This window comes from Rhinolophus hipposideros (assembly GCF_964194185.1).
Source record: "Rhinolophus hipposideros genome assembly, chromosome: 3".
Classification (NCBI taxonomy): Eukaryota; Metazoa; Chordata; class Mammalia; order Chiroptera; family Rhinolophidae; genus Rhinolophus; species Rhinolophus hipposideros.
The window spans coordinates 99,954,126-100,098,304 of NC_138049.1; the positions used below are offsets into that span (position 1 = coordinate 99,954,126).

The 144,179-nt window shown below is 45.8% G+C and overlaps 3 protein-coding genes across 5 annotated transcripts in view; 1 reads left to right on the top strand and 2 right to left on the bottom strand.

The window, feature by feature from the left end:
- Positions 1-20,138: 20,138 nt before the first annotated feature.
- Positions 20,139-28,950, top strand: SAYSD1 (SAYSVFN motif domain containing 1). Its single transcript, XM_081043073.1, has 2 exons — positions 20,139-20,835; positions 27,224-28,950. Exons 1-2 carry the CDS (start codon positions 20,629-20,631, stop codon positions 27,566-27,568), a joined length of 552 nt encoding a protein of 183 aa, XP_080899199.1. The 5' UTR covers positions 20,139-20,628; the 3' UTR covers positions 27,569-28,950.
- A 13,564-nt stretch (positions 28,951-42,514) lies between these two features.
- On the bottom strand, positions 42,515-80,345 carry GLP1R (glucagon like peptide 1 receptor). Of its 3 annotated transcripts, XR_013992440.1 has the most exons (14): positions 80,183-80,345; positions 72,705-72,801; positions 71,855-71,962; positions 64,243-64,361; positions 63,786-63,892; positions 60,174-60,327; positions 59,491-59,650; positions 54,942-55,002; positions 54,424-54,493; positions 54,212-54,300; positions 53,758-53,896; positions 52,752-52,793; positions 47,617-47,837; positions 42,515-42,979 (listed from the first exon to the last, which is right to left on the bottom strand). XR_013992440.1 is itself a non-coding variant. In XM_081036330.1 (13 exons), exons 1-13 carry the CDS (start codon positions 80,258-80,260, stop codon positions 47,670-47,672), a joined length of 1,392 nt encoding a protein of 463 aa, XP_080892456.1. In that variant the 5' UTR covers positions 80,261-80,345; the 3' UTR covers positions 45,371-47,669. The 3 variants fall into 3 exon arrangements, 2 of the variants coding, with proteins under 2 accessions (XP_080892456.1, XP_080892457.1); XM_081036330.1 differs by lacking the exon at positions 42,515-42,979 and having other exon boundaries at positions 45,371-47,837; XM_081036331.1 differs by lacking the exon at positions 42,515-42,979 and having other exon boundaries at positions 45,371-47,837; positions 59,491-59,611; positions 80,183-80,321.
- A 19,814-nt stretch (positions 80,346-100,159) lies between these two features.
- DNAH8 (dynein axonemal heavy chain 8) overlaps positions 100,160-144,179 on the bottom strand; it is a gene marked incomplete at both ends in the record, with an annotated part of 336,864 nt that continues 292,844 nt past the window's right edge. The window contains 8 exons of the mRNA XM_081042394.1: positions 100,160-100,447; positions 103,157-103,278; positions 113,811-114,000; positions 114,082-114,234; positions 118,071-118,227; positions 136,300-136,460; positions 139,994-140,095; positions 141,909-142,025. Of these exons, the coding sequence (XP_080898520.1) occupies positions 100,160-100,447; positions 103,157-103,278; positions 113,811-114,000; positions 114,082-114,234; positions 118,071-118,227; positions 136,300-136,460; positions 139,994-140,095; positions 141,909-142,025 (1,290 nt within the window). The remainder of the gene's footprint in view (positions 100,448-103,156; positions 103,279-113,810; positions 114,001-114,081; positions 114,235-118,070; positions 118,228-136,299; positions 136,461-139,993; positions 140,096-141,908; positions 142,026-144,179) is intronic.

Below are 144,179 nucleotides of genomic sequence, written 5' to 3' on the forward strand. Positions count from 1 at the left end.
CCTACCCTCTATCTGTATTATAAGGGCTGGAAGTTTCAAAATCTATTTTGCTAGACTCCCTTGCAGCTAGACAGTTTAGGCTGAGGTAAATTTTGACAAGATTCAGAAGGAGGAAGTAAGCAAGATTGAGCAGATGTGCTTGCAGCTGCCAGAGGCCAAATTCCAGTTATTGGTCACCAGCTTTGTGGGTTCTCACCATGGTAACAGCAGCAGCAGCTATAGCAGTTTCCTGACATCTGGCCTGCAGCTGTGGAGGTATGACGTTGAACCAATAGTCTTCAAGTGGCCCCTGACTTCTATTCCTCCTCTAAGCACCTAATTGCTTCTATTAAGTCTTATTGCTTTGGGCTTGAAATCACTAGAGTGGTTTCTCTTTCCTGCTCTGAATTCTGACTGCTACAGAAGATTTCACTACAGGTAGCTTCACGATGCGCTCCTCTCTGCATCCAGGTGCCACTGCATGGCTGTCACTCTACCCACTAGGTCCAGGAAGGCTCCCTGGGCTGTCCTCAGCAGGCCCTGTCAGAGAGGGACCAAGCCCCATGATTAGCACGGTCATGATGATACAAGAAACAGAAAGCCTCAGCAACAGCCAGCCCGACACAGGACATTTTACTAATTGCATTGATGCTCTTGCTTTGGGCTAAGATCTCAGTGTAGAACAGACTGTACTGCTGACTGGAATCTTCCATTAACATGATGTTCTGCCTCTGAATGTTGCTCAACCGAGGGCTGGGCGTCTGTCTCTCGACGCCTGTCTCTCTAAAATCCCGACAGATTTTATTGCATGTTATGTATATTTATAAACACTTGGGCGCCTTTAAAGGAACATCTCTTTAAAAAAAAAAATCTCCCAGATGAAGACAGAGACCACAAATCCTTCAGCTTGGGGTAATGAAAGTGACCTCTTATCCTCCCCTGCCCCATTGCCCACTGCAGCCCAGTTTCAGGAGGGTGATATGAAAGAGAAATGTATACAACAGGTAGCATGCTGGGTGAGAACCATAGACACACTGGTGGGCTGGCAGGTGCTGACTTTGTAATGAGCCCAAACAAGACGATTAAGAAACCAGGGAGAGAGAGATTGGCCAGGGAACATGCACACAGACAGGCTGTGACTGCTGAGGGCAGGAATGGCTTATGGGAGGCAAACACTTCTTTAAAATTTTAAAGAAAAATAGCTTGTACTTGTAACAAGTGCCGACTGTGTACATTTCACATATGATCTTATTTAATCCTCACAATCCTATGAGACAGGATTATTAATCCATCCCATTTTACCTGTGAGAAAACTGAGGTTTAGAGAGATGAAGAGACTTCCTCTGGGACCTTGGTGGAAGCGTGGTTCAAATCTAGAGTCTGACGCCAGAGCTAGGTTTATAAATACCAGGCACTCTGTGGACCATCAAAAGTGATATACCAAAGAAGGGAATCAAAGCCAGTTTGGAAATAACAAGTCTGAAAATTCTGGGTTACTCAGAGCAAAACAGGTTGGATGTTTCATCCGTTTGTTTTTTGCTACAGAACTTCTCAGAACCTTTAATATGCTATTGGATGGAGAGATAGAATCATTAAGAGATGGCCAGGGAGGAAGAAGAAAGAGTCTTGTTTTCACACAGTGTTCATACGTAGATAGATTTAATTGCAATTCCTTAAAATAATATTCTACACCCAACCCCACACAAAATACCAAGCAACTGAAATGGAGAGAAATTTGGGTGTCCTGTAGTGGAGAGCGTTTTAGTGTAGGCACAAATAAATACGCACATACAGTGAATAAACCACAAATTGGGAAAAGGGATCTCAACTAAAGTAGTCATCTTTCAGTGAGTTACACCAAAGTGCTTGTCATTTATGTTTATTTTTGTTTATTTTTGTTTTCTATCCTCACGATAGAAACATCTGCTGTTTTTAAGCCTTCGGTAGACAGAGCTGGCTACCTAAGTTGCAGGACACAATGCAAAATGAAAATGCATGGCTCCTTGTTCAAAAAGCAGGGAAGAAGTGTCATTCAATATATAAAACTAGAGAGCTTTTACCTTTCTCCTGCAGTTCTCAGCTGCTCATGGTGCTTTTTCATTTGCTATTCTAAATCCTTCTAAGTGAAGAAAACATAAGGTTTTGAATTATTAGCATGAATTTTACTGTTCTTCTTGTATTGTGCGACATCAGTTTTAAATGCAGACTATCACACCAAGAGCAGGGACCTTCTGAGCACAGGGCTCTGTGTAACTGCGCAGGTAGCATCCCTGGGGAGCCAGCGTGGTGGCAGAACAGGAAGTAACATGCCTTTTGTTTTGCAGTTTCCAACCAGCTGATTTTGTGCACCTCAGACAGAACGCTCAGGTTTCTGATGGTTATAGTGTCTCTCCTGTGGGAAGTTATGGCACATCTTTGACCGACAGAGCCCACCTTTGAAAGACTATAATGACAGCTTCATTAGAGAGAGAGTGGGGAGTAAGCAAGAAAAATGTTTCCCTTATACTTGTTGAAGCTGTAAATGTCACTGCTCATTGTGAGGAAGTATTCCCAGGGCCAGGGCTGATAAACCAATCAGACAGCCTCGGTCAAAGGCATTTCGTAAACGTGTTTGAAATTTGCCTGGCAGCTTCAGGGCTGAATGGATTGCAGAGGCCAGAGGCTGAAGAAGAGGGAGACACGGAGAGAAGAAAGACAGCATGCTTCCAAACAGGGAGGGTAGAGACCCGCACAGCATTGGAGAGAGCCTTTTTCTTCCTAGAGGCTGCACTGGAACAGAGTTAAAACTGCTTGTCTGCCGTTTCCTCCCTGTTTTTCCTGCCACATGGGACCTGGTGCAAGTACATCGATGTCTTACATCTTGTGTAGAACTAACGTTCCCACCCACTGGTGCCTCATCTGTGTTTGTTCATAAAAGTAGCACTTATGATCCTCATAACAACTTTATGAAGCTTGTCGTAGTTGCTCACTCACAGGTTGTAAAAGCATTCAGGAGGCACAAAGGAACAGAAGTTTAAAAGTTTATTTCAGAAGAGAAGCACCGACAGGGGCGTTGCTGGGGACAGAGGCGAGAGTAGACGGCTGCTACGGGTTTCTGTTTAGCTGGGGTTTTGTATTTTTCTAACCAGGATGTAATTTGCTTCGGCCTGTAGCAGAATCTTCTATTGTGTTCGGCTTTGTCTGTTGTGGTGGGGGAAGCCTTTAGCTCTGAAAATATATATGATTTTTGGAAATGGAAGAAAATCATTTAGAGCCTGTGATATTGTGATTTATATTATAATAAGAAATATATGTTTGGTCTTTATCCCCAGTCCCTGACACAGGGCTCCTAAAACGTTTGTAAATTCCTTAGTGATAAGAGCACTAGGAGGATATTTTGTTCTAATGAGGAGATTCTGGGTGGCTCCTGGATAGGGGCTGGTCACCACAAAGACCACGCCTTGATTAGAAGCGTGGAATTTTTCAGCTCACCCTCCTACTTCTCTAGAGAGAAGAGAGGGGCTGCAAATAAGAGTTAGTAATTGATCACGCCTACATGAGGAAACCTCCATAAAATCCCAATATGGGTTTGGAGAGCTTCCAAGAAGGTGAACATATCCTGATACCAGGAGGGTGACATACCCAAGTCCCCCAGGAAGGAAGCTCCTGCATTCAAGACCCTCCCAGATCTCTCTATGTATCTCTTCTTCTGTATCTTTATCATATTCTTTAACGAACTGGTAATATAAGGGTTTCCCTGAGTCCTGTGAATTGCTGTAGCAAATTCGGGTCCAGGGGGAAGAAGGTCATGGCAACCTCTGATTTGTAGCCAAGTCGGGCAGAAGTTGTGGGTAACCTGGGGACCTACTACTTGCACCTGGCATCTGAAGTGGGGGACAGTCTCATGGAACTGAGCCCTTAACCTGTGGGAACTGACACTATGTCCAGGTAGATAGTATCAGAAATTGTAGGAGACCCAGCTGACGGGTCTGCTTAGTGTGAGGATGTGTGGTGAGAAACGTCAGACGTGATGCGTTCTGTGTGAAAATAAAGAAGACGCAGGAGGAGCAAGACTTAGGTTTTTTTCCAACAGAGAGCCCAATAGTTTAGCGGGCTGTGAATTTATTTAGTGGATAAAATGGTGAAGTGAGTAAAAAGGATGGGGAAGGAATGACAGAAAAGAGGTATGTATATATGGAGGTAATAATGTATTTTCCTGCCAACCCTGAGCCAAGCATCCCGCCTGCTACTGCCATCCCAGCGCTTTGCTTGCCAATGGCCACATTCATTACAAGGTGGACTTTATCATTCCCCCTTTCCAGGGGAGGAAACCAAGGTCAAAAGAGATCAAATTACAATCTTCTACTAGGTAGTGGTGAAGCTGTAACTGGAATCTAATTTGCCTTAAGGAAATGAAAACTTTGTTTTGGTCAAAAAATAAAAGAAACAAAAAGAAAGAAGAAACACATGGCTGTAAAGCAATGAGATACTTTTCTAATTTGGCTCCAAGAACTGGCGGTGCAGATAAGTTTAAACCAATGAATCTGAAGATGTTTTGAGAAAAGGCAGCATCATTATAATAAGAGTAAAGTTCCCAAGGAGACAGGAATGATGGAAATAAACAACCCCGCTTGGCTGCTGATGCATTATTTTTGTTTCAAGTCAGAGAATTTCCTACTCACACCTTAGACGCAGTTCTTTAGAACCCAACATCTTGGCACGAGAACAAACCCTGGAGTCCTGTTCAGCACCCTCATTCCAGGGAGGTGAAACTCAGCCCCAGAGACGGGAAGTAACGTGCTCCAGTTCCCACAGTGACTTTGTGCCAGAGCCTTGACTAAAACCCAAGAACTTGACAATGCAGTGCTGTTTCCCCACAGCACTCTGCTGCCCCCTCACTGTGCCACCCCCCACTGATACAACGTCTTCCTAACCATAAGAGTAAACAGTTTTAAAAGAGAACTCTCTAAGTCAGACGCTTGAAGTGTATTATTTTATTAAGCCTTCAAGGAAACCTTATGGGTGAGAAGTACCACCCCTATTTCACAGATAATAAAACCAAGGCCCAGGGAAATGAAATAATAGGACCAAGTTACAGAGCTAGGGAATAGAGGCCTCGGTATTTGAACCCAGGTCTGCCCACCCCCAGGTTCCAGGCGTTTAACAACACCCAACACTACCTCCAGTCATCTGAGCTCCTTCTCCTTCTTCCTCTTGTGTCCCTAGGGGCCCAGGATAAGGCACATTACACTTAAACCCACCCTCCCTCCAGCTCGTCACTTCCCTTCTTTTCGTGTTTATCAACACAAATAGCCTGACCTCTTCGCACGTTTGTTTTGTTGAAGGCCTGCTGTATTCCCTGGGAACGCTGAGGAACAATGAGCTGTTGCCCAAGACCTCTGGGCTCCGCCCCCATCCTGGACAGCTTCCTCAACTTCCCCCACTCACACTCGACCCCCCCATCCCAGCAGAGACTACGAGGAGGCCCCTCCAGCTTGTCTACCAAGTGCGTCAAGGACTTGTTTACTTGCTTTTCCTGCCTGGCCCTGGGGTTCCGTTGGCTATTTCTTTTTTTCTGGAAGTTCTCCTGAGGTGAGCTTTGATCTTCAGAGGGGAAGGGGGCAACAGGAAGATGATGAGAGACGCTAGGAGTCTGTCAGCATCTGACTCACTCTGTGAAGGGAAGAAAAGGCACACGTAAAGCAGCAGGAGGACGCTGAGAACTGCATCCTGCCAGTGCCTGCACAGAGGTCTTCCTTTTCCCTGGGACACAGTTCAAGAGGAATAACGATTCCACAAACCAGAAGCACATCCCCTCAGGCCTTTCTATACTTAGCTAGCAGTATAATGCATTGAATAATAAGCCAATGCACAACCTTTCCATAAAAAGCCATGGCTGCAGACGATCTCCCCCCCGGGCACCCCCATTGCAGGGAGATGTTTTTAGATGCATATCTTCCCTTGGACAAAGCTGCTTATAAAAACAACCTTCTGCATGGTCTGATTTGAGAACTGACATGAGAACTTCTCTGAAATACCACCCCATTCGAGAGTGACTTCTTTGGGGTTGTACAGGCTTTTTGGTACTCAAAATCCATATTAATAGGAAAATGTACCCGTAGGCAGGGCCCCAGCCTAGTATCAGCCAGGGTCACAGGTGGAAACGATAGGGACAAGGGTTTAGCTGAAGCAACTTTAATACAGGACTATTTATGGGATGTGTGTGTGAGGAGGGGATTAAGGGAACAATAAGTGATGGTGAGGCAGAGAGGGAGAAGGGAAGAAATACCTCTGACTTCTCTCTCCTTCCTGTCCTTTATTTTCCTGACAGGGCCTCCCATTGACAGAACCCAACTAAAAGCCAAAGAAGAGCAGAGCGTGGTGATCTAATCCATAGAAGCCAGCCTCTGGGGCATAGAGCAAGGTAGACAGGGCAGAGAACAGATCAGGAGGGCAAGGAGAAAACACACAGCTACCTACCCAACAGCTTAGGGTGTGGTTCTGAATTGCTTTTCTATGCAGAGCTGTTTTTCATGGAATCCGGGTTATTACCACAGGATTCTACATGCTGTGAAACCTATTTATTTATTTATTTTTATATTTGTTTATTTTTAAAGGTTGTTTTTTTTTTTATTGGGGAATATTGGGGGACAGTGTGTTTTTTCCAGGATGTCAAGTCGTGGTTTTTCAATCTAGTTGAGGGGGCGCAGCTCAGCTCCAAGTCAAATCCTTGTTTTCAATCTAGTTGTGGAGGGTGCAGCTCACTGGTCCACGTGGGAATGGAACCGGTGACGTTGGTGTTATGAGCACCGCGCTCCCACCACTGACCCAGCCTGCCAGCTACTGGAGGCTCAGCTCCAAGCTCAAGCCGTTGTTTTTAATTTAGTTGTGGAGGGCGCAGTTCAGTGGCCCATGTGGAAATTGAACCGGTAACCTTGTTAAGAGCTCGCGCTGTAACCAACTGAGCCATCCGGCCACCCCTCTAGAAATATTTTTAACCTATAGTATTTGATTTATAGTTGAGTTGGGTACAGAATACCAAGTGGAGGTTAATTTTTCCATCAGTATTTTGAGGGCATTTGTCTATTGTCTTCTTGTTTCACATATTACTGTTGAGAAATCTAAAGCCATTCTGATTCCAGATCCTTATTTATTTGTTTGTTTGTTCGTTTGTTTTACTAGCTCTTCTAGTAGCTTGTAGATTTTTTTCTATGTGCCCACTGATCTGAAATTTCACAATGGTGTATGTGTCTTGTGAGTTTCTTTCTCACTTTCATTCATTAGGCTGGGTACTTAGTGGGTCCTTTTGATCTGCTCTGGAAAAATTCTTGCATTATTTCTGAGAATTTCCTACTCTTCCTTATTTTCTCTGTTGTCACTTTTTAGAACTGCCATTATTCTAATATTGGACATTTATGATGGTCCTTTCTTCTTTTTATTCTGTTTTCTTCTATTTTCCTTCTATATATATATTTGCTTTTTTGGTGGGGTGGGGAAGGCAGGAATGAGATGAAACTCCCTCAATATTATCTCCCTACCCAGTTAAAGTTTTTCATTTCCCCTAGAAGGTTTCTCATTTTCTTTTTTAATTAAAGTTTATTGGGGTGACAATGGTTAGTAAAGGTACATAAGTTTAAAGTGTACAATTCTGTAATACAGCATCTATATATCATATTATGTGTTCACCACCCAGAGTCAGTTCTCCTTCCATCACCATATATTAGACCCCATTTACCCTCTACTAGAGCTCCCCTCCCTTCTCCCCTCTTACCCTCTGGTAACCACTAAACTATTGTCCGTGTCTATGAGTTTTTGTTTCTTTGTTTGTCTTGTTCCTTTGTTGCTTTCAGTTTTACATCCCACATGTCAGTAAAATCACATGGTTTTCAACTTTTTCTGTCTGATTTATTTCGCTTAGCATTATAATCTCAAGATCCATCCATGTTGTTGCAAATGGCACTATTTAGTCTTTTCTTATGGCCGAATAGTATTCCATTGTGTATATATACCACATCTTCTTTATCCAATCACTTATAGAAGGACACTTTGGCTGTTTCCATATCCTGGCCACCGTAAATAAAGCTTCAATGAACATTGGAGCACATATATCTTTACAGATAAATGTTTTCAGGTTACTCATTTTCAAGAGCTTGTTAATGTTCTTTGGACTTTAAAAAATAGCATCCTGTTCTTGTTTCATGGAAGTTTTTTTATTTCTCAAAATATACTAATCATAACTTTTATTTGGAAAATTATTTTCCTGCATAGTTTTTCTTTCCTCCAAATTGCTTTTTTTCTTTGTTTTTGATCTCTAGCTCCCATAATACAGCCTTGCCTTAGATGTAAAACTTGGCTGTATGCTCATAATAATGAATGGGAAGGTTAAAACCAAAACAAAAAAACTAACTGGAAGTTCTGAGCAGGGTGTGGTACTTTGAGATTCAAAGTAGGGAAATCTGGCTCAGCTGTTTGTTGGGAGAACATCAAACATAGGCATTTACTTTTCAGATTACATGCAGAATGATCTTCCAGTATCTTGCTATGAGAATAAGAGTCTAGATGCGAATGTACTGGGAGCCAAGTGTGGAAATAACATAAACATATTTAGAGTTAGTCCTATATCAGAGCTCAGTTTCTAATGAAGTTCTCAAGAACGAGAAGTGGGAAGGTCATTGTAAATCCATGCCTGCAAAACCTGTTGCCGCTTTGTTGTACACCAGGCTTGCCCTCGCTGTGGTAGAAAACTGAGCATCCAAGTGATGGGATAGGAAATAATAAACATGCATTGCTGAATGTTTCTCTTATTTAAGCAACACAGTATGTGCATGTGCTTGAACTCATTTAATATCCACGAGAGGCCTGCATGGTAGACATTGGGGAATTATTGAAGGTTTGTCATTTTGTTTTTCAGTTTGCAGTAAACAACAGCCAGTGAACATTAAATTAATTAACCAAAGGTCAAACAGCTATTCAGTGACAGAGTTAGGATTCATACTCCAATCCTTTGGTTCCAAAGCTCTTTATTATTATTTTATTTTAAAACATATTTTTCTGAGTAAAGAAATATATGCTGTTATAGTTATCTTAGGGATATACATAAAATTCCAAATACTTCAAAAAAAAAAGGCCATCCAAACACTTTAATATTCATAGGGACACACCATAATTTATAATTTACTGTAATAATTTATAATTTATTTGAGTATCTCCTAATTTTTTTCTACTTTTTTCTACTCCTAATTTGTTATTCTATTTTTTCCCCACTACATGGCATCAGCCAAGGGCAGTAGGCATGGGCAGAAGTCAGGGTCAGAAAGGAGCAGGGTTCTAGGCAAGGCCCTATGTAGAGAACTGCTGATTGAAGGCAGTTCAGATGGTCTGGTTCAGTACCCTGGAGAGCTCCACAGAGCAACATTCTGTAAGGAACTGGGCACCACAGTGGCTGGGAGTTCTTTCAGGTTTTGAACTGCTTCCCCAGAACGGGATATTGAAAGAGACCATACACGGTTGGGATTGGAGGTCTCTTTGTCCTTGAGGGTCACCACTCCTCAGTTCAAATAGCTTTGTAGGAGTAGGTCATTGTTCTCATCACTATGCCTTTTCTTATGCTGTCCCCTCAGCTGGAAATGCCTAGCTAATTTCTATTCATCCTTTAATGCTCCATTTAATCCTAGTTTATCCAAAAAGCTATCTGAGCTCCCTCTACCTACTTCCTCAAAAGCTTTTCCCCTTTCCATCTTCTGCATCTCTTTTAGTCATTATATATGCCACACTAGATTATAAGTTTCTGTGTCTGTCCTCCTAACTAGACTGTGAGTTCCTTATGGACAGGGACTGATTCTCAGTTATCTTTGGTCTTAGATACTCAATAACGTTAAATACTCAATAACGTTAAAATTATTCAATACTCAATAATGTTAAAAATTTAATAAACGAGTATATTTTCTGTAGGTAATGGGGAGCTATTGAAAGTGGTTCTCAACTAGGGACAGTGTTGCCCCCCAAATGACATTTGGCAGTGTCTGGGAATAATTTTTGCCATTGTAACGTGGGGAGGGGGTGTTACTGGTATGTAGCAGATGTTTCTCAACACTCTGCTATGTACAGCACAGCCCCCATAACAAAGAATAATCTGGCCCAAAATGTTATTTCTGCTGAGGTTGGGAAACTTTGTTTTAGAATAATGAAATTGACTTAATCAAACTCTTCTTTAATCAATTTAGAGAGTCTTCAGAGAGCACTGAATCCAAGTGGCTCATTTTACACACGTGAAAACTGAGCTAGTTCGTTGTAGGGCCAGGGCGAAATCCTGTACCAGGAGACCCTTTCCACACAGTTGCATTTGACTAACATTATTTTTTAAACGTCCAGTACTCTGAGTGGTATAGAAATAAAATGGTTTTCTTAATATACATTACCCTGGGTTCACCAATCAGGTTTGGGGAACAAGACCAAAAAAAAATTTTTGAAGTCACAGAATGGGCACAGCTAGCCTCCTCCCACTCCACCCTTGTATCAGCCTTCTTTTTTTTTCTGGAAAGATGTGCCATAAATCTAGGGCTGAATGAGAAGAAAGGGTTCTCTCAAAGCCTCATTTCTGAACAATTCAATCTGCTCCGGGAAATGAGAGATTAGCTTGTGGAAGAGAGAATTATTTTAAGCCACTCTGCATTAGAAACAATTAAAGCTCTGGAGAGCCAAGCTTGCCACAGGAGAATTCATTCTAATTGCTACAGACCAAAGGATCCAGTATAATTTTTCTCCCATCAGCAAATAATAGCATTTAGAGAGACAAACTCAATCTCCAAGGGAAGCTTTGAACCAAATGTGATGGTTATCTTCCTATTCAAGTGCCTCAGATTTAGAATACTTCTGATCTCAAAGAGATCATACTCATGAACCAAATCTGCCATTTTCCCAGCAGCAATCACATGGCTGGACTTCTCCCATTCAGCTCTGTTGACTTAGAAAAGACAAGTGATTCAGGCACAATACACAGTGAATCAGCAAAGGAATGAGATGCAGAAAAAAAAAATCTGTGTGGTTTCCTGAATAAAAGTGCCTTCCAATAAATTTGGTGACTTGTCTTCAAGGGAATCAGCTGAATACGTTCGTTAATCACTGATCGTATATCACAAGTGTCTGGTGCATACACGATTAGCTGGAAATGATATTTATGGGCCCATTGAGGCTCTGAAATGACGCAGAGGGGAAGCTAGTTTCTGCAGAAGGAGCTCAACCTTCTTTCCTAGTTTGCCTTGCAGCATTAAAAGCTATTCCTGTATTGGCTGTTACCAGCATGAGAATGTGAAGGGGGGAAGGCAGAAAAGGATAATAGGCAGCAGGTCCTAACAAGGAAATGCTATCTCTCCACCTCTATTCCTTGTTGTCTTTTTCTTTCCTTCACTACCCCCTAGTACCCCTCCACCCCTCCCCACACACACCATAGGAAGTAGGTTAGCAACAGGTGATAAGGACTGCTATAGAGAATGCACTTGATACTGGGAAAGCATACCTGAGGGAACCAAAGCCTACCTGGGCAGCAAGGCCTAGGGGGCTTCCTAAAGGAGATATTTAAGTCAAATATATAAGGTGAGTGGCACTTAGACAGATGAGGGAGGAAAGGACGCCCCAGATAAAAAGTGTGGGCAAAGGTACGAAAGGCAGGAAACAACATAGGTTGTTTGGGAAATTCAAGTTTAGCAAAGCTAAAGAGTAAGGTTTGAATGAGCAGTGGGAAGAAATGAGGCTGGGGCTTGGGAATGGGTTTTGTGTGGGAAAAGAAGAGGGTGTGGTGACATAATGAAACCTCTACTCAGAGAATCCTTCACCATGAAATCTCTCTCTGTCTTTAGCAGTTCCTAGTGAGAGAGGAGACTGAAAGCCAAAGATAAGGGCTATATGGTTTCCCCCTCCTATTAGCTTCCTGATGGAGACCGTAGATTCATAGCGGGGCTCAGTCCATGTCCTTAACAGCTGGATTTCTTGTGAGGCAGACAGGAATCCCCAGTGGCTCCTACAAACAGACTGTGAGGCTGGCTGAGCTGCAGGCCTCTCTACACCACCTCAAAGTAACCTCACGTCAGGTCATTCATCGAGTATATCTAAACTAAGCCTGTTCAAGTAATGGGAGGAAGAGGTTTATTGTGGTTCAGACAAGCTCTGGAGAGTGATGGGAGTCAGGGAGAAGGCAGGAGCAGAAGTCCATGTCAGTTTTATTGATACATAAATAATTTCATTTCAACCATCTCAGGTAATAGTATCTTCCTTAGTGTAAAACCCTACAAAGATACCAATCCCACAAATGCAATCCAAATTCTCTGGGTTAGGTTGACCTTCTCTTCCTTCCTCTGTTTCTTTCCAGGTCTTTGGTCACTTACTAAGTTTAACCGTGCTGGTTTCCGTACTCTCTAAGCTGCTCATGTTGAGTAAGCTCCTAAAATGAGCCAGGTACTGCCGGGCATTCCATATCAGCTCACCTCATCCCGATGTCTTCTTGAGGTGTTACCACCATTTATAGATGAAGAAACAGAAGGACAGGTGCCTTGCCCAAGGCAAAATACAGATTAAAAACTGGAAGGGGGGTCCTAACCCTAATCCTAACCCTAACTCATGCTCCTCCCTGGAGCCTTTTAAACCACCCCTTCCTCACTGATCTTTTCCTTTGCCGGGTAAATTCCTGCCTGTCTATTCCACTGATGGGACACTTAGTACATAGTGTCCGGCATTATTTAGCATTTCACATTCTTGTCTCATCTTCCCTACGAGTTTGTAAGTTTTTTGGAGGTCAGAGATCACAACTTATACCTGTTTGTATTCATAGAACCTTGAAAGTGGTCTGCACAGAGGAGAAGGCAGAATAAATGGATTCCTGGGCTGTGGAATGAGACTCGGGTTCAAATCCTAGCCCGGCTGGTTGCTCGCTGTGTGACATCAAATTACTTCATCTCTGTCTGAGTGCCTTCTGGGAGGGTTGCTGAGAAAATTAAACCAGGTAATAATTTTCAGGGGTAGCACAATGCCTGGTACACATTAATCACTCCACAAAGGTCAACTATTATTGGAATCCAACATGTATTTGTTGTTGACAGTGAATTACTCAACTAGTCCTTAAGGTTAAAATAAAAAGTCAGGTAGAACTTAAATGGAAAATCTTTCCATAGGACATAAGTCTAGGAAAGTAACACAGATGTTGGAAGGAGGCCCGATGTTGGGTAGGAATTGGCTCACTTCCCCTCCATCACTTCTACCTTACTACAGAAGCAATAATGGCTCCCCAGTGTGCCGAGCACTGAAATGACTAACAGCAGAGCAGGCGACCATGAAGCAGAGTCAGGGGCCCTGGCTGTGTTCCTGTTGCTAAGTCATGCAGTAGGGGCCGGCTTTGCCTACAAGCCACAGCAGCGGTCATTGCTGTTTGGATGAAAGATGGGTCTATTTGGGCCCCAACCTTGGGGTTCAAGCAAAACTCTAGAAGGTCAATGGCTAGAGAGAAATGCAACGGCTGAAGCAGGAGTTTGCAGGGAAGAAGCTGAGTAGCCGATTTTGTCAAGACTCAGGAAATACACTATTCTGGGTGTGTGTGCGTATTTTTCGTATTTTAGCGAAAAAGCCCATTTCCCCAAAGAACTTGAAAAGGCAAAGGTTTGCCAACTTCATTCCCATGTGTAACTGTGGAGGAACGAGCTCATCTGAAACACACAACACCTATAGCTTTATGTGCATTTTCAATTTGCCAAGCGATTCTCCTCCAAATACTTTCAGATGGTTTTAAGGAGAGTTTTGGGATGGGATTTACATATAGATTGTCTTTGCTGTAATTCTATGGGTTTTGTCTGATCATCTGTCTTGCAAGCCACAGGAGGCATTTCTCTGAGCATCAGAGCTAAGCACAACAGAACTCAAAATAGAACCACGTGAGCCAAGTCAGATGGGCAGGAAACTCATAACCTGAGATCTGGGAAGCTGAAGGGAATTCAGGAAATGCAAAAGAGGGTAATGAGGAAGCTTCAGATAATGGGATCAGGTAGGACTTGGAAAATCAGTGGAGACTGCTGAGGTCTTCAGGAACACAAAAGCCCTGGAGTTGGGGGTGGAGGGGGACAGAAAAAGTAAAGCTCAAACCAGCAGTAGCTGTCAAATAGAAGTCGTGACCACCAAGCCAAGAGCAGATGGGGGCAAGGTATAATGTGGCAATACCTTCCAATGCAAATGTAAAAGTACTACCGTGCTTCCCCGAAAATCAGACCTAGCCAGACAATCAGTGCTAATGCGTCTTTTGGAGCAAAAATTAATATAAGACCCAGTCTTATTTTACTATAAGACCGGGTCCTATATAATATTATAATATCATATCATATCATAATATAATATAATATAATATAATAATACAAGGTCTTATATTAATTTTTGCTCCAAAAGATGCATTAGAGCTGATTGTCTGGCTAGATCTTATTTTCAGGGAAACACAGTCTAAGAAAATAAACTATCACCAGAAATATTTATTGTCTACAGCAGTGTCCAACAATTATATAACCTCATCAGCTTTCCTTCTCTGGCCTCAGTTTCCCCATACTCTGCAGCCTGAGTTTGTGCCTCTCCTCCGCTCCCTCAGACTTCTGTGTGTAATTGTCTATTAATGAGACTGTCTCCCCGACTAGACCTTAAGCTCCTCAGGGCTGGGACTGTATTTTGTGCCTCTCAGAATCCTCAAAGCCTGGCACAGGGCCTTGCATATAGCAGGGGTTCAATCAATATTTGCTGAATGAATGGTCTCTAAGGTCCTTAGGGGACAGACTCACAGAATGAGGGGATCAGCCGTTCTGATTCTGTCCTCCATAGAACTCAACGTAAGGCATGGGCCCAACTGCCTTCCCAGCTGTCCTGAGCAGACTGCTTCAGCCGAAGCTCTGTGGCCCTCCCTCCCCCTCCTTTCTCTTTCCTTAACTTCTTTATTCCCATCTCCAAATATTCTCCTTGGACTGTGCCAATCTAAAGCCCTATTTTGCTTGCTTCGAACTTCAAGACAAGGGTCTCATAAATGTGAAATACCAACCAGACCTCTAGTTTGCTTCCCTGTCTGAAAGCAAGTCCATAGGCCTTGCTTAGGTTTTGTGTATGTTACCTTAGAAGGTGTTACTTTCTCTTGGAAGATTCTGAGATAGTAATTTGAATGGAAGAGGTTTACTGGGGAAGTGATTCCAGGAAGTGCAGAGAGTGGAGCAGGGAAGTGAGATAGGAAAAGGAAGAACAATGATATGGAAGAAAGGTGAAAGGAAGAAAGGTGATAAGCTTTAATGAGCAGGGGCTGCTGTGGACGAGCGAAGCTCATTCCTCCTGAAGACCCCTGGGAGACACTGTAGAACACATCTCAGTCATGCCCATGGGGAAGGAGGGAGCTGGGGTATTGAAACACCAACTCCCATCCAAAATTGGCTGATGGCTATTATTTGAGGGATAGGGGGATAATCTACCAGCACTGCTAGTCTGCCTCATGCACTAGTTGAACACACTCCTGCGGCCAGAAAGTCCCCAGGTGGGTCCAGAAACAAGCTGTCAGCATGGACAGCAATAGTGAGATCTATGGGGACAGGGGAGGCAGCACCTTATGCGACACTTTCTTATCCGGGTGACCCCAGGTCTTCCCTTCTCTCCTCCCAGTTTGCTCTACTTGGATTAAAACATAAATTTCTCCAGTGGGAAGAGATCTGGCAATCATGTGGGTTAACCAAATCCCTCTTCAGTTCAAAAATCCTCTCTACAGCCTTCCCAACAAGCGCTTACTTAGTCAGCCTCTGCTTGAATCTTGCTCGAGTTAGGGAACTCACTGCTCTGAAAGGCAGCCCACGCTGTTGGTGTTCGAGTTGCTGAAAAATCTCTCTCTCTTTTTAAATAGCTTAAACTAACTGGTATGTTTTCACTCTGGCTCTTCTCTGGCCCAAATCATCCACTGGTTTCACCATTCTTGCTACGACATGGTCGCTAGACTGGTCATTCCCAACCGGGGCCAAATTTGCCTCCCAGGAGACATTTCTGGTTGTTACACCTAGCAGGGAGTGTTACTGGCCACTGGGTTGTGGCCAGGAATGCTGCTAAGAATCCTGTAAGACACGCGACAACCCCCACAACAATTTTTGGCCCCAAATGTCTAACGTGCAAGGCTGAGAATCCCTGCTCTAAATACATCATGATCCAGGTCACTCCTCTGTAGACATTCTGTGGCTTGTCATATAAAGCACAGTGATCAGAACTTAGCATGTGGTACCTGCAGGGATAAGACCAGAGAGCACGAGAGCACAGGGGTCTTCTCTCTCTATGACAACGGGATGGACCGTAGCAGCTAAAGCATCCACCATATACGCCCTCCTCTCCAGTTTCTGATCAGGGAAACTGATCAGGGAAAAGCTCCAAACTGCTCTCAAGCCAATAATGAACACAAACAAAGATATAAAAATATATACGCAAATTTAGAAGGTAGAGTTCCCTCTGAGCATTTCCACAACCCTTTAATCATAATAAACTGAATCAAATTCATTTCAGTTTTCCTACCCTAAAGACATAATTGTAGACATTTTCTCAAATTTTCATCACCTGAAAATATGATCAATTGCCTTTTATATTTTCCTCTAAGCCACCCCTGAAAGGATAAGTCAGACAGGATAGATTGATGTTGGTCTATTTCTTAGCACTTTTTGGGTAAGGTTGTATTGATCAGCTATGAATCCATTTAACTGTAGCTCACATTTTTATTATCTGGTTTAAGAAAACACCAAGCCTAGGGGCGGCAGATGGCTTAGGTGGTTAGAGCACAAGCTCTGAACATCAGGGTTGCCAGTTCGTTTCCCACATGGACCAGTGAGCTGCACCCTCCACAACTAGATTGAAAGATGACTCGGAGTGGATGGGCCCTGGAGAAAGACACTGTCTCCCAATATTCCCCAATAAAATAAAATTTAAAAAAAGAAAAACACCAGGCCTACATTGTTTTAAGTCCTATCAAATATTCAAGGAATAGTTAATTTCTATTTTATTCAAACTTTTCTAGAAAACAGGGGGAAAAGATGGAGGCACATTTCAGCTTACTTCATACAGCTAGTATAATTCTAAAACCAAAACTTTTCAAGTACAGCACACGAAAAGAAGAAAATTATAGGAAAATGTCATTAAGGAACACAGATGCACAAATTCCTTAAAAAATTACCAAGCTGAATCTAGTTTTGGATTATATAAAGTGACTGAGTTTTGTTTATTCCAAGAATGTAGGGTGGTTTAACAGAAAATGTATTAATGGAACTCACTGTATTAATAGACTGAAGAGGTGGGAGAGTCAGGAAATAGACCACAGGCACACAAAGAAACATTCTTTTTAAGTAATGGGTGTGTATTGGTTAGCTTTTTCTGTGTAACAAAAAGCCACAAAATTTGTGTGTAACAAAAAGCCACAAAAAAGATATAAAATAAGCATTTAGTTTTCATACATCTTGGGGTAAGCTGAGGTCAGCTATTTTAGGCTGGACATAGCTGGGCAGCTCAGCTTTAAACTGTAGGTGTGTGGGTCAGCTGGGTGACCTCATTATTCTTGGACCCCATGGCTAGCTATTTCAAGTTCATCTCATGGCAGTGTGGAGAATTAAGAAGGCACACTCAACCGGACAAACACACTTCAAGCCCCCGCTTGCATGTCTGCCATCACCCACTGGCCAAAGCAATTTACAAAGCCGAGTTCAAAGTCAAGGAATGGGGAAGTATACTCTGTCTTTTATGGCATGGGTAGATACAAGAATTGAGGCCAAAGACTTAATACATCACAGGGCATGTAGGTATTTTATTACTTACGACTTACAAATATGATGGATATATATACAAATACAATTTGGTATGTACAAAGTATTACATAATAAAAATTAAACTCACACATTATAAGTACATTTTGAGACCCTTTTTATTTACTAGTTTCATAATCTTATTCAAAAAGGAAATTAAATTAGTTCGGCAGGCGTTGTCAATTGTTCTTCACAATCATCTCTTTCATTGTTACTTTTTTCCATTCTTTCAACCTCTTCCAAAAAGGACTTAAAGAGGTTTATAAAGCACTGAGATAAACATACAATAAATCAGAAAACGAAGCAAAGGGTAAATAAGGTTACCAGAGCAAGATGGAGTTGGAATATTAGCACATAGCTGGATATTCTCCATCTGCTCTTCTGAATTCTCCTCCCACCCTCTCTTCCTCTCTGCTTTTCTAAGGGCGCCTTTGTCTCCCGCTTCTCCTATGGCTACAGGTCTAGCTGGGTTCTGATGACCACTCTATCCTCTTGCTGCTTAAGGCCTAGAGGCTGGTAACACTTCCTGTGAACTGCCCCTGGTTTGCCTCCTTAATCCTGCCACATCTTTGTAACTAACCTCTTCACGAAACTCTCTTTATGGAACCTTTTTGAAAGTGCCATGTTTCTTGCCAGGAACCCTGATTGCAGAAGCCCACAAATCACATGCCTTAAGTCTAACTGCCTACTAGAAATAGACCATAAATACAACTGTAAGGCCTCAGTGTGATTATCAAGTGGGAAACACAATCAATAAAAGAACCTCCAGTCCCTTGAGAGAAACAGGCCTACTCTTGACACCAATTTGGGCAAGAAACTTTCTCTGTGCTTTCTCAATGAGAGGCCACTGTGGTATAACGACCCCATTCTTTTCTGCCTTACAAACCATCTCTAATTATTCAGGGCTCAGTCCTAAAATATCTTTTCTGCTTATCCACACTCACTCTCTAGTTCATCTCATCTAGTCTCACAGCTTTAAATATAAACATGCTGTTGACTCCCAATAAGTATCTTCAGTTCTGACTTTTCTCTGAATTCGTTTTTACTATCCAATTGCCTACATTGGACGCCCAATAGGCATCCCAAGCTCTTGGCATGTCCAAAGAAACCTCTCCATGTCTATTCCATAATCTTTTCTTCCTAGTCTCCCCCCATTTGTGTAGAGGGCCCCAGCATCATTCACTCGGTTGCTCAGGGTGTGTGTGTGGGGAGGAGTGGCAGAAATCTGTCATCCTCGATTCCTTTTTCTCATACTCCACATCCAATCCATCTGCATATCATGGTGGCTCAGATCTTCAAAATATATTCAGAACTGACCAGTTCGCACCACCTCCATCACTACCTCTAGCCCCAACAGCCAGTCTCTCTTATATTACTGTATCTACTCGTAACTGGTTTCCCTCCTTCTACTCTTGCACTCTTCCATGGTCCCACGTCCAACAGCCAGTGTGATCCTCTAAAAATGTTGTATCATGTCATCTCCTGCTCCAAATCCCCAGTCGCTTACTATCACCCTCAGAATGCAATACAAAGTCTTCATCATGGCTTATAAGATCTTTCCTGGTCTGGTCCTGTGCATCTTTATTTTCTACCATTTTCTCCCTCTGTCTCCTCCAGTTATGCTGGCTTCCCTGATGTTCTGTGAGCAGGTCAAGCATACTACCTGAAGTCATAGGATATTTGCACTTGCTGTTTCCTCTGACTACAACACTCTTCTCCAGACAGCTACCTGTGTCACTCATTTCATTTAGATCTCTGTTCAACTGGCAACTCCTCAGAGAAGTCCTCCCTGGTCAATAGGTCTAAATAGCCCCACCATTCCTATTTCTTACTTTTCTTTATAGCACTCATCAGTACCTGGCATTACATTAAACACAAATATGTAGTTATGCATTTGTCTATCTCTCCATTTAGAATGTAAGCGCTAAGAAAACGGGGGTTGCTTTCATTCACTGCAGCATCTCTAGTGCCAGGTACAATACTTGTCACCCAGCAGACTCTTGACAGATATTTGTGACATGAACAAAAGACGTCATTCTAGTTTGTCTAGTTTCCTGATTCAAAGTCAGCAAGATTCAAGAAATATTTGAGACTCAATTATGCGAGTGGCCCTTGTCTAGATACTTACCGTAGAGCTTTAAAAATCTATGTAACGGTCCCTGACCTGAATCGTGACCTTTCGGGTAAGTAGTGACTGGGAGAAGGGAAAAGGGAACCCTTGCAATATGAGACACGTTTCTTTACCTGGGTAGTGGTTAGACAGGTATTTACGTAAGCGCAAACCTGTCGAGCCAGACCCTGAGGATGTGTGTATTTTGAGCCGCATCCCCGTAAGTGTTTAAGTTTCAGACCTATGCAGACACGCCAACAGGCAGTTGCCACTGCGGCCAAAGCGACGACAGAGGTCTGCACAGCCTGCCTGCTGTGTGAGCGGCGCAGCGCTAAGACAGGCAGACTCGTTGACAGAAGAGGGGAGGCTGCAAGAAGAGGGGAGCTGCTCAGGCAGGCTCCCCGTGCTGGGGGGCACATCCCGGCAGCGAGGTGCACAGCAGGGCTTCCCTCGGAGGAGCCCGGGCAAGGCAGAGGGACACGGGACGGTCCTTCTGCTTCCGACTCTTAACCACGGTGCCTGAGGGGGTGGACACCGCGTGCACGCGCGTCTGGAGCGGACTATCAGCCGCACACACAGCCCCGCAAACGTCACAAACAGCGCACCTTGGCCCCCGGGCCCCGGCGCGCACGCGCAGCAGAGAGCCGCCGCCACGCAGGCGCACTGCGGCCTGCCGCCGGACTCAGCGGAGCTCAGGCCCGCGGCCGGAGGGTGGGCGCGCGCTCCCGGGCGCGCGCCATGGAACAGCGCTTAGCCGAGTTCCGGGCGGCCCGCAAACGGACGGGGCTGGCGGCCCAACCCAGCACTTTGAGCCAGAGCGCACAAACCTCGGGGGAGAAGGCGGAAGCAGCTGCGACTCCAAAGTCAGCCCTAGGCTGGTTGAAACAGTTCCTGGTGTGGAAACCGAGGCCCGCGAGTGTCCGGGCTCAGCCCATCCTCGCTCAGGTGAGAGGAGGGAGGCCTCGTCCCGGGAACCTGGCTGCTGGGCCGCTGTCGTGGCCACACTGGAAGCTCCGGCCGAGGCCCCGCCCCCCGCCCTTTACGTGTAGTCTACAGGCCCGCCCCGGTGGAGGGGCGGGTGGAGGCGCGGCCCCGCCCACACGTCATACCCGCAGGCCACGCCTCTTCTGATTCTCCGCGGGGCCTTCGCTGGCGGGGGCGGGGCCTTCGCTGGCGGGGGCGGGGCCTTCGCTGGCGGGGGCGGGGCCTTCGCTGGCGGGGACGGGACTGCTGGCGCTTCCCGCTTGCTGGGGGATGGGCCTCGCGTCTCCAGCCACATGTGTCAGTATTGCTAAGTGTCTGTGATATTTTCTTTCCAGCCTGCGACCCACAAAGCTCCTGATTCCAGGTGGGAAGCGAGGGTCTAGGGTCCTAGAAGAAAGCACCTCTGCCCTTTCCCTTGTTATTCACAGCGAGTTGAGTTATCGTTGTGACACCCTGTGGCTTTGGGAAATCTCTCCACAACCGTGTTGAGCCATAACCCTCTGCTAATGGAGGGTAAAAGGTCTAATTGGATACTGATGGAAAGTGGCAGTAATTAAGCCTTCATTTAATTTCACACCTGAACCACTTACAACCAAGTAGCCCTAATAGCCTGTCCTTTAGAAATGGTGTTTGAATACAAAACTTGCAGGAGTGTCCTAGCTGTAACTGTTGAACTAGAGGACCAGCTTATTCAAGTTCAGTAATGAATGTTGAAGGCGAAAAAAATATATACATCAGTATATAGCCTTTTCTCCCTTTAAATCTTTTGGTAGTCTCTTATTTTGCAGATGAACTTAATTCCCATCTCTTTTGTATCTTCATTTAGTTTTCACTCATGAGTAAGGTGGCAATGTGATTTGCTTGTGAGACTGGTGTATCTGTCTGGGAATACAGGATAAAACATCAAGGGAAAATCATTGCTTTGAGACAATCTGTGACATGGCCTTTGTACCTCATAAGTGTAATGAGCCAAACATTTCCTTTGATAATTAAAATGTACTGGAGCAGAAGTTTACCTTACTCAAAGTTATTTTTATTAAGTGCATTTATTATTGCACAACATTTGGTTTTAGGGAATTTTTAAAAAATTGTGAAGAACTTATTGTTGTCAGTTTTGATACTATTCTCCATGACATCAGGGTTCCAACTGACTTGCAGAAAGAGAGAGCTGCAGGATTCAAACAATCCATTTCCTTGCATGCCTTTTCTCTCAGGATAACTTTATTGTTGATTAGAACTCACTGAGCACAACAATTGGTTATTATTTTAGAATCCACTTCCCCTACCCTTTTTTCTTCCTGCAGTTAAAAAAAACAATGTGTAACCCACACAATGAGTTTTTGACTGTATGTCTCATTACCAAATGAATTTGAGATCATTGACTTGGATCCAGAGAAGCTGAACTTGGAGAAAGCTTCTCCAAGTTTAAAAATCCAAAAGCTGATGGCCTGACAAAAGGATGAGAGGAAATGCTGGGCCTCCCACTGGTTCTTATTAAAAGCTGTTTTTCATAAGGGACTGTCCTAAGCTCATTTTCGTTGACTCAGCTATCATTCCTGGGTTTGCTCTAGTGTAAAAATTCTCATTAAAATTTTTTCCCCTAATTTACAATCCATCTCTACCTAATAATTTTGGTGGCACACAGTGGCATGTCAGAGATTTCTTTAGCCTTCAATTTGTAATTGTTTCTATTTTGGTAATCATTGATAAGGCAACCTCCACATCTTTCTTCCCCCACTCTCGAATTTAGCTTGGGGAAATGCAGTCCCCTCAAATATAATAATTTTTTCCTGTGACAAGCTTCTACCACATTAGGGCAAAAATGCTTGTATTATTTTTTTAATTCTAGAAACTCCTTGTCTCTCTCCCCAGCATATCCCACGCCAGCCCCAATGTCCACTACCCACAATCATCCTGCAGCTCTTAGCCTCTAATCATTGGCCCACCGCTCAAATGTGCTTTTCTTTTTGAGTCACCTTGCTAAGCACAGTCTGTATCAGCCCCTGAAATCCAGGAGTTATTTTTCAGTTTCTTCCTTTCCCTCACCACTATTCGTTCTTTCAGCAAAATCCTGTCACCTGCCCACTATATTCCATCCAGTGTCCTAAATCCAGGGAGACAGTGTAATAAAAACAGACAAAGCCCTGCTCTCACAGAACTTACATTTGAGTTTGGAGAACAGACAATAAACAAAATAACAGGATGATGAATGCTATGAGCAGGTTAAAAAAACCCCAGATACTGTGATAATGAATTGGGGATGAGGGGTGCAGAGTGCTACTTTAAATTGAGTGGGCAGGGAGGACCTCACTAAGGAGGTGACATTTTATAAGAAGGAGCCATTCTTGTAGAAACTTGGGGACAAGGCCAAGGGCACGTGTGACATTATTGCTGACGTTTGTAGGAGAGAAGGGAACTAGCCAGGTGTGAGTGGAGGAGAGTATCTCTCTCTGAGGGAAACACAAGTGCAGAGGCCCCTAGGTGGGAAGCTGCTTGGTATTTGAGGAATGGAAGTATCTTCCCTAAGCCATGCCTATGTGTGCTGTGATGACCACAAACATTTCCACACACAGCTTTTACTAAAGAAGGTGCACAGGAACTATTATAAACAAATGCCAAATGCGGCAGAGGAATTTCCATATCCCTCCTCTCCTTTTTTCTTCCCTTTGCCAGTTCATTTGACTACCCCCCCCCCATCTCTTCCTAGCTCTCTAACCCTGCACCTTACCATTTCCCATAAAGTCTCCTAATTAAGTAAGAAGAGCTTTGGAGGGAGACCATCCTTGGGTCCCAGACCAGCCTCATCTCTGCCTATTGCAAGCTGTGTGACTTTAGGGGAGTTACTTAACATCTCGGTGGTTCCTTATCAGTAAATTGGCAATAATAATGCCTGCCTCATGGATTTCAGGAGATCAGGCATCTTGAAGGCACTCAATAAGTGGTGACCATAAGCATGATTTTTATACTCCCTCGATAATAAAATAAGTTCAGTGTACTGTGAATTTCAAGTTGTGTGCATTCAAAATGTATTGGTTATCCATCAGTCCATTTCTCTCTGACTTATGGGTCACCACCCTAATCTCTGACTGGTCCTCTCTGTCTGGGCCTCCTGTAGAAGCTACTAACAGTTTTCCTGCTTCTGCTCTTGCAGCCCATTCTCTACTTGGCAGCCAGAGTAGCCTAAAATAAATTGGATTCTGTTAGTTCCTGCTAAGACCTGCAGTGATTTCACTGTTATGCACACTGGCCAAATCTGAAAGGGACACATACATTTATTTAATGAATGTTGCCGAGGTGTTGTGATGATATGTTAAGGGCCTTCCAATCTGCCTGAAAAGATAATAATTACAATGTTGATGCTAAAAAAAGAAGGGTCTAACAGACTTGAATTTCTGAAGCAACATAAAGCCAATGATCTACTTTTTTTTTTTTTTATAAATACCAAATAATATTTGCGGTCCCTTTTAACATTATCATGTGAAGAATAGGGGATATAATTGAAGGAAAGAGCTAAAAGTTCTGCTGTGTATTGAGAACCAATGTTTGGCTCTGCAGACACCAAAAAATAATAAATGGCAGTCTGTGGCCTCGTGGTAACAATCCAGGGACAATCCAGGGACATGTGTGACCTATATTAAAAGAGCTACTTCAGTGCCAAATAGTTTGGTGCTCAATGAGAAAGAGCTCGTCGGTGCTCCAGGAGGCAGAGGAGGCACCCTCCTTGATGGCCGAGGAGGTCAGGGCATACACAGTTCACCAATCGTGCTTGTCTGGAAGGAAGGCAAAGAGCTGAGGAATGGAGGAATGGTGTGATTTGCATGTGAGACTGGTGTATCTGTCAATCAGCTGATTTCTCAACAGAAACTCTGCAGGCCAGAAGGATTTGGCAGGAAATATTCCAAGAGATGAAAAGCAAGGAACTACAACCAAGATTACTGTACCCAGCAAGGCTGTCATTTAAAATTGAAGGACAGATTAAGAGTTTCCCAGACAAGAAAAAGCTAAAGGAGTTCATCACCACCAAACCAGTATTACAGGGAATCTTAGAGGGACTTCTTTAAGACGAAAAAAAATATATGAATAATAAAATGGCAATAACTACATATCTATCAACGATTACTTTCAATGAAAATGGATTAATGCTCCCATAATATCAAAAGATGGGGAAGCTGACTAGATAAGAAAACAAGACCTTTACATAGACTGCTTGCAAGAGACTCACTTCAGGTCAAAAGACACACACAGACTGAAAGTTAAGGGATGAAAAAAAGATATTTAATGAAAATGTAAACAAACAAAAGATATTTAACGAAAATTGAAACAAACAAACAAACAAATGCTTATACCAGACAAAATAGACTTTAAAACAAAGACTATAGCAAGAGACAAAGAAGGACCTAGTAATCCCACTTCTGGGTATTTATTCAAACAAACCCAAAATGCTATTTCAAGGGTACGTTCACATCCATATGTTCATTGCAGCATTGTTTACATAAGCCAAGAGATAAAGGCAACCTGGGTGTCCCTGGATGGATGAATAGATACAGAAGAGGTGGTACTTGTATATACAATGGAATATTACTCAGCTGTAAAAAAAGAATGAAATCTTGCCATCTGCAACATGGATGGATCTAGAGTGTATTGTGCTGAGTAGTAAGTCAGACATGTGAAAGACAAATGTCATATGATTTCACTTACAAGTAGAATCTAAAGACAAAAATAAACAAATGAAACAGAAACTCATAGATAAAGAGAACATTTTGATTATTGCCAGATGGGAGGGGGGTTGGAGGTAGGTGAAAAAGGGGAAGGGATTAAGAAGCACAAATTGGTCGTTACACAATAGTCATGGGGATGTAAAATATAGGGAATATAATCAATAATATGGTAATAACTATGTATAGTGCCAGGTGGGTACGAGTCAGGGGGATCACTTCCTAAATTATATTGTCAACAAAAAAACCATCCAGCCTAAGAGAAAACATAGAAGCATTGATTTGAGCCAAACTAACCATCACTGGGAAGCAAAGTCTCAACAGATTGAGAAAATGCTTCGGAAAACGGCGGTTTTGCAATTTATCTTACACATTAGAATCTTAAGTAGGAGGTATACATGAAATCCATTGGTTGTAGATTAAGGGGTGGGAGAAAGCAGAGCAGGGAAATCTCGGATTGGATAAAAGTAAATTGGAGAGACACACACTTCTTTTACATTGGTGGGTACAGGATAGTAAATAACATTTGACAGCACATAGAGATGGTATTTGGGGAACAAGATAACAATGAGGGATTTTGTAGTTTCCTGCTCTGGTGAGGTGGGTTGTGCCCCCGGGTGGTCCGGAAAAAGGGGATTACTCTGACATTCCAAGGGTATGTTATCTTAGATGCAAAAAGACAGAAAGCTATAGGCCAAGGATGTGACTACTGGCCGCAACCTGCTATTAATTAGGAATCTTTATATTCAGACCATCTTACATGGTTATTTTCAGTGTCCTGAGCTTGTCAGGTTTAACCTGTGGCCCCTTTTCTGTCCTCAATATGAATGTCTAACCATTAGGCTGTACACCTGAAACTAATATAAAATAATGTCAACTCTAATTGAGAAATTAAAAGGAACATAAAGAAGAACAGAGGTTCAAAGTTCCAGATATAAAACAAGTAAGTCTTGGGGATGTAATATACAGCATAGAAATATAGTCAATAATAGTGTCATAGCGAGGTACAGTGTCAGACGGTTGCTCGACTTACTATCATGGTGACCACTTCTTAAGCATAGGGAATATAATCAATAATGTGGTAATAACTGTGTATTGCCAGGTGGGTACTGTTGAATAACTCTGATGAACACCTGAAACTAACATCATATTGTGTGTTAGTTATATTTTAATAAAAACCTTAAAAATATATAGTGGGGGAAGGGAGCCAAACAGGGGTAGTAGTAATAATGGTTGAGATGGTCGTGTTAAGTGGCAGACCTTTTTAAACTATAATGCCCTATGTAAATGGCAAGTATAGAGTATAAGGCGGATTCACAGAGAAGATCCTCAGGAAATGTTTAGATGCATTGTTCTTACCTGAGGCAGAGTTCTACCCTGGGGCTTTTTAAGGAGAAACAGGCAAAATAAAAGCTGACTCTGTTGGACAGAAAAGAAACAAAAGGGAATGGAAACATTAAAAATGAAAGTGCTTACAGTCTGCAGCACACTTTGGAATAAAAAGGAAAAAAGAAAATAGAAATCAATGAGCTGGAGGCCTTCCCCGGGCCATGAGAGCTGCCTCTCCACAGTGGTTTTCATCCTCTCGGCCCCACTACCCTTTATTCTTACTCGTGTTTGTTTGCGTGTCCTAGGAAGCGGCTCTGCCAGGGAGCAGCCCCCCACCGTCCCCACGGAACACAGCCATTCCTCCGCCATTGCCACGGGACCAGTCCTTCTGGACCAGCGTCACCTTCTTGAAGGTTCTTCTCTGGTTGGTTCTGCTGGGACTATTTGTGGAACTGGAATTTGGCCTGGCTTATTTTGTCCTGTCCTTGTTCTACTGGATGTATGTCGGGACACGGGGCCCTGAGGAGAAGGAGGAGGGAGAGAAGAGCGCCTACTCTGTGTTCAACCCGGGCTGCGAAGCCATCCAGGGCACCCTGACTGCAGAGCAGCTGGAGCGCGAGCTACTGTTGAGACCCCCGCAGGGGACATAGTGTTAGGTCAGCTGCGGGCATGGTCAAAGCCCCCAGGAGCCAAGTCATACCCCTCTGCCAGGTCAGACCCCTCCTCGCATCATGGAAACTGGAGCCCCTGGCGTTTCCCCGAAAAGGCACCAGACCGCTGGTGCGATAAGCAACTCCAGATGCAGCCACTCGCGCCTGATCTGCGCTGGGGGGGCCTGCTTATCTGCCACCTCACTCAGCCAACCCCCACCCCCAAAATTGCATATGTGCCCCCCTTGCTCTGCCCTGGGCGCGACTTCACCGGCCCTGTCTGCAGACCGGTGAACCTCGCTTGGGAGCGCAGAATAAAGCGCTCACCTTTCTCAACCCGTCTAACTCTCTTAGCTTCGTTATCTCGCTGCAGGCTTTACAGAGAGGACTGCTGTCTAGCACTCTGCTGTCATGCTGCTGTCCGTTCACATGACACTACACCTCTGTGCCCATGGGTATGGGCTGGTGTCACATGCCCCAGCCTAAGGACAGTTTGCGGGTAACCAGGTAACCGCGAGTTTCTACCTTCCCTGGATCTGCTGCAATTTTATCTTGAATTTCTCTTTGCTTTTGGTGGAATTCCCTGAAAGACACTGGTTGTGATACAATTTATAAAAATTGCATACCCAAAAGAGACCTGTCTGCCTCATTATTTGAGAGAGATGATTTTAGAGCACTAGAAAGACATTAGGAGATAACTTTTAAAATATCCAGCCATTACCCCAAAAATATAAAAGCATTTCTCTATAGAGACACATGTACGCCAATGTTCATTGCAGCTTTGTTTACGGTGGCCAAGACATGGAAACAACCAAAATGTCCTTCGATAGATGAATGGATAAAGAAGTTGTGGTATATATACACAATGGAATATTATTCGGCGTTAAGGAAAGATGATATAGGAGCATTTGTGACAACATGGATGGATCTCGAGAGAATAATGCTAAGTGAAATAAGTCAGACAGAAAAAGCAGAGAACCCTATGATTTCACTGATATGTGGGATATAAACCAAAAAGAACAAGACAAACAAATGAGAAACAAAAACTCATAGACACAGACAATAATTTAGTGGTTACCAGAGGGTAAGGGGGTGGGGGGTGGCTGATGAGGGTAAGGGGGATCAAATATATGGTGATGGAAGGAGAACTGACTCTGGGCGGTGAACACACAATGGGATTTATAGACGATGTAATACAGAATTGTACACCTGAAATCTATGTAAATTTACTAACAATTGTCACCCCAATACATTTAATTAAAAAAAAATATCCAGCCATTTGTTGTAACTTAGGTACATCAGGACTGTATATTAAAAGTAAATGTTCCCTTTCCATCTTCTCATATTTATAACATTTTGTTTCCTAAAAAGTTTTAAGTTTCAAGTTTTGTTTTTCGTTTGTTTGTTTTTTGTTTTTTCTTCCTAAATCTTGCTTTTTCAGTTATTAATGGTATTGAAAACTAAAATATCTTTAAAAACTGCTACTTTTCAGAAACAGATCCCATTGCTCATCTTCCACTCTCCTCAATTATTCTGCCCCCACTCAGTGAAGGAAGATAAGAGAAGACAAAGTCCTAGGTGAATGTAAGGAGGGGAGGGATTTCACAAAAGTCAATATTGGTAGATTTGATAAGTACTTATTAATGATAAAGTCAGCAAGAAAGTTCTTGAGTTACGTGTAGAAAAGGGAGCTGTGGAAGTGGAAGTCCACCTTTATTGGCTGCTTAGGTAGTTCCTGGTATTTTAATGGCTTTAGAGTAAGCAGTCCCTCCCCTGTGGTGGGAGATTATATAAATAGTGGTAATCAGGCAGGCTGTCAGTGTTCCTTCCTCTTTCGGTACAAAGTTTGGGTTCATTACAATTGGGCAAAGCAAACTATTAAATACTTTTTTATGGCTCATACTAATTAAGAGGACTTAAGTTTAAAGCAATAGTTTTTTTCCAAACTTAATATTTTAAGAAATTATTGATTCCTCAGTAGGTTTCCAACTTCGGAAATCTTATACTATGAAAGTAACTAATATTTATGAGCTGTTACTAAGTAACGGAGGGAGGCTTATTGTTAATTCCTTTTTCATTCTTGCCTGATTTACTTATAGCACAATCTTACCTCAATTTAAATTTGACTTATCCATCGAATGCCAGCACTCTGCTGGGAGCTTGAGATATGATACTGGGAAACGCAGACACATTCCCAGTTCTCCAAGTGCACAGTCTCGCTGGGGTTGGGGTGGTGGATAAAATGAAACAAGCAGTTGCAGTCATAGACATAAGTTTGAGTTGTAGGAGGAGTATTGGGGGGACGTTCTCATGAATTACACTTTGTGGCCAACCAACCCCCTGTGTTTCAGCCCTTGTTGAAAATTCTGATATGCATTGCTCCTCTCGGAAGCCCGTCGCTAACTGGGAGTCTGGCTGTCCCTCAGTCCTCCAATTGAGCAGAAGTTTCCCCCTTTCTCTCCTAAAGAAGTCTTTTCTTCCATAACTTCTGTCCGAAGCGGACCTGTAGAAAGCATGGGAAACCGATGAATCCCTATTCAACATGAAAGTTTTGATTGTATTTAAGAGATGATTTTGTTTTCTGATTTATCGTCTTAAAGCTCTCTTCATTTTCCTGATATTTTACTCGGGCCTTTTCATTTCATAAAAACCAAATACAGGGAAGAAATAGTCTTGATCCCAGCAATGCCCACGGCAGGAAGCATTGTTCTAGGAAAGAATTTAGTTCGCAGTTAAAAACGTGTGATTCAAACTTTCCCCTAAAACAAAGTGCCAGTAACTGAATTAGGAACAATAGAGCCAATTAGTAATCCCAGCAAGGTAGAGACTTCTCTTAAGTATAGAAGAGATTCAATTTATGAGTGGACCTCACTAGCATTTGTTGAAAATGTTGCTGTTTTTTAATGAGGTGGAGCCTACATTGCCGTAACCGTCTTTTATGGGATTTCCTGGGAACAATTTGTCATCTCTCCTTGCTCACCTCTGCCCAAAAGTTGCATAATGACAGCATTAACTTCTAGAAAAAGTGGGGTGTGAACCAATGTAATGTGTGGTGGGGAAGAGGGAAAAGGACTATATGTATTTGCTGTTCTTATCAGACCATTAAGCTTCAGGTGCAGACTTGATTTCCTGAATTTAAAAAGGCCTATTGATCTCAGAATTTCCACTCAGAGCCTGACCATTAGCCCAGCAAGCAGCTTCCATTAAAAGCTTCTTCTGTCATCAGGGAACTTGAAATCCCAGAACTGCGTTCAGCCCCTATGATAGCTGGGTGAAGTTTCTATCCAAATCTTACAAGTAAATTGGTTTTTGCTCTTATTCACATTATCCCTTTTTGCCTATTCACAGGGACTGTTAAATGAACTTCTACTTGTATAGTTGGGACGGGCCCCAAAATGCCATCAAATGCCACAACCTTCCCCTCCCCCGCCTTGGGTAGGGCTGTATTTATTCCTGTATTTATTCCTTAAATTCTTTTTTTTCCCCTAGTGACCCCTAAGGAAGAGGAATCCAGGTACAAGATTCAGGCTCTTCTTAGGCAGTTCTTGACCCTCCCCCCCCCCCATTGCCAGCCCAGGATATTTCTTCTTATTCTAATCTCAGTGGACATGAACGCCCTCCAACTGCTCAACCATTACTGGGTCCTCTCTACCCTCTCTGTCCTTCAGCCTAGAGCATCTGCCTTGTGCCTTAGGGACAATCACCTTAAAGCTAGTCCTGACCTGTTTGGAGGGTTCTAGGTCTGGGTGGGGGTAGAATGTCCCAGTTGGTGGGGTACTATGACCTTTGTCAACAGCTCTGGGGTTTTACCAGTGATGATTTAGGCATGCACATTTTGTGCTATTCCCTAATAGCACAATTAGACGCAATGTGCTTTGAGTCTAGGAGGTCTCCCATGTTAGATTTTTGACTGATTTGTACATTAAGATTAAGCTCACAAGTTCTGTACAAAAACAAAACAAAACAAAAAACAAAAAAACCCCCAGGAAGTTACACAGTTGATCCTCATTTGGGCAGAAGAAAGTAAAATTCTGTATTTTTGTTTCCTGCCACTCACATTGTTAACCTATCTATCAACAAATATTTGTAGGCGCAGGGGGCAGGCGCAGCTGGCGACAAATAAATGCGCTTGGGCCGTCTGAGGCCACTGTCAGCCGGGAGGCGGGGTGCGGCTGCCATGGCACGGAGCATCTTGCCACCAGGGGGTAGCACAGAGCTGCCGCTCCAGGTCGTGGGCCCCTTCCGGTCACACTTGATAATTTATGTAACGTGGAAAACCCGCTGGGACGTTTACATGAACCATTTGTGCTGCTTTTTTCAGGCGGACTTTTCACTTGAAGCATCACAGAGGAAAGGGCTCATCAGAGGTCCTGGGAAAGGCATAGAAAGCTACCAGAGTGATTTATATACATGTTTTTAAATAAACCAACAGCTCCTCTCTGGACTTAGCAGGCAATACTGAAGTTGAGGGGGTTAGCACTGTGCTTGTCTGAGCTCTGAGCTCTGGGGACAGACACAGTTGACAGCAAAACTTGATCCTGAAGCCAAGAAAGGAACATTTGAACTGTATGCTTTGGTTTCTGTCACACACACTTTTATTTCACAACATTGGGGTACTGGGTTAGATAAAGACTTGGATCTCTCAAAAAGCTGAGAGAAGACAAGGTAAAGAAACACATAAGGCATATAACATACCGATGTTTAGAAAGGTGTAAATAGTGTGTGTGTGTGTGTGTTTGTGTGTGTGTGTGTGTGTATGTGTGTGTAGGAATCAAGAAGAGACCACTTTCAAATCTAAATACTATGTAGGATTGTCACTTTCATATGAAAAATACTACGTTCCCTTAATAAGTCATGGATGAACGTTTTGAAAAGTGTGGTCTATGGACCACCTGCATTGGAATCTCCTGTGGTAATGTTAGAATGCAGATTCCAGGGCCCTACCCAGACCCACTGACTCAGAATCTGGGGGTAGGACCCGAGAATCTGTATTTAGCAACCTCCAGGGAGTAATCGTCAGCTCACTAAAGATCAACAGCCATGACATAAATCATCAATGTTAAAATAGGAACAAACCTTAGTTGTACATTTGATCCAAGCCAAGAAAGAAAACAACTAAACCACTAAAGGGGCAGCAAAGTTTGCCATTCATCAAACTGTTCATTCGGAATATTAAAGCTACAAAAAAAGAAACACAAGTATATGGCTTTAAAACGACGAGGAAGTAACTGCAAAGACTGTATGGTAATTAAAGGTGCTTTATTTTTGAAGTGTTCTTTAAACACAATTATTACAAAAAGAAGCACATGTTCATGTTAGAACATTTTGGAACTATAGAAGAGAATAAAGTCTTTTATTTTTGTACTTACATGCATATATTTCAGCATTCAAGAGGTACATAGGATATACAGTGATAAAGTCTCCTTGCCACCTTCATGTTTGTTCTCTCTCAAGCCCATAGATGATAGCATACTCTACACATTGTTCTGTCCTTTGCGTTCTTTTTTCAGTTTTATTTACATGCATTTGAAATTTTTATGTAAGAGAATGACATGATTCAATTTTCATGTTTAAAAGATCATCTGGGCTGTCATGTAGAGAATGGATTCTCTGGTCATTCATCTTCCCGACCATCCATCCATCCATTTGTCCACACATCCATTCATTTATGGAGCACCTAATCTATTTTTTTCCCATTGGTGAAAATGTTTACATGTTTTTTTATTCAGCCATCTTTTAAGATTTTATTAACAGATATAGGCATTATGGCAAAATTATTGGCTTATGAAATATATTTATACATTCTACTTTTTATGTTAAGGTGGAAGGTTTTAATTTTGGGAAAGCAATAATATTAATGGCTGTGATAATTAAAAACTAAATCAGAATGTCCTAAAAGTGAACACACAAAAAAATTGAATCTATTATATCTCTCCCTGTCTGTTTATTTATCTGTCCATCTTCATTTATCTGCCTGTATTGGGGTTCGGCTCGTGATTTTTTTCTTTTTACAACCCTATTATCTAATTTACTTTCTTCAAATTTTGCCAGTTGTTCCACTAATATTCTCTATAGAAAAATAAAAAAAAATTTTCTGGTCCAGTATTCCATCAAGGGTCATGATTTCTTATGAAGAGAATAAAAAGCATAACAGTATATATTGTGGTCTTTGATGGCGTGCCAGGTCTGCTGCTAGGTTCTGAGCATACAGAGAGAAGGCAGTCGAGGTCCCTTTTCTCAAGAATCTCACAGTCAAATGAGGAGGCAGCCAATAATCAGACAGTTACAGTACAATGTGGTAAGCACTATGAAAGTGTGATATCGAAACAAGAACCAGAGCATAGAAAAGAGATACCAAATCACTTAAAGGGTCAGGGAGAACTTCCTGGAGGCGGTGACATTGTGCTGAGTTTGAAGGAGCATCATCCCTCAGGGAAGAAGGTGGGGAGGGGATGGGGGGGGCAAGGAGGTAACATTTCAGTCACAGGAAACCACCTGGCAAAAAGATGATAATTGTGATGGAGAATAGGATGCTTGGGAAGGAGTGATGCATTCTGAGGACTTCTATTATTTCTTCCCACTAGTTGTGTATATATACATGTACATACGAGGTTGGACAATTAAATTCGCGAACTCATCCTAGAAAAAGTGCTACATACCTCATTGCTGAATATCACTATGGTCACCTTCGAAGGACTCCCCTTGGGAAGCTATGCACCGACACGAGAGCCTAGTCCACCCTTCAAAGCAGTTTTGGAACTCTTTCTGGAATGGCCATCAGAGCTGTCGTCATATTACCCTGGATGTCCTGAATGTCATCAAAATGTCTTCCTTTCAATATTTCCTTTATCTTCGAGTAAAGAAAGAAGTCACTGGGGGCCGGATCAGGTGAGTAGGGAGGGTGTTCCAATACAGTTATTTATTTACTGGCTAAAAACTCCCTCACAGACAGTGCTGTGTGAGCTGGTGCATTGTTGAGATGCAAAGATATTTCTTAACTTTAGTTAATTTATCCTTCATATTTTTAGGCAGTATTTATTAATATCTGATAAAAAAATGAACGTAATAAGCTTGTATTTCCACCTTCTCCTTACTTCTCTCCATTTCTTAATACTGAATTATATTGATTACTTGATTTACTTTACAGTTTTAAATTTAATTACAACCTATTACTTGATTTATTAGCCTTAAATTACACACTTTTACCAGGGATTATGAAAGATGAGAATATCAACATACCTACACTGCTTTATATCTCCTATCCATTTTTCTTATTTTATTTGTTATATCATTACTATATTGTTAAGGTTTATAATATCTACATTCTGTTTTTTTTCCCCTCCTTCTTCCACCCCGCCTCACTCCGGTTCAAGCAGTTGTTTCTCAGTCTAGTTGTGTAAGACACAGCTCCCTGTCCCATGCTGGTGTTATGAGCCTTGTGCTTCCCCCGGCTGAGGCAGTCAGTTGCCGTTCGTTGGTGGCTGCTCACAGCAGCTCACGGCAGCTTTCACTGGCTGCCAGCCACCCACGATGGCTGCTGGCCACCAGCTGCTCCTGGCAGCACATGGCAGCCCGCGAGCCCACTCCGACCTCCTGGCTGCTCAAGGCAGCCCAGCTCCAGGGAGAGCCGTTGTTCACAATCTTAGCTGTAGAAGGCACAGCTCACTGGCCACTGTGGGAATCAAACCAGTGACCTCGGCATTAGGAGCATGGCGCTCCAACTGCCTGAACCACTGGACCGGCCCTACATTCTGTTTTTTAATCATAATTTCTATTTGTTTTAGTCTTAGTCCTACCTATAATACCATATTTTGCCATGTATAAGGCACACCCATGTTTTTTGGTCCAAACTTTCAGGGAAAATATCTTTCATTTTAATTTTTTAATTCAAATTTTTATTTGTCTCCATTTAGGTACTTGTTTTTTGTATTATAAAGGAATTTTAGCGTTTATTTTTAAACATATTATGGTACAAGAAGTTTTATATAACAAATAATTACAAAACTCAAGAAGAGATACAAGGTACAAGAAATTTTATGTACTGGTAACAAATTTAGATATTTACACATCATAGAAGGCCAAGAACTCTTCATCATTGCAAGTTCGTTGTAAGTTCAACAAAACCAATCATCGTATTCCAGGGTATTATTTTGCATACGGATATCGTTATTGATTTCTAGAGTTACACTTTTAACTCATGAGCATAAATAAAAGAATTAAAAACATTTATATAGAATCAGAATTAGTATTACCCATGTATAATGTGCCTTACTTTTCCCTCACAAATTTGGGCAAAAAGGTGCGCATTATACATGGCAAAATTTGGTAGGTTTTTTTTTTCACTTAATGATAAACTGAATATATTCTCATGTTATTCTTTTACAATATTGATTTTGACAGCTGCATAATATTTCTGTATGGATAAATTATTTATTTTATTTTATTTTATTTATTAAGTTATTTATTTAGCCAGTCCCCTACTATTAAACATTTAAGTTGTATCTAATATTACTAGTACGATTGGTATGAACCAGGCTAACCTCTCTGAAATTTACAACTATATTTCCAACTCTTGAAAAGAGTAATTAGAATTCAATTCCTATCAGGACAGTGGTCTCAGATTTTAGTGACCATTCAAATCTCCTGGGGGTTTGATTAAAATACAGATTATGATTCTGTAGGTCTGTCCAGGAACTAAGATTCTGCACTTCAAACAAGTTCCCAGATGGTGCTGAGGCTGCTGGGTCTTTGGACCACACTTTGATTAGTAAGGTCTCTGAATATACTTTGTGTCTGTGGAATTTTGCTTGAATGAAAAAAAATGCTAGGAAACAGTCTGCAACAGTGGTTCTCACAGTGTCTTGTGACATGCTTTAAAATATTAGGTTTGGGGTGGACGGGTGGCTCAATTGGTTAGAGCTTGAGCTCTGGGCAACAGGGTTGCCGGTTCGATTCCCACATGGATCAGTGAGCTGTTCCCTCCTCAATTAGAATGAAGATAATGAGCTGCTGCTGAGCTGCCACTGAGCTCCTGGGCGGCTGGATGGCTCAGTTGGTTGGAGCGCGTGCTTTCAACCACAAGGTTACTGGCAACGGATGGTGGGTGTGCCCCCTGCTTCTAAGATTGAACAACAGCAACTGGAGCTGGAGCTGAGCTGTGCCCTCCACAACTAAGATTGAAAGGACAACAACTTGACTTGGAGCTGATGGGTCCTGGGAAAAACACACTATTCACCAATAAAGTCCTGGAAATACACACTGTTCCCAATAAAGTCCTGTTCCCCTTCCCCAATAAAATCTTCAAATAAATTAATTAAATTAAATATTAGGTTTGTATCAAAGTAATTTGTAGCAAACCACTGTTATTTGTGAATGTTCATTTTGCAATTTTATTAGTGCACCAGCAAGGTTACCCTTATGTTGTATATTTCTTCACTCGTCTGGCCTGTCGGGGATGTGTCTATGGGAACTGACCAGATGTGCACATTGCTGTCACGTGGGGAAAAGCTGGGGACCAACAACAAAACAGACATCAGATGGGTACCCTGGAGTGAGTTGATGAAAAGAAGCCTTTGAACCCCAATTTGTAAATGATATCTGCACTTCTAACCCTTGGAGACATGTCTTTCATTTGGTGGGTGGGTGGATATTTAGGTGGTTTTATCCTACCAGGCCCTAAGTGATTTGTTCCCCTGCCTGCCTCTCCCAGTTATATTCACCTCCTTCATGTTCATCCTACACAGGGATTTGGCAGACTTTTTTTATAAAGAGCCAGACAGTAAATAACTTCACTGAAAATTTGTCTCTGTTGTGACTATTCAACTTTGCCCTTATAGAGCAAAAGCAGCCATAGACAACAGATGAACAAATGAGTGTGCCAATAAAACTTTATTTATAAAACCAAATGGGGGGGCCATAGTTTGTTGACCCCTACTCCAAGACACTAAATACACTTATGCTTTAGAGTTTTCACACCAATTGTTCCCTTTGCTTAGAACTCACTTCCTCTAGATGAGCCTAGAACTTGTTCCCTTACTCCATTCAGATTTCTTAGATGTCAGGTCATCCAAAAGGCCTTCCCTGACCACCCAGTCTAAAATACTTCCCCACCCCATGTCTCTATGTCCTTTTTTTGCCTCTGTACTATGCTAAATACTTCATTCAGTTGCTTTATGAATAATATCGCTTGTATGATACTTCTGTAATTCCTAGAGAGAAGTATATGTGCTTATAGGCAGAGTATTTTTTATACATATAGCAGTTTATTTACAGTGGACTATCTGTAGAGCTAGAACTACATTTGTTATACAGAGTTTGTTGTAGTCATATTCCTTCTAATGAGTTTCCCTCTGCGATTTAGACAGAGTTTGGCCGTACCAAACATATTATATGGTGAAATGGCACAGGGTGATATGAAAGAATTGCTTTGTTCTAGATCCGCATCAATGAAAAAATAATGTCTGGTTATTCTGGCTTTTCTTATGGATTACAGCCAGTCCTACCCAATATGTAACTTCAAAGAACTATTGATGGAAAGAGGGGGAATTTCCTACATAATTCACATATTTCCCCCAAGCAGAGGAAGCCTCACCGCCTAATGAAAGGCTGGTCAAAGCAGGGTGGGTAGAGCAACTGGGAGAGACATTTCCTGAGCAAAGATGATCAAAGAGGAAATTCATGTTAGGATATGACAGCTTTGGAGGATCCAGCCCACAGAGAAGAGAGAGGTCGGGTTCTGAAGAGTCCACACAGGGTGTCAGTGACTTTGCTGCTGCAGCCTCTGGAAATCTCCATCAGCGCATCCTTCGAGAGCAGCTGAAGCAAGTCTCTCCACGTGGACCACTGAGGCAGAGGATGTGTGAGCCCCACATGCTGTTACGGAGATAACTCCAACTTGGCGGTGTTGCTGGGGTTCAGGTGGCCTGGCGTACTCGCAGGGGGTTTTCACCATGGATGCAGAACAGCTCAAGAGATATTGCATTTCTAATGTGAGGAGTGACTTAAGACTAACCCAGTGAAAGAACGCCCCCTGCTAGAAGAGGGGCCGGATCTGAGAAGCAGGCGGAGTCCATGGCCAGGAGAACGGGAAAGAACAGTGGTTTCCGCTGAGGCTCAGGCTCCTAAATGTGGCATCTTTTCTGGACTTCTGGCCCTATCATGCTTTGGTTAGCAGGCTTCATGAGCTTTACCAATTCCTAAATGAAGATGTTTTTGTAAATACCTTATGAAGTGTGATGTTAAGGATGGTTTTCTGGATTGCTAAGAATATTCCAACCTAGTATAATTCTTAATGTAACATGATTCTTATATATAAAACGAGTGTACATAAGATGTCTTTTCATCTGTATTTTGAAATGGGCCTTTCCAAAGGATGCTGTTGGAGGACATTGTTTAGCTTACACAGAGTGAGATGTCTTTACTTTGGTGTGTGTCTCCTGCATTTTGGTTCTGGAGTTTCTGCTTCCCGTACCAGGATTTGAAAGGTGAAAAGAGCTTGAGGATGGTTTCATTGTGAAGTTGCATACTTGGTGGGAACCAGCAGGGTTCAATAAAACTGCAAATTCAATTTCTTAGGAATTTCGAAGGCTCCGAAGCTTTCTGGAGGGCAAAATATACGGTGACGAAACACCTGTCTCTTTAAGCTAAAAATGTACATGAACTGTTATAGATTGCTGAAGAAAGGACCTAAAATGTAAAGTAACTCTGGCCTTTTGCTGTAACTATTAACATTTGTGTCATTATGTTCCCAAGTCCTAGAACTGAATTTCTAATTCCACCTTAGGTCATTGGAATTGACAAATCTTCTCTGTCAACATTATTTACTATTTCAAGTCCTTGCTCTTTCACCCAGTAGATATGGAAAGTTTAAAAAAAAAAATGCTTGCCAATTCCGTCCAGGTGTTAGCCAGCCTGGGGCAGCCCAAAACAGTCCATCTCTTGGCCCAGGACTGCTCAGTGTTTATAATTCTCAGCTATTGATTTTGTTCTTGAAGGTTGTAACACAGATAAATTCCGAGGTCTGCTGATCTTACATGAGGAGAAGCCACAGTAGTTCATTCTAACACTGGTGCCCTGTATTGGGGGGGAGGGGAGAATGTAATTGTTGGATTTACTGTAGGCTATGGGTCTTTTTCTCTTTCTAAAATCATTTTGTTAGTTAAAATGAGCCTCTGTACCAAAGACTAATCTATCACTGTTTGGAATCTGCAGGGAAACAACTCAGATTTATGGAAAGAGGAGTTCATAACACTGACTAGACTTGGGGCTCCTCCCTTGGACCCCTCTAACTTGTCACTTGTAATTCTCATTCTTTTCCCCACCTCCGCAATTTCCTCCTCTCTTTGACTACAGCCCTTTTCCCCATTTAAACAGTCTGCTGTTTTTCTTTATTTTCTTATATTCAGGCCTCATCTTTTTACACCTACCTGTCCCATTTTGGTGATACTTAATCTCTTCTCCTTTCTTGTCCTAATATCCGGTCTATTTTTCCATCTTCTCCAACTATCTGGCTACATTTGTTATCAAGTACATCAGTTTGTACTTCTTGGGTTCCCCCCCCAACCCCACTGTCGTGCGGGGCGTCCGGCGCGGTCTCTTCTCCCTCTCCCCTCATAAGAACGCAGGACACGGTAAGGCCAAAAAGGAACACCCACGGAGCCATAGATAGGGGAGTCAAACCAATATATTCTCGCTGGTGGCTGGGCTGGAGACACAGGAAGCAGGATCTACATAATCTGCCTAACAGCAGTCCGTGCTTGCCAGCCACCATCTTCTTGCTAGCCCCCATTCCTTCTGCTAGCGTAGCCACAGCTGTTATATTAGTGGCCAATGGCTCACTGGTTACAGCTGACAGCCAACTAGCCACAGCTGCTGGCCATCTGATCACGGTTGATGGCTATTTACTACCCGAGCCAGCACTTTTCTATGTGAGGCCGAGAGCCTGGAAACTGCTTTTTTGGGGCTTTGTCCCCACACCCACACACACACAATTTCTTATAAAGGAGACCCCACTGTTTTCAGTCTTTCTCTTTACTGTGTGTGTGTGTGTGTGTGTGTGTGTGTGTGTGTGTGTGTGTATGTGTATGTTTGTGTGTGTTGGGGCAAAGGAGGGAGGGCGGAGACGTTGAAAGACACTGAACTGTACATGTTTCTGACATTGGCTTTGAGAGGATAGTGAGAGAAAATTTTGGGTGGGGGGAATTCCCAACCCTTGGGAACGCTTATACAGATGGTAAATGAGTGAGATCCTTCACAAATTCTAGGTGGAACTCAGTTATCCCCATCTGCGGGGCATCAGTCACTTAAATGTGGCTTTATGAAGTGATTCCCCGATAAAGTACAGCACAGGGAATAGAGTCAATGGAATTGTAACAGCTGTATACGATGTCAGAGGGGTAGTAGATTGGGGGGGTTATCACTTTGTGAGGGGTGTAAATGTCTAATCATTATGTTGTTTTGTACACCTGAAACTAATGTAAAAAATCAAATTAAATTAAAAAAAAGAAAAAATGTGGCTTTATATTGCATGTGAACCTAGGTGAGTCTGGAGGCCAAGAATTCTCATTTATTATCCCTATGGCTCAGCCTCTGCAGAGCAGGGCAGCTCCCCTTACCCTCTCTTCAGCCTGGGGTTAAGTCCTATTAAGTCAGAGTGCACCCTCTTTTCCTGAGGTTGCGTCAAACCTACTTACCGGGTTGTACCAATGTGGTGGTCATTATAGTTGACTCTTGAATAATGCAGGGGTTAGGGGCACCAGCCCCCCACACTCAAAAATCCACATATAATTGACTCCCCCAAACACTTAACTACTGTCATCCCTTGGTATCTGTGGGGGATGGGTTCCCAGACCCCTGCAGATGCCAAAGTCTGTGGGTGCTAAAGTCTCTTACATAAAGTGGAGTAAAACAATGCATATGGTGGGCCCTTCGCATCTGCAGATTCCCAACCATGGATCGAAAGTACTTTTTTCAATTCCCAGTGGGTTGGATCCACGTATGCGAAACCCAAGAGTAGGGAGGGCCAACTGTGTATTTACTGAAAAACGTCCACATTTAAGTGGATCCATGCGGTTCAAACCCATGCCATTCAAGGGCCAACTGTATTGGTGGGAGCAGACGTTTTCCTGGGGGTAAGGAAGGGAGAAAGCTCCGAGCTCCATCTTGTTCCTGTGAAGTGTCAAAGACACAGAACACTGAGAACATCGATAAGGAAGCGAATGAAGTTGAAAGCAAGGTTGGTGCAGAGCCACTAAAATGCAGACGTTCTGTGTGCGGATGTCGGGGTCCGGGGGTGGTGGTGTATATTTGTAGTTCGCTCTCAGAGTATTATGGTTGGAAAGGGACAATTACCAGAGCTTATCTAAAAAACAGGTGTTTTTAAAGAGACCTTCAGAGAAGTACATTGATCTTCTCACAGGGGTAACTGAAATGGTGGAGGAATTAGGGAGAATCTTCATTCCTCTGCTCTTCTGTAAGAGTGAAAAACCTGGAGAGCAAGCGAAGATTTAAATTGATGAGAAGTTCATTTTTCTGAAGATGAATCTCTGCGCAGCAGCTTTATTCAAAGTCTGTGGCCTATTTGCAAACAAGGCCCGTGCTTTTATGGCATTAAAAAAAAATGGATTTAATGGACTGAGTTTGTTTAGACAAGGATATCAAATGAATGAGTGGAATTAGAATACACATCCATTTGGCTGTCAGTCATTGTCGAAACCTCAAGACCACCCAGCTGCTCTAATTAAATGACATTGCACTCCCTGTATAAAGGCTGAGATGGATAAGTCAGTACTTGGTAAGTGCTTTGAAGCTGAAAATCATGAGATGAGTAATGAGAGTTTTTTCCTTGGGTTGGAAACGGCATCTTTTGTGTTTTCTCACTGCACTGTGAGTCACCTAGGTTGACATTGCAGAAAACCTCCTCTTCCAAAAGAAAAGCAAGAGAGACACAGTAATGGTAGGCTTTTATTTGACTTACAAGGCAAATTAGGAAAGAGCCTGAATCCGTTCACATCTGTACAAGGAATTATACACCAGACACATTTGCTGGTCGACCAGATAGACGCTGGTCGTATTTCACATAAATTTCTACATTAAGAAATTGCACGAAAATTATCTTGTTTAAACATTCATGAAGAGCAAACATCCCCCAAGAGCACTGAAGACAGAAATTCAGCTTTGGCCCTCCTGTGAGCTTGGCTCACCTCTCTCTTGGTGTATTTAAAGATCTCTGTGAAACCCCCTCCAAAACCAACAGGACTTCGAGGTTTACCTGCTTTGAGGGTGGGATTATTTTTAGTGGGAACTGCTTAGAAGAACTGTAGATTTGGAAGTAAAGTGTGGACCATGTGGCAAGACCCAGGGCTGCCTGTCTGGGGTGAATCTTGCTCCTTCCTGGCGACCCCACGGGCTCCCCTGCAAAAAAGCCAACAACTTGTTCTATGTTCCAAACTTTGCTGGGAGCTCTTTTTCACCACCTTTGAGCATTCTCATTTATCTGTGTTTTTCTTCTCCTGGATTGCTTTGACAGTGATAATTAGTCATGCTAGGTTGTCCAGGTGGACTATTGATCGTTTTGACAGGCCCCTTCAGAAGATTGCGTAACCCCAGTATAAGTTAGGATCCAAGCCGCTGGCTGCGGCATTCCTCACTGCACCAGCCGGGTGCAATGGGGCACATCATTTTCAGCCCTGGCAGCACCTCACTCTCAGCTGCACCCCTAAATTGGTCACAGCTGAGAGAAGAGCATTCACGTTATGGCTAACAGGGTTACCTCTCACTGAGGCATCAAGGAGAGGAGTGTGGGGAAGCTTGCTGTGGGGATGGGGGGGGTGAAGGGGTAGTGGGAGTGGGGAAGAGATTGGATGCATCAGAGGGAAATGCATCACTGCTGGATGGGATCCTGAAAAACTGGCTAAAATGACTAAAGGGAGAGAAAACTCTCCCCTCTATAGATTTCAATGTAGTCGAAATCCAAGAGACTTCGGGGAGTTAATGGGAAAACAATTCTTCTTATCTGCTTCCTGCCAATCTGTATCCATTGACAGAGCAGAAGTAATTATAGATACTGTAGACACACAGCGACATTAAGTGTTTGAAATTATACTGCTTAACAACGCTTCCTGATGTGGGTCTCCCACCTCGCAGGGCCCGGGAGCTGGTTTGAGCCAGCGGGTAACACTGTAGGGCTTTGGTCAGCGTGTGCACAGAAGTTTCTCACATTGGGGCATTTCGTTTCCCAAGAAAACTTGCTCCAGCGAAAAGACAAAAAAGTTAGAGTTGATACAAATTTGGTTTCTGTTGACTATTTAGCATGTCATTCACATAGTTGTCTTAGCAGAGTAAGCTGACATATTTTTATTTGAGCGTTTTTATAGAGTTTGCCTCAGAGGAGCCAAAAGCAGGGTCAGCACTGTAGATTAGAATCAATTCAGTGGAAGGAAAATAAACCTTTGGAATATGTTTTGCCTTCCCTGAGCACGTAGCAGGCATTAGCAATAATGGGAGCCCTGTCTGTGCATGGAGAGGAAGCATCTATGTCCCAGCCCCACACCCGTCCTTGCCCTGGGTTCTGTGGTCTCATGACCTTCACAGTGGGTGGGGTTATTCTGGATTCATCAGCTCCTAACTTAAGGCTGCTTTGCACAGGACACATGCACACACTCACGCATACACAGTATTGTTTCCTTGTGGAAGAAAGAGATGGGGGGAGGGAGACGGAAGTTGTTGACCCATGACCCATATTGATGAGACGACCAAACTGTTCAGGGCATGGAGATGAACTGACTCAATTTGTCCTTTGTGCTGGCTGTGCCATCTTTGCTGGGCTAAAGTTGCTCAGTTTGCTGGTTTTCTCCAACTGTGGGGAGTACTACAGAAACAAAGGGAAAGGTTCAGGACCTTTTTAAAGGTTCTTTTAGTCCCCTCTGTGTGACTATCAGTACTTCAACAAGCACAGATGCATCAGAAAAACATTAAGCCAAACCATTAAAAGACCGTTGGATTTGCTATCATGTGCTGTTTTTATGCATATGCCTGCTGCCATGCATTTCATTTCTTAATTTTAAGACAAGGATGAGTGAGGTAGTAGGGTAGAGAGAGTAAAGCACACTCTACCCCTCCTCTCAGCAATATAAATCATCAAGGAGATGGCACCTTCACCGTACATTTGCTGCTGTTTACTCTTTAATGGGAACTCCGGAAAACACTGCTGAATTTTAGTGTATCTTGTGTGGCCATTTATATTTTTTGCCTATCCTGCCCAGAGGCCCCACTGGACTGGGAGGCAGAAGGTGGCCTGGTCCTAGTCCAGCTCAGCCACCGTCTAGCACTGTGACCTTGGGCAAGTCACCTCTGCAAGACCCCCTCCTCACTTCTGTAGAACAGGGCAGGAGGCATCTCCAAGGTCTTTCCCAGCTCTCGCGTCTCCGAGAACTCCACTGCTGTGGTCTTCAACAAGAATTGCATTGAGGTAATCATGTCCACAATCTGCAAAGTCATTTAAAAGGAAAGGCAACTTTGCAACATGTGGTTTTTCAGTTCTTGATTTAGCTATTCCAAAGATGGATATGGCAAGAACAAGTTGATAGGATTCAATCCCCACACACTTTTGAGGGAGCTGGCCAGAGTGCTGAACTGACCTTGCTGGTTGCACAGCTCACCATGCCCACACCCAGTGGCTCAGCAATAGTACCCCCAGGACAGAGGCAGACAAGTGTTCTCAGCAAGCTCCAGACTTATGACATCAGGCATATAAACAGCTAGTGGAATTTCGGAGTACATTGCATTTGATAGTTCCCAGACCTGTTAGAGCTATTTTTTATTTAGGAGAGTTTGGGAATAGCTTTGGCGGGAGTGCACTGCAGTTCAAATGAATATTAATAGTGGTCTCGGAGCAAAGAAAATATTTCCTTCAGTTCAGTATCTGGTATGTATCCAAGAACAAATTTCCTTAGTACTGAAAGGCGTGGGGCATGGGGGTGTGATGAGCCTTCCGAAATCAGGAATCACCAGTATCAGTTGGGAAAAGAACTCTACTTACAGTTTAAATCAAATTGTCTGAGCTTCCCAAGTGCCTCTTAACTGAACACTCTCTCCCCACAATTCCTCCCCTCAACAATTTATTTCTCACAGATAATACCAATCTCTCTCTTTGTCGCTGTGCAGTGTATTAATGATTCTCAAAATCTTTCAGTTTATCCAAAACTGAAACACTCGCACCAGAGCTGTACCATTCACTCCCCTACCATTAACCCACCAGTCCTCATCTCCCCTTCCCCATTCCAAAGAGAAAGCCAAATGAGTGTCCCCATTGGGAAGTCTGCCTTATTCTGGGGAGGGAGGAATGTCCCTGTCCTGCACCTTTACATTTTCTCCGTCAAGGAGGCAGTCTGCACAATTCCTTTCTTTAGCCTGAGGTCCTACTTCCCAATTAACATAGAGACAACACTTCACTGAAGCTGAAGTGGAAGAAATTTTCTGCTTGATGTGTTTTATGTCCCATTATTATTTCCCCTGCACATCACATGCCTCTCTGAGGGGCACAGGAGAATGTGCCTGGTGCAGGCTACAGGGAGAGGGTTCCCCATCACTTAAAAAGGAGAGAGAGATGGACTCACAAAGGAATTCATCCAAAGCCTCTCCCTCGGACCTCCCAGGAGGTCGGGACTCCCAACAGTTCTCTCCTGCTTTGGAAACTTCCTTTGTATCCATACAGCGCATTGCCAGCCTCGCAGGGTTGGCTGTTTCCTTCTCGTCTGTGTCTCTGCAGTGCTGCTACGTGTCTGCTTTCTCATCATGGCTGGGGCAGGAGTGATAGGTTGCTCACTATTTATGGGGTGAGACTGGAGGCAGGACAAACATTCATTGGCTCAAAGTGTGGAGGAGTGCAATCAACAACTACCCCCCCACACACACACCACCACCACCACCACCACCACCACAATGATTGAGCTCTTATTTTCATCAGGTGGGAGACATCAGAATTGTACATTTGCACATACAGACTATTCACAGCAATAAAGAAAAATGAATAAAGTCTATACAAGCTCCCAGGTGGGGGATTTCAAAGGGAAGGAACCCAGGGCAGGGGAAGCCTGCCTCTATGGTAACAGTGGGGGCTGGTAGTTGTCCCACAAGACTCTCTTCTTGGTTACATCCCCTAAAGTTAGAGGGTGCACCCAAGTGCCCATGCAACATACAGAATCTGCTCTGAAATGAGAAGTATTTCCATGGTGAGGTGGAGACACTCTCTCGACCCTTTGGGTTCCCGACAGTGGCAGGTAACCTATACCCCAGGTGCAGACTCTTTCCTAAAGTTCCCTAGACGGGCCCCAGAGGATTCTTGAGCAAGTCTAGAATAGAATTCAGAGCTCATACGTGTACGCAGGGCCAGGCAGGGGCCCAGCAGTGGACCTGCTCTGGTTCCCTGGGCATGGCAGGAGCAGGCACCAACGCCACCCAAATACCCAGGGGAGAAAGTGGGCAGCGGGAAAGGAAACCTTCAGGCACCTGCTCAATGTGCATTCTCGACATCACCCACAGCCATTTCTAGGAAGAGCTGCTGGTCATGGCCCAAACAAAGCCTCCCAAAGAGAAGCTGGGTGGTGAGATGAGGGGGCAAGCTGAGGGAAACAAGCAACCCGGACACATGAATAGCATCCCTTGATGGGGAAGCAGATGGGGGTGGTGACCCCAACCCGAGGTAAACGCGAGCTCTGTGTTTGGCTGAAGTTCTATCAGCCTCTTTCAGACTCACCCTCTGACAAGCCACAGTCCCACTAATACGCCATTGACCTCGAGTTTGAGTCTGGGGCTGATTTGCTGCTCTGTCTGGGGGAACCCCAGGGGCCTGTGGCTTAACGGGAAGAAATCCTCATTTTAGCAGCAATCGTTTTTCCTCTCTTCCCGCCACAGTGATCAAATTACCAGGCTGCTTCTCCTCAGAGAAAATGGATCCACGGGTCCCAGGAGGCACTGCCCATTTGCCTGTCTGATGGGTTGGGGAAGGGAAAGCAGGGGAGTATGTGTATGTGTGTCCCTCCCTCTCCCACCTGCGATGGCCACCCAGCAGCAGGGACACGTAGGGAGAGCGGGTGCTGGAGTCTCAGCTGCAGGAGGCCTGGCAGGTGGCTGCATACACGCTGCTGCCCGCCGTGCCACCACTGCTCAGGCTGCTGGTGGGACACTTGAGGGGCTTCATGCTGCTGTCCCTCTGCCTGTGCAAGTGCTCGAGCCGCCAGCGCTCCCAGCTCTTCCGAAACTCCATCTGGACCTTCCGTGGGAAAAGGAGGGAAACAAAAGCCATCATGCAAACCGACTGCCCACAAAATGGCCCCATTATTACATTAGTAGGGAAGGGAAAAAATCCACTGCATTCTATTAAGAGACACAAGTCAAGGCCTTCGGGCGCCTAAATTAATATCCCAATAAAATTGTTTATTGTTGTCTCCTTTTTTCCGCCTCTCCTCAGGAGAGAGATGGGCTTGATGATTTAATTGGTCGCTTCCATCTCTAAACTCTGTGACTCAGCTAAGTACCTTTCACAATCCATCACAGTGTTATTTAACGGAAGAGAATGAGAGAGAGAAATGCGGGGAGATGGGAGAGAGAAGGACAGCGAATCGGACTTCAAAGCGCACTCTCTAGGTCGCAGCCTGGACAATAAGAGGGACAGCACACCCCTACCCCTGGTGGCGCCCGCACTGGACGCTTACCCAGGTCCCAGTGCCTCATGGGAGGAAGGAAAGGAGGAAAGGAGGCTGGGAGTAGCCACAGCAGTGAGGAGGGGCTGCGGATGAGGGCTTCTCAGCCTGTATTTAAACTAATCCCGTCCAGGGACTAGTCCCAGCCCATGGGGGTTCAGCCCAGGAGAGTTCAGTCAACCAGAACACCTGCTGTGCTAGGCTCCCCCCATCAGGAAAAGCCCTCTCAAGAGGGCTGATGCTTGGGGACCAGGTTGTTGGGCAGAAAGATACAAATCCAACGACCACTGTGGAGCCCCACATCACGCGAGGCCCTGTGGTCGAGCCGTGGCTCCTTGTGATGGCCAGTGATTCTGATCCGCCAGAGGGGGCAGTTGGAACCAGCACGTCTAGCCCAGGACACCTGGAGTGCTCTTCCAGGGGATGTTCCCCATAAGTGTGACTTTCAGAGCTTCTCTGAGGCCCCCCACCCTTGCCCCCAGGCCTCCCCACTCCCCACACGGGAATGTCCGGGGCCTGAGCCCTCCCTTTCAAGCCACGGCCACCAGGACAGCCAGCTGCCAGCAGCTCATTAACAATGTCCCCATTATTTCCTATACAAACACCCCTCTTCTCTGCCTCCTGCAGGGGCTGTCACTCATACAGCTAAGCCCATCACGACGCCTGGTGTGGCCGCATGCCATCTCTTAAAAGAACTTCTGTGCCGAGTGGAGCTGAGGCCCAGAGCCTGCCTGGCAAGGTGGCCCCAGTATCGCAGGCAGTGTCGTGGAGCCCGGGCTGGAGGTGGGAGGGAGGTGGCGTGGACACCACCAATAGTCCCCCTCCTATGTGCCAGCTTGCCGCCCAGCTAAGGGTGTGTGGTGTGTGTGCAGACAGGTGGGAAGGGGATGCCCGAGGACAATGGTGACCTCTGCTTGTGCAGCAGCAGGGTGGCCAGTCTTGCCTCACAGCCCTTTACTGGTGAGGTGGCGAGAGAGATGGTAAACTGAGGCACACCCCTGGGAAGCCACCTCCAGGACTATAAAGGTCTCATGGATACCAGCAGGAAATCGGACCGGACCGGGACTTCTCAGAGTGCTGGGACTGGTGTCCCCTCTGTCCCCACCTCCCTTAGCACTTTCTCTGAACCTCAGCTGTAGAGCCCGTAATAACAACTGTCATTCAAATCCATCATGTATTGGGAACTGACTGCACGCCCAGCATTTTCCACGGATTATTTTAGTTAACTTTCACAGCAACCCTGTGAAGGAGCTCCTGTTATGACGCCCCACGTAAAGGTGAGGAAACTGAGGTGCAGAGTAGTCAAGTATTTCTCCCAGTCTCAGGCAGGATTTGAACCTAGATCTCTGACTCCAAAGCCGGTCTCCTAACCACTGCACTCTGCGTGCCGTGACTCTTTAGGTCATGCTTGTTTCTGGCCAGGTCTCCCCCCAACTCAGCTGGGAGCACCATGCGGGCGGGCACTGCGTCTTCCTCATCTCAGGTGCCCTGACCCTGGCATCATGCCCAGCATACAGTAGGTACTTGATAGCTGTTTTTAAAATGAGCTGAATGAATGAAATGAGCATCTGACATTGGGCTCCTTTGGTTACTGTGCTATTACAACGAAATACCAAAGACAGTAACGCAAATCCCAGACACCGCTCCAGCACTTAGTCAGTGCCTTCCACTCCTGCGTCCCAGAGCCTCTCGTCAGGCATCAAGCCAGGCTCTGGAGTTTGGGATGAACTGGGAAAGCTCATTCACCTCCATCTGCACTTGGGGAGACAGGCCAACCGATTGCCCGGGTCACACGGCCAGGCAGCGTCAGAACTGGATCAGGCGACGGAGTCAAGAGCCCATGAGAGGCCATGAGCTGCCACAAAACCACCCAGGTCTCCCCTCTCCTGGGCCCACTCCGCACCCACTGGCAGCCGGTGCAGGCCTTGGCACCCACACAGCACCAACATCCAAGACCGCCTTTCTCTTTGGGTCACAAGTACCTGGCATTGCCATGGCAACCCTGAGTCTGGAGAACAGCTCTGGGAACAGAGGCCTCAGCCCAGGAGCCACATGTGTTTGGTGACGTGTGTGTCCTTGTACCTAGAGAAGCCAGGGCCTGAGGCATTTCCAGGAAGGTTTCAGGGAACTAGGCAGTGCACTTAAACAAGGCAGGCACGATGGGTCCTCAGAGCTGGGCTGGACCCCGTGGCAGGAGCCTGGCATGGCCTGAGGGGAGAGGCCAGGGGGGACCTGGTGATTCAGGGGTCAGGTTATTTGCCAAGGGCAGAGTGAGGATATGTGCCCATCGTCCCTCCTTACAAAGCAGGGCCAGCCTGCAGGGTGGTACAGGCAAGAGGGTGGGTGACAGGGTGAACAGGCTTTGAGGAATGGAATCAGGAGAAGAGACTGAGCCAGGGTCCAGGTGAGACTCTCCGCAGAAGTGGTGGGGGAGCCATTGCGTAGGTGTATGCGTGCGTGTGTGTGTGTGTGTGCGCATGTGTGTGTGCATGTATGTGGTGAATGTGTGAGGCCAGCATGGCTTTGGGGGAAGGGGGAAAAGTGGGAAACGGGGTTGGGGTGTTGAGAAGGTGGCAGTAGGGAGCCTCACTCCCTTCATAGGCCTCTGCCCCGTCTGCCCCCCTCCCACCTAGGGATACCTGCCAGCCATCCTGTCCCCCAGAAAATACAGCATCAGAGCTTAGGGTCGGGTAGCACGTCATCCCTCTGGCTGAGAGCCATTCCTGAGGGGAATGCCACCCCGAGTGTCCGCTGCACCTGCCTTCCCTGCTTCCCTGGCCCATCCCACTGAGTCTGGCCAGCCCTCTGAGACCTGCCCATGGGAATAGCTTATTCACGGGCCACTCTGTGCATGGGGCTGCCTCCACCTCCCGAGCCCCAGCAGCCCTGAAGCATTCACAGGAAGCCTTCCCACAACCGGATAGCTCTACCACCTCCTAGCTATTGAATTGGGTCTGTTCATTTTACTTTGCAGAGCCTTAATTTTCTCCTCTGTAAAATGGGGATAACATCTGCTACGCAAGATTGGATTTAACAAAACATTTGAGCACCTTATACACAGTAAGTGCTCAGGAAATGTTTCCCTCTCTTTTAGAGATCTAAAGTCCACGTGGTCTGAGAATTATTACTTCCATTTTGTAGATGAGGAAACTGAGGTTCAGAGTGGGCATGGAACTTGCCCAAAGTCACACAGCTCGTTAAGTGATGGGACCTGGAAAGGAGCAGAGACCTGATGCCAAAGCCCACATCCTGGCGTCTTTCCTACTACATCACACTGCTTCTTTGAGCCACCTCACAGGTCCCGGAACTACCAAGGTCCCCAGCCACTGCTCCGCATGTCTGCACACCCATAGCAAAAGTAAAATTTGTATTTATGAGCTGACTTTTAAGATCTCTGAGCTCCGGGATCCCAGATTCAGTGAGTAGAAGCCACAGAATGCTGGGTCTTTGACGTGCAGCACTCCTGGGTCATCTGAGCTCCAGCTCCACTGACACAAACCCTTACCTGGGCCTGAATGGAGTTAACAGAGTCCTCAGTTTCCCCCCAGACTGTGGGGTGGGGGGTGCCTACGCATTCTTCCCTGCTGGGGGTTAATCTTCTTGTGGAAATTTCCCCGGGTGGCCCTGGTGCTGCCTGTAGGACTGTTATTTGTTTCCCCCTCAGGTAAGAATTGCGGGGGGGGGGGCTGTGGTATGTGTGATATCCACTTTGAAGGCTTGGGGTTACTCCAACACAAAGCTGGGTACCTCGGAGCAAGGGGGCCATCCGCAGACACCCACAGACACATAAGCTTCGTTTCCCAGGAGCGGACCACCCCAGGGGAGGGCTGTGGTCCTGCAGGGCCTATAGGAGAGGGTGCAGGGGTCAGCAAGAGTCCCCTTCGCCCAGACTAGCACCCAGGAAGCCACAGGAGGAACGCGCCCCCTTTCCACAGTGGACCGGGGTCCTTGCTGGCCTGCACAAAGAAGAAGGTGCTTTCTTCTTTCAGGTAGAATTCATTTGAATCCTGGCTCTGCCACTACTTCAGGCCAAACCTGGGGCATGTTTCTTACTCTTTCTGATCTTCAGTGTTTTCATGTGTGAAAAATGGGAAACCTGAAACCAGAATTTTATCAGGGATTTTTTGGGGGAGAGGCAGTGACAATGACATGAGACAGTGATTATGAAAGCCCAAGGCTGTGACTTGGGCACGTCTGTTGAACTACCTTGTAACAGTCACCACTATCTATTCACTCAGGACCTCCTTAACATGAGGCTGGTCTTCCCCGAGCTCACATATGGTTAGGTACACGTGTGTGCGCATGCGTGTGTGCGTGTGTGCGTGTGTGTGTGTGTGTGTGACAAGATGCCTCCAACTCTAGTGCCTCAGTTGGGTGGGGGGGGGTTTGAGCTGAAAAGACTGATGGGAGTCCCCATTGAACTACTCCAGAGCAGCCAATGGCAGCAGCCCAGCAGGGTCCCCACGTCCCTCCTCGGGCCTTACCTCATTGTTGACAAAGCAGTACAAAATGGCCACCATCAGCCCCTGGAAACGAGAGTCATGTCAGCAGGGAGGAAGCGGGAGGGGGGCGTCCTGCAGGCAGGCCCTAAGCTGAAGATCCTTGGGGTCCAGACTCAACATCCCCCTCCTCAGATTGGGCAGCCCCAGAGACGGGGCGCCTCCTCCTTTCCTTTCTAGAGGAACAAGAAGGCCCGTGCTCAGATATGGCAGAAGCTCTTCAACCATCCTCTTTGAGGAGGCCTGACCTGAGAAATACACCACCTCTGATCGGGGGCAACTTTCCCTGCCCCAGTCCCAGCCCCAGCCCCATCTGTCCACTCAGGAGCCACAAGGCTCCAGAACTGTGGTGTGTGTGTGTGTGTGTGTGTGTGTGTGTGTGTGTGCACGCGCACGTGTGCATGGCTGTAAGTGCACACACGGGCCCACATGCTGGTGGCCATCCCATAAGCCTCCTGAGTGGCTGGGACCGTTTCTTATATTTCTACACCCCCATTGACAACTTGCACCCCTCAGCAGCATCTAACACTAGTGAAGAGGATCAATTCTTGGCTTTGGAAACTATGTGACCTTGCAAATCTTGTTTTAACAGCTCTGAGCCTCAGTTTCCTCCTCTGTACAATGGAAATAATTGTGCAAACCTCCTGAGGTTCCATGAGGATTATGTACAATGTGTAAAGCAGCTGCCTGCTGTGCCCAGCAGTGTGCCCAGCACACACCCAGGAGCAGCCCAGTAGATGGCACTTGGAACGCCAGGCTCCGTGCCCACAGCTACATCCAGGATGGCTTCTTGTCCAGTGTGCTTATAGAAAAGACTGGCCTGGGTGTCAGGACATCTGGGGGTTCCAGCTCAGGCTCTGCTCCAACCACATAACTGTGGGCAAAGGTCACTTTCCCTGGGGCGTCAGACCACCCATCTGTGTGGTACAGGCTGGTCTCTGCCCCACCCTCACCCTGGGACTTGGAGATGGGCCCCCAGCTGGGAGGTCACCTGGAAGGAGGTGAAGGAGAGCTCTGTGAGCAGCTTGATGAAGCGCAGCGTCCCCCGGGCGTGCTCGTCCATCACGAAGGCAAAGATGACCTCATGGGTCCCCAGCAGGGGGATGAGTGTCAGTGTGGACTTGGCAAGTCTGGGGGTGGGGCAAAAATGTCATTCGGAACCTCCGCACGGACTCTTCTCCCCTTTCTATGCCCGCAACCCCCACCAAGGCCTGGGTCACAGACCCAAGTGCCCTGGGACAGGCTGCTCGCAGGGGAGGAAGGAGAGGTGACCCCAGAAGTCCAGGAGCTGACCAAGTACAGGACTGAGGGAAAGGCTTGGGGTCCCAGGACAGGCCTGGGTGGGAGAACATCATGCAGTTCTCCAAGCCCAACACCCCAGGATCTCTGCCTCTACTGGAAGGAAGGGCTGAGGGGTCCCAGCAAGGCCAGCTCAGTGACATCACCTGCACTTGATGTCCGTCTTGCACATGAGATTGGCTTTCAGTTTGGACACCACAATGCAGACGACCCGGACAAAGACGAGGAAGTTCACCTGCAGGACAGGTGGCTGGGTGGGGGGGGCTCTCCCCAGGCTCTCCCGGCTCCCCTGGGCTCCCCACAGCACCACCCCCGGGCTCGCCATGACTCCCTCTCCCACCCCCACACCGCCACTCACCCCAATGGCAAAGAGAATGGGCAGCCGGATAATGAGCCAGTAATTCATGTTGGAGTTCCTGGTCCAGCAGCTGGACAGGGGAGAGACACACAGACCCCAGCTCACAGTCTAGGTACAGGCATCCATAAGTACACACGGGCATACAAAGTGACACATCCAGAGCCCCAAATACTGCCCCAATCAGTCCCACAGACACACACACGAGTCCTAAGTACACAGTCACACACAGAGAGACACACGGCCCCTTCAGGAACCTACCAACACAGTCTGTGCCCTCAGCATCATACACAAAATAACAAACATTTTATTCACAGTCATTATAGAAGAATCTGCAGTGGGTACCATGTACCCAGCACCATTTGTCGTCATACAACCCGGGGAGGGTGGAGAGGCGGAATTAGAAAACTAAAGTCATAAATTAAGCTCTGGTCCCTCAGTTACTCCTCCCAGGGTCAAGGAACCCCATGAGGTTTGAAAATGGGGACCTGAGCACACTCACCCTGTGGAATAGGACTCACCCCTCATCCTCGTAGAGGTACTTGACAATGCCCCAGGGGATAACAAACAGCAGGGGAACACCTAAGAGGAAAGAGGGAAAGAGAGAGGGGAGAGGGGCTGGCAGGCCAGAGCCATCACCACGCACACCAAGGAGCCTCTCTACCCCTTCTCCCCGGCCTCTCCCACCACCAGCCCTTCTCCCTGCCTGGCCCCAAACCACACTTTCTAGCAGATATGGAACCTGGCTGGTCTGGGTGCATGAAGAAGGCAGGCTGCAGGAACCACCCTCCTGCCTTCGACTCCCCAGACTTTTCCCTACAGAGAGGTCCCCACCACATGTGGCTGTGTTAGAGTCTTCACCAGTCTGCCCCTTCTGTGTGCCAGGCACACTGCCAGCATTTGCCCCTAGGGTTCTGGCTGCAACACAAGGACACAGACACCTGAGCAGCAGAGGGACAGGGCCATCGAGCGGGGAGGACTTCCTGGATGAGGGGGGAACAGGGCCAACTCTCTGATGCCCTCCCCCCCTGCCTCAGTCCATACGCCCACCTTAGACGACAACGTCAGGCACCAGAAGCCCTACCAGTCATCTGTTCCCTGCCCGCACGCACCTGCAAATGGCTGGGCAGAGCCTGCAGCAGAGAGGAGCCTATCCTTGATGCGGCAGCCCACTGACCGCACAGCAGCCCACCGTAACAGCTCCAATAACAACAGCACTTTCTAAGCTGCTGAGACTTGACCGATATGGTGGCAGCCTCTAGGATGGCCCCCCAAATCCCCACCTCCTGGAATTCCCACGCTGGTGCAGTACACATTGTATCAGGCTGCGTGACCAAGGACACACAGCAGAAGTGTGGCGTGCCACTTCTGAGATTAGGTTATAAAAGACTGTCTTAAAAGGTTAGAAAAGGCTTGTCTTGGGCTCTTTCTCTCTATGTGACCACTTTCTCTGGGGGACACCAATTGCCAAGTTGTGAAGACACTCAGCCTATTAGGGGCCCCTGTGGCAAGGAGTGGAGGCCTCCAGCCAACAGCCAGCACGGTGCTGAGCTTCCTGCCAACGACCTCCTGAGTGAGCTTAGAACCGGATTTGCCCACCCCAGTAAAGCCTTGAGATGACAGCAACCCTGGTTGATACTTTGACGACATCTCTGTTACAGACCCTGAGCCAGAAGCCTGTAGCGAGGTTGAAGCCAGATGCCTGACCAGAGAAACTTCAAGATAATAATTATTGTTTTAAGCAGCTAAATTGTGGGGTTATTTGTTATGCAGCGATCGGTAACTAATATAACTGGTTACCAGTTCCTTGAGGGTAGAGCCTCATTCATCTTCAGAGCCTCAGTGCTCAGCTCACCCCAAGAGCTCAGTATGTGTTTGCTGACTTAAAATCGGATTGTTTATTCTCATGTGACAGATGGAGATGGATTCAGAGCTCAGAAGGGGACAGGTGGGATTAGAACACAGGGCTGCAATCCCACACCCCTGCCAGCCCCTTCAATGGCTTTCTGCACCAACTCTCTCCATGCCTGCCTCTATGGGTGCCCCTCTCAGGGTTGGAGATGGGGGTGTCTGGGATAGGTAAAAGTGCATGTATTAAGTGCATGGACATGGATGTGTGTGTGGTTTTGGGGGGTCTCCCCCAGGAGCACATTTCCAGGGCAGAACCCACTTGATAGCCTTTCGTGCCATCAATCACCCGGAGCCTCAACACATGATGTCACCCAGCAGCAGCTACGCGGTAGCTCGTATGCTTGTAGCTACTGTGCAGACAGGGATGGACGAAGCGGCAAAGCTGTCAGCTGACCAGCATTCCTCATCGGATAGCTCTCTCCTTGGCCATTTAGTTTTACACAAACCAGCCCTCTCAGCATCCATGATGCTTTAGTAACTGATCTTCATGAGACTGGACAAGGAACGAATGCCCCCCAAAGGCTCCAGCACAGAGTGCAGAGGCCGCTACATAGAAGATGCTCAGAGAGAATGGAATGAATGAATGAATGACGAGGGAGTCAATATTCCAATGAGAGAAGGGAAGCTCTCCAGGCAGGAACATGCCAACTCCTTGAGCCACACACATGTTCAGAAACCTCCTTGGGCATCCCAGGCTCATGCTATCCTCTCTCTGAGACCCCACTCCGGGCCTGGGGAGCTCGCTCAGGCTGCCAGCCAGACCTGGTGAACTTCATTCACTCATCAGCATTTCTTTAACAAAGTCCCTTTAAAAACACAGGCCCAGCTCTGCCGCATGCAAACATTACACACTCCCTGCTGGCTTCATCTTTCTCCCATTTAGCAAATCAACAAGACAGACTAGAGAAAAAAAGCTCAAATTCAGACACACAGAACCAGCTCCAAGAATTAATGAGGACCTCGTCTGTCACTTGCCTCCCTCCTGCGCAGCCCCCGCGTGGTGGGTTATGGGGGTACCAGGCCACCCAATGACTGTGGCAGCAGCTGACATGCCTTTTGGGGACTCCCTCAACAGTGTTGGAGCCCTAATTTTAATTGTTCTGCTCGCACATGAAGCTAAACATTGTTTCCTAAGCACGCCAACTTGGCCTAGGCCTCCTGGCAGCTCAACAGAGCCGTTGGCTCTCTGTGCTTCTCTCTGGCCTCCTGTCTCTGTCCCTCTGTCTCTCCCTATATCTCCCTGTCCAATTCCTCAAGAAAAAATTGCTCTGATTAGGGAAGGGGTCCTCCAGGTCCTGCCTTTGTGCCCCCCTCAGACCCTAAGCCCTGAGCTGGGGAGTGAGGTGGTGGGAAAGGACTGATGCCCCTCCCCCATTTCCCACTCCTAGACCTCAGGGCACCAACCATCCACTAACCACCGGCTCCGGCTCCCGCTCCTCCGCACAACGTCCCTTTGATTGTTCCTGCCTTCAGGTCACCATGGTGACAGGCACTACGGGTGCTGATGTTATTTCCCAGAATGGACAGACGTGGTCCCCCACCCTGAGGACAGCCTTCCCAGAGCTCTCCTGGAGGCCTAACCCCCTCCCACCCCTAGTTAGCTGAAAGGGTCCTCAGCTGGCCACTGCTTGTTTGACAGCTCTAGTGGGATAAGGAGGCCTCAGGAGGGCAGGAAGGCTGAGCGGGGAGGGGCTGGGCCCTGGGCGAGGAGAGACGGTGGGGCGGGGAGCAGAGAGCTGAGTGCAGAAGCCAGGCTCCCCTGCCCACCTGTGCAGAGGCCTGAGGCTGGCTCAGCTGGGCCCTGGGGAACTGAAGAGACCCGGAGAACTGAAGTTCTAACTTTGTATGACAGGAAGCGGGGCCCAAGGCATGGGAGTCAGGAGGCTGCTTCCAGCTCCTGCTCTGCCTGTAAGGCCCTCTTTGGGCCTCGGTGCCCTCAAGACACGGATCACATTAAAGCCTTTAGCGGTACTCTTCTACAAGGGGCTACACAGCAACACCAGCAAAAAGGATGAGTGTGAAGACAGGCAGGGAGGCTGAGAGGTGCAGAGAGAGCACAGAGTCAGGGGACCAGTCAACCTGAACCTCTTCCTGAGGGGGTGGGACAGCCTTGCAAAGGACCAGGGACAGGAGCCAGGATGGGATGGGGGACTTCCAGGGACAAGCTGGCTGCGAATGAGGCGGGAAGCCCCTGGAGGTCAGAGCAGCCAGAGGCAGGCAAATGAAGGAATGAGAAGGGTGAATGGATGAATGACTAGCTGGAGGTGGAGGGCGGGTCCTGTGGTGTGTGGGGGGAGGGACACTGGTAGATTAGGGAGGGCCAGAAGGCAGGGCCCTCTTTGGCTCCATCCCAGGGGGGGTGCCTGTGGGCCCTACCAGAGTGAGCACTGTTGCACCTGTTTTCCCAGTAGTGGGGTGGGGGTTGGGGCTGCTGCTGGTGGGTGTCCCAGCCCCTGCCCCATCACGCCCCTTTCTCATCGGAATCCCACATGGCGAGAGGCAGAAGCACAACCAGAAATGTTCCAGCAAAAAAAAAGACACAATGGTTCTCAGCAAACTTTTTTGGCTAGAACATTTCCAGCTGGGCTCCAGGCATATCCAGGGTCTGTCCTCTCCTCACCCAGCTTCCAGCCGACCCGCCCCGCCCTACTCGGCTCTCCTGAGAGCCCTTTTCTCCATCATGTGACAGCCATAGCCCTCAGCCCCCACCCCAGTGACTTCCCACCCTGCGGTCCAGGGTATTTCCCTCGGGACCTGGGCTGCCCAGGACTGAATGAATGTGGGGCTCCATCTCCAGAGGGTCTTAGGATTGGGGGTGGGGAAGGAGGTTTCAAAGACAGTCCCGTGACTGCCAACGGTATGGGAGGTGTATTTGGCCAAATAGAACGAAACCTCTGTTTCCATTAAGGGAGGAGGGTTATACAAACAGGGGAGGGTAACCATAACCCTGTAGTATCTTGACAGCCCCATGGGCAGTAAGTGCTGTGCCCAGGAGGAGTTATCCGGTGGGTCCTGTCCCGGGGCCCAGCTGTGTGTTCTGAGTACCAAGGTGGCTTCATGGGGGTCGCCTGAAGGCAGCAGTTTGAAGAGGGGCCAGGGTCTCCCCCCACATACCACAGGTCGGGGTGGTGGGGAGAGGGCAGTGACGGTGGGCCTTACCCCAGCCGATGCTCAGGTACAGCCTGAAGACGCGCTGCTCGGAGAAGACTGAGAAGGCCAGCAGCGTGTACAGGTACACACCCTCCACCAGGAGCCAGTAGTAATTGGCCGCCACGCAGTACTGCATGAGCAGGAACACCAGGCGGCAGCTCAGAGAGTCCTGGGGGCAGAGGAAGGGTCCCCCAGGGACAACAGCGCTGCCCCCTGACCGTCTTCCCCCCTCCTGGCCCCGCCCCAGCTGCTTGTCTACCATGCTGAATGCAGGACCGAGAGCTAACACCCCTGGGCCAGGGCTAGTGCTGAGAACTTGACTTCCTGACCTGTTTAGCTCAATGAATCCTCACTCTCCTGGGTGGAAGAAAGAATAATATCCTCAGTCAGGTAAGAAAACTGAGGCTCAGATGCCCAAATTAGCTTTTTAGTAAGTGGCAGAACTGGAATTCAAGCCCAGGTCTGTCTTCAAAGACGACTCCCCTGTGTCAGGCTGAGAACTCCCTGAGGGCAGGGTCTGTGTCTCTCCCAGAGGTTCCCCAGGGTGGACTGCCTCTCCCATCAAACTGGGGGCTCCCTGAGGACCAGGCCTGGGCAGCTCTTGCCTTTCTTTGTGCCAGACCTGGGTGCGGGGGAGGCCAACCTTTCCTGACCTCCCTCCTTCCCCATCCCTTCCTGGACACACCGCACACCTGGTAGGAGAGGAGCCCATCCCACTGGTGCTGCTGGGCCGCTGTGCTGTACATCCACTTGAGGGCTGCGTCTTTGACGAAGACGGACAGTGCTCGGAGGATGAAGGACGCAAACAAGTTCAGGTGGATGTAGTTCCGGGTGCAGTGCAGATGTCTGTGGGAGAAAGCAGGGCCCTTGCCTGGCAAGATGTCCACCAGTTCTGCCCCACAATCCCTAATTCTGAGGCTAACACGCACTTTAGGCATGTTTCTGGCTCTGGAACTGTGCTCCTGTCTTCCTTTCTCTAAGAATGCCCTTTCCCCCATTACCTTGAAAATCCTTTTGTTTAATTCAAGTCCTGCCTCGCCATGAAGGCTTAAGCTGTGTGGTCACTGCCACCCGCCCTCCCTCACCCCCCATCCACATTCTGTCCTTCTGTCTGTGGCATCTTCTTTTCTACAAAGCACGTGTATGTAACCCAAGTGATTTATATGTGAGGACCGCTTTCCTGAATGGGGACTTTGCTGTGCTTTTGGATGACAAGGCCCATGTCTTATCCGCCTCCGGGCTGCCTCACAGAGGCAGACTGGGACTTAAGCACATGGTAAGAATTCGAAAAGCACTGGATACAATTTCAATATCCTTTCACGTGAAAATGCATAGCAAACAGGAAATACGAGGGCATTTCTTAACCTGAAAAGCACTATTTACCCAAATTGGGAACAACAATCATTCTTAACTGAGAAATTTTAGAAGCACTCCCTTTAAAATCAAGAAAAAAGAAAGAAAAAAGGGTCATCTAGCCTTAAGAAGCTATCATCACGTCTATTTAACATTTGACTACAGATCCTCGCCACTATAATAAGGCAAGGGAAAAATGTATTAGAATTGGAAATGAACAAAATTGTTCTTATTTATAGATGATAGATGATCTTCCTAGAAAATCCAAGACAATTGACCCATAAATTACTGGAACTACTAAGAAAGTTCAGCAAGGTTGCTGATGTGTATGTTTATATACATCAGCAATAAACAATTAAAAAGTAAATTTTAAAAAATTCATTGACTATATATATATATATATATATATTTAAACTTTTATTTGTTTAAGTGTGTTTTTCCAGGACCCATCAGCTCTAAGTCAAGTAGTTGTTTCAATCTAGTTGTGGAGGGCGCAGCTCACAGTGGCCCATGTGGGGATCGAACTGGCCACCTTGGTGTTAAGAGCACCGCGCTCTAACCAACTGAGCTCACTGGCCGCCCCTCATTGACAATATTTTTAAGTGGCTACTTAGAAATACGTCTAAGATGGGCAAAATCTCTATGGAGAACACAATAAAACTTAAAATCATTCAAGAAGACTCAATGGACTATAACACCACATTCATAGGTAGAAAGACTCACTATCTTGAAGGTTTCAATTCTCCCTACATTAACTGGTAAATGCAATACAGCTATAATAAGAATTCCGACAATGTTGGGTTTTTTTTAATAAAATTTAAAAACTCATTAAGAAGAGCCGAAGGCCAAGAATCATTCAGACACCCCTAAAGAACCACTAAGTAGGGTCTCTTGCTACAATGAGAACCAACAACGTCAAGAAATGTATAGTAGCTATGGCACCGTGGTATTGGTGAAGGGACAGATAAAAGAGACCCAACAGACGGGGATACAAATGACAGAAACCCACCCCGGCAGAGATGACCTTTGCTGCCTGGCAGAGTAGGCAAATGGAGGGGGAAGGACGGGCTGGCAGAAAATGGCCCTGAGACAATTAACTATCTGTATGCATGGGAAAATGAAATTAAACGTAATATTCACCATAGACAAAAAAAAAAAATTCCAGGTGCATAAAGAACCATAAGGGTTGAGCAACACTTATGACCCTAGGATAAGGAAAGATTTTGCAAATATCAATTTGGAAAAATTGATACGTTTTTTGATCAATTGACAACATTGATTTTTATCAATTGATAACGTTTATTATCAATAAAAACAGATAAATTGCTACATTTCATTCCATTAAAATTAAGGACTTTTGTGTGTAAAAGTCACCATAAAGGGAGTGAAAAAATCAAACCATAGACTAAGGGAGGCTGTTTCCTGGATTAGTATCCAGGAATATATAATGAATGCCTAAGATTAAAAACAAAAATGCCAAATAAACCAATAAAAAAGTAAGCTAAGGCTATGAGCAAACAATTCTCAGAGTAAAACATAAAAACATGCTTGATCTCTTTAGGAATCAGGGATATGCAAATTAAAATCATAACGAGATATTTCACACACTTCAGATTAGCAGCAACACATATGTCTGAAAACACTAAATATTGCCGAGGATGTTAAGCGAAGGGAACTCTCACGTTTATTACTGGTGAGAGGGCAAACTGGTATGATCACTTTGGAGAACAAGTTACCAACACCTAATAAATTTGCAAAAGCACGTGGTAGTTCAGACTAGGTAGTTCTACTCACAGGAATGTGCCCCTGGAGAAATGCACAGGGGGTCACAGGTAAGAACGTTCATTGTAGCAAGGTTTACAATTCAGAAAACAACAACAACCTCCAAATGTCCACTGAAAGGATAATAGATAAACTGTGACATCTCACACAGTGCAGTACAGAGTGACAGTTAACATGAATGAAGCAGAACTACCTGTATCAACGTGACCGAGTCTCACAAAAACATATTGTGGGGCCAAAAATAATGTCTAACAGGAGAATTTATGTCCAACATGCCATTCAAAGTAAGCAAAACCCACACTATATACTTTTACAGATACTTACAAATGCAGTAAAAGTACAGAGAGCTGCATGGGAATTAGAAGCAGCCTCGTTAGGGGTTCTCTCTGGGGGAAAAGGGGCAGGGAGAGAGCGTTACCCTGGGAAGTATTACTGAGGGGTTCTTAGGCCAGACGGGGGATCTCGGTATCAGCCACTGTATATTCGGATCACTGAAATACTTCATAATAAAAGGGGAGAATATTCATTGAGTGCTCATTTATTGAGTACTGACTATGTGCACAGAATTGATGGCGCCAGCTGCCATGGGGTGACAGGAGGAACACAGCTTTCCTGTTCCTGCTGCTGGGGGTCTGAGCTCCGTGCCCTCAGAATCCCTCCTGCCCTTGAAGCCAGCCTCCCCGGCCTGCCCCCACCAAGTGCAGAGGTGGTGGGAAGAACTTGGTACTCTGGAAGGAATGGCTCGTCTAGGAAGACCTTTTCCATGGGGGCTGCCATGCTCCAAAGAGAACCGAATCTCTAAAACCCTGAGGCCTTGTCTAGAATCACACAAAATTCCTGATTCTTTCGGTTACACAGGCTCACTAGAGAGGATTTCCCCTAATCCTACCATCCACTGCTAAGGTTTGGAGTGTGTACTTTGTGGGTGTGCTTGTGCTGTTTGTTTTTCCTTTTCTGCAGTATTATACGCACACATTTACACAGTAGAGATTTGACTAAGTACACAGCGTCGTGGCCTGTGTTTTCAGCCTCATATTCGAAGGTGTGGGCTCACTGGACATCTCTTAAGACCCTTCCGCATTGTTCTTTGGCTTGGTGCCCCCTCCTCTATTTGGGCACAGAGCAGGAGTGAGGATGAGGCAGCACCCTCTGGGCCCCAGGTCCCTTACCTGAAGCCAAGGAGGATGGCCGAGGCGATGACCAGAGCGGAGAAGGACAAAGCGTAGCCCACTGTGTAGATGATGTAAAGAGACAGGAGCTGGTCCTCCGGGGAGCTCTGTGCAGCGGGGACACAGTGTACACGGTGCACCCACGCCCTCCTCTCCCACATCCTTCTTTCCCATGGGATAAGGTAGATGTGGGGCCCCAAGTCAGGCCCCACCAGGGATCCCAGAACTAAGAAAGAGAATAACCAATGGAGATGGTCCCGATTTCCACGGCCCTGTTCCAAGGCCAGAGAGGTGAACATACACCACCTCTGTCCAGAAAGCACGCTGTGCAAAGCCCCCAGAGGCCAGGGGATGGACAAGACCACAGACCAGCCCAGCCAATGCCCAGGGTCCTCACTCTAATGAAGCTGGGACCCTGCTACCCATCGCTGGCTCAGTGTCCCCATTTTCAACTCACTTTCTCCCCTCGCTTGGACTCTTCACATTCCGACAGGTCCCTCCAGGGCAGGCTGGAATTGTCCTTGTGCAACCACAGGCCGTCGGCTGTGCAGAACCGGTACACGTGACCCTGCAGCACTGAGGAGGAGAGATGCGGGGGCTGAGCCTCGGCCCAATGCCACATGCCTCTTATTCCTCTCCACCCTGGGATCACCACACTCCCCCAGGACTGACATATTGAGGTTCGTTATACCTCTTACACATACACACACAAACCATATAACCCTCCACCCCCACACACACACACTTGGCCTTCCTGCCCTGTCATATGCCCATTTGGCCCAGGGACAGGAAAGGCAATCACTAAGGTGAGGGCCACCCAACCCCACTCTCAGCCTTTCCTCTCGGCTACCCTGCCACGCAGTCTGATGAAGCCATGTCTTTGAGATGAGGTGACTCTGGCCCATTTGCGCATCCCTGCCGCCAGCCTCAAATCACACCACTGACAAGATTGAGCATGGACCAGTGTGGCCCTACCAGCCCACAGCCACCTGCTGTGACTTCTGATTCTCAGGACTCAGTGCTCCCCTCCCTCCAACACTCCTCAAGAACAGCAGGATCCTGGGAACAAAGTGGGCAGGGAGTTCCCGAGAGGAAGGGAGAGACACCACGGTGGCTCAGGGACCCCAGTCTGAGGGGAGACACAGCCCTGCCCTCAGGGAGCCCCAGTCTGAGGGGAGACACAGCCCTGTCCTCAGGGAGCCCCAGTCTGAGGGGAGACACAGCCCTGCCCTTAAGAAGTCCTAAGCTGATGAGAGAGACACAGTCCTATTCTCAAAGACCACCTGATTTAAAAGGAATACATAATCAATGTAGGGACACAGCCGTTGGAGACCTGCCATTCAAAGGTGGTGAGACTCAGCTCCTCCTTTCAAGTATCTCCCAGTACTTGGAGATGGCGACTGTCCTTAGGGACCTCCCAGTTTGAGAGGGGGGAGAGAGCCAGCTGCAGTCCTCAGGGAGATCCCAGTCTGAAGGAGAAAGGAAGCATTGTCCCTGTCTAGGGAATAAAGACTGTCCCAGAAGAAAAACCAAAAAAGTGCTCAGAAATGCAAACCAAGAGAGATCAAACAGAGGCCCTGCAGAGCTGTGCCCATTCACATTACATCTGGGCATGTGGACGCTGAGGCGGTCTCCCTGCTATGCCCTGCTGTCCTCCTACCCAGGCAGGTGGGTGACCTGTGGTCCCCAGGTTTGCTGAGGGGTCACAAGAGGGGATAAAAGGCTGACCATCTCCCTGTAGGAAAATGTGTCTGAACCCAGGGCTAGAAAACTGGGGCTAGAAAACTGGGGCCGGCGGTGTGTGCATGTACGTGTGTGTGTGTGTGTGTGTGTGTGTGTGTGTGTGTGTGTGTGTGTGTGTGTGTGTGTGTGTGTGGTGGGGCTAATATAGGGGGAGCAAGGAGGGAAGCTAGATCCAGGGCAAATTTTCAAAGATTTTAAAATTCTAAGGGACTGAAAATTTTAAAGACCAGCTTTCCCAGCTGTGGGAGGAAGGTGCAGTGTGGGGAGGTTAGAATGGAGAAGCCGCCGAGGCCCTGGGTGGCAGTGGCTGAGCAGAAGTTTCCAGGTGAAGAGGTAGCAACAAGAACTCTGTGGGAAGAGGTTCATTACATGTGTGCGTGATGGGAGCGCTGCCAGCCCCACGGCCCACCCCGCTAGGGCATAGGAGGGACGCTGCCATCTAGGAACAGGGGCTCTAGTTGACAGTTCACAAAGCCTCCGCCCACTCACCCACCGTTGTGACCTGCAAGAGACCTTTACTGCAGCATGTGGTGACAGCCCTCTTCCCACCCTGTCAGGCCCCTGCAGGGTCTGCCTGTCAGACCCTCGTCCTTCCTGAACGCTGATTTCCAGTCACCCACTGCAGCCCCCCTCCTCGCTCTTCTCCTTTCTCCTGCTCCCTGCCATGAACACACCCTGAACCAGGCCTCTGTTCAGGAGACAGAAGTATCTGGTAATACAGTGACGTAAGTCAGCGTGCAGCACCACTCCTTCTAGAAGGACCTGCATTTTAAAAGAGACCTCACCTGGAAGAGAAACAAAAACCTGAAAGTCTAATGGTGGGACTTCCGGCAGGCAGAGGGAAGAGCCGTGTCCCCAGATCCCCCCACCCCCAATGCATTTATGGACAAAATCAGGCAAGGACAAAGGCAGAAAAGGGAAGGGACCTGGTCTGATTTTAGCCACTGGAGGGCCCCTCTCAGGCTCCCGAATGTGTGTTATCTGCTGGGTGGATGCCTGGGATTCTTCACCAGGGGACAAGTGTTCTGACACGTGGCCAAACCAGTGGTCGATAACCCCAGAGCAGTGATGGGGACTCCATGGGGAATGAGATACACTGATGCTGGAACCTTCTCTGGCAGCCCGTTTTGAGGTGAGAAAAGAGGGAGGCAGAGGGGCCACGGAAGGGAGAGACATGGTGACGGGGGCACAAACTGTCAAACTACCCATTTACCCAGGACTCGGCCCACGGCAGTGTGGCCCTAATGACACCCACTTGCCACAGCTGGCTCAGGACCTGGCACTCCATAATTGCTGGTTCCCGCCCTTTGTGCCCCTTACACACACCCTCTCTGCAGGCTCTGCATTCACAGAATCTGTGTTTGAGCTCCTGCGCTATGTCTGATACCTTTGCACATCACAATAAGCACAGTTCCTCCCATTTTGCAGATGAAGAAGCTGAGCCTCTACCAGGCCAAGTGACCTGCCCAAGGTCATCCAGCCAGAAAGTAGTGTCAGGATTCAAACCCCCAGTTTTTTGCCTCCAAAGACCAAAAGTTAGCAGCCATTCTCGCTGCCATCAACAATGGCCATGTGCCATTTCTCCTCTGTCCTGCCCGTAGGCTTGGATTGGCCAGTGTCCTCCTAAAGGTCAGAGCCTCTGGTCAGGGCCCGCTGGGGGCCGGGGAGGTGGTATGTGAACAGATGTGTGTTACTGGCAGAGTGTCAAGGGATCACTTCGTCCCTGAGAGTCTATATGAATGCATCTGTCAATTATCCTTCATTAGCAGCAAATATTAAAAGCCAGGGCTGGTTCCTGGCTGGGCTGTGGTCCCCAGATGCCCATTTTGGCTGGAGGTAGAGTGGGTCGGGGCACAGCCCTGCTTATCAGCCCAGCTTTATCTGGCCCAGGAGCTGCTGGTAAATCAGTCAGGGGTTTGGCTCCGGTCTTGTCAACACCAGGAGGCAGCCGGCCACATGCCAGGAGGCCCAGGGATACTTCATTAAGTCAGACCCTGGTGCTGGAAACAAAACCCCCAATTAAACACTTCCCCTCCCGGAAATTGCAGTGGCGTCTGTAATCAAGCTAACAGCCACCCTTCCACGTGGATGAAGGCACACGGGGCTGAGGAGAGCTGCTCATGAATCCATTAGCTCCTGCATCCTGGCAACAACAGTGGCTGGCAAGGGTGACTGGGCCCCCATCTTACAGACTGGGAAGCTGAGATTAAGGGAGGGTAGTCACAGGCCTTCCTCAAAGTGGTGGAATGCAGGTCCATGGCAGGGCTCGGACAGAAGGCATCAGCTTGGGGTGAGGCTAAGAGGCAGTGCATTGCGTCATGGCCCATGAGAAGGCACTCAGGTTCTGAACCACACAGACTCAAGTTCAAATCCTAATTCTGCCTTCAGCCAGCTGTGGGACCTGGGGCAGACCTCCCTGGGCCTTAGAGTCCTCCTCGTAAAATGAGAACCATAATGCTCAGTTCTGCAGTGCGAAGATTAGGAGATAAAGCACGTGAAGTGCCTGGTATATTGGGAGCCTTTAAAAACATTGTCACCATGGGAGTCCTGCTGCTGCCCCCACCCTGATTTCTCAAAAGGGCACCCCTTCTCTGAGGCTGAAGCTCAGGACAGAACCCCACTTCAGCCAGAACTCCTCCAGCGCCAAGCTCCGGCCTCAGTCTCCCTTTAGCAACCCCGGCCTGCCAGGAAAGCTCCCAGTTCAATATTACTCGAGGCACCTGTCAGAGTTTCCAAGAATTGTGAGTGATAGGCTACTTTGAAAGCATTTTATAACTCTCGTGTAATTAGAACTAAGCTAACAAACAGGTAGAGCTCAGGAAGGAATGCAGTGAAAGAGAACAGAATGATTTGTAACAAACAAATCAGCTGTTTGTGGGTAAACAAAGGCTGTGGGAAGGCCCCCAGGCAGCAACAGGCTCTGAAGCCACTCCAGCCGACTGGTTTACAGAGAAAATCTTGTTGACACCAAGCATCTCCTTTGAACCCATTCCTTCCTTGGCTCATCTGCTCCTGCCCTCTCCGTGCAATCCAGAGTCCCAAATTCTAAACTATAGGGGTCCGAAGTCAAGAGCTGCCTTCCCTAGGCCGTTGTGTAGCTCAGAGGCCTGAGGCCTGGCCCACCTCCAAGGTGGTGCCTGGGTGTCCTCCCTTCATGCAGGGCCCTCCATCCCCCTTCTCCACCTGCCTGTTCTTTTAGGCCTGACCTCATGTCACCTCTCTGGAAGCTTTCCTGATGCCACACCCCAGGCAGAAAAGGCGGCTCTGACCTCCCTCAGCAGCAAATCCTGCACCCTTGAGTTGACCTCTTCAGCCCCATGGCGAGGGGTCATCTCTTCTCCCCAACACACACACACACACACACACACACACACACACACACACACACCCTATGGTCTCACTGGCATTCCTAGCTCCTGACACAAACCTAACCCAGGTGTCCTGTAATTGTTTGGAATTTAATTATTTCACTCATTCCTCTGCCCTGCTCTGTACCCAAGAAGGCTCACCCCTGTGGACAGCATCGCATGGCTCCCTGCCCTCTACTGGTTTGACTAATGTCGGACAGTGGCAGAAAGTAGGAGGGTGGAAGGAGACAAAAGCTGGCATATTTCTCCCTGGTTCCCTTCTTGCCTTGATTCGGAGGTTCCAGCAATGGCTTCACCCTTCTGTGGCCACAGCCCTGCTGGGTGACCTTTCCATCACCATGACCGCTGTCATGGGAACCCCACAGTCCCATTCCTGCCCCACTCAGGTCTAGGGATGCTAAGCTTCCCACAGATGTAGTCCTTGGTGCTTTATGTACCTTATTGGCCCTTTAGCCCTGTCCAGCCTCTGAAAGTGGCCCCTCCAGTAAATTCTCTTCAAATTCCCAGCTGAGTATGTTTTCTTTGCCAGGACCCTGCTTGAGACACCCCCGTAACTTCTGCCCACCCCTAACTCACACTGAAGTTTCTCTACAGGCTTCTCCCTTGATTGGCCCAAGAAAGCTCCAGTACTGCCCCCTTCCTGCTCCCACATGCCCTGGGTGGGGTGAGGGAAGCTCCCATGCCAGCCTCTGCCCAGGGGATGGCCAAGCCAGACCAGAGATAGTCATTATGCTGAGGGAGCCCGCACTCGGTGTCTCTGTGGATCCCTAACTCAGGGAGAGGGGAGAGGGAGGCAGAGTCGGTGATTCTGAGTGTCAAAAAAGGGAGTGAATTAGCTTGGTGACTGAGTGGGGGGGGGGGGTGCGGAGGCTGGCAGGGGGCCTGTGCAGCGGCCGTTATCTTCATATAGAAAGCAATAAAACTGTGTTCGCTCATAAACGGGCACCACCAGGACCTATTTCCTGCTCAAATAAAATTAAAGGTGATGAATGGAGCCCAGAGCAGCAGGCAGAGCTGGGGGCATCTTAGTGCTGAGTTATGAACCCTGTCCTGCGCCTGGCTCCCAGGGGTCTAGAAGGACAGCCCAGGCTGGCCAAGGAGCCAGTCTCAAACCTTTGGGAGGCAGGGAAAGTGGGTATTGTGGGAGATGGGTGAGGTAAGTAGGGTGGGCGGAAAAAATTAACAGCAACCATTACTCAAGGATCTGTAACCTTCCCAACACCCCCATCACCTGGCTCTGTCCCATGTCCTAGGTGAGCCAGCTGAGGCACAGAGAGGTCTGGGAATTCACTCAAGCTCACACAGCCACTCAGAACACTAGCAAGCAGAACCATTAGATCATAAGACTCAATTCTTCCATTGACAGGGAGAGGGCAGGCAGCTCACTGCCAGCAGAGGCCCAGGCCATTCAGCTGTCTCCGTGCCCAGGAACACGTATATGCATACATACAAACACACACACACATACACACACGCATGCATACACATTCAAGGAAGCGTGGTGTAGCAATGAAACACTGAGTCTAAATCATATTCGTGACTGAGTCCTGGGTCTGCTACTCCCAAGCTGTGTGAGCTTGGAAAAGTCACTTAGTATCCCTGTGCTCAGTTTCCATCTCCATAAAATGGGAGGATAATCAGAGTACTGGCCTCATAGGGTTGTTGTGAGGATGAAATGAGTGTAGGTATGTAAAGTGCTTACAGCAGGTCACAAAAGTGCTGTGTGAAGGCACTCTCTGTGTCCTAGCCAGGTGCCTACCCCTTTCCAGGCTGACTCTCCCAGTGTCCCTTCAGGGAGAGGCAGGTGTCCTGGGAGGGTGGAGAAAGAGAGAGTGCCTCTTTAGGACTCCTGCTGGCGCTTCATCTAACCTGAGTCCTGAGCTCTGAGGTGAAGTTCATGCCAGGCCCGTCCAGGTGCCCTGGTGTTCCACTGAGGGGCCGCCTCCTCCAGGAAGACAGCTGGCTTTCCACAGTATAACCTCATTCTCACACTTGCTTCTGGGCTGGTTTCTGCTTGGTCCCTTCAAGGCACAGTGGTTAAGAACACAGGCTGGGTTCAAATCCTGGCTCTGCCATTTACCACGTCATTTGAAGGAAGTGGCTTATACTTTCAGGGGCCTGTTTTCTCATCTGTACAGGAAGCATAACCACGGGGTAAAGATGAAACAAACAGCCAGCTCTTAGGGCTATTTGGCACAGAGCAGGTCCTCCATAAATATTAGCTATTGTTGTAATTAGTATTATTATGAGAGAGTGTCTTTTTCCCCCTTACCGAGCTCCTTGAGGCAGGGCGCTTGTCTCCTGTTAGCCTCTCTGGTGCCTTAGATAGATGGGAGGGGTGGGGTGGAGGGTCACACTAACTACTCTTCCAGTCAAAGTTCCCCTGTAGCTCCTGTAAGTACTCCAGTGACCCTCTCACTTACCTGGTCACACCTTTCCCAGTGCACGGTGTCCCCACAGTCAGGAGTGAGGGCCTGAGGGACAACCCCACCATTGCCCTGGTCCCTACTCCCACCTGGGTTCAGCTGACTAGTGAACCCCTGAAGAGTCAGGAGGTGGCCAGGTGGGGGGCACTACAAACACCCACCATACATACATACAGATACATCAGAGCAAAGACACCTCTGGGTACTGCCCCTCCCTGAACCCCCAGTATCTGTTCCCACCTGGCTCCTTTCCTGACTACTGGATGAGGAGTTCACATTTCTCTTAAGTCAGACCCCACACTTCCCCCCACCCCACCTGTCAGCACAGGCCCCAGGCCCAGGTTACACCTGATACCCCTTCTTCTCCCCTCAAAGACAGGCAGACCACGCATAAGGAGACCGAAAGTCCTTCTGGGGTGGGGAGGGCTGTCTCAGTGGAAAGGAAGCAGCATGCACCGGGCCCCAGCTCCACCCCCACCCTGGCCTCTTGGACTTGAAGAAAGGTAGTCTATGTGTAGGGGAAGGGACTCACCGCTGTTGGCCCAGGGCAGGTACCAGGGGCAGCTGACATTCACGAAGGAGCCGGGCAGCCCGTCTGGCCAGCAGGCATAGTCGTCAAAAGTCCGGTTGCAGAACAGGCCTGGGTGCAGGGGAACAGTCCTGAGTCCAGGCCTGACCGTGGCACTGCCCCTCTTCTCTCCTCCCCACCATGGAGGCTTGCTGGCAGGGCAGAAACCTGCACTCCGTGAATGGCTAGCACTTGCTGTATGCCACTTTCCTCACCCGGCAGGTGCCAAGCGAGGGGACTTGGCCACTTACCAACAGTGAGACTGAGCACATTACTTAATGACTCTGTTCTCTCATCTGTAAAATGGGGGCAATCCTGGTCCCACAGGGCTTTGTGGGGACAAACAGTGTATGCTATGTAGATGCCTGAGCACAGTAAGTGCTCAATAAACTATAAGCCTATTCTTAAATTATACATCACAGGTGAGGAGGAAATGGTAGCTCACATGAGCTTTCTAAGGTCACCGTGTTATGATTGTGGGTCAGGATTTGAACCCAGGCCTGTCTCCAATATTGCGCTCTTTAAAAACTAGCCCCCTCCCCAGATACATTTATTCCTATAAATATGTTGATTGGGTGGGCCTCCAGCCCCTGCACAGGCCGTGAAGTGTTGAAGAGGACACAGAATGGAAAGGCCAGGTCCCTGCTCCTGAGGGACCCAAGCTGAAGACAAGGGGGGATAGACAGCAATGAGATGGCAGCCCAAGGCAAAGGGCAGACATGGCATCCCAGAGAAGCAAATGATGCCCAGCCGTGGCTTTGGGGTCTTCAAGCCTTCAGGGAGTTGGTTGGTTGAGGGCCCCACCTGGACTCACCTGTGGCTGGGGGTGGAGCCTCAGTCAGGAAGCGCTGGCACTGGCGGCGATATTCTCGCCATTTCTGCACAGTCTCTGAGAGGGACACAGTGGCACCCTGGGGGGAAGGGCATAAACGGGGGGCCCTTGGATGCAGCCAACCTCTCTTCTAACCCTGCCCCCCACACCCTGGGTTGCTTGATCTTCCAGGGACCTCAGAGCCCCAAACTCCACCAGGCATTGGCATCTCTGAGAGAAGGGGAGGACAAATTGCCGCTGCAGAGGGCTCTGGGGAAATGTTTTTACATCTTTGTTCCTCCCAGGGGACCGGCGCACAGCTTGATGTGTAGCAGTGCCCAGCAAATGTCTACTGACTTGCTGCTTTTGGGGTGAGTGGGGGGGGGGGGCGTGTCGCATCACGGTCTCATCTGACCCCACCTAGGACAGAGCTCCTGAGGGCCTCGAGCTTTGTGACTGCCATGGGCTCCTTTCCCAGGGCCCATCAGCCTGCCTGTAAACTTCTCACTCTTTCAACCATTCTAGCAGGGGAAATGCAGGCCCAGAGTGGGAGAGGGACTCAGTGAAGGTCACACAGCACCCCAAGGAGAAGAGCTGAGGCCAGATCCCGGAGTCCCCCAGGTCAGTGACTGTGACGGAGTATTGGAGGGTGTGGGGTGTGGAGGGATTCAGTTTCTCAGAGCCTGGTAATGCGACTCCATTATATCCCTCAGGCACAACCAATGATGCCAGTGGGGGGCCAACATGGACCCCACCCCCATGTCCCCTTTTAACATAACAACATAGATCAAATATTCAAATCAGCTTCTATCAACTGGCACGGGAGGAGTCCTGAAAGGTCTAGAACACGGACATCAGGCCTGCAATGGGAGGGACCCCCGCTCTGTGAACAAGGGAATATAATCTCAATTTTCAGATGAGGTGGTAACAGAACTGGCTTTTTAGCAGAGACCCAAACGGAGAATGGTCCCTTCTGAACATTTTTGTGCACTTCCTTTAGATACGTCTTGGGGCTGTGTTTCTTTTTCATTTCTATTTTTTCCTGACGAGGCTCAAGATTATAAATATTCTTCATGTAGAGGCTGCAGATGCTGAAATGACCAGGGAGCCTCTTGTATAAAATTTAGGGCTTATACATAATTTAAAACAAAATTTGACTGTTTTGAAATCACAAAAATATACACGTGTGCTGAAATCTAAACAGCTTGCTTTTGGACGGGTGGGGCTTACCCACTTGCCGGATCTGGTTTCTGAGTAACCCTTCCCCAGTTTAAGCTGAGTTCTGTTTTATAAGGCACCACCCCTAAAGACACCGGCTGTCATGTGGGGGTCCCTACAGATTAGGAAGCCCCAAGGAGGGGACCAAGCTTGCTTAAGCCCCAGACACATTCTTGGAGTGAGTGTGCTGAGGCCAGAGGTGGGGCTACCTGAGGGCAAAGTCAAGTGTAATTGTTAATAAATAAGCAAGTAAGTAAATAAATAAATAAAATGAACACGAAATCAAACTCAACAACAGCAAAGGCAGCGGCATGATTTTAGCTATAACTGAGGGGTCACTGTCTTCACTAGAGCCAGGCCTGGTGTATCAACCCCCACCCCACCCAAACCCCTTTTCCTTCTCCTAGTCCCTGAATGCAGCAGCTACTGGTGCTGGGAGCGGGGAGAGGCTGGGGAGATTGCCCCTTGATCTCTCTTTCTAGGAGGAAAGCAGGCAGGAAGCAAGGTCACTGCTGGGAACTGGGGCAGAAGGTATACCTGGGCCAACGAGTGGGGACAAGGACACCCATGGAAACCAGAAGTCTCAGGGTGGGGGTGGGGTGTAGGGTTAAGGCTAAGGTCAGCAGCACGAAGGCCCGCCTGGCCCAACACCCAGGCAGCTTCGAGACAGAGGCCGCCCTGTCACCTGCTCTGAGCAGCGCTTCAGATATGAAATTACCTTCAGACTGGGGCCCCTGAGGGCAGGGCTGTGTCCCCCCTCAGACTGGGGCTCCAGTTATAAAATGAATAAGTCATGGGGATGTAATGTACAACATAAGTAATATAGTCCATAATATGGTAATAACCATTTATAGTGGCAGATGGTCACTAGACTTGTCGTAATGATCACGTCATAAGTTATATAAATGATGTATCACTATGTTGTACATCTGAAACTAATATATATTATGTCAACTGTAATTAAAAATAAATTTTAAAAAAGTACTATGAGAACACACACACGCACACACGGCTGTGTCTCTCTCCTCAGAAAGAGAGCTTCCTGACAACAGGGGTCCTCTGTCTTCTTCTTGTACCAGCTCAGTCTCCAAATACTGCTCATCCCCGCCCCCTGCCCCCAGCACAAACTACCCAGACCTCAGGCCTCTCCCCAACCTGGTGTTTATGGAAGCCATGTTGTGCCAGGCTCTGGGTGGTGGTGGGGGAATATGGGGGGACACAAACATACAGGACACAGCCCTGGCCTGAGAGAGTCCCCAGGCCACCTGTGGGGGGTGGGGGTGGGGTCAAATGCTTTTCTGAACAGAACAGAGAAGGCAGTGGGAGAACGTGCTCAGGGAGGGGTTGGGGCAGGGCTCAGTGTCCACTCCAGAGCCCTGGGGGACTCTGGGGACGGTGAGCTGGGGTGAAGCGGGGTGGGTGGGGGAGAGCATGGGCTAGCAAGGGTGGAGGGTGGGCATTTCGGCAGAAGGCCTCCGCCGGGACAAAGGTGCAGCGGTGGGGACATGGATGGTCCGAGGAACAGAGGAAAGCCTTGACTGATGTGCAGGAGGACCTTCTGGGTCAGGGGGAGAGCGGCGGGCAGGAGCTGGGACAGAGGCCTGGATCTGGTCTGGGCAGGGCTGCGGCCGCCCAGCGCAGCAGGGCCCGGGAGCTCAGGTGAGCACAGAAACAGAGGAGGCAGGACAGCCCTGGCTTTGGACTCAGACCTGGGCCTGACCCAGGGCCAGATAATAAATAAGTCCCTCAGAAACTAAATTTGTGACTTTGTGCAAGAGTTTTAACGTCTAGCCTCAGTTTATACATGTGCAAAGTGGGAATAATTAAGTGAGCTAATGCTTAGAACAGCCCCTGGCACATGGAAAACGCATAGTCAAGGATTAACCAACTCCCAAAAGGAGGAGATAAACACATCATCTGCTTAATTTGTGACATCTTCTAGCAGCGACCAAAGGTGGTAGCAAAGCCAAGTGGGACGCTCGGGACTCTACGCTGATGGACAGGGAACAGCGAGGAGAGGCAAGGCCCTGTTCCACCAGCCCCTCCCCCATGTCATTCTCCTGTGATATGACTCCCTGCTCCAAGCCTGGTGAAGTGATGTTGGAGCTGTGGGTGGTGGGGAGGACACAGCGAGGGGTGATCCTGTCCCTCACAGGGCAGCAGAACTGGCCCAGAGAACAGGGCGGCAGTGGGGGCCTGCAGGGCCAGGGGGAGGGCATGTTGGCAGGTTTTAGAATCGGGACTTACCAGGCTTCATGGGATCTCTCTGAAGCGGGTGAAGGCAAATGGCAACAATGCCCAGGGTGGAGGTTACAAGAAGGAGAGGGCGTCTCTCAAATTCAGGAGTTTGGAGAGGAAGCAGGAGGTGAGAAAGAGGATACCAGGGGGGAGTGGTGTGCAAGCACTGAACAGAGGGGCACAGACTATCCAGACCTCTGGCCTCCTGGTGTAAACCCCAGCTCTGTTTGTTAATATGACACTGATGAGACACCCTTTAATCTTCTGGGGCCTCAGTTCCTTCACCTGTAAAATGGGCACATCATTTTTCTCAAAGAGTTACTGCACAGATCCATCAAGCTAAAGTAGGTGAAAATCTCTATGAATTGACAAGCCCTGTACAAGTGGGCGGTGTGAGGAGGAAGAAGAGCAGAAAGAGAAGAAGATGAGTCGTCGCTTCAGGTGATGGGCTTTCCCATACCCTGGGAAGGCATTCTCTCTCCAAAGACTGGCTGATAACCTGAACAATGACTCCTACAGTTTCAGTTCGCAATGTGACTGCATCAGATTCTTTCCTTTTCTGGGAACTTTTTTGATTGACGGGGAGGAGGAACGAGACCTTGCCTCTCTGGGCCACTGAGGTGGGAATAATGGGAGAGGGTCCCCCAAAAGGAGAAAGACGTCTCCGAAAACAACCATCTTCCTGACGGCTCTTCCCGGGACTCCGAGCCTCCTCCAGAGCCCAAACCATCACCACGGGCCCCTGCATCCTGGAGGGGTGGGGCTCTTAGACCTACCCCCCCTTTTTTTAAAGAGCTCCCTATAGGTGAGTGGAGGGACAGGGAAAGGAAAACTGCACACACATTCTCACACGCACAACAACCCTCACACGGATATACTGTCACACACATTATCACCCACGCTGCTAAGCACATGCTTACATACTGACACATGACCCAGACTCTCTCTCACACATGCAAACCCACACAGATGTCAGGTGCACACTCACATGCAGAGACTTTGCCCCTAAATACACACACACACACACACACACACACACGCCTTGACTGACATATACTTAACTTAGCCTGTCACATACATGTATACAGAGAAACCGCCACTCATTCCGTCACAAGTACTTCTCTCACACACACACGGACACATACTGAGATACCCAGTCACACACTGTCTCTCTCACACACACACAAAGACCTTCCCATAGGTACAGCGTCACACATAGGCTCATAAACACACATACACTGTCACAGACAATTATATGCTGAGATATTTCACACACAGTGACACACACAGTGACACACACAGGCAGACTGCCACACATAGGATTATATACAACTACACAGAGGAACAGACTCATACAGCCCACACCCCTCACCCCTTGGTCTCTCTCTTTCTGTCTCTCTCTACCTGTCACTATATCTCTCTAACACACACACACACACACACACACACACACACACACACACACACACGGGAATCTGCCTAGAGGCAGGCCACAGATAACGCACAGGAGAGCAGGATGTGACTTCCGACTTGCTCCTGCCCCTGCACCCACCGGCGGTCCCTGTCCTCACTGACCACTGTGCATTCTGGACTCCCTCCACCCTTCACTGGAGTGCAGAGGCCAGGCCCCACAGCCCTACTCTGCTGTCCTGGAGAAGGCTTTCAGACTCCCGAGGACAAACAAGTCAGTTCCCCCAAGCGACTGAAGCTGCTGTCTCAGGGCGCCAATGTCTCAGTCCTCTCCATAACCCTGTACGGTCGAGCTGGTGACACCTATTTCTGGATGACAAAACTGCGGTTCGGACGGTCAAGTGTCCAGCTAACAACAGCCCCGATAGTTGAATTCAGGTTGGTCTCGTTCTAATTTGGGATGTTAAAGGCCTGCCTGTCTCCTCAGTAGAACAGCTCCCTCAAAGGGGTCTTGGAGAAGGAATAGGGGTAGAGGGTGGGTGGTCCTTTTCAGCAGCAGGAAAGTGGCCCAGGTCTGCTTCTTTGGAGCTCAATCAGCCATCGCCCTGCCTGCAGGAAGCTGCTTCCAGCCTGGTCAGACCTGACAGAGGAGAGCTCACTCTGTGATCTTCCTTCAGTCCCGCTGGGGTAGGCTGGAATTAGGCACCAGCCCAGCCCCGCACCCCTTGTTCCTTTCTAAACCACTGGGTCACTTTACACAGAAAACCCTTCTTTTCTGAGCTTTTGTCCCTCCATCAGTGACATGCAAGGAGGAGGAGAGTCTTACAAATCTCACGAACAGAAAATAGAATGTGAAATTTACCATGTTTAGAGTCTGATCCACGGGCCTGAGGTTGTGTCATGATTATTGCAGTCTAACCTCAAAGTCCTTGTCGCTCAGATCTCCACGGTGGCCAGGGGTGCGCAGGGTCCCCAAGGAGAGCATGCCCCAAAGCTCCCCCTCTCTGCTCAGAGGCCAGCTCATCCTGCCCTTCTCTGCTCCGCCCCCACCCCACCTGTTATGACCTCAGGATATCTGGCTTTTGCCCTTGGCCCAGGGCTGAGAAATCAGGGCATTGGAAGACATGGCAGGTTCAAGGAGACTGACTCCTCTGGGTAAAAGAGGAGAAGACAGGCAGCCCCCAGAACCACTCCTCTTCCCTTAATCCAAACCAGTTTTCAATCTTGACCTGGAACAGGATGGGACCCCCAGCCCAGCCCAGCCTAGAGGGGTACAAGTGAGAGGGACGCAGGTAATGGGTCTGCAGTCCTGGCTTCCAAAATATCCCAAGTGCACTGTGAAGCCAAAGCCTGGCTGAGGGGTTGGGGGAAGGTGCTATGGGAGGGAGGGTGTCTCCTGTCGCTGTCCTGGGGTACAGGGAGAGGGAAGAAATCTGGAAAAGAATTTGGGGACCAAAAATGGCCTGGCCCCTTAGCTGGGAGTTACATCCGTGCACATTTGGATTCTTAAGGGGCAGAGTTAGCCTCCGCCAAGGCAATGGCCCCTCACCCTGCCTCCCACCTGTGCTGGGACACATTTCAAAGCCTGTACAGGTCCACTCCCCAAAGCTCTGGCTGTTTCAGGTCTGAGGGTAGGGATGGGAGGCAATGGGAAGAGCCAGTTCCCTGACACAGGACAGGCCACCCAAGCCTGTGCCTCCTCTCTGCTCCAGCATCTCACAGCAGCTTTGTACAACTTCCCTGTCCAAAAGCAGGCTGGCCATGGCCCCGAGCCCCGGGGCCCGGAGGAGGGAGGACAGTGAAGGCCAAGGAGAAGGGCTCTGGGGTCCACCCTGTGGCCTGCTCTCCAGTGCCATGGAGAAGGCCACGGTGTCTGTGTCTCAGTCCGTGCTCCGCTGTGTGTTGTCCATCAGGGGGGCTCAGGAGGGCTCCGGCCAGTGTGTGCGGGGGCCTGGCTGCTTCCAGAGGCGCAGGAGCCTCCAGCGGCGGCGTGTTTGCCGCAGGGGCTGGGGGTGGGGTGGGGTGGCACTCGAGTTCCATCTGGGAGGTCACAAGGAAGGACAGCAAGCTGCCACCGCAGGGTCCCTGGGGCTATGAGTTAAAGGCTGTGCCGGGGGGCTGCTGAGGGGGTCACGGAGCCGGGTGTCCACTCCCTGGCCCTCTCTGTCCCCCAGGGCCGTCTCAGGGTCTCTGACCGGCGAGCGGGCGGGCTGCGGGGAGGCGCTGCGGGGCAGGGTCCGGGCGCCGCGGGAGAGTTGAGGTCAGGAAGGGGGCGAGCGGGGGCCGGGCCGGGGCGGCGGGCCCGGGTTTCCCGGGAGAAGGACTTGGGAAAGTGTGTGGGGCGCGCGGCACACAAGTCCGCGCCCGGCGGCGGGGCGCCGGCGGCCCGGCAGGGGGCCCCGGGGACGCGAGGAGGGCGCCGCGCGCGGGACGGGGAGCCGCCCGCCGGCCCGGCCTCGGTCACCAGCCGGACGCCAGCGCCCCCTCCCCACGCCCCGCGCAGCTTCGGGTCCGTCTGCCGCGGTCGCGGAGTTTCGCGCAAGTCCCGCCGCCCCAGCCAGGACCCGCGCCCGCGGCGCCCCCGCCCCCGCCCCCGCCCGGCCCCGCGGCCTCACCTGGGGGCGGGGGCCGGCCCTGCCCACCGCCCCGAGCAGCAGCAGCGCCAGGCGGAGCGGCCCGGGGGCGCCGGCCATGGCGGGGCGCTCAGGACTGGGCCATCGCTGCCACCTGCGGAACCGCGCGCGACGACTGAGCCCGGGCGGGCGGCCGGCGGCGGGCGCGGGGGAGGAGCCGGCGCGGGGCCGCCCCGCCCGCGGGAGGGGCCAGGCGGGGTCCCCGGCCGTCAGCCCCGGCCCGCGACAGCCCCCGGCCCGCCCCCGCCCGCACTTCCCCCGGGTGCCTCCAGCCGAGGGAAGCCAGGCCCCGCACCTGCTCGGGGGTCGCCCAAGCAAACTTAGGCCGGAGGAGCCGTGGGACTGCTCCAAGGTCACACCGTCCCTCAGACCCTGCCCAGAGAGTGTCACCCTAAGAACTGCGAGTGACTAGAAAGACTGGCCGGGTTACTTAACCGTTTCCCAAGACCTCTCCGTATTCCCGAGCTCTGTCCCGCAGGCAGCCCTGGGACAACCAAGGTTGGGGAAGGAGAGGGGAGACAACAAATGGATGGATGGAGCCCTGATGGTGGGGAGTGGTTCTCCCACTTCTGCAGCCCCCACGGCCCCTGCGCTGAATCACGGGGCCCCGAGAATCCTGTGTGGGTGCGATAACATGTGCCCATGACTCTTCCCTGTGACTCCGTGTCTTTGCCTCCTCGTATTTTACCTGCGTTTGTGTCCACCCCCACCCCCAAACGCCGCAGGCTGTGGGAGAGCGTGCTAAGAAGATAAGGAGGCACTGACTTGGTTACCTAGTGGTGGCTGTGAGGATTGGGGGTGGGAAAGAGGGATTGCCTTCCACACCCCGCAAAGAACTTTGATGTCACTGTGGGGAACGGGGGCGGCAGCAGCCCTCAGCCCCGGACCTGCCATGGGGCATGTCTGGAGCGTTCCAAAGGGAGAGGGAATCTGTTGGAGTAACTGTTCCTCAGGGAAAGAACAGAACTTTTCAAAGCCCAGAGGAGGCTGCCTCTGTCAGGGGAAGGGGGCAGGGGAAGGGGAAGAGGTGGGAGACAGCTAGTGGCAAGAGCCAGGGACTCCGGCTCAGCAAGAGGCGTCTTCCTCCCCAGCTAGCTCTGTCTCCACTACCCTGGAGTCATTTATTCCCTCCTCTTCCCAGAAGTCAGTTTGACAGTCACCTCTGTGTGTCATTTAGGATTAGTTTGTTCATCTGCACTTTACAGAAAATCCCAAACAACAATGGCATAACCAAGGGCTGTGTCATGTAAAGCTAGGCCAGAGGTAGCTCAGTGTTGGAGCAGTGGCTGCCTGCTCCTCAGGGTCCCAGGCTCTTCTAGCTTCCACCATTCTCATGGTGCAAGGCTTCCTTCCACGTGATGATCCATGGTGGCTGCTCCAGCTCTGACCATGATATCCAAATTCCAGCCAGCAAGGAGGAAAGGGGAGAAGATGGGTATACCTCCACCCTTAAGCACATCCTGGAAAAAGCAGTTCTCAGTTTCGCCCCCTGGGCAGAACTAGACACATGGCACTCTTAGCTCCAAAGGAGGCTGGGGAAAGTGACTTTTATTCTAAGCGGACTCTGGCAAAGTTAATATTAGGGCTTTTATTACTCTAGAGGAAGGCTAATGTGGCTGAGCCTTGAACAACGCTGGGGTTAGGGGTACTGACCCACGCTGTTGCAAATCTGCGTATAAATAACTTTTGACTCACCAAACACTTAACTCCCGTCATCCCTCGGTATCCACAGGGGTTGGTTCCAGGACCTGCCACAGTTACTAAAATCCATGGATGCTCGTGTCTTCTATAAACTGGTATAGACCGATGGGTACAGTTGGCCCTCCGCATCTGTGGATTCGCAACCGAGGATAGAAAAATACTGTTTTCTTTTTCTTTTTTTTTTAAATTAAAATTTATCGGGGTGACAATGTTTAGTAAAGTTACACAGGTTTCAAGTGTACAATTCTGTAATAGTCAGATGAGAAAAGTTGAGAACCATATGATTTCACTGATATGTGGGATATAAAACTGAAAGCAACAAAGGAACAAGACAAAGAAAGAAAAATACTGTCTTCGGTCTGCTGTTGGTTGAATCTGCAAATTCAAAACCTGGAGATATGTAGGGCCAACTGCATGTTTATTGAAAAAATTCTGTGTATAAATGGACCTGTGTAGTTCAAATCTGTGTTGCTCAAGGGTCAAGTGTATATATCTAGATAGATAGATGGATGGAGAGATTATAGATAGATGATAATAGATAGATAGATAGATAGATAGATAGATAGATAGATAGATAGATAGATAGATAGAGATAGATGTTGGGAAACAACTTGCAGGCTCTGTGATGCCAGGCTTGGGGCATGGGGAGAGGAGAGGAGAGCAGAAGCTAAGGGGCTAGAGAAAGTATTTACACAGATCTCTGCCTTTACTAAGAACTTATCAACCTCCAAATTACATTTAATCCATAAGTACGTATCTATGGAATACCTGCCATGTGCCAGACACTGAACTAGGCCCTCAGGGGTAGAGTGGTGCTAAGTGGTGCCACGGCATCTATCTTCAGGGAGATTCCATTCTAATGCAGGAGAAAGACATGAAATAAGTGGTTTTGGGAGCCATTACAATTACAATTACAATCATTAAATAAGTGTTCTGGAGCATTCCAAAGGGAGAGGGAATCTGTTGGAGTAGCTGTTCCTCAGGGAAAGATTACAATTACACTCAGAATTAGCACTGCTGGGATAAGCAGATGCTGTGCAAGTCCTGCCCTCCGCACTTAAAAGACCACTTTCTCTCTGCAGGGCGGGGGCTTTCTGTGACTGGGAGGAGACTTTTGTGTTCAGCCAGTGCAGGGCAGGCACCCCTAGGAGCAGTTCCCAAGCATGAACGGACATGAGTTGATGGATAAACACCCCAGTTCCTCACCATTTGGACTGGACAACTCAGGTGAGCACCACAGTCTCCCAGAGGTCCAGAGGGGTGGCGCCTCAGCTTCCCGCAGGGCTAACCTGCCCCATAATGCACCCAGTGTTGGCTTCCTTCCCTGGCCGGCCTCACTTTCTAACAGTAGGGGACTAGTGCTTCCTGAGGACACCTCCCAAATAAAAGTAAGGTACTCGTCTGAAATCCTCATCTCAGGGTCTGTTTCTGGGAGAGCCCAGCTGAAGACAGTGGGCATATGAGAGCGTCCAGGGATGGGAGCCAGGCCCCTGAGCCCAGAGGCATTTGGGTGGCAGATTATTTAACTTCTCTTTTTAACACCTGGGCATCCAAAGCCTCTGAGTTTGCTCTGAGGCTGCCCTTTATCTCATATGTGCCAATGTGGATCATAATTGTCTCTTTCTTATTACACCGAGGCTCCAAGAAGGCCAGCATGCTGTATTTCAGCACTGGCACAGGTCTGTGCCTCGTAAGTGCCCAGTGTTCACAGACACTTCCTGGTTCTGTCTCCGGTATGACGGGTGATACCGGGCGCCTGCCATGCCCTGGTGCTTCCGTGGATGTGCCCTGCAGCTGCTGGGAGCTTGTGTATTAGGCATTTGTCAGTATTATTCCCCCAACTTGTAAGGTAAGTAAGCTTCAGAGTAGATCCAAGGTCTGGTTCCGTTTTTCAAACAGCTGCTCTCCCTCCCTTCTTGTCTGGTCTCCTGGAGGATCGTTTTCTCTAACCCTTATCTGACCTTGTCCCTGAGCCTAGCAATTGTTTCCCCAATCCTTTAAATTCCTCCAAACTCCTTAGCATCTAAGGATTCTCCTTAGATCTGCTCCGCACTTACCTCCCAACTGGACCTCTTTCCTCACCCACCCTGCCTGCCTGAGCTCCTGCTCATGCTTTAGGACCCAGCTCAGGCACCTGCCTGTCTAAGAAATCTTCTCTTATCCCTGCCCCTCAGTGCCCCTTTGGGCAGCATAGATGCTTTAGTCAGCAGTGAGAGCCCTGGAAGTCTCCCCAAAACATGGTTCTCCCTCAGGGTACCCCAAATCCTACTCACCCTGAGAGCCTCCACGGAGGGGTCACCTCCACCCGGAAGCTTTCCATGATTGCACCCCCACCCCAATTATGCAGGGCCCTGGTCCCTTGTGCTTACAGCCATCTGGGCACTTTGGAACCCTCTTGAATGCTGGTTAATTCCTCGGTTTTCCTGAGTAGGGATCTTGTTTTACTCACCTCTGTACCCACAGTACCCAGTGCCGTGCTTGGCACATACATACTAGGTGTTCAGTGACTCTTGTTCAAAACAACAGATGGAATGAATTGAAGCACTTACTGTGTCCTATCACTATCTCGTTATGACTCTCCCTCATTTGATTGTGGGCTCCTTGAGGGAAGGATGTTTCCATCTTCGTCTCTGGATATCCAGTGTGGGCACAGGCCCTGGCCCATAGCAGGTGCTCAGTGATGTTTGCCCCCATGGAAAGGTGTCAATCCAAAAATCCACTGAAGTGTCTGGCACATAGTAGGCGCTCAAAAACTTATCAAAAGGAGGATGTGCTGGGGGAGAGAAGAGATTATATACTGGGGAGTACGGTCCTCTCCTCTCCCCACACTGTTATCAGGGCCTCTCGCTCAGGCCCTGCTATAGTCTGAATGTTTGTGTCCCCCAGTCCCCAAATTCATATGTCGAAATCCTAACCCCACAATGTGATGGTATTAGTAGGTGGGGCCTTTGGGAGGTGATTAGGTCATGAGAGCAGAGCCCTCGTGAATGGGATTAGTGCCCTTATAAAGGAGACCCCAGAGAGCTCCTGCGTCCCTTCCACCAAGTGAGGACAGAGAAAACGTGGCCATCGATGAACCAGGAAGTGGGCTCTCACCAGACACCAAATATACTGGTGTTATGATCTTGGACTTCCAGCCTCCAGAACTATAAAAATTGCATGTTTGTTGTTTATAAGCCACCAAGTCTATAGCATTTTGTTGTAGTAGCCCAAATGGACTAAGACAAGCGGCCCTAGAAGAGAGGGCAAGAAGCTCTGTAAGAACAGAGATTTGAATGGATGCAATACCATTTCCTAAAGTAACAATAACCATGAATAAAAACAATAGCTACCACTTATCAGTCCCCTCCACCCCCACCCCTGCACCGAGCCAGGTGTTGCTGAGTGCTTAGTGTGCCCAATCTCCTCAGGTATTATGATCAAGTACTGTTATGCCCATTTTATGATTGAGGAGACCAAAGCTCGGGGATGAAAAGTGAGTTGCTCACAGAGCAGGGCTGGCATTCGTCGTAGGCCCACCTGCCCCCAAAGCTGGTGCAGCAGCTCCGATGAGCACCTGGGTCTGTGGCAGAGCAGAGGGTGCCGGTTTCAGCTCTGCTAGGCTGTCTCGGGAGCACCTCCCCTGTGGCTCCCTCCTCCGCAGCCACAAGTTCTGGGTCCTGCTCCTGACCCCCATGCCCACAATGCCCACAGCTCCTCCTGTGGTCCGAAAGTGGGGCATCTGCAGTTTCCATTAAGAAAACTTGGTTTGACATTATCTTCAGAAACGGGAAGGGGAGCAACTGATGTGTGCATCTGAGGGACAGATCCTGCAAGACCCTGTCCCTTTGGAGACACCCGAGAGCAGGCCACCCACCCTCCTCTGTCTCTGGCTGAGGAAAACCCACTCCTTAGTAGGAAGTCCCGGCCAATGGATAGGACAGAATCTTTCACATGGGGGAAGATGGAGGGGGAGGGAGGCGGGAACCTGAAAGAACAGGCAGAAAGAAAAAGGGAAGGGCAGGGGAGAAAGAATCGCTAAAAAGTAGTCCTTTCCAAGTTCAAGTTACTTTCCAAGCTCCAAGTTCCTAAGAAACTTCTTTATTTTCCAAAAGTGAAGACCATACCCATCTTCTGGGGGACTGGACAAGGAAAGAGCCCACATCTTTTAGTGAAATATAAACGCGCGTGCATGGGTGCACAGACACACATTTTAGAGTCTTTCGGTCTTGAGTTCAAATCCAGTTCAATCACTTACTGAATATTTCCAAACCTCAGTCTGACAATCTGTAAAATGGGGATAATAATAAAGGCCAACATTCACTGAGCACCTGCCTTGAGACAGGCACTGTCCGAGGAGCCCTGTGAGTATTCCTCTAATGCTCACCACTGCCTTCACCTGATTCATCACCAGCAGTGAAGACCTGCTGCTGGGAGAAGGCAGAGACCACAGGAGTAAGCTCAGGAATCTGCCTTCTGCCAGAAGCCAGCAGACCGTGGCTGCCAGCAGCTCCCGGGGGCAATGGCATGTGTTGGGAGGACGCCCCTGTGGGCAAAGGCTCCAACTCGTGTCTCCTGTTTCTTTTCTCTGACCATATCCTTTGCCCCCTGACCCAGATCTCCTGGGAGTAACCCTGGCTTGCAGAGTGGCATCATTTGAATCCCGATTTTTCTAATGAGGAACCTGAAGCACAAAGCAGTGAAGTAACCAGCTTTGAACCAAGATGGTTCAAAACAGCCCAAGACAGCCTAGATGCAAACCCACCTGCAGAATTGTTAGACAATCAAGAAGAGCTCTGGCCCAGAATCGGGCACAAAGCAGTCTTCAGTCAATGGCAGCATTGCTGCCACTGGTATTTCTCCCGCCTTCCATCTTCCCAGCTGTGGGTGCACCAGCTGGGCCAGGTCTCAGCAAGGCTGCAGGTACAACTGCTGACGCCCAGGGGCTCCAGCTCAGTGCATCCCTTCCTGGCCCAGGTGGCCACAGCCCAGTCTCCCGGCGCTGGAAGAGCCTGGGTGGACCAAAGAGGCCCTTTCTCCAGGACAGAGTCACGATCACAGCCCCCATTCACCAATCCAGCTGAGTTTCCCAGGTGCTGGGTCCTGTGCAGCTCTGGGCAGTCAGCTGGGAGGATTTACGGCCTCTCCAGCCACAGTGATTATTGCTGTCTTAGGTGGAGGCAGCACGCTGTATATCCAAAGTGTCATGGCATCGTTTTCATTACTGACTCCTCTGTTGAGAGGAGAGGAATGCTCCCTCAGGGAGGGAAACTAAGTCCCACAGAGTCAGAGGATTTGCTTGAGGTCAGTCAGTAAAGTGTTGACAGGGTCTGTACCCCTCTGGACCAAGGAAGAGAAAAAACATGTGGTGAGGACAGCACAGGTCCTCTCTCTTCTTCATGTGGGGAGGAGGTGAAAGAAAACCCAAGAGAGGGAGAGAGTCACGGGGAGAGGGCCTTGCTAAGAGTAGCAGAACCAGTGAGGGTGTCAGGTGTTACCCTAAGAGCCATCTGTTCTCTTCCTTTGACACGAAGGTTATGTAGGAGAGATGGCTGAATGCTTCCCAAATCTGGGCACACGCAGCTTGTGTTGTTAGTTTCCTGGGGGCTGCCATAACACAGTACCACAAACTAGGGGACTTAAACAACAGAAGTTTATTCTCTCCCAGTTCTGGAGGCTAGAAGTCGGAAATCAAGGTGTTGGCAGGGTTGGTTCCTCCTGAGGGCCGGGAGGGAAAATCTGTTCCAGGCTTCTCTCTGAGTTTCTGGGAGCCCCAGGCACTCCCTGGCCGGTAGATGGTGTTCTCTCCATGTCTTCACATTGTCTTCCCTCTCTGTGCATGTCCCTCTGTGTCCACATTTTCTTTTAGTGTAAAGATGTCAGTCATATTGGATTAGGGCCCACCCTAAAGATCTTATTGTAATTCAATTACCTCTGTAAAGACCCTTTTTCCAAACAAGGTCACATTGTAAATTACTGGAAGTTTGGATTTCAAGACATCTTTCTTGGGGGATACAATTCAATCTATAACACACTGAGACCACATCGCCCGGTCTCCCTTGGTGCCTAGTGACCAACGGAATGTGCAGGAAATTGATACAGGCCACCTCCAGGCATGGCCCATAAAACCTCCCACACAACCGTCCATACCCTGTCCTCCTCCACCTTCTAGCTGGACACATACGGTCCAGTGGAGACCTCCAAGGTTCCAGGGGACAGTGGAACCACGGACAGAAGGAGGCTTGGTTCCCGAATAACTATGCAGGGCAGTTTCCTGCTGACCTGCATTGGATTGCATCATGTTAAGCTGCTGAGATTTGGGAGCTGTTTGTCACTGCAGTTAGCTTGCCCTGACAAACATAGCTGGCATGTGTCCTGTGCTTATCTGGGGCAGGACTAGTCAGTCCAAGCAGAGGCTTTTGAAGGGCCTCTCTTTGCAGCTGCCATTAGGTGAACGGGACTCCTTGCTCTGGGCCCATCTCCTCCCCCGAGCCCGTCATCTTTGTCAGTGGACAGACGCATCAGAAAGGGGGTGCTAGCTCTGTGTGGCCGTGGGTCCTGGGCCTGGAGAGCAGACCTGTTAATTCGTATCCATCTGGCTCCTCTCTATCCTTCCCCTCTGGCTTTTCCCACCTGGCTGCCTTTTTCTCTGGAGAGAGGGTGGGGGACTGGGAAGGGCGTGGTTGTGACAGAGCCCACATTGCCCCTTCACAGAATTAAAACTCTGTAGGAAAAGAGGAAATGTGCCAAATTTCACGCATTTGGAAATCAAATGAAAAGGAAGCAGCACACCGGCCCTCTCACTGTGGCCTTTCAACACGTCTGTCATGGCTGAGAAACCCACTGCGACCAAAATGAGAAATGAAACCCACGTCAACCTCAGTCTAAAATAAGAGGTGTCATCAGACTGACATGCTAACCAGCCCAACGGCAAGCAGCCTCCTTCTTAGAAACCCCCCAGCTGTTTCCCTCTCATCGCATCCTCAGACCAGCCACACACCTTAGGCCTGGGGAGGAAACGATCTGCAGAGGGGCCTCTGGGCCCCAGAACTTCTGTCTGGAAAGAATGGCCCTGGAGCCAGGGTGGGGAAGTTACCACTGGCTTTCAGGAGCCGGGGTCACCTAGAGGGCTGCGTCGAAGTCCCTGCAAAGCCTCATCACAGTCCCCCACGGCAAGGGACAATCAGCACGCAGCGCAGGCAGGACACCCGGCAACAGCCTGACTCTCGTCTCAGAGTCTTCTGGATCTCACCCTTGCTGACACTCAGGCCGGGCAAAATCACCTCCCTCAGTTCTGTATGAAAGGAAGATGGCAGCCCACTCACTCCCTTCTCCTAAACAGAAAACAAACGCGAAACAGAAAATCGGAAAGTTGCTGAGCTGACTCCCTCCAGTAAGCTGCACCACTGCGCCTTGGTTCTCTCAATGTGAGCTCAGTGGCCCTCTCCAGCCACTGAGGACCTCACAGGTCTCAGTCGGGAGCCAGCTGGAAGCAGCTGCAGCCATCTAGGACTGACTCTGCAGATGTCTCCTATATCTCCACAGGACCACAGCCCAGAAGTTTCCACTCCAGTCTCTGGTCATTTCTCTCAGTCCTATCTGACCTGTGACATGGTGATGCTTCAGAATTCGAGACTGGCCTTGGGGGAAGCTTGGAGTCACCCTCTGTTGCTGTGGTCTGACCTCTAGACCTGGCCTCAAGTGGACCTGTGGCTTTGCCTGACAGGTGACATTTTCTGAGGACTCAGTCTATTGCATTCTTTCCCCTCACAAGGCCAATGCAAGAGTCACTTCCTTCCCTGTTCTGAAAGCCCTCATTCCCAATGCACTCAGCCACGCTCTGATTTCTGGCTCATTTGCCAAACGGGATGTCAAACAAAGCTGATGAGCCTACCCAGCACTTAATGGCTCAGAAGTCCGATCTGCTGCCGTCCAGGTGCTCTCAGGAGGAGCGCCTCAGGGGTGTGGACTCACAGAATTAATTCCAAGTATGGCAGTTGTGCCGTATGAAAATGCACAAATACTTCTCCAAGATGAAAGCTGATGGCACTGGTGCTGTGGGAGGGGCGGGAAGCCGCAGGCATCCTGGATTGAGAGGGTGTGGAGGCTTGGGCCGCATCAGCCAGGGTTCAGGTCTCAGCTGTGGTCAACGCCAGAGCTGGGGCCCTGGAACGTGTGGCAGCAAATCGAGGACAAAGAGTGGGTCCTTATCATCAAGCTAGGTCACCAGGTCCAGGACATGAAGATGAAGTCCCTGGAGATCAATCTCTTTTCTCTGCCCGTTAAGGAGTTTCAGATCATTGACTTTTTTCTGGGGATTCCCCTCAAGGACGAGGGTCTGAAGATCACGCTTGTGCAAAAGCAGACCAGGTTCCAGGTGATGGTAGCAACTGGGGACTGCAGCGGTCATGTCAGTGTGGGCGTCAAGTGGCCTGAAGAGGCACCCACTACCATCTGCCTGGCCTTCATCCTGGCCATGCTTTCCATCATCCTGGAGCAATGGGACTACTGGGGGGATGGCAGTAGCCAGCTCCACATGGTGACACAATACTGTGGCTCTGTGCTAATGTACCTCATCCCTGCCTCCCAGCATTTTGTTGGACCCTGTGCCCAGGAAACTTCTGCCGATGGCAGGTCTTGGCCAACTCTGCCAGCTTTGCCAAGGTCATTTCAATGTCACGCCCACGACCCACAGCTCTGATCTCTGGAAGGAGACTATTCTCCAAGTCTCCCTATCAGGAATTCACTGGCCCACACCAGAACACCCAGGGCAACCTCATGGTGCTTTTACATGAGAAAACTCAGTGTATTAAACCTGTAAGTAAACCAACAAACAAAAATCCCAGAAAAGCATGCAGTATGGGCAGGGACTAAGGAGCAGGTTCTCTTGCAGGCTTCTTACTACCACCTGGGTTAGTGGGTTAGGGGAAAGGCCTTGGTCAGGGCTTGGGAAGACCTGGGCTCTCACTCTAGTTCTTCCTCTCTTTTTCTTGGTCCCCTAAAGCGGATTGGCTCAACTTCTGAGTCTCAGTTTCCTCACCTGTATGATAATCTCTGCTATTGCCTGCTTGCATGTGTGCTCTGAAAGTCAAGTGAGCTGATGTGTGCAAGCAAGCACATTAGCTTGGAAACTACAAAATGCCATTTGGATATAAAGAACCGTCACGGTCATCCCCACACCGGTCTTGAGCCCTCAGGGTGCTGGCATTCCTCCCACTTCTCTCCCTCACGTGTCCCGTGCTATAGCCAACGTGAATTTGTTGTGGTTGTTTAAACTTGGCCTGACTTTGTCCATGTCTGGCCGTTGCTTCCGCAGTGCCCTCCACCTAGAATGTTCTTCTTCTCTGTTTCCTTTAGGCAAATCCCATCCATCCTTCATGGCTCAGCCTAAATTCTACTTCTTTCAAGGATCTTGCTCCATCCTCCCCCAAAAAAGTCCAGTGTCTCTCCTCTGAGCGCCTATGTCACTTCACCTTTAGCACAATGACCCTTCTCTGACTTACGTGGTGGCTATTCACGTGCAGTGTTTGAGTTCTCGGCTCTAGCACGCTCCTGAGGGCACGGTCCCTTTTGCGTCTCACCTGAGGGTTAGTATGGCGCTTGTGCACAGGAAGCGCTGACACCATCATCTTGAGTTGCGATGAGTTGGAAAGGACCTCAAGAGGTAATCAGTGTGATTGGGGCCTGGAGGCAGAAGATGAGCGCCAAGCTCGAGGGAGCAGGTCTAGAAACATTTTTTGACAGAAAAGCCCAACTTCAAAGCCTAGAAATTTTAGATTATATTTGCACTGGAAGCTTTTAAAATAACAAAACTTTAGATTTATGTCTCCGTGAACAGATATGGAAGGGAAATCAATTCCTCATAGGATTGGCTTATTTGTTTTTTATCGCAGTGCTAAATATTATGCACCAAGTGACGAATTAATACATAAATTGACATAGGGACACATCTCTCCACTCCCTTTGATGAGAAAGGAGTAAGGAGCTGCCCGAGTTTCTTCTCATGGCTGCATGTGGCAGATATCTACACCGTGTCAGTTAAGCTGGAATTTCCCTAAAAGCTGACGATGAAGACAGCTTTAATCAAGACGGCTCTAAAAGAGCCCAGACTTCTCCCCAGAAGAGAAATGCTCACACACATTGTTTCGGGGAACTTGTAGTATGGAAGCTGGCACCAGCTTGCCTCTGGCTCTGGAGCTTTTCTGGGGCTGTGGAAGGCTGACAGGAGAAAGGGCTGGAAGCACCCTGGCCCCTTCCAACCCACGTTCTCCTCCAGGATGGGAGGCAGAGAATGGGGAAAAATCCCAGCCTGGTCCTGAGGGCGGTTCCCTCTGGGTTCACGGGGGGCCTGCCCTCCCCAGGTGACCACCTGCCACCCTGCCATGGCTCCTGGAGTGAGTAATGTAAGCAAATGAAGCGTGAGCATGACCTTGCTCCTGTGGTCATCCGTGCTCCGTGCCTGCCCTCGGAGTTGCTGAGGGCAGAGCGAGCAGGTGCGCCTGAGAGGCAAGGGACTCATCTGCTCACCCCCGGGGCCACCTGTCCCACAGCCCAGGGTTCCATGGGCAGGGGAGGAACCTGAGGGGAAAGTGGGCTGTGGAATCCACGAGGGGACACCGTAGCTGACGGCTGGCAGCCAAGGATTGCTTGGGCTTCTGGAGAAAGCAGACCAGGCAGAAAGAGCAAGTCTATTCTCTAAAATATTCCATAAACATGGAAAAAACCTAAAAGTTACTGCTTTTCCCAGGAGAGGGGATGACACATGAAAGACAAAGCGTCTGACGTGGTCTAGCAAAACACCAACCCGTTGGTACTGAGAGAGAGAGAGAGGTATTTTCTGTTTGTTTGGCAACCTCTCATTCAGGTTCTTATCACGATGGACACTGGGTGTCCTTTGGGAGGACGATACAAGAGAAACAATAGAAAGGGGAAGGGTTTGAATAATCGGGAAGGAATACATGGAAACCACAAATGACAGATGGGTGTCCTTATCCCCTCTGATACAGATAGAAAATCCCCAATGACAGGTCTGCCCAGGCTGAAGCTTCAGTGACAGAAATACCCACGAATGTGTCATTTGGGAGACTGGAAAAGAACCCCCCACATTTATAACCCCATCTTGACGAAGCTGTGAAGCTGCCGGGAATTTAGAGGCTCAAGCATCGAATATCTGCATCGGGTCAAATGTGGATTTTGCCCGGAAATAGAGAGGAGGGGCCGTAATTAATCGGCCACAGCCTGAGTAAGAATGAGTCGATCGCAGCTTCTGTTGGGAACGCAGGGAGCTGCCAGGGCAGCACACACGTGTGAAGCGAAGAGAAATTTCACTGCTCCTGAGGACACCTGTTCAGTTAAAACTGTTTATAAACAACTGACACCCTGTCACCCTGTCACCCTGACACCTTCCCAAGGAGGGTGATTTTGCAGGCACTGGAGTATAAAAGCAACAGTGAGCCCCTCCCTCCCTGGCTCCTTTTGGGGAGAATGGAACAGGCCAAGGCAAGCTGCTACACCCACAGCTTCTAAGGAACTGGTATTGATTCAGGGTAGATGGAGAACATTTTCATTATTTGAGCATTACTCCAACAGATTTATAGTTATCTCAGAAGGTTGTCTGTCAATCAATGGTTGAGCATTCAAAGACTATGATTCCCTTTTGCATTCAAAGCCAGATGTTGGAGGAAAGAAGCAAGGGAGTTGACTCGTTTTCTTCCATGTGCTCAAGGTACAAAAGACATTTTTTTTCCTAAGGCAAAGCTCAGTTGTAGCCTTCAAAATTTTTTAGGGAATTTATGGCTACGAGAAAAACAGCAATTAAGTTAGATGCTTTTAGATTTCAGTTGTCTTTGTGTTTGGTGTCTTTTCAGAGTCTGTCATCAGGCAGAGACCCCCACTTCCCTAGCCACCAGGAAGGCACAGGAATCGCACCTTCCTCCGGTCTCTTTCCCACCACTTCAGGCACTCCAGAAAACTCTCTTCACTTCGGGGAGGTGAGTCTGTGTGCAGATGTCAGAAATACTCTCGCTGAATTTAGGCTCCTCTGAGGAGACCGTTATAGAGGAAGAGAGGGAAAACACTTTCATGATTTGTTTTCAGATCCAAGGAGGTGAAGAAAGAGGATGAGAGATGACAAGGAAGAGAGTGTGGAGGAAGAAAGGCAGTGCCATGGATGGCTGCCCTGGTCTCCCTCAGGTCTCAGCCTCTCTTCCTCCAATACTGCCAGGAGTATTGGCTGTGATGGGCGTCCCGCTGCCTGGCCCCCTCAGCCCCCTCACCCATGTCGGACCTTTTGCAGGGCCAGCTCCGCTCCACAGCTCCCGGGGGTTGGACGAGACGCTTGCTGTGACTACATCGCACCCCACTTCTCCCTCTGCCTAGTCCTGCCTCCTCCACTCCCCCACAGGCGTTGTTCCCAAGAGCTCTTCCCAGGAAACCTATGCACAAATCTCCAGCTCAGAGTCTGTTTCCAGTGAACGTGACCCAGGGAGAAGGGTGACACTTTTAGTGTTTTTAATAGGTGGACAATTTTTATCAAATATAGAAAAAGCTCACACACCAATGTCTACATAGCCCTGGATAACGTTTGGTGGATTCATTACCTACTCAATATTAGGCATGGGTTTGGATTGATGCTTTACGGGCATACCTTGTTTTATTGCACTTCGCTTTATTGCATTTCTTTCAGATTGAAGGTACAACCCTCCACCAACAAAAAGATTACACCCCGCTGAAGGCTAAGACAATGCTAACCACCATCTTGTTAGCATCTCTTAGCAATTAAGTATTTTTTAATTACGGTGCATACGTTGTGGTTTTAATCATAGGCTGTTGTTAATGTAATGGACTACATACAGTATAGTGTGGTATAGTGTAAATATAGCTTTTACATGCACTAGGGGACCGAAAAATTCGAGTGACTCACTTTATTGTGATACTCGCTTTATTGTGGTGCTCTGGAACCGGATATCTCTGAGGCGTGCCTGTATGTCACAACTAATCCTAGAATGTTGTCATGTGACGTCTTTTTATATCTAAAGCAGGACCATTTTTATTTATTTATTTATTTATTTATACACACCTTATTTATTTATTTTTTAAAGGCGGGCACAGCTCACAGTGACCCATGCAGGGATTGAACTGGCAACCTTTGTGTTATTAGCATGATGCTCTAACCAACTGAGCTAGCCATCCACCCCCTAAAGCAGGACCATTTTTTAAAACCTTAAGAAACAACATCAAACACTGGCAATTCTAGTAGACACCAAGGAATAAGCCATTGAGTTACTTCAACTGTGAGTGGGTTTTTGGCTTTTTAAATGAAAAGGATCTCCATAGTTCTCTAATTTTTTTTCCATTTAGCATAGTGAAGTTTTTTTTTCACACTTTTGCTTTCTTTTGCCCTTTGCTGAATTGTGTTCCCTAAAATAACATCTTAGTTACTCCTTTTTTCTCTTGCCTGTGCACAAGGAAGCCACTCAGCAGTGGCCTGTATCCCAGGACTAGACCACATGTCTTCTCATTTGGAGTCTAGAACTAATTTCTCCAGCTTCTTCCAGGGAACAATGCACCTGCTGGTCTAGAATGTTCAAGAACAGCCCAGAAACTGCATGTTACATGAACATAGTAATTCCAATTCAAAATCCCTGAATTTTAAATGTACATTTGTTTGCACACATATAAATGCTGGTATCTACCTGACAATCTTTCTTCTTTGCACGTTATCCTTTCCATTCAGATCAAGGCAGAGAAACATAAATGTACTACTTTTTATGCACAACTATGAATTTTAGAGGTTTATGCAACAGACTCTGGCTTTTTAAAAAATCTAGTGCTGCCTTGCAAAGGTCATGAGGGCATGGACTGAAATCATTCAGCGTGGGTTCAAATCCCAGCTCTGTCTCTGACTAGTTGTGAGAACTTGGGCAAATTATTTAGCTTTCCTGTGCTTCGGTTTCCTCATCTGTGAAACGGAAATGATAATATCAGATCTCCTAGGGTTAGAATAAGGATCAGACAGTTTAATTCATGTCAAGTGCTTAGGCCAGTGCCTGGCACATCGTAACACTATGCCGTGAAGTCACCTCATCGTGAGTACACAGACCTTTGAGTCTTTCTTCAGAGACCCTCGCAGTTATTTATAAGCACTTGGATAGGAAAATAGCTCTTTCCCCAAATTGTAATGACAGGAGAAATATCAAACCAAACTTTCCAGGCAATAAACTGCTAAATCTTTCAACTTATTATTCAATCTTTCTTATTATTTCTTATTATTAAATCTTTCTGCTTATTATTCATCTCATGAACCTGGTTTTGGAATTCCCAAGCTTTACCTCCACATGGTCTTTCAAATTACTTGCTTTACTTCCATTCCAATTGTCTTCTCCCTAGTTCCAATCCTCACTTCATCTTGTTTGGTCTAGAGCAATAGCCTCCTAACTGACCTACTCACTTCCATTCCTGCAGGAATCCAGAACCGCCCATGGTTCCCCCACTGTCCTCCCATGGAATTCTAGACCCGCCCAACATGGCCCCCACTTGACATTCCCTCCTTCTCCATCATTTGCCTGCATTTACCAGTCAAAATGGGTTACTTGCTGTTCATTCATTCTTTCATTGAGTCACTATTTAATTGGGGTGACAAAAAGCCAGACTCCGCTTCCAAGAAGCTAGCTACAGAGTGGGGAGACAAATATATGTTATTAATTCTTAGGATTAAAATTGCTAAATTCAGTTGCAACCAAAATGCAGAAGGAGCAATAACCCCGCCTGAGGAAGTGGTGAGGGGGTCAAGGAAGTCCTCACAGAGGGTGAACCAAGAATCAGGTGGTAGAGAGAACTTTACAGCTTTATTGAGGTATAAAGTACAATCAACTGTATATGTTTACAGTGTACAATTTGGTACATTTTGACCCTTGTGAAACCATCAGCATAATCAAGAGAATGAACACGTCTATCATTCCCCAAAGTTTCCTCCTGCTCCTTTACAATCTTTCTCATGCCTCCCCTGCTCCTCTTACAACCACTGACCTGCTCTGTCTCTATAGATTAGTTTGCACTTTCTAGAATGTTATGTATAAATGGAATCATAGATAGGCACTTTTTTTTGTCTGACTTCTTTCACTCACCATAATTATTTTGAGATTCAGCCATATTGTAGTGTGTATCAGTTGTTTCATTTTATTGCTGAGCAGTATTCTATAGAATGGGTGTACCACAGTTTGCTTATCCATTCACCTGTTGATGGACACTTGGGTTGTTTCCAATTGTTGGCTGTTAATAACAAAGTTTCTATGAACGTTCACACGTACGTCTGTGTATGGACATCTCCCATTAATTATTTCTCTTGGGTAAGTACCTAGGAGTAAAATGCCTGGGTCATATAGTACTTATATGTGACTTTTAAGAAACGGCGCACCTATTTCCCAAAATACTAGGTTGGTACGAAAGTAATTGTGGTTTATAAGGTTAAAAATAATTGCAAAAACCGCAATTATTTTTTGCATCAACCTAATAGTTGCACCATTTTACGTTGGCCCAGCGTGTATGGACGTTCCAGCTGCTCTATGTGGGACAGCTTTCCTTGATAAGAGAGCAACGTGAGGATGAAAGGAGGTGTGATATTCATTAGACAGTCCTGATGGCAGAAGCAAACGAGCAAGTTGAGTGATGGTGACCACAAAACGGAGATATTTTAGGTGAGCTCATGATGGGCTTTGGCACTGGGAATGTACAGTCCAGTGACGAAAATTCACTGACGGCTCCTGAGACGGGGGCGACGTGGTCTGGCCTCTGCCTCTGGATGTTCCATGCCATTTACCATTTTCTCCCTCACGCTGTTCTCTTTCTTAGACTATCTCATCTACTGTCTTGTACCAGCTTGGTACCATCATGGGAAGATCAAGACCCAACTGAAATGTGACCTTTGTTCAAGTTCATCCCTTGCTCCTGAATTTCTTTAACCATTCTCTTTCCTTTACCCAGGGCCCCGAGTCACAGTCACATTACAGGTGAGTCCCCTCTACGTCTCAGGCCTCTGATGACAGAGTGGGGCTTGTTCACACAACACGACCCACTAGGTCAATCCCTTTCAGAAGATATATCTTTCGATGTTTCTCTTTGGGTCTAATTTTTATGTGACGACTAAACAAAAATAACATTTCAAATCTCATTCATTTTGCAGAGACCAAGATGAGAATATGTGGACTGCTTCCAAACAGGAAACAAAAATTACTCTGCCTCTCTCCCTGCTTCAGTTGGCTTAACCATCTTGTCCCTAATTCTTTGCTTTTTTATGCTCACCAGGTCTCCCTCACTCAGTGCGGCAAATTATGTAATTAGCGAAGAGCAACAATTTTGCCGAGAAAATGATTATGCGCTGTGGACATTCAATGGCTCAAAATGTCTAAGGAAACCATTTAATGGGCCTAGAGCAAGAGAACAGAACTGACCCCAGCCATCGCTGCAAAACTAGGGATGGCGGAGAAGAACCCACCATAAAGAACACCATTTTCTTGGTCTTGGGTGCCAGGTTCCTATCTCCGGGGAGCCTTCTGCCCCTGTCTCTCTCCTCTGTGTAGACACAGAGCAAAATAATCAGTGGTAGTGAAACATTCCCAGGAAATGGTCTGTGGCTTTAAAAAGCCTCATCTATACCCTTGCTACATTCACTTCTTTTCTATCTCTTTCCCAGTTTTCCATAAAATAGTCAAGTTATTAGAAAACACTGAACCTAATTGTTATTCTCTGAAAACTTACTGTGATATCCAGGGGGTTAGTTATGCAGTTTGCCTTCAGTTGTTTTAACAACTAGACAGGAATATGAATAAAATGTGTGTTTTATTTGGGGGCCTGCTCTTACGTTACACTTCCTCTATGCCCATCCAGAACAGCATGGGGGGCCAACTTCTAGCCTCAGTTCAGGAGGACATTCTTTCCAGAGAGTGCCCTTAGTGTGCCTGTTGGCCAAGGGAAATGCCAAAACACTTAGGCGAGGTTAGGCTACTTTACTTTTTAAACTGCTCTGGAGAGTTCTATGGCTTTGACATGGAATCAATATCAGGAGCACACCAGAAGCCGCTGCTACAATTTGCATTTCATATTATATTTTCTACCGTTTGCAAGTGCATTAGACAATGGTGAAATTTCCTCTGGGGTCTTCCCTAGACACCTCACCTGGGCTACTGCTCGGCCATCTTATTTTATCATTGGCATCTCTGATCAGAGCGACAGAAGGATGAGAGGGGAGCAAGAAAACATGAAAGGCTTCCCTCCTTCGGAACTGACAGAGGGACTGAAGCTTGTGCATTTAGCTGGGGGCAGGCAAGAAGATTCTAGCTGGGAAGACCAGTAGAGACACTTCTTCACTTTCCTGAAGCTGCGTGAGCATTCAGTATAGGACCCCATCTGTTTTGTTAAATTGACAATTTCCTTCAGCAGGAAATAAAGGTTCAAACTGAGCTTCAGACCTAGCTACAGAGTGAGAAATAGCTTCACTTTTAAAGACTTTGCTCTTTAAGGGCATTTGGCATGTAACCTGATTTCACTGATGGAGTTTGTTTTTCTGTCTCCATTTGCTGCCTAGAAATGTGTGCTTCATTATGTCCTGCAGAGTTGGGGTTGGGAGGGAAGAGCCTGAGACTCCGAGTTCCCTGGGCCTCCGAAGCACTTACAAAGTAAGACAATATAATATTAAATAAAGTTAAAATAAGTGACAAGAGCCATCATCCAGGTTGGTTTTCTGCCTTAAACACTTCAGACCACAGAGCTGTAAATCTAGGGCTACTGAGAGGACCCCTCTAGGTTCCGTTTCGCGAGCACGGAGAGAAGACCAAACTCAAATGAGCAAAGCCTAACACATTAGCACTAACACGGACATGGGTGGATTTTATTGACGGGAAAGTGGTTTCTATTTGAGAGAAAAGTTTGCATCTACTAGCTTCCCATTAGGATGCAACAAATGAATACTTTTCAACTTTTTAAAACATTCAAATCTTCCAAAGGGTTCTAACATGGAGATAGGACTTTATCTAAAAAACAATGACAATGGAATACGATTGCCTAGAATAACAAGCATGACTTGAGAATTGTCTGTTTGACTATTGACGTGAGGGAAAACACACACACACACACACACACACAGCATGATAGAAGACCAACTTTTTAATGTAGAAAGAGTAACCAAGCAACGAGCAGGGCCGGAAGACACCAGCTTTGAGGGTCTGGGTAGCACTGCCCATCCATCGACGTGGCTTCTGGTGCCTCCAGCCCGCGGAAATGAGCTTACTTGATGTCACACAAAAGGGCCACTCCTCTCAGGATCCAGTGATCCGGGGACAAGACGGTTCGCAGGTACACCACGGTGATGAAGGTGAGGTCAGTCCGCCTCGGCTTCTTGTAAATGGGGCACACGTACAGCTTGGGGTCCTTGGGCGCGATGGAGTTCACGGCAAAGATGTGCAGCACAGGCAGCTGCATGAAGAGCACCTTGGGCGTGGACTCCGTGATCTTGCTGTTGCGGCGGTCCCAGGCCGCGCCGTCCATGTACAGCCCGTAGATGTACACACCTTCCTGGAACAGGCACACGGAAGGGAATCGAAGTTTTAAAAAACGAGGTGCTGTGAGAGGGGCATCCATTACTGTAATAAAGGTCGTCCGTTTGGAAAGAAAACACACGCCAGTTTCAGATGCTACCAAAAGAGGAAAACAGCGCGGGCACCCTGCATTAGGGACACGGGGAGCCCAATTTTCCCCTGCTGCCTGTCTTGAGGCTCTGAGTGCTGTAGAAATGGCCCTGTTATTGGTTATTTGAGCCTGGAGGTGGCCTGTCTGGGACAACAGAGTTAGCCAGCAGAGCCACATGTCCTCTGCAGGGAGCTAGGGCTCCCAGAGGCCTGGTCTGAGTTAAGGAGCCCGGGAGCACACAACAGGGTTTGGAGCTAAGTGCCACGGGGTGTCTCTGCCTGTGACCAACCTATGGCTCTAACTTCATCTCTGTCACAGGATGAAGTGAGCTTTGTGCCACTGGGCCTGGTGAGCAGGAGAGTCAGAACCCCCTCCCCCCCACCAGAGGCAGGTGTGATGGGCAGGGAGGGGAGAGTTGGGTCCACATTGGCTGACCATCATCCCATGCCTCTCTCTCAGCCAATAAGACCTGCCCCTGAGGGCCACATCATTAAAGTGGGAGACAAGACACACACAGAAAAGTGTTTTAAAAGACATGAGTGTAACAGCAGCACACACTTGTTCCAGGGGCTGCCTGGTGAACAGCACTGAGGCTGAGCTCAGTGCCTTCTGAGGTGAAAGGCCCCTGTGGGCTGGAGTGTTCAAGGGCCTGTGTGAGGGGTATGGCCCCAAGGGTGGGGGCATTTGGGAAGACAGAGGAGAGCGTGGGCGTCCCAGGCAGGAGCAATACTATGAAGAAAGGTGGTGTGTGTGTGAAAGCCCACCCTGAATTTCACACAGCAGTGGGTTCAATGGTGATAAAATAAGTTAGGGCTCGAGCAGGGAAGTCTAGACTCCAAGATGAAGGGTTTGAACTTTGTCTTGTGGGCAGAGGGGAGCCATAGAACATGTATTCAGTCAGACAAGAACGGCTAACGGGAATCCAGAGGGAGAATCCTATCATCACGTACGCTCATAAAACATATTTATGTAGAAGATGGTGACCATTTTTTCATTTCCAGTAAGGACTGATAAAGGGAAGCAAATGTAGATTATAATAAAAGAGAATGGATTTAATTGTAAAGTGTTTTCTAACAGGATGAGGACCATATTTTTTGAACCAAAAACTGAGGAACATGAATTGACACTGAAAGCATGGGCAATCCCAGAAAATCAGGACATATGATTCCCATCATTAGTTACTGCATGACAATTACTACATGAACAATCCGACAGTAAATTGTATCCCTTCTAGGCTCCTGTCCCAAGAAGTTATAGTTAGAGGGTGTAGTGGGTTGAATAATATCACCCCAAAATTCATGTCCATCTAGAACCTCAGAATGTGACTATTTGGAACTAGGGCCTTTGCATATGTAATTGGTTAAGGTCATACTGGATTAGGCTGGGCCCAAATCCCAACACGGCTGGTTTCTTCTAAGAAGAGGAGGGGACACACAGATACACAGGGAGAGGGCCACGTGACGATTGGAGGAAAGCCAAGGACGGCTGCCAATAGTGAAATCTAGGAGAGAGGCATGGAGCAGACTCTCTCTCAGGGCCTTCTGGAGAAACCAACCTGCCAATATCTTCATTTCAGATTTCTGGCTTCCTGAACTGCGAGAGAAAAAAATTTACATTGTTTTAAGTCACCGCGTTTGTGGTGCTTCGTTACAACAGCCTTCAGAAACGAATACAGATCTTGGTCCTCAGAAATGGGGTGCTGCTGTAACACATACCTAAAAATGTGGAAGTGACTTTGGAATAGCATAATGGGGAGAAGCTGGAAGAACTCTGAGGCACATGACAGAAAAAGCCTAGATTGTTGGTGGAAATACAGAGATTGAAGGTGCTTCTGGTGAGATCTCAGATGGAAGGAAGGACCGACCATGCAGTTGGAAACTGGAGGAAAGGCGATCCTTGTCACAAGGTGGCAGAAAGGGCTAGAAGTTGGAAATCATGTGGTCTATCCCCTTACTTGACAATTGAGAGAATGAAAGAGAAATGATAAGGGGACGAAGATTTATTGAGTGTTGTGGGCATCTGCCACTAAGTTTCAATGATCCCATTTAATCTTCATAACCACCTTTAATAAGGCTGACATATCATCCTCATGTTATATAGTTGAAGAAGTTGAGGCTCAAAAAAGTTAAAGAACTTGCTAGAGTTCATAGAGCTGGTAAGTGTCCAAACAGTGGCTCCCAATGGTGTCTGCTCATCTCGAGCCCCTCTCCCCCATCCGGGGTCCTGCAGCTAGGAAGGCCCCAGCACTCAGGACCGCTGGTCCTGGTAGCCTCTACAAGTGCTCTCAACACTCCTCCATTGTGTGAGCAGCCACCAGCAGTGGCTGGAGATGTGTGGAAAATCCTTTTCAGCAAACACAAGTGTAACTTATAATTATAAAGAAACGCAATCTGGAGAGTACCCTGCGTTTGCCATGAATCCCCACTCCAGCAAATGGAGGCAGCTTTGACATGGAGGTCTGCTGGTTACAACCCAGGAAGCCCTGGCTGCAAAGCCAGTGGACTGCACTGAGGCACTCATGGGTCAGAGTTAGGCAGAACCTGACTTACAGGCCTGGCTCCAGCACTGTCCCCGCTATTGCCTGGTGGTGCCTACCACAGGGGGTGATGTGATCTCCTCCTTGGTCTGGCGCAGAACTTCATTGTGGATGGTCACCGAGTCCAGGGCCCAGCCTTTGTGGGCGCGGGTCACCTCTTGCCTCATTGCTGTGAGGAAGCCTTAGACAAACAAACAAAGAAATGACTTCCATGCCTTGCTATAGTTCTTTCAAAATCAGAAGGGAACACTGCTAATTGTTATTTGCTTATCAATCTCTAAAGCCGTGCCCATCCAAGAGGAGTCGAGATCAAACCCCAGGGGGGACATTTCTTTCAGTGTTTTGTTTCTATGGGGACCTGTGATGAGCTAAATAGTTCTTGTCAGCTGACAGCAGGAAAGCAGCACCCTCTCTGCCTCAGACAGAGCCTTGGTTTGAAATTCTCCTGGGATTTCAACCACTCAAGCCCTGTAAGGGTTGTAACCTAATCCTAGCATCTATTTGAAGATACAATATCTAGGAATAAGACCGGAATGGTAAAATATTCTGAGAACAGCATTCTGATTAAAACTTGAATCAAACCATTATCAAGCTTCTATTTGCTATAATGGAACAATTTCATTTAGTCTAAGGAAATAAGACATAATGCCAAAATAGAAAACCCGACTTTCAATTTGATCAAACAAAGCAATCACACCGGAAAGGAAAACTGCATGTTTTAATATGCGTAATACAGTTATTTTAAGACAATACATGGTTGCGCATACTGTGGCCTTTCTTTAAACTTAATATTTGCAAACCATGCCATTCAATTCAATAAGAGAAAACTTTCTTGGAGAGTAGTATTTGATGTTAGAAACTATACCCTAAACCTCAAAATGGACTTTAAAATCTTAGGACATTTTTTCTGTGACTTACATATTACATCTAGGCCTCCGTGTTAATAATGAACATCATGCCATGCCAAGTTACGAGGCAGAATTACAGGCACTGAGCTAATATCCCTTGGAGTTGGAAAGAAAGAATAGGCCCCTAGCCTGGCTTCACGAGAAGGTCAGGTTTTCCCTGTTGCCAAGTCCCTCTCTGGTTATTAAATTAGACGCTTGGGAAGGCACTCATTCATTTGTTCATTCATTTGTTAAATCTCTTGGGAGTGGCCACTGTGCACCAGGCACTGCTCCAGGTGGGATGACCATAAAGAGGCAGAGGCCTTCCATGGACTTGGCATTCAAGCAGCTCAGTCCAGAGGGAATGTGGAAGGAGGCAGGACATGGAACGCAGTGCTGGTATGAGCACAAGTGAACGAAATGAACCTCTCAAGAATTGAGAAAATGCAATTGGAGGTGACCCTTGAAAGGTACTTAGGAGATCGCCAGGTGGGACAATTCCAGTTGGAGGAACAGCCTGTGTGAAGGCATGGAGGTCTAGGCTAAAGGTGAGGCCGTAATGGCAGGTGAGAAGTCAGAGTCTGGACTCGATTTTGTGGATGATGGGAAGCCACTGAATATTTAAAGTGGGCAAGTGATTTGCTTGTATTTACATTTTATAAAATTAATCAGGGTAGTCACTAAAATAGGATTTAGGCACTAAAGGAGAGTCCTTGCATTAATCCAAACGAAAAGTTAATCAACCAGAGTAGCTGATTGAAGGACTTTTATAGCTGATTCTGAAAAAGCTACAGTTTCATGAAACCAAGAATGCCTAGTAGGCAAGGATAATTTTATGACATGAAGGGTTAACTGCAGGGGGCAGGAAACATGGCGGAAGTTTGCCTGGCAGCAACTGGCCAGTGCCCACCCTCACTCTATGTGAGGAGCTCCTTTAGGTAATCTGATCAGCATGTGATTAAGTGGACTTCTCTTTTAAACACTGGCGACCCCATCCTTTAGTAGCAAAACAAGCGTGTTGTGTGTTTGCCAGGCCGTGGTATATGTGACCACAAAATAAAATCCGCTCCCCCTTCTACGTCACTTCACGAAAATGTCATTTTCATCATTCAACATTAAGCATGCGTCCATGTAGTGTATTGGGTTCTCTGTATCCAAGTACAGTACTTGGAATTCAATTTTAGGACATTTTAAAATTCATCACTGATCTATGCGTGTACAAGGTCATCATGTACGAGACACGAATCCTGCCCTTCACCGTCCATCTGCACAAGTGGAGTAATTGAATTTTTCGTGAACATTTTAAGTTCCAACTAAATTGCAAATTTAACCCCACTCCGTATGGCATTCAGGTCGATGTCATGGGTGCCAGATGAGGACTGAGCAGGATTCTGTCTTATGTAACAACCTGTGGCAAAGCCTTCAGTCTCTGTCAGAGAGCTCTGAAAGACTCTAGTGGAGTTACGGAGAGGCGCTCTCCTGCTTCTCCCTCCTGACTTCGACAATAAGCCTCATGTTTAGGAAGCACTCTCAGTGTGCCAGTAGGTGGAATCTGGAATACACATTACCTTGAGCTATTAAGATAGGAAAATGTTAAATAAATGTATCTGAGGCCTGAGAGTGAAGGAAGAGAGAACTGTCCCCTGGGCCATCCCTACCAGAGAACATGGAGAAGATACTATTTATTTCAAGTCTTGATAGTTTCAATTTGGCTCCCTAAAAAGAAGAACACGACCTTGTGGAATTCAAACTGTAGCGAATGCACTGAATTGTTCATTATTGAATTAAAAAAAATGAATGACCATCTTTTCTGCGGACTGATAGCAAGTCTAATAGAATCAAAATTTGTTTTCTGAAGACTGTATGATTTAAAAAGACTTGTTTGGTTTTCTTTAAAGCTTGAAAAGCAGTACTTTTGTCTTGGCACCATTTTGTTTTAATAATTCTTAAACCAAATTTCAATCATCCATAGTGGAGAAGTGATTCATACATTCATGTTTGCCTCTGAAGTGAGAAACAAAAAGTTGGGGAAAGTCTTCAATCACAATAACCTCTTATTTTTCCTGAGATTTAACCACCCACCTGAAAATGGGTGATTTGACTATTCAAACATCTGAGTTACATGTGGTCTAAGTGAGGTGCTTAACATGTTTTTTCCCTTCAAACTCACACACATAATGATTTCTTAAAACACTTGTCAAGCTTGTTCTTTAAAAAATTCACTTTTAAGCCAGGATTATCCTCTGGAAACTCGGGTCTAAAGTAACACTTGACACTTCCATAACAGCAGCACCCCAATATTTCAGCAAAACAATGACTGACAGTTGACTTGTGCAATCAGTTGGCGTACAGAAAGCTGCAAAGTGCGTTAAGTATCATTTCAAACAAGGTCTTAGAAAAGACGAAAGAAATAACGAATCAGGAAGAGTGCTTGTCTTGATTTTGTGAGGAGTTGGTTGGCACTCTGTAATGATGGTGCTGTAGGCAATGCCTCGTTTTTCTTTAGTAAACGAACCAGTCCTTACGTAATGGGCCTTAGGTTGTGCAGTATTTCCTGTCTTATCAGCTACCAAGCCTCCCAGGAACATCTTTGAAAATGAAGAGGAATGATGTTCCTGCTAAAGTTCACGACAGGCAGTCTTTCCCCCAAACGAGAAGCAAATGGAGTTCATTGGTAAGTTAAATCAAAGGTCAGAAGTCATTAAACAGAGATGGGGTTAATCCATCTAGTTGAGTAAAAATGCACTGGGCACCTTTCCTCACCTTTGCTAGATGCTGTAAGGCTGGAATCTTGAATTGATTAAACATTAGACATACCAGGGCAGCCTTTAAAACTCCTCAGTCCCAGGCCACAGCCCAGATGAATAAAATCAGAATCTCTAGAGGTGGGACCCAGGCATCGGTATTGTTTCAAGGCAGGGCTTCTCACACGTCAGCGTTTGTGGGGACAGAGCCAGGAGTGCAGCTTCCAGGCTCTCGGCCTCACGTGGAAAGGTGCTGGCTCGGGTAGTAAATGGCCATCAACTGTGATTGGATGGCCATCAGCTGTGGCTAGTTGGCCGTCAGCTGTAACCCGTAGGCCATTGGCCACGAGTATAACTGCTGTGGCTACGCTAGCAGAAAGAATGGGGGTTAGCAAGAAGATGGTGGCTGAGCTAGCAAGAGCAGATTGCAGAGAGGCAGATGCCGCCAGTGAGAATACAGTGGTATGACTCCCCTATCTATGGCTCCGTGGGTGTTCCTTTTTGGCCTCACCATGTCCTGCGTTCTTATGTGGGGAGCAGGAGCTGAGACCCCACCTGTCACCCGCATGACAGCGTTCATAGGTACCTCCTGGGAAGGGAGCTCTTAGTACAATGCAGGTTCTGATTCTGTAGGTGGGTCAAAGGCGCGGCCTGAGATTTGGAGTTTCTATCAAGCTCCCAGGTGATACCACTGCTGCCGCTGATGGACCGTATAACTGGGCAGCAAAGGTCTAACACCAAGGTTCTGCACACATTACAACCACAGAGGGAGGTTTTAAGAAAATCAATTGTACAGACTCTGGAGGCCTCCTCCCCAGAGGTCTGGGGCCCCAGGCGTTAGTGTGTATTTAAAGCTGCCAGGTGATTCTTCTGTGCAGGCAGGGCAGAGAACCACGCTCTTTTCACAAAGACAGGCGATTGACAGGTCACTGACCCACATCTGTTTTAAGAACAAATGTGACAAGTGGGAAGAGAAATGCCTCATGATACAAGCAAAATATTAAGAAGGCTGTCAGTAGTACAAGCCAACTCTTTCCAGAGTCCTGAGACTCATGTCTTCTCTGAAATGTCATTTATCCAGTTGGCTCCAGCAAACTCTGAGTACAAGCGAGAGAGCTGGGGCTAACTCTCTTGGCCAGGTTGGGGTCAGCTAAGCCCGCTGTGTCTCATGTTCCAAAATGTAATTTCCTGCACCGCTCTATCTTCTCCATGTGCTAACTTTATGCTTCCTTCCCCTCCACCCAAACTCGCACTTCTCTCCTCCCTCCCAAACCTTTCCACCGTTCCCCCTGGAGTGGTTCTGTGGTTAACAAACTCTTCAGTATTTTCCACCTCTTCCTAGAACATCTCTCCCTCTCCTTCTCCCTCTCTCCATCTCTCCCTCTCCCTCTCCCTCTCCCTCTCCCTCTCTCCTGGCTCTGCTCCCCTTCTTACCAGTATTTGAGTAGGCTCAAGCTTACTCCTATCATTAAAAGAAAAAGAAAATCCTTTCTTCTTACAAGTAATCCTCCAATTTGCTTCTCCTCTTCCAAGCCAAAATTCTTGAAAGAATTTTGTCCACACTCACCCTCGGTCTCTCCATCTCCTGGTCTCTCACTCACCCTGAAATCCGCCTCTACCTTCCCACCCACTCCACGGAGGCTTCTCTTGCCAACAGTCTCCTTGCTGATAAAGCCATCTGACCATTTTTGGCCCTATCTTACCTGACCTCTGGAGGCATCTGTTACTATTTCCTACCCTCTCCTCTTGTCTCCTATGATACTATACTCTCCTGGTTTCCTGCTTCCAAGCTCTTTGGATGTAAAGGGACCATTCACAAGAATTCAGGTGATCTGGATGATGGTGATACACAAGCAAATAGAGCAGAGTCCTGATGAGGCTGGCTGGAGAAGAAGATGTCCAGGGATAGCACTGGTGAAGCCCACAGGAGGATGGAATACACTGCATTAGCACTTGGAAGTGAGGAATCAGAATCTCACACTGGGACTTTAGATGAGCCCGCTTTCTCAGTCATAGGAAGAGATGAGTAGTTGCATCTATAAGAATGGCTGAGGTCATCAACGAAGGGCCGGGGCCAAGGGCAAAACTCGCCTGGGAAGAGCCCACAAGGGATGAGAAACAGTCCTCTGAGAGGTTGGTGGAGAACCAAGGGAGGTGCTGGACAGAGCCAAGGTATGAAAGAGATTCCAGACCATCATCTTAGTCTAGTCCAGGGGCATGAAGTTGGCAGGAAGGTCACTAGATTTAGTGGCCTTGGAGAGAACAGTTTCGGTAGAATGGCAGAGGCTGGCCAGATCTCAAAGGTCTAGGTGGTGGGTGAGCAAGGTAACCAAGGGCAGAAACGAGGACTATAAAAGGTATGGTTGTGCCCAAAGCCTGTGTATCCGATCCTTGCACACACAAGGGCCAGGAAGATGGGCTGTTATCCATCTGGAGGCATTTCTACGATGTCCCTGTTGTTCTGAGATCTGGGGACCGGCAGGTGAGTGCTGTCACTCAGATTGAGGTCCATTCTCTTGGATTCCCTCAGATGCGAGGGGCAGCGCATTCAGCAAAAGGTAGCTATGGGTCATGCTTACAATTGTGACTAGATTAGAAGAAGTCCCCAAAGTCCCTTCAGTTCTGAAGCTCTATTAACCTTTGGTGCACTCTTCTACCCAACAAACCTCAGGCTTTTATAACTATCCTCAGGACAAGCATTCGGAAATTGCTGCTAGCTGATGACACTGCCCTGAAAACAAACACACAGGCAAGAGGTTGTCGATGATTTTTACGGTAACAAAAGAGAGCAGGACAAAAATTATCCATCTCCTTGCTTCAGCAAAATCCCATGAAACTGAAAATCATGACTTGTTCTAGTGAATGAGAAGCTGTCACTGATATCTGTCACAACTGACTGGCGTGGCCTATCAAGACACTGAGAACAAAATAGAAAACCTAGCACCGTTTCGGCATCCAAATGGCATCAAGCTCCAGACTGAGATAAACATTTGGAAAATAATGATACCGCATGACCAATCTAATCTAGAGGTGTAAGACCTGGAGAACACGTTCAGCCTCTGCCTCCATTTCATTAGCAGCACTTGTCACACTGAACAGCAGATGGCAAAGTGTGGCTATCAATTAAGAGGTTCTGAAAGGCAGGTAATGCCCTGGCTGAAGTCATACTCTTTACAACTGACAGTCTTTGGATTTAAACACATCCATACATATCATACACCACACACACATACACACACGCATACACACACATACCAGAATCTAATTCATGTGTATACAATACTTTGAAAACGCACACTTGTGAGAAAAAGAGACCAAAGAAATCCTATGAGAAATCCAAGAAGCATAATCTTAAACAATATGTGAATATGTACCAATGACTGCTGGGAAAACCCAGTAGAACACCACAGGTTCTCTTGGGCCTGAGTAATCCGTCGGGAGGCAAATCCATGCATTGCCAAAAGCTGTACCATTGAGCAAATATTATAGGGTCGTGGATACGGACAGCTTGTCCATTTTAATAATCAAATCTAACTGCCACATGGCTGAGCTCATCAATTGCTACAGAAATGATTGTGGAAGGGGCTGAAAATACTAGATTAGCTCCATGGTGGCTGACTCAGCCTCTTCAAATATGACTGACAAAATATCAGGCCATCATCATGCGACCAAGCAGCACTGCAAACAGCATGAGCTCAGACATGGAGCGGGGGGCCAACGAGGCCTGACACCTGTCCTTGCGGCAGAAGCACGATGGGAGACACATCAGACAGTATCAGACGCACACCGCATTACACGAACACAGATTAAATGGTCCTCTATGAACAAAACATGTCAAGTATTTTAAAACATTTCAAATATCCACAGGTGATTTTGGCTGTACATATTTGTGATGCAACTATGGCCTCTTTGCAAATTGTACTGCGTTTTACTTAAATGTGTGTTTCTTAAAAAATTTAAATAAACACTTACTCAAATATTTGGAGCCAAAGAAAGAAATTATTTCATTAATGGGGACTGGGTTAGAAGATATAAAAACAGAAGGTACATTCATGTTGAGAAATCAATGATTGGTATCAAAATAGTAGCCAGAGAGGCTTCCAAATCGAAGGGACTTTATCTGCTTACACGCCGCCTGTGAGCATGCAGGGAGTGGCTATAATCTTTACGTTTCCCAGATGTGGCCACATGGTACCGAATGGACCGTTTTTACAGTGGTGCAAAAGTTATTGCGATTTTTGCAATTGTTTTTAACCTCTTAAACCGCAATTACTTTTGCACCAACCTGATATTTTGTCTTTCATGTCAAGGGAAGAAAAAAGAAGCAGAGAAGTGATTAGTATGCCGGGAAAGTTGTCTCCACTCTTCCATGTGATGAAAGAAAGCAACCAGAGATAAGAGTATTTGTGTCTGTGTGCTCGTGTGTGTAAAGGGTAGGATGCTTGAATAAGTCGGGGGGCTTTCCAAGACATGGGGTGCCATGAGAGGAGGAAACAAACTTTAACTTAAACCAGAAATGAAGAAGAGTGAAAGGATTAGGACTATTAACAAGAAAAGATACGTTAAAACAAACAAACAAAAAAACAAAATGGATACCTGCATTTGAATTTAAATATTGCTCTGATCTGTAACACTTCTTAACAAATAGTAACAATTAGTTCATATTAATGCTTTGCTATTGTAAGTCACATTTTTAGTGAAAGAAAATCACAGAAAGAGGTTGTGATCAATGATTTAGTTATCTGTGTCTATGGAAAGACAGGGATGAACAAATCCCATGCCCCTCAGTTTCTGAATATCAAAAATACACTTAACAACCCCACAGGTTTTTGAATCACTGGTCCTTATCCCTTTCCCAGACTGCAAGAGTGTCAACACACCTCCCACCTGGGTGTCCCACCAGCACTAGCTGACAAACGCAGTGTCCTGCCTTTCCTCCCAACCAGTCCCTCGCGTGCTGCCCTCAGCCCAGCCACTGCCATGCCTCGCTCTCTCAAAGATTCCCATCTCATCACTTTACCACCTCTGTCCCCTCATCTGCACCTGGTTACCATCCCAGGCTCTCTCCCTTGGACCTGGTAAGTGTCTCATTGCTCTGGGTCCCCCTCTTCCAGTCTACCCTCTCCCTTCTCCAGGAATGATCTGACCGTCTGTGACTTCCCATTGCCTGTGTGAGGCAGCTCAAACTCCCCTGGAGGACCTAACGCTCCCGCCTCATTCCCCACCACCCTGCTCCTGCTTCCCGAGCTCCGGCTACACGGTCTCCTTCTTGCCCTGGACAGGCTTTGTACTTACTCAAGCCGCTGCCTGGAATGGCCTTTTCTTGCATCCCTGCCTCTGCAAACCCTACTCTCTGCTTCCCATAGGAAGTCCTCCTTGGCAAAATTCATCTCTCTGCTCTCAGTACTAGTGTGGCACTGGGTTCTCAACGGGTGGGTTTTGGGGGGTGACATTTATTACATCACATTAAAGTTGCTGATGGATCTGTCTTACCAACCAGATCATGGGCTCCTTTAGGGCAGGAATCGGGTCTCAAATCTCTGTCTACTGCAGCATCGACAGAGAGGCTGGCAAACAGGAGGTGGTTAAAAAATCCTAATTAAGTTAAATGCTATTTCTTCAGGCTGCCAAGCTGGGAATTACCTGGTGACAACTTACTGAAATTGAGGGCTGGTAAAGAGGAAAGAGACTCATAAGTAGACCCATGAAGTCTGAGAACCATAATAAAAAACTTTCCTCACCAAATTTAATGGAAATTCTGGGGGGAAAAATAGATAAGTGAAATCTGGAGGCTGTCTTTTACAAATCTAAAGTCTATTAACATAATAAAAATATTCTATGCATAATTTGATAAGCTCATAAAAACCACCATAGTTAAGTGTTTTAAATTTAGAAAATGTTAAGGCACTTGAAAACGCATGATGTGAATGAATGTATGTATACAGCTACAATTAAATGCAAACTTTTAAGATATACTAAAGTATTACCCATAGGAAAAAAAGTGCACGAGTCATAAATGTACAACTCAATACATTTTTACCAAAGTAACCAATATCCAGATTGAAGAGTGGAACATTTCCAGACCCTGAGATCTCCCTTGCGCCCTTTGCAATCACTGCCCTTGCCCTCAAGGGTAACCACAATCCTGCCTTTTCACACCACGGATCTGTTTTGCCTGTTTTAGTTCTTTGTATAAATGGAATTGCAGAGTATATATACATTCTACATACATCATAACGTATACATTCTACATACATTACAATGTATACTATATACATACATTGTAATGTGTTCTGATTGACTTTCTTCACTTAACATCATTTTATGAGATTCCACCAGATTGTGGTGAACAGCAATAATACATCCTAAAGCTGTAAGTGTGAAGGTTTCTTCAATTGTACTAGTAGAGCGATAAGGTGCTGACTGTAAGGAACCCACCATCTCTTCATTTTGACCAAGAATTACTTGAAGTAAACTATTCATATTGTAGTCAGACAAAAAGTTACTGTTTTTCTGGACTTTGTGAACTCTATGACATCCAGTCAGTAGCTGAGTCAGTAAATATATCTAGAATGAAGGAATAAATGCGGCAGAATCACAAAGCACTTTTTCAAAGGAAAAACAACAACCGGGGGTTGGGAGGGACAGATTCCGGAGTTTACTGCATTAAATTTTTGCAACATGATCATTTTTGAAATCAATCTAATTTTCTGAATTCTAGGAACAACTTTTGCATATTTTGAGGCTTCATTTTTGTCATTTTCATAAACATTTAAAAACGAAGACTTGACTCAAACTTGGTTTTACTATTTCACATGTCCCAACCACAGACGTGAGTGAGAAGAAAAATGGAGGTTTGGCTGCCATATTGTAGAAGCAATATGGTAGAAAGACTTTCAGAATGCATTTATGAGACAAATACGGAAGGGTCATCTGTAGTCTCCAGCCTTTGAAAGCATGTGTCCAGCTCTCAACAGGCTAACCTTCTATATTATTTTATGTAGGATACATACATCACACCGTGATACCATACCACTCCCCCCACATCTTCCAGGTTTGCCCACTCTTCTATGCGCACATACCTTGGGGATTAAAGAAACCAGTCATCCAGAATACATTGGGCCTCCCTTCAAATATCCAAGTAGAAAACTGAGCATTTCTTTCTAAAAATTCAGTAAACCAGAAGCCCAGTGTGGATGAGTCCCAGGATACTCTTCTCCAGATCTGAGGGATGCGAGCATCATACATGTTGTCCAGGGCGTCTCTCAAGTTCTGAAAGAGATAAAGTAGAAACATGAGGAGAAGAAAAATCCACAAAAGGGGGAAATAACTATTGAGATAAAAACAGCTCACCTCACTCATAATGATTGTTCCTTCAATGGCCAATTTTAGGTCACTCAGGCTACTGCGAAGTATTGAGATGACTTTTTGCATTCTGTCAATCTCTTGTCTCAGAAATATATTCATTGAATTAAGATGTCCCATCTTTATCAAACGAGCTTTCACCTAAAACAAAATATACAATATAATGAAGGAGATTTAAAAAAATCATTGTCACTTCTCTTTTAACGACTTCTCCTTTTGCTCTTCTTTTTCTTCCTCTAGATGTGTCTCCAGTGGCCAAAATAAACTCTAAAGAACCAAACTTGCCATTAAATTCCCCCATTTTCTGAGCTTCCAAAACTACTGTTCAACTGAAATGATTTTTATTTCCTAGTGATTGTACTTAGTTGATAATTAGAAATATACTTTAAAAAGATGAAATAAAATTGTACCTTTTCCCCCTTTCAAATGATTAAGTACTAAGTGTCAATTAAGTATTCTTTTGTAATTTAACCTTCATAAGAGTACAGTTTGCAATACTTTTTTTTCACAATGATTACAGAGTCATTATTAAAAATGTCACAGAAAGTTAATACAGCCCAAATCTTTACAGAACAGTCACCAGTGAATGTGATTGGCTGCCGTTTCCTAGGATCATTGCTGCCTGGGCTAGGGTGACGAAAGTGAGGCTTTCTAATCTAACCAATGAAAATATTTGATTTTGCGGGAGGGTCATTAAGCACCTATCATTTGTTCCTTTTGGTTTACCACTTATTGACCATTTTGAAAAGATCACTATAAAAGCCTCTGGTTGTGGAAACAATAAAATACAACATTTACTGGAAAATAAGCCGATACATATACACATTTCAATTTAGTGACATCTGCCTAAGAAAAGATTGACTCTGATTACTGGCAAGAACTCATAAAGAGATTTGAACTTTCTGCTGGCTACACTCGAAGAGCTGCCGGCGTAGGAGGGGTAAGGATAAGCACAGGGAGTGAGAGACAATTTAGTGATGATCCAGCCCGAAGAATCACCAGAGACCAGTAAGCTCTGCTGGAGGCACCCACTGCCTCTTCTTGAGTCATGGAATATTACAGATGGGTGATCAGCTTCCGACTTGTCTGGACCACACTCCTCATTCTTCTGGTGTGACACAGAAGTTCCCAAGTCAGAGATGGACACCTGTGCTTTATGGCGGTTGGGAAGCCCTTCTAGTAAGTGAGAGGTGAAGAGGGGGTGCACAAACTTAGAGGGTAGCAGTGACGTAAAGCTGAACAGCCGGGATGGGCCTATTTGTGTAGGTGGAGCAAATGATACTGAAATCCTCAGCAAACACGTCAGTGGAGGTCCCTTACTCCATCCCCCATACCAACCTTCTGGCATTCTCCTAAATTTGGTTCTAGAGCTTATTTTTTACAGGCTCCACTATCCTGTTCTCATCCTGAGCCCTTCAGCCTCAGTGGCACATACATGATTCCCTTTAAATCATGACTACTCTGTGCAAATTCACACTTAAGGAAAGAGGAAATTACGAAAATACTTTTGCTACCCTCACAAGTGGGAAAGTAAGCCCAGGTATTGGCTACAATGTCAAATCAATAGCCCAGGTAACTTTAGGACCTAACAGCCCAAACAAGCAGGGCCTTGCCCTACTTAGGGTTTTAAAAGAGAAACTTCACTTGCAATAGAGACATGCTTAAGAAAAACTTAGACTAGAAAATCTGATTTTAGTACCGATTTTATATTGAGTATGATTACTGTTCTAGCCTAAAATTGTCTTTCTTAATAAAATGAAAGACTTACTATAGTCTCATACAAGATTTCCTCTGTTTCTGGGACCACATAGTAATGTAGTTTCTACAGTAACGTGACTTCGTGTTTACTATGGAAGTCAAAAGTATAATTATATTCCAAGTTGCAAAATTCACTTTACATTTCTTCTAGAAAATAAAGGATATTAAAAAGTAAGTGGAGTAGAGTCAATGGAATTGTAACAACTATATACGATGCGAAAGGGGTAGTAGATTGGGGGAGGGAGGTTATCACTTGGTGAGGGGTGTAAATGTCTAACTATTATACTGTTTTGTACACTTAAAACTAATAATAAAAAAAGTAAGTGATCTTGAAAGAGAACGCAGTTGTTGCTCTCTTCATACAAGCTCTCTCCCATATAGCAACCCCACGTGGTGAGATCCCTCAAGCTCAGTTCCTGCCAGGATAGTGCCAGAACAGAGATCTTGGTTAAGTGGCCTCGACCAACCCTGGACAGCTCAAATTGTCCCAAGGTCTGAAACCCTCCTTTGGTGACATCAACCTGTGTTTTTGTCATACAGAGTAAGTTCTATCTCTCTTTCACATGCCACTTTTTAAAATCTTGGAAGGCAGGTATCATGCTTCATCTGTCTTCTGAAGATCATTTACAATGAACCATTGAAAATATGTACTTATAATATTTACTCATTAAAAAATATTCTCACTTCACTATAAATATCTCTATGTGAAGTCATTGATTTCAGAATCTTGGCTAAATGTCTTGGTACTCATCTACACAAAGGAAACAAAATTTGTTTTAAGAGACAAGAAAATGTTTTTGTTTTTTTAATTGTCGGGGGTACTCATTACAGGTTGGAGGACTAGGGGCTCCTAGCTGACCAATGCATTTTTTTCTCAGAGTCGGGGAGGCAGGACAGGATAGATACAGGACCACAGTTACACCTGCATTAGGGCATTAGCCTCTCACATTTTGGTTGAAAAGCTGAACTTGACTCAGCCAAGCCTAGGACTCAGGTGAAACTCTCACCATCCCCAGTGAGGGGTGGAGGCTAAGAACAGAAGAGAGGAGGCCAGAGTCACACCCATGTCCTCTTGCATGAAAACAGGACCATGTTGGAGGACCTCTCACAGAACTTTCAGGTCATCCAGCAATTTGACCACCATTAAAGATTTATGTAGATCAGTAGTTCTCAAAGTGTAGTGTGGGACCCCTGAAGGTCCCAGAAATCCTTTCAGGGGGTCCACAAGGTTACATTGTTTTTTACAGTTATACTTAGACATTATTTGACTTTTTCACTCTCCTCCTCTCAGTAGCTATGTGACAACAGATTGAATGCAGTGGAGTTTTGCAGAAGCTATGTGACAACAGATTGAATGCAGAAGCAGATGTAAGGGCCCATCTGTCTTCCATTAAACCAGATATTAAAGAGATTTGCAAGACGACAAAACAATCCCACTCTTCTCAATTGTTTTTCTGTTTTGAAAAATATATTTTTTAAAAATGAAAATGTCATTGATGTTAACATGTAATGGGTTTATTACTGTTATTTTACATTAAATTAATAAATATTTTTGAAATTTTCCCGTTTAAGTTTCTAATATATTAAATATCAGTAAGTATAACCCACATAAAAAAGCTAGTTGGGGTCCTCAATTATTTTGTAAAAGGGTTTTGAAATAAAAAAAAATTAAGAAAAACTGACTTAGATTAATAAGTAAACACCTGGGAGGTTCAAGAAGTAGAAAATTATTACCACCCAAACTGGGGAGTGAATTCATTTAAATAGCTTGCTTCCCTATTACCTGGTTGAAGGGACTGGAAAATGAAAAGCATGGAGGGCAGGAAACAAAAACTAGGGGGAAATTTAAAGGATGAACAGAGCAGGCTTAGGTAAGAGAGGGAGGGAGAAGTTTCCAGCCTAGAGGGTTAAGATATCTAGGAATCTAAAAACAGAGGAATCCAAAGATGGGAAAAAGGTACAGAAAAAACAATTGAAAGAGAAAGTAGGGTAGAAAGGAAATGGAGGAAGGTGTCAGAAAAAATGCAGATCATAATTTGTAGGATGCTTGAGAAGGGTAAGGAAGAGAAGACCAAAGCGTAAAAAAAAAAAAAAAAAGAGCTGAAAATGAAGAAGGAGTGAGCAGAGAGGAAGGGACTGAAACACACTGTCCCAGGATTGGGCTCAGCTCCGTGGAACCCAAAGATGGCCCTGTACACAGGGGTAAGGGCACAGCTTACCTCGTGAGGAACGTAATCAGGAGGCAGTTTGCTCAGCATATCTTCAGATAATCTATAAACAATGGCTTCCCGGGTCTCTCCTATTCCACCTCCGCTCTCTTTGGGTTGAATGTTGGTAATTGTTTCAAGAACAGCAGAAGCAGTGTTACTCTGATACCTGATAAAAAGAGGGAACTGTTCAGAATGTAGTAGGGAAATGCACCTTCAGAGATAATTATCACAGCTAAAATGAGATGATGAATCACCTGAATCAAATCCAGCCCCAAAAAGGGAAAATTTACCACCAACCTATAGGAATAAAAAACTAGCGATCCATTCTACTGTTTCTAATGGGACATCAATAACATCACAGAAATGTAAAGCTCTCCCTCTTCAGGAAGAGAGATTCCACAATCGTCCTTGATAGGCCAAAGCAGTGCTATACAATCTTGCTTGTAGCTAACCTGAATACCTCACGCTGGCCAAAGCCCACCTCCTTTTATTTTCCCCGATTTATGGACTGGTCATAAGACTCTACCATTGTATGAAGGTTGGACGATTAAGCTCGCAAACATTCTACCGTGTGCTTACACAGTGGAAAGTTCACGAACTTAATTGTCTGACCTCATATGACAGCTTGTTAGATCAAAGAGCACCATTCACAGTTCCTCACTGAATTATCAATTATTAAGATTTCTTTAGTCTTTTCTGTTTTATTTTCTCACTTTCCACTTGTTTTATGATTTCCAAGGTGTCTAAGTGCAGCCACCCATCTTTAAAATAATCCATCTATTCAATAAAGATTTACTATGTACCAGCCATTGAGCAAGGTGCTGGGGTATGGCAGTGACCAGGTCCCCGCTTGGTCCCTTTCTCTAGTGGAGAAGGGGGACTTTAGTCAATCTCATCGGAATAAGTGCTGTGGAGAAAAGAACAGGATGCTTTCAGGACGCTATCGTTTGTCTCTCTCTCTTTTTCTCACTCTTGCTCTCTAGCTCACTTTGGGTCGAGCAGAGGCTTTGAGGTACATGAACTTAGTTTTCGTCCCAAAGTGGCTGAGTCAACCAGCAGTCTTGACACACAGATGGTATATGTACATGTATGTGTGTGTGTGTGTATGTGTGCATGTACATGGATGTGTGGGTGTTGGGAGTGATTTACACTGGAAGACCAGGGAAGTTCTCTCTTCAAATATCATATGTAAGCTGAGACCTGAAAGATGAACAGGTTGGCCAGGCAAAGTCGGGTGGGGTGGGAGGCTAAGAAAGGACATTTGGGTAAGAGGTAAGGCCTGACGGTGAGAAGGACTTTGTGAATTTGAGGAACAGAGACCAGGCCCATGAGGTTGTAGCCAGTGAGCTAGGAGGAGAGACGAGGATGGTGATGGAGCAAGGGCTGGATCATGCAGGTCACGTGGGCTACTTTAAGGATTCTGAACATTACCCTAAAGGTAATAGCCAACCACTGAAGACGTCCCAAGCAGGGTGTGGCATGGCCACATTTAAATATTTCTGTCTTTTCTGAATGCCTAATTTGCCAACTATTAACATCACATAATTAGTTTTGGGTTACTATTTTGTTTCGTTTCTAAATTTTCTCTTTTGTCCAGATGTAAATTATATTTGTACCTCCTTTCATAGGTGTTAGAGGCAAATCTAAAAGGAATTCAATAAATGCTTAAGATCAGTAATTTATTTTTATGTTTTATTTCCTTGGACATAAGACAAGCCTTTGTAATATGGCTATATATATCAAAATTTTAAAGGACAGACCTTTAATTTAGCAATTTTACATCTAAGAGTTCATCCCAAAGAGAAAATCAGACATTTCCATTTCTTTTTTTTTTTTTTTTTATTAATTAATTTATTTATTAGTTTCAGGTGTACAAAACAAGGTAATACTTAGACGTTCATCATTTATATCCCTCATACTGTGAACCCCCCTCCCCCCATCCACTATCCCTCCGACCTCACACTGAACCATCACATTATATATATAAAATTATAGTTGGCATTCATTAATGTTTAGCTTCTGATGTACAATGCCATGATCAGGTATCCACAGTATCCCTGAGGTGGTCTCCCAAATAGGACGCATGTCCATCGGATACCCAACAAAATCTTTACAACATTATAGAATACCTTCCCCAAATTAATTTTCAAAAGAAAAACCCTGAGGCCATCTTGTGGTTACCAGCTGCTTCCAAATCCCTTCACCTTTCCCCTTATCCCCAACCCCCTCCCACACACCCATCTAACCACTCTCGGTTTTTTCTCTGCGTCCCCAAAACTGACTCTGATTAGTTCATTCGCATAGTCTTTTCTTTAGATTCCATATATAAGTGAGATCATATGGTACTTGTCTTTCTCTTTCTGACTTATTTCACTTAACATAATGTTCTCTAGATCCATCCATGTTGCTGCAAATGATAAGATTTCTTTCTTCTTTATGGCTGCGTAATACTCCATTGTATAAATGTACCACAGCTTCTTAATCCAGTCATCTACCGATGGGCATTTTGGTTGTTTCCATATCTTGGCTATTGTGTAAAGTGCTGCAATAAACATAGGAGTGCATACAGATTTTTGAATTGGAGTTTTGGATTTCTCCGGGTAGATGCCTAGGAGTGGAATTACTGGATCATAGGGTAGTTCCATTTTCAGATTCCTGAGATACCTCCATACTGTTTTCCATAGTGGCTGCACTAATCTGCAGTCCCACCAACAGTGCACTAGCGTTCCCTTTTCTCCACATCCGCGCCAGCATTTGTTGTTTGTTGATTTATTGATAATAGCCATTTTGACTGGAGTGAGGTGGTATCTCATTGTGGTTTTTATTTGCATTTCTCTGATGGTTAGTGAGGTTGAGCATTTCTTCATATGTCTTCTTGCCTTCTGTATGTCCTTCTTAGAGAAATGTCTCCCCAAGTCCTCTGCCCATTTTTTAATTGGGTTGTTTGTTTTTTTGGAGTTGAGTTGAGTAAGTTTTTTATAGATTTGTGATATTAATCCCTTATCAGATATATCATTGGCAAATATCTTTTCCCATACAGTAGGATCCCTTTTTGTTTTATTGATGGTTTCCTTTGCTGTGAAAAAACTTTTTAGTTTGATGTAATCCCACATGTTTATTTTTTCTCTTACTTCGCTCGCGCGAGGGGATATATCAGTGAAAATCTTACTCCGGGTAATGTCCATGAAGTTTCTTCCTATATTTTCTTCTAGATATTTTATGGTTTCAGATCTTACATTTAAGTCTTTAAGCCATTTTGAATTTGTTTTTGTATATGGTGTAAGGAGGTGGTCCAGCTTCATTTTCTTGCATGTGTCCGTCCAGGTTTCCCAACACCACTTATTGAACAGACTATCTTTACCCCATCGTACATTCTTGCTTCCATTGTCGTAGATTAGATGGGCATATAGGCATGGATTTATGTCTGGACTCTCTATTCTGTTCCATTGATCTATGTATCTATTTTTATGCCAGTACCATGTTGTTTTGATTACTGTAGCCTTGTAGTATAGTTTGAAATCAGGTATCGTTATACCTCCCACTTTGTTCTTATTTCTCAAGATTGCTGAGGCTATCCGGGGTCTTTTATGGTCCCATATAAATTTTAGGATTATATGTTCTATTTCTGTGAAAAACGTCGTTGGTAGTTTGATAGGAATTGCGTTGAATATGTATATTGCCTTAGGCAGTATGGACATTTTAATTATATTAATTCTTCCTATCCATGAACATGGAATGTGTTTCCATCTATTTATGTCTTCTTTCATTTCTTTCTTCAGTGTTGTATAATTTTCTGAGTACAGATCCTTTACATCTTTGGTTAGATTTATTCCCAGATATTTTATAGTCTTTGGAGCAATTGTAAATGGAATTGTTTTTTTAATTTCTCCTTCTGCTATTTTATCATTGGTATATACAAATGCAACTGATTTCCGAATATTAATTTTATATCCTGCTACTTTACTAAATTCATCTATCAGTTCTAATAGTTTCTTGGTGGAGTCTTTAGGGTTCTCTATATATAGTATCATATCATCTGCATATAATGATAATTTTACTTCCTCCTTACCAATTTGGATGCCTTTTATTTCTTTCTCTTGTCTGATTGCTGTGGCTAGAACTTCCAGCACTATGTTGAATAGAGACATTTCCATTTCTGACTGTATAGTAAAATTGTTACTCTGAACAACTCTATAGAAAATAAATAAAAATGCTGGATAAGATATGAAGAACAGCTTTTTAAATACATTACTGAACTGGCAAGAAACTAAGAAATCCTCAGGGTCCAATGAAATACAAAGTGAAAGCTGGAATTCAGAGAGATATGCCAGATTTTACTCTGGAGACATCTCTAATCCCTGGTGTTCTGGAGTTGCTGTTTGGATGGTATAGTGAGAGAGAGGAAAGCCCTAGATCCAAGGTGAAAGTCTAATAGAAATCTCCTACATAAATCTGGGACACCATTATGCTATACATTCAGTATAGGGGTAAAGTATTAATGACCCGCCTGTCAGAAGGGGATTGTAGGTAAATTGGTCTATCTAGCTTGATATTGAGTAGGAAAAAAACCTTTCCTGAGAATTCTTAATTCACCAAATTTGTGACATTAATTAACACACATTCATATTACCTATGTAATTTGAAAAACCTCAAGCCAAAAATTTATTTTAAGATGGACCCAGGAAGTCCCAGGTGGCACCTGGTGGAAGCAGACACAAATCTTCCCTGCAACAATATGCCTTCACTCCAGGTCTCAAAGAATATAACAGTTAATTTCCAATAGACAAGAGCTCATAGTCAAAGTTAGAAAACAAAGAAACAAGGCACTGTGACCAAGAGTCAGTAGAAAGAACAGAAAGCAGAAGCAGACCTGCAAAGATCTCAGATAGTGAATTTTCAGACACGTTATAAAATGTTTTTGCTATATTGAAGAATTTTAAAAGGTGACTGAAAATGTAGAAACCATAAAATGAATAGAACATTTGAAAAAGAGCCAAATAGAGCTTCTGGAAATTAAAACATAAAATAAAATTTAAAACTGTATTAGTTTTTTATTGATGCTACAAAAATTACCACAAAATCAGTGACTTAAAACAATACAAATTTATTATCTTATAGTGACACAGGTCTCACTGGGCTAAAATCAAGGTGTCAACAGAGATGGGTTCCTTTTTGTAGGCTTTTGGGGAAGATCTGTTTCCTTTGTTTGAGTTGTTGGCAGAATTCACTTTCTTGTAGGACTGAGGTCTCCCACTCCTTGATGGCTGTCAGGTGAGGGTTTTTCCTAGCTTCTAGAGGCCAGCTGCATTCTTTGGGTCATAGCTCCCTTCCTACATATTTAAATCCAGCAAAGGGAGATTAAGTCCCTCTCTTGCTTTGAGTTTTTACTCCTTCTGTTTCATCTCTCTGATACACTTTTTTGTCTCCCTCTTCCATTTTTAGGAGCTCATGTAATTAAACTGGACCCACTTGGATAATATAGGAAAACATCCCCATCTAGGGATCCTTACGCTTAATAATATTTGTAAACTTCTTTTATCACATAAGATCACATATACAGGTTCTGGGGACTAGGACATGGATATCTTTGGGGGTCCACTAATCTGCCTACTATAATAGTTAACAATGGATTAAACAGCAGATTAAATAGAGCCAAATAAAGTATAACAAAACTGAAAAATAGATCTGAAGACATTATCTAGAATGCTTCAGAGGGGAAAATAAATAGGAAATATGAAAGAGAAGTTAAATATGTAGGCTAAAGTGATGAGCTCTAACATACATCTCAGAAAAGTTTCAGAAAGATAGAAGAGGGAGAATGAAAAAGAGATAATACATGATGAAATAACAACTGAGAATTGATGAAAGATCTGAATTCTCAAATTCAGGAAACTCAGTGTATTCTAAGTAGGATAAACAAACAAACAAACAGATAAATAAAAATCCATATAAAGACATATCACAATGAAACTGTAGAACCCAAAAAAACAAAGAGACTGTCTTAAAAGCAGTCAGAAAGAAAAACAGGTTATCTAGAAATAAATGACAATTAGACTGATAGCCAATTCCTCAAGAGCAGAAATAGAAACCAGAAGAAAATAGACTAGTGTATTCCACCTGCTAGGATAAAAATAACTACAAACATAAAATTGTATTCCAATCAAAATTATCTTTCAAGAATGAGGGTAAGATAAAAGATTTGAATAGATATTTCACCAAAGAAGCTGTATTAATGGATAGTAGCCCATAAAACAGATGCTTACTTCATTATTTATTAGGAAAATGCAAATTAAAACTACCATGAGATACCACTTCACACCTACAAGAATGGTTATAATAAAGAAAAATAGACAATAACAATTGTTGGCAAGGGTGTAGAGAAAATTGAACCCTCCTACATTGCTGGAGGGTATTGTAAAATGGTGCAGCCACTTTTGAAAACAATTTGGCAGGTTCTTAAAATGTTCAGGATAGATTAATCATGACTCAAAAACTACATTTCTAGTTATCCATCAAGAGAAATAAAAAGATATGTCTAAACAAAGACTTGTACATGAATGTTCATAGCAGCATTATTCATAATACTCAAGAAGTCACTACCTAAATGTCTACCAACCAGTGAATGGACTAACCAAATGTGGTCTATTCATATGTTGGAATACTGTTTGGCAATAAAGAGCAATAAAGTACTGATACATGCTACGACATGGGTGAGCCTCAAAAACATTATGCTAAATTAGTGAAAGAATCCATCCACAAAGACCACATGGGATATAATTCCAGTTATAGGAAATGTTCAGAGAAGGCAAATCTACAGTGACAGAAGTAGTTTAGTGGCAGCCCGAGGCTAGGAGTGGAAGTGGAAATTGATTACAAATGGGTACAAGGATTCTTTTGGGGTGATGAAAATGTTCTAACTAAAATTAGATTGTGGTGATAGTTGCATAACTCTGTAAAGTTACTAAAAATCATTGAACTGTCCATTTACAATGAATGAATTTATGATAGGTAAATTATATCTCAATAAAGCTGTTTTTCAAAAAAAGGAGGGCAAAATAAGACATTTTCACACGAGAACAAAAGAGTTTACCATCAACAGGCCCTCACTGAAGAAAATTCGGAAGGATACACAGAGGGTGCCAAAAAAATGTATACACATTTTAAAAAAGGAAAATTGTATTAAAATTGTAATGCTCAATGTATATCAATAACAACAGATGAATGCAAGTCACATTTGACTTCTGCAATTAAAAGAGGGGCTCAAAGTGGTTACCATCAGCACCAAGACACTTCTGATTACAGCGAACTATTGCTTGAGCAAGGTTGACCGAAGTGTCCACTTATATACATTTTTTGGCACCCCCGGTATTTCAGAAAGGAGAATAATTATTCTGATGGAAGGTTTGAAGTGTAGAAAAGAATGGGTCAATGCACGGGTAAATCTAAGTAAACATTATGGTATAAACAAGTAATGTGTTTAATTGTGGGGTTAAAAAAACAAGATAAAATTAAAATAGTGAAATAACAGGAGGGGAATGACTGTAGTTCAAGTTATCTGAGAGGTTTTGATTGGGAGGAGGGTAAAGATCCTACAGTATTTTGCAATGTATATGTAATGTGCTCCCGTGTATAATGCGCACCCATGTTTTGGCCCAAACTTTCAGGGAAAAAATCTTTTGTTTTAATTCTTTAATTCAAATTTTTATTTGTTGACATTTAGGTACTTGCCTTTGTATTATAAAGGAATTTTAGCATTTATTATTTTAACATATTATGGTACAAGAAATTTTATGTACTGGTAACAAATTTATGATATTTATGCCTTATAGAAGGCCAAGAACTCTTCGTCGTTGCAAGTTCACTGTAAGTTCAACAAAACTGATTATTGTATTCTAGGGTATTTTTCATATGGATATTGTTATTGACTTCTAGAGTTACACTTTCAACTCATAAGTATAAACAAAAGGATTAAAAACATTTATGTAGATACGGAACTAGAGCTACCCATGTGTGGTTTACATGGGTATATATACATGGTACCCATGTAGTGCTATACCCATGTATAATGCGCATCCTTATTTGTCTCTCACATATTTGGGCAATAAAGTGCCCATTATACACGGCAAAATACGGTAATTTTAGGCTTAATTTAAAATGGATGTTAAAATGTCTAGGGTAACCAGTAAAAGAATAGAAACAGAGTTACATAACTTACAAATTAGCAAAGGGGAAAATTAGAATAAGAAAAACTCATATTCAGTAAAAAGTCAAAAAGGAAGAAAAGAAACAAAACAGAAATAGTGGTGCAAAAAAGCAACATTCTATACTTATTCTTTACATTTTATACACATTATAAATGGTCTTGTACTTATTCAATATGTTCTCAAAAGAAACAGACAAGTGTACAAAGATAATATACAAGACTGTTTACAACAGTATTTATAATAACTCCCAGGAATACTCTATAAAAATCTATACAGCTAGTAAAAATGATGTACCTCTATGTTTATTGATAAGATAAGGTTACTGAATTGAGATTTTTGACTAAAATAGCATGGTACAAAAAACAGGTCTGATCTATTTTTTTTGTTGATAATGCTGTGCATACAGACAGAGAGAAAACCTAGAAGAGTATTTTGATAGTGGGAGTTTTGTATAATGAGCTTTTGCTTCAATTATTACTTTCTATTTTCTGCATTGGTTATTTTTCTCAATGAGAAAGTACAATTTTTGTAACAAAGAAGATAAAAAGCATTTACATTTTGAAAAATAAGGGGAAAAAATAATCCCCCAGAAGCAAAGCCAACCACAAGTGTCAAGAACTCCACGGAGATGAATTAGTGACAAATATTTCAGGCTCACTGGAATGCATTTTACAAATCCCTACTAATCCCACCCACTCCTTCTGCATTTTCTCACAGCATATGGAATGAGAGAATTACACCTCTTTCTCTCTTCAGCCCCAGGTGTGAATTAAACAACCTTTTGTGGAAATGGCCCTAACAGGCAGAATCCTAAGGATAACTGCTAAAGTTTTCCAGGCTTCTTTGCTTCTGAAAAAGGCGCATTTTGTGCAAACTGGGGGAATCCTGAATTGTTCATCTGACCTTTAATTTATTTAGGAAATCAGCTGAACAGCAGGGGACATGCTTCTGTCTTCAGCATTTTTATCTGATTATCAGGTAGAATACCACATCTGGACCCAAACCTGCGTATCCAAACAACTGAATCCTTTCCAAAGTCATGGCTAAGGTCAATGCACCTGCCACCATGCTTTAGATGCTGGACTTTCAGGCCATGATGAACAGTGATTATGAGGGGCCTGCATCAGACCTAGTAAATGTTTGCAATCCAACCAGACTTGGGGAATTAACTCCACATTATCTTTAAACATAGGAATTTCACAGTAAAGACCAAATAAGGTAAAGGCTGATTTTTAATAAATTAAAATTAACTGTGTAATTTTACATATAATTTTAAATTCATTTTATTATTATGTTTTGGTGAGCCACCTCTATTCAGATGTTGGGGTTTTAAAATGTCCCAAAGGACATTTATTCAATAAGTTGAAAGATAAGTATATCAAACACACGTACAATTGAATATATGAATAGAGAACAAAACATTCTAGTCAAGTGGCACAAAAAGGCGTTTGCAATCCATTACTGAGTTTTGGAGTATGGCACTGGTCCAGCTTTTAAAAGTCGTATAAAGTATACACACAACTCTAAGTGGGGGGATCTTATGAAAATAGCTGATGTGACAACAAAATGAAGTTATCAAAAGCCAAGGATCCAGATGTTATCATGTAAGAGAAATTTATTCAGAAACTGAAATATGTGTGTGCCTCATGGTACCCATCACCTCATTCTAGCATTACATTCTAGTACACAGTAAAGACAGACTATGTGGGTGAATTGCTATGTTAGAGAAGACGTAGGTGTCACCATCGGCTGGCATCGTACAGGTAACGTTAAATTTCTGACTTTATTATGAACTCCGTGTATCCACATTTCCACTGATGCCTAAGAGCTCTGTTTCTTAAACAAATTCCAAACGCACCTGGTTGTTGTAATTTTCCTGTTCCCTCCCCTGAAATCTTCCCTGTCCTATCTCCTTTAACAACATCAATGTGTTCGCTCAGCTGCCCCCAACCTACAGACTTCAGACATGGCCTCCTCCTTGATGTCACTCTCCGGCTCTCCTTGGTTTCCAAGTTCTATTTTCAAATCCATCTAGAAATTTCCAGCACCTTCATCCTCCCTGCCTTTAGAACTGTCCCAAGCTTGTCACACGATGCCCAAATCTCCCAAAGCCACTTTCTGCATTGGTATCAGCATCACGGGTAGGTTACATTTTTTTCTTCAAGCTTTTCCCCCACCAGACTCCAGGCACATTGGACTTGGTTCCCCAAACATACCACACACTTTATATCTTCGTGCCCCTTCCCTCCTGTATGTGCCCTAATCTATGTCTTATTTTTCCACTTGTGCTAAAAGTGTCTTATTATTTATTTTTTAATTATATGTATTTAAGGTGCACAATGTGATGATCTGAGACACGTATACACCCTCACTGCTCATTATCTTCCTCTTTCCCTGCATTCTGTTCTCTTGTTTCCGGCTGCAGTCACTTCCTCCCAAGCTTTCTCTAACCTGAGAATTCCTGCACATCCGTTAAGGCACAACTCAGATGTGGCCTCTCTCACGAGCTTACTTTGATCCCTAAGTTGAAATGTATTGCTCCTTTGCCTTTGTTTTCATAGTGTGTGTGTGTGTGTGTGTGTGTGTGTGTGTGTGTGTGTGTTTCCTGATTTTAGAGTTTACCGTACTGAATCACATAGTACTATTTGCCATTCATTTCTTTTCCCTAATAGATGATGAGCTTCAAGGGCAAGGATGGCATCTCACTAGTCCCCAACGTGGCTCGAAAGTAAGTTTTCAATATTTGTTGAATGGAGGCCAGTTGGCTTGAATTTTATTAAACCTCAAATATAAAGCAGAGCAATTCTCCAATATTTAAAGGAAATGAAAATTTAATGATTTTTTTCTTCTTATGGTAAAAGTAGAGTATATTGTCATTACTATTTGTCTATTCCCTGGCACTTTTCCACAAGCAAAGACATATATATATATATGTCGCAGATCTTCAAAGGTTAAATAGAAGAAAATGACAGTAAATGTCCATATTCATACTAAGAAAATCAGAGTTCATTCTTCCTACTTGTTCCAAGTACACATAAAAAGGGGAAAGACCCCATATCGGGGGTTCTCAGGCGCTCTCTTGGCTCACCTCCAGCTTGAATCTCTCTGGAAATGCTCGGCACCAGTGGCTGGGTGCCAGCAGTACACAGCGCCATGGTCACGGCCACCCTGCTCTTGGCTGGTGGGCACTGGCCGCATTCACTGGCGCCCCAGGGCGGGGCCAATGGAGACGCTGCTGCTGCTGGATGTGACCTAAGAAATCACTTCCGTGGTGGGTCATGTAATTTCTCTTTCATGAGGTGACCTGAGACTAGCCCTTAAGACCTAGACGTGGGGAAGAATCCCTGAAAAGCTGACCCATTTTGCATAAGCGCTGGACAAGCTTCTCCAGACCTTCTCCCCACCGCACTCCAGGCACAGAATGCCAAGGCTGTGTGTACAATTTACATTTCCTTTTCCACAGTGTGATTTTATGTTTGTGAAGACAGAAAAGGCAGAGAAGCCTACTTAGCTAGCTATAATGGAGAACTGCACATATCTTGATATGCCTCAAAACCCAAGGCCTTTCAGGGAAACAGTTCCCATAAAGAAATGCTCTGAGATAAAGAACAAGAACTGTAACTCTCCCTTCGCTCTGGTCCCGAGTGACTTCTAGAAGAATTTCTCCTTGGAGTAAATGTGGGAAGACGCTCACATCGGTCTTGCAGTCGGTAGTTTTGCGGTTATCCAGGTCATCTCTGCTGGGTGCTCATGGATATAAATGCGATGAGCACAATTTTTTTTTTTTAATCTGAAATTCCAAAGTGTCAGTTAACACATAAAGGACCCCAATGAAATTTAAACTGCATAGAGATGAATATAACAATTGTAATATAACATTTGATAAATTTCAGAAGGTAGAAAAATATGCGTAACTGCTACTGAGAAAAGGAGTGAAAAATAAAGAACTGTTTTTGACACTGAGATAGCTTCACGAGCAATGTCCTTGGTACCTTATAAATCTAGATAATACAATATGATTAAACTATGCAAAGCTCTTGGGAGAAATCTCACTTATTTTAAATAATTTATTCAGCTTACTTTCCTACCCTACCCCTACTCAAGGATTCTGCGCTGTTAAGCAAGGACTGAGGAGAGGGACTTGTGTTCCCTTTCCCAAATCTCCCTCTCCTCTCAAATTTACGGATGCTAATGTCAGACTGCAGATTCTGATGAGCAGGGACATAGATTCTTTCCAGCAGCCCAATTCAGCCCCTGAGCATATCGGGAAGCAAGAGTGCTATTGAAGGACGTGAACAGTCAGGTCCATTAATAGGAATTTCTCTAACTGGAAACATTCACATAGATTCAGCCAGTGTATCTCAGAGAATCTGCTCCCTCTCGTGTCGTCAACTGTCATCTCTGCACAAATGCCCCCAACCCTCCCACCTGGGCTCCAGTCCACATTTCTCACCCTACTCAGATACAACTCACTGTCTTTCCTAACGCAGCACGCCCCAGGCAGGACTCTAACTCTTCCTGAAATACACTCCTGTTCCCAACTCCTCCATCAGCCCAACTCCCAGACCAGAAATGGCAGGGAAACATTTGATTACATCCTTCCTTTCACACAGAACTTGGAGATTTAGTTACATCTTGCTGGAGTGGGAAGGGTGTATTTGGGAGTGAGAGCCTAAGGGTAGGTTTTAGCTGGGAAGCTGCGTCTCTTGTTGCTCACTGCCTCCTGGTGGCTAGTGAGGGAACAACGAGGGATTGGAGCGCAGCCCTCCAAGAAGGTTCACTTGCCAGGAAGAGTGAGGCTAGGATTCCAGGCACCAGGTATTTCAGAGCTCAGAGGAAGGAAGCATCAAACCTAGGACAAAGCTCACCCAGAGGCCGAGAACATGACCAAACGTAGAGCTGCAGAACAGAGCCTACTGCCCCGGCAGGAGCCAGAAGAGGGCCAGGTCTCTGGGAAGAGGAGAGCAGGCGCCGGTGGGGAAGATTCTATGACAGACCAAATGGGAAATTAAGACTGGAGATCAGAAGAGGAGAGCCACAGGTCTTACAGGCCGGCTGGTTGTCTCTAACAGAAATAATCCTCTACTTGAGGCAGAGGTTTAGCATTTTTTATTTGACCTCACTCAATGTGATGAGGGATTGCAAGATCCTGACACTTTATTTTGAAGAAAGATGCCTGCCAGCAATGGCATATTGGCCTGTGGACATAGTTGTGAAGAGACACTTGCCAAAAGACAATGAAGGCTGGCTGTGCCCTCTCTACCCCACAGGTAGCAGCGAGGCATGAATGAAAACTGTAGAAGGTTCTCAGCCATTGCTCTATTCATTAAATCTTATCAGTTCCCTTTCTGGACGTGCCCTGCAGCTTCACTCTACCCTTTCCATCCCATCATCAACCCTAAGCTGGGCCTAGATCATCACACACACAGTCTCCAAGATGGTCTATTAGTCCAAATTGCCCTTAAATGTAGGAAAATGTGCTCAATTTCACTCAAAATAAGAGAAAATCAATTAAAATTATGCTGAGATACCACTTGTCATGTCGGCAAAAATTCAAAACTTCACAGATACTGCTGATGAGACTGAAGAAACAGGCACTGTCACCTTGTTGGTGAGAGTGCAACATAGCCCAGCGCGAAGTAAGGGAATTTGGCAATGTTCACTAATGCTTGATCTAGCAATCTCACCCACAGCGATCTGCTCTGAAAGTACATCTCCAACAATACGAGAAACCACAAGCGTGGGATTAATTGAGAAATTGGGGTGGTGGTGGTAGCAAAGTAATGGAAATGCATCGGTAGTGCCCACGCAGAGGTGAACGGGTGGATGAACCAGGACACGTACAGACAATGGCGGAGCACGCAGCCCTACCAGCCACCGCCCCGCTGCTCGCCTGCCTCGCGCCTTCCGCAGCGCCCCCGCCGCCAAGATGCCTGCGCCCGTCAGGCCTTGGCGAGTGGCCAGGTGCTCCCTGCCGTCCTGCTCTGCTTTGCACTGCTGACCATCAAGCTGTATTTGGTGGCCGTCATCACTGGCCTGGCGGACCATGGCCTCAGAGCCCCCCAAAACGACATGGAGACCACCTACCCCTTCCTGCTCCTGGGCCTCATCTACTCCTTCCTGGGGCCCCACCCTTTGGAGGCCCGTGCACTGCCACCCTGTCTTCCTGGCCGCAGGGCACACACCCGGGCCTACCTGGGAGACCCCCGGAGTCCACCTGCTCCCTGGCCTATCGGAGCCCAGCTCCCCTGCGCTCCCGTGCCAGGCAGATCATCTGGGAAGCAGCCTATCACCTGTGACCAGGCGCTGACACCTCCTGGGCCGCCAGGCCGCTGGCCACAAGCCATAGGGGCTGTACTGGGAGGACTGGGCATCCCTTCCAGATTAGTCCCTTAAGGAGATAGTCCCCGGCACCTGGTTTCCTGGCAGCCTGCTGAACACGGGCTCCTGGTCCAGCCGGCCTGTGTGTGTGCATACTCATACATGTGCACACACGTGCAAGTGTACCCTTTGGATTCCTGGGTGACGTGGTCAATGGAACAATTTAGAGATGGATTGTAAAGTTCCATAGACAGTCTCTCCACTCAAATAGCGGAGCACTAAAAACATCACCCCCTCTTCTCTGAGAACGGGAAGACTGAGAGGAGACTCAGTTCAGATTCCTAAACCTAATGACATCTGGATCCAGACCTATGACAAATGCAGACTTCTCAGAAAAAAAATAAAACGAGGAAGATATCTATGAACTGATATGGAGTGATTATAGGATACATTATTAAGTGAAAAAGGCAAGACACAAAATTATATATTCAAATTATATATATATGTGCAACTTTGTGTAAGAAAAGGTAATATGAATATATATGTATGTATGTACTCGTATAAGCAAAAAGAGACACAGAGAAGATAAACCAGAAACTTATGTATTTGGTTGCCCGTAAAGAAAGGGGAAAATAGGGTGGAAATGAGACTTCTCTAAAAACACCTTACGTCTAGTTGTGACTTTTGAATTGTGTTCATGTTCCATATATTTAAAACAATCAACAAAATGGGAAAAAAATCTAAAACGTAATACAAATAGAAACAAACAAATGTACCTGTATCAACTGATAGCACAACCACACAGGAAAACAAAAATCTGAGTGATTTGTGAACATAGTACCCTGTGCGCCCTCAATGAAATCTATTCTAAGGGCAAAAAGAATAGCAAAGAGACCTTGACCTGCACTTAGTACATTTGTTGTTGGTAGTGGTTTTGGTGGAGTTATTTCGGAGAAAGCGAGTAAATGTGTTGAAGTTGGTGGGAACCGGAGCTCTCACTGTGGGAGAAGACAATATCAATATGGAATGAAGGAAGACAAGGAGGAGCCCTGATTGGAGTTATTAGTATTAGCTTATGATAGTTTTAAAAATACCTATTTCCTAGCTCTGTCCACTGAGAGGGACTACAAGCGTGCGCGCACACACACACACACAAATAGATGGGGCTATACATGGATATACTGTAGATATATAAATATACAGAGGTATAAATATAGAAAAAGAAAAAAAAACAAATGGAACAAAAAGTTAATAATCAGTGAATTTAGGTGAAGGGCATATGAGTGTTCCCTGTACTTACAACTTTTCTGATGGTTTGTAGTAGTTTAAAATGAAAGTCAAGGAAAAAAATGCTTTGTCTCTATCATTGCCTCCCATCTGGAGTCCATTTGAGTTGCCCTACTTTGGACTTTTGCTAGCTCTGGTTTCTTTCTGGAGAGCTGGTGAGCCAAACTGGCATGGTAACCCAGGCCCAGGCATGCCATCCCTTTAAGGCAGGGTGAGCTGGTGTCAAGCTTGTTTTATGTACTCCTTGGCAGGATCCTGTAGCACCTGACGGGATCAGATTTCGAGGAACCAGCTCTCATGACTCCTCGCGCTCTTGCCAAGGATGGAATCAAATTTCAGAGCCCTGTATGTGAACCACTTCATCTGCTAATTTACAGGTGCATTGAAACATATTGGTTGTTTTTCTGCCCACTCACAGGAACTATCCCCAGTTTCTGGACTCTTCACGATGTAGAACAATTTAGTATTGCTGACCCATTCGACAAACACTCCCTGAGCATCGGGCACTGGGTAGCACTGGAGGAACAGTAGTGAACACAGACAGAAGTTTCAACATAATGGAGCTGATGATCAATGACGGCAGATAGACAATAGCAAACAAGTTAGTAAATACAGAGTATTTCAGTTGATGATAAAATCTATAGAAAAAAAAACAAGCAAGGAGGATGGAGACTGAAATGGGGGCTGGGGAGTGGTTTGCAATTTTTAAATAGGGCAGCCAGGGAGGGCTTCTTGCAAAGGTGACAGAGCTTTAAGCAAAGACAGGAAGAGGTGAAAAGTTGAGCCACAGTGATATCTAGGGGAAGGACTTGCCAGAAAGTGCAGTGTCCTGCCGTGGGAGCTATCTGGCCTGGGTAATAGGAAGCTAGTAGGCGCTGGAGCTGGTGGCCACAGCGGGAGGGCAGAAGGAGACCAGGCCGAGAGGTGGGGTGGATGGAATGATTGGACCTGTAGGTCACTGCTGGTCTTTGACCTTGACTTGGAGTGAGACAGAAGCCTTGGGAGGGTTCTGAGCAGAGGAATGACATGGTCTGACTTACGTTTTTAAAAGTCAACTAAAGCAAAACTCTTTCTCTGGGTTTTCTCTTTCAGATGTTTAAGTTGATTCTCCAATGAAACCCTGAGGAATCCTTTTTATTTCTTCACGGTTTCCCTTTCTCTAGCTAACTTATGACAACTGTTATTTTTCAAATAACAGCTAGAGCTGCCACCAAAGAGCCATCGTGATTCTGTCATGGGGTCTGAAAAGAGTGTTAGCCACGCATGGGTCTTTCGAGTATGACAAGAACATGAGAGAGATTAGAGGAAAGGAGAAGTTAGAATCAATGTGGGTGACAAGAGAGGCCAGAAGGCCAAGCCTCATGCGAGAGTTGAGGTGCATGCCTAGGGGTGGAGAGACAATGCAATGGTAGCACCCTGGGACCCGGGGGCTGCCTGGCGAGAGCAGAGAACCAGGTGAGAATGTCCATGCCCCATCGCAGGCTTGTGAAAATTGCAGTAGCCGGTAAGTGACGGAGAGAGACACAGCGCACTCCTTCTCAGTCATTACAGGTTAGAATGACCAGAGGAGTCTTGGTTTCTTTCCATTTCCTGAAATCACTCTCCTGGACATAAACTTTGTGGTCTTTCATCAATGGGCCAGAGGCAATGACCATCCAGAGGAGAATCTGAACTTGGGCTTCTGGGAGCCCTCTCTGTGGAGCTGGGTGGTCCTGCTTTCAGGTAGGGACCTCTAGAAAGATGAGGGGTGAGACCTCATCAAAAGGAAGAGTCTGAGAAGGGGCTTGGGACTCGGTGTGTTTCTTTATCCCTTCACTCATTGCCTTGCACCTCAGTGACTGGGGCAGGGACCTCCTGCTGAGCTGCACCCCAACCCCCACCCCCAAGCCTTTCCTCCCAGGCTCTGCATCTGTGCCCTGTGCTCCTCCAGGGGCAGTTCATGACAGATGGTTGCTGGTGACAAGTAAGGGAGACGGACCATGAGAGGGAGGATGAAGCAGGAAGAAAACACCTCATCCTCTTCTCTCTACCCTCCTTGCCCTTTTAGATTCTACTTATGACCATTATTTTTTAATGGATTTTTTTGGAGGCAAGAGACAAAGAGCTGGGAGACGACTGTCCTATCAGTGGAGATCATCAATACCAATAGCAGCAAATGGTTTTATGACACGACAGAGGAGAAGTAATCAATGCAAAAATTAGACCTTTAATGCTGTCATCAACTCCAGAGCAGCAGGATTTAGTGAGGGGAGAGCAGCCAAGTTATGACAAGGTTGTAATTGGGAGACAGGAAATGACACTATTTTTCACAGTAAGATAAAAAGAAGAGAAAGAAGAGAGACTAGGAGAGAAAATGAAATGCAACGTCTTTACCAGACTGCGTTACAAATGAGTTCTTCAAATTAAAAAAAATGCCAGGAACTTACGTAATGTCAGCATTGGGGTGAAGCCCAAAGACTTCGGGGTTATCTAGGGAGGGCAGTGACTGGATGTATTCAAAATATTGGTCCAAGGTTTTGCACAAGGGAATTTTATATCCAGTATAAAAACAGAATGATGGTTCAAACATCTTCTCACTGAACCAGACCTATATGGGAGAGAAAATAGAAGAAATAAAAATCAATAAATATCTTAATGAAAACTGCTACTGGAAAAAGAGGAAGGGTCACCTTATTTCCATTTTAGTCGTTTTTAATATTGCGGTTGAGAGTACCTAAACTAAACCACTAATAGAATAATTAGCACACAGATGAATAAAAGAGAGAGGCCCCAACAGAAACAGTGAAGCCCAGGCCTCTGTTTAACACCAATGAAGCCATTGGCTAAGGGTGGAGAGGAGAACACCGGCCTTGCAAGTCTACTCTCCGCTCTAGTAACCTGACAACCCAGGACCCTACTGTTTAACAGGCTGCGGAGTAGATGGGGCAGCAACCACGCACGGGAGAGGATCTGGCATTGTCAGCGCTCCCTTCCTCTCCCATCAGGGGCTCCCATCAGGGGCCAGGCTTCTGCTCACCTTGGCTCACAGTGGCACTGAGCCCCGCAAGGCCAGGACAACATCTTACAAACGTCTCTCCTCCCGCCCTGAGCCAGAGAGCTTCCCTTAATTAAGTTCTGTCCCTGGCCCCAAGAAGCAAATGTGTCCAACCATCTTATTGTTCGCCGTGAGGACATCCTTTTCTCAATCCATATGAACTGATTATCTGTCGTGTAACAGTGAGAGAACAAATATGTACTTGGTGTGAATAGACTTATTCCGAAGAGGGAGAAAAAAGTGCTGAATGCCTGTGAGCCAGATCTGAGGCAATGACTTCAGTACCTAACAGAGCAATTTTCCCAGTTGGAAGGGAAATAATGGGAAGATACGGGTCGCAGAAATGCAGGCAGGCTGCCTGAGTCACTCAGAGGACTCGATGTGAAAAGAGATGGGGACTGTGACTTATTTCCGTCAATCACATTTTCTCTAGTTACTTTCCTCCATACCCTCTTCCAGCTCTTTTTTGGCCAAGTGATTGCTCTGAATATGGAATACCGTGTACTGGTTCTCTCTTTTGCTTTACTCGCCACGCTTCTGTCCTATTCAACTCCTGTGCACAAGTCACTGAGCTTAGAATGGGGACAAAAAGCAAAGATGAGACACAGACAGTCCTTTCCTTCAGGGAGTTTGTGACCCAGTAGAGGGATAAGCCAATTACATAATAGCCACAGTACAAAGTGCACTGAGGTAAGAGCCAGAGGAAATAAAAATAAGCAAAGTACTAGGGAGGCTTAAAACAGGAAGAAAGAACAGCCAGATGGATGTCAGGCAAGGCTTTATCTAGGAGGTGATTTTGGAGATTAACCTTGAAGGATACGATTTTGACAGTGGAACTTGTGACTGGGGAGAGCACACAAGCTGAGGCATAGGACCGCTGACGCACAATGTGAGGCAGGTCAGGGAAGTGATGAAGTCTAGGGTAAATATAATGTGATGGGAAGGGATAGGGCAGGAAAGGGGAAGTGAGGTCATATTATGAATGACTGTGAATGTCGGGATGATTTAAGGAATGGGAGCAGTTGAAAGTTAAAGTTAAAGAAAAACAGTGCTATGATCATGGTCATTCATCAGAAAGATTATGCTTTCAGTGATGTGGGAGGTGAAGGCTGTGGGGTCTTCGGCACATAAGACAACAAATGACCACAGTGACTTCTGTGTTGCCAGAGGACACAGATCTATAAAAGCTAATTGAAGTTTCTTCCTGTTTTTCTATGACTTTATATGCACATAAATAGCTAGATTCACAAACACATAAATAGCCGAGTTTCACCCAATTTGGAAGACATTTTGGGGGTAGAATCAAAATACAGAATCTGAAGAATACCTGGAATTACTTGGGGAGACATTACAAGGTACAAAGATAAGCAGTCATATTCCAAGGACAAGAAACAAGGTTCCACTATTGTTGGCTTTAGGGAGACACACCATAAGATGCTGAGAACAGAAAAAATGAGCAGGCTTCAAAGATAAGCCTCAAATTGTAAGTCATAGGAATGGAGGACCCAATTTGAAGGCACTGATATACAATACAATTACTGATTCATATAGGGCAACCCTAGGCAACACGGTCAGAGTACAGTGGCCACAAAGCGGTTAGGTCAGCTGGTTAGAAGATAAGACTGAGGCTGAAATCGAGACATCTTTTTTTCTCCTTTGAACCTCAGATACAGAGGTGAGTTTATCATACTCCTTTATTTTATTATTCTCATGAGTTTAGGCCCCTTTTATTTTACTTTTCCCCCTTCAGCCCTGATATCCACTCCCAGTCTCCTTCCCTCTGGGGGCATGTACTTGACATATGTCCTTGAATATGTATTTATCCTTGTGAAATACACACGTATTACTTTATAGATCTCATTTGATCTTTTTAAGCTCCGTGCTCAACAGTAAGTTTTTAAGAACTATGCATGATGTCATACGGATCATTTCGTCCAAGGGCTGCATTGTATTCCACAAAAGGCATGTATAACTTTTAATTCATCTATTCCCCAGTGACAGACTCCTAGGTTGCCTTCAACTTCCCCCACACAATATCACCATGACATTTTTATACATATCCATTTGTGGACTATTTCAAGGAATTTCTGGGACGTAGGATGCTTAATTTCAGCCAGTTTTGCCCCGTTGCCTTCCAGGAGGCAGGTCAGAATCCTCCAGCAGCCACGATCCTGCTTTCACACATCTTTACAGACACTTATTATCATCCGCCTTTCTCCACCTATGGCTTCAAGAAAAACTTGCAAAATTAAGTAAGGGTTGAAAGAAAAATCAGTTTTCTGGTCAACCCCATTTACCAAAATATTCCCAAAGCTTTAGCTTTTAATTTTGTTGAGGTTTTACTTTTGTTGAAGTTTTGTTTAGGGGGGAAAAATCATTGAAACAGAGAATCACTAATATAGATTCTAATAGAATTCAAATAACCATAGTATACTCACATATCTGATTTTCTTCCACTAGGTAATGTATACTGTTTCTTTAACATGTAAACATTTTAAGAAGAGTTTGAGTGTGGTGGGTTATTTATACTATTCATGCTTGATGTGAAAGCTATAATTGCTAAGGAATAATGTTCTCTAGAAAAGGTTTACCAGTGTGATATAAAATCCACATGAGTTTTACTGGGCACAGAGGGAAAAAAAAAAGAACACTTCATCAGTTTTCAATTGTCCTAATGGAAGAGATGAAAAAACTCAAATTATGTTCATTTTCCAATCGCTTATTTTAGGGCTTGAAATCGCTTTGCACTCAGAGGAAGAGGCAGGGAAATTATGTCCAGTGTTTTCATTGAGGAGGGGAGGTGGGGAGAGGCCCCAGCCATGAGCAGCTCATCTACACAGGAGAAGATTCACAGGCCATTGAGAGTGGGCCACGGTTCTACTCTGAACAACAAGCAGATTGCTAGTAAGTTTGGTTTAGGGTTAGGTTTTAGTTTTATATTGTTGGCTGATTCTTTGCAACAGCTTGGCTCTATACATTTTTGCCCCCTTAAGTCAGGCTAACCAATTACAAACAAAAAATGTTCTTGTTTCAAAGGAAACTGTAATAAAATGTATGTTCATGCTTTTTTGCCCAAATAGACTTACTCTAGCAAAGCAGTTAAGTAGCCTTTTGTCAAAGTCATCTGTCACTCTGCCTCCATATTGTACTTCTCCAATCATATACCGAACTGTACTCCATGACACACCCTTTATTAAAAATACAAAAGAATTATTTATTGTCAATTCACACAGATAATTCTAAACATTTCAGGTCTTTCCTAGAGGAAAGATCTGGAAAAGGAAGCACTAGCTAGGCTGCATTTAAAAGTACTCCTTATGTATATTAATAACTCTTTTGCTATTACATGACTGGAACTGCTGTGGTTTGTTCACCAAAGAAAAATCTATAGCACTAAATATCAGTGAATATATTGCTCATTGATTATTTAAAATAGAGGGAAAACCCTTTTTTTAAAAACTCTGTAGATGTAATCATCTATAATGCTCATTACAGTGATGCCAAGGTGTTAGAGAAGAAAAAAAGTTGTGTTTAGTGAAGAAAGTAGAAAAATCAAGTAATCAACATTTTACTTATACCTTCTGACTCAGTATGAGAACAACTAGGAAATTACTCATTCACAAGAGTTTTTTTTACAATGAAATCCTTTGATGTCTCATTCTGTAAGCTATAACTACATCAAAGTATTTTTAAATTTCCATGGCAATTTTATACTAGTAATACATTTTATATATTAATAGCTTTTATTTAAAAAACACTTCAATACATTTGGGTTAGGAGAATTAAGGATGCTTGATTTTTCTTTATTTTCTCTTGGTTAAAATTTTGTTTTTCAGCTTTGTTGCCTTTCAAAGCAACTATTTCAAGATAACTTGTATTTGTATACACCAAAATGATGATCACAGAACATGAGCCCATGTAATACAATTTTTCATCAAAATGTTATACTCAATTTACTGTCCCTTTGTAATTTCAAGGAAAAAATGATGGCTTGATTCCAGATTTCCCACCTGCCCAGATAAAAATTCATCATGGCTTACTCTCACAATACTGGTACTAAGGTATCTATAATTATCTTCAAGACCTACTGGGAGAAGAAAGAGAAAGACAGGCAGTAGGAAATGGGTATTTACTGAGCCCTTATTATGCACCACATACTGTGCTTTCACAAATACTAACTCATCTATTCCTCACAGAAACCATGGCCGTTTTATAGATGAGGAAACAGGCTCTGAGAGACGCACAAACTTGTTCAAGATCATAGAGAAAACAGATTTCCAACCCTTATAACACATTGTGAAAGGATAACTGGTTTTGCATTCTTACTTCTGTGGCTTTGAGGAAGTCCCTTATTCCCTCTTGTCTGTCACCTCATCAGTAAAATGGGGATAATTGTAATGGCTTCTGTGTCTACCTCACAGAGTTGTGAAAATAAAAAATGAAATCCTGCCTATACAAGCCCTTTGAAAATTGACATGCTATATAATGATCAGTGACCATTATTAGAAATTGCCGCTGTTTATATACATAAGTTTAAACATCTTTAAGATATGAGTTAGGTGAAAAGAACTTTCCCATGAGCTAGGAGATAGCACTTTCACTTCTGAGGAGGTACCAGTGAGGTGAAGGAAGAGAAGTTTGATTTAAGGTATGCACATTCTCTTTAAGTGCACTGTGACACTTGGGTATGATATGAGAAAGGCTGTGTTTCTCAGCACATTGAGTTTTTTCATTAGTGGTTTGCCTCTGTTGTGTACGTGTGCAGGAGAGGAACCAGGGGGGACACACATGTGAGATAGAGAGTCCAGATGCATTTCTATGGGCAGTCTGGGTGTGAGTGGAAATGGCTGGACCAGTAAATAGCTGATTGGAATCAGCAGTCCCTTTTCAGGGATGTGGGGGGACCTCAACAGGTTCACTGACTATCACAGATTGAAAATGTCTGTAGAACCTTGATTTAAGGACAGCAATAAAAACAGAAAAAAACAAAATTTCACTCACTTTTTTAATATCGCATTCATCAAGGTGATTCTGAATAAACTGAACACTGGCTGTAAAGTCAGCAGAATTGAATTCATAGGGAATATTCCATCCTAAGGGACCAAATTTGCGTCGCTCCTTAAAAACACCAAAGAAAAGTAAGTACACATACTGAGACTTAAAATTGTATGCAGCTGATTCTTTTTTAAAAATTATCATTGAAACATAAAGTACAGTAATATTAAGGCACTATATTGAAATAAGTTGATGTTGTAAAAGAACAGTATACAATTTTAAATATGTTAACTATTCAAAATATCATTCCATGGCTCTACAGCCAGATGGCTTACAAGAACAAATCTCCAAAGATTTGCCAAATTGGAGTTCTTGGGTTTAAAAAAATAAAGTCCATGTCTCTATTGCCAAATCCAAAAAAAAAAAATGCATTAGGAGCTCAATAAATATCTGCTAAATGACTTTATTTAGTGTAAATTGGACTCTTGCTTGGAAGTTTCAAATGTTAAATGTAAGGGTTTACATTTTTGTTTTTCAAGTTGAATAACTTAAGCACTCAAGAGCATTTCGACTCCCTGCTAGTTTCACTTTGTAATTTTGCAATTTCAGATTTTGAAAACTAAATAGTTCTCCTGTAAAACGTGAGGCATCTGTCTTAAATTTTTCACATTGCCCTCATTTGTACTCTCTAATGAAACACTGGCTAACTGTTTCAGATTTAGCATATGCCAAATTAAGCATAATAATCAAATTGATCTCAGATGAAATGATTCAATTGCCTTGGTATTTTGGAGGCCATTTTAAAGGCATGCAAGTGTTCAAACTGGTATTTCCAGGTCCTGATCACCTAGCAAACCACATAGATGAGCTCAAATGTTGCTATACCATCAGCTTTTCCTGGCCTAGTACACAACCAGACTCTAAGGATGGTCCAGTGATTGCTTCAGATTAGCTCCTAGGCCTTTGACCCTAGTGCCTTAGGTTAGAACCCATGTGGAGAATAAAATCCCTGTGTATATAGGGGAAGTTGTAATTATACTTCTCTACTTCTAAATATATACTTTTTTGTCTCTTCTGCCTTCCCCAACATGCACACACATGCACATACACTGTTTTCACAAACCATTCCAAGCCTTTTTTCTGTAGCTGCTTAATGCTTTACATCCTGAAAATACCACCTTGTAAAGGAATCTAAATGAGTTTTAGTTTGGAAAAGTTCATGGACAGGTCAAAGATGAACTTCAGAAAGCAAGAAGATTTTAATTACTGAATTTCAGGATACCATTTTAAAATATTAAGTAAACTGTGAAAATTCATTTGGGTCCAGGTATCTGGCCCTGGGAGATGAGACTGAGGGCAAACACACAACTCTTGAAAATGTCTGCTACCATTACTTCTAGACCTGTACTTCTTTAGGCTAGGTTGTCAGGCCTTAGACATTTGTACGGTGTGACTCCCACAGTTATCCCTTAGCTAATTCCATCAGAAGTCAACAACTAGCCCAAGAAGAGCCAACCAGATTCCTTCTCCCAGGAACTTGGACTTAGGGTTCAGAATTGCTTTTGGAGTTTATCCTAGTCAGAGCTTAACTTAGGAGACTTATAAACTCGGGCGCTGTGAAGCACAATCTTCCACCTTGAACATAGAGAAGGTGAGAAGGAGCAGAGGTACAGTCTCAACTGAAGGAGAGACTTGTGTTATCCCAGGTGCAAGAAGAGGAGGACTGGCTCTTAATGGTGTCAGCTTCTCTTGATGGTTTTCTGCTTCCTGCTCTCAGCACTCATGTTGCTGCGATGTGTTTTCCTAATTGTTTCATGTTGAAATATTTGGTTCTGTAACCAGATTTTGAGCCTTGACAATGAAAAACATGTCTCCCCTTTTGTGTACCTGTATTTTGGGGTAAGGACCATAGCTGTCTAATGAACATTAGTGGATAATTATCAGAATGAAAGGCACTTTTCCTCTCACCGTGGGGTGGGGGGCTGTGTCAATTATGAGGCTGTGACAGACTTTTGAATTTCTTGAGTGGGTCCCAGAAACACTGAGGTGAGTCTCCTCCAGGTTATTCTGAGAGCAAGGGTGGTTTGGGAGGAATGAAAATGCATTCCCTGGAATTTCTCCTACTGAGATCTTCAAAGAGAAGAATGTTAATCTCCTATTGGTGAAATGCAAATGTTTTCTCATTTTTAAAAAAGAGATAATCAAATCTAAAATAGCTTTACCTACCTTTGACTTAATTTTTAAAACTCACTGTTCAATTAGACAGGAGATTGAATA

Excerpts from the sequence above, each read along its gene's own strand:
- GLP1R (XM_081036330.1), bottom strand. The coding sequence starts at position 80,260 with ATGGCCGGCGCCCCCGGGCCGCTCCGCCTGGCGCTGCTGCTGCTCGGG. Across the intron at positions 72,802-80,182 it reads GGGCCGGCCCCCGCCCCCAG|GGTGCCACTGTGTCCCTCTC; the intron begins GTGAGGCCGCGG and ends CCTTCCCCCCAG. Across the intron at positions 55,003-59,490 it reads GTACCTGAGCATCGGCTGGG|GTGTTCCCCTGCTGTTTGTT; the intron begins GTAAGGCCCACC and ends CTTTCCTCTTAG.
- SAYSD1 (XM_081043073.1), top strand. The coding sequence starts at position 20,629 with ATGGAACAGCGCTTAGCCGAGTTCCGGGCGGCCCGCAAACGGACGGGG. Across the intron at positions 20,836-27,223 it reads CTCAGCCCATCCTCGCTCAG|GAAGCGGCTCTGCCAGGGAG; the intron begins GTGAGAGGAGGG and ends TGCGTGTCCTAG.